The following is a 117836-nucleotide window of genomic DNA, read 5'->3' as shown; positions in this document are numbered from 1 at the left end:
AATCTTAGTATTCCAAATCAGCCTTTAACTTCTAATTGCCACTCCATAAATTAAGTTAGGATTCATCTGAATCTAATTTATACATGTCTCCATTGGCTAAACATAACTTACTATTATTGCCTGCCTTCTTTTTATATAAAGTGCATTTACAAATTTGCATTCTGAAGTCAATTCGGACTGCTTGCAATTTAACATGAACCTGACTTGTCCTAACAGCTACCTGTGACTCTTAAACATTTCCATATATTCTTAAAGGAATATACTGACACAACAGCTCCATATTCAGCAGAGTTTTAGCTTTAAAGGTAGGATATCTTAAAAGCCTTGGCATCCAATTGAAATTTGACACTTGTAAGTTGTTTAAGGGGTAACTGTCACTTTTGCAAAGGATATTTTGCTTTTGATGATGCATTTTGTAGTACATTGTTTTGAGAAACGTCGCATTTGAACGTTGCTCTTTACAGAAATGTTGTCAAGAGACCAGAATCCAATCACCCAATCAGTTCCATTAATAATAAAATGGTTAGACTAGGATCCAAAGAGCCACATGCTGTCTCTTCCTACTGTTGGGCCTTGCACCCCTCCCCAAAAATACAATCTTAAAAGTTGGGGACACCTGGCAGGAACCTAGTAGGCTGCCTTGTATCAGTACTATTTGACCATCAATCTTAGTATCATCTACTGTGACTAGTAGCAACTTGCAAGGGGGTTCGGTAGAGATCCTCCACATGTCCTTTGCAAGATCCTTTTAATGGGATTAATCCTGGAGTTTTCCAAATGCAAATCAGTGAGGTATGGTTCCTCATTCAGTTTGGCACAAAGAGCCGTAGTGCCATGGGGGAAATCTGAACACCACCCCCTACAGGACACGCAGATCAGTGCTTTTCTGTATGGGGTGCCTGGACCTGGCCTCATCTTTTAAGGTGCCACCAAACGCTAATGTAGACTGGAGTCCTGTCCTAATTACTCTTGCATAAGTGCCATTGAAGTCCGTAGGACTACCCATGCATAGCAGGTGCCAGGACTGCCTATGTTGTATGGCCAAAGCTCTCATCTCTTGGATGTCGTCAGGCTGTGTGACATTGAAGTGGACTTTGGCTTTTGTCAGCTGGACCTAACAATATTGGGATGGTGGTAGACTGTTGCGCCACCTTGGCAAGAGCAGTAGCTACATAGTTCCATCCTTCGTTAGATGACTGGCCTCAAAGGTTTCTAAGCCGTTGTCTTAAAAGTTGAGCCATTTCCCATGCTATTAATTGGTTCTGGTAGGTTTTTGCTCTCGTTCCTGCTAAGGTTTTAGGAAACTACGTGTGGTCTCAAGGCTCACACTTTGAAGCCTGGCATTAAGCAAACACACACACTTCAGATTTAATATTTGCAGTTTCTTGCTCTGTTGTTTTTATTTTGCATGACGTTCACTACAAATATTCATTCAGCCACTGATGTCTACTATATCTGGGCAGCCTGCTTTGTGAGCAACAATAGAGTATTGGAAGCCTTTTGCAAGGTAAGAAGTTGGTTGCTTTCAGACGAGTGGCTGTTTTCTGAAACAGTAGGCTGCATCCAATCTTTGCCTGAGCAGATTTCTCATGGTGCAGTGAGACTTTCTTGCTCCCATCTTCCCACAGAATCCCGAGAATTCTCTCTGGAGGATGAGGGGACCCTCTGGAAAGGCCTGAGATGGGATGGGATGTGAAGTTGCAGTGGAATGTTGAATTTTGTGCAAGCTGCCTCCCAATTTTAGGCAGCCCCTCTCCTCTTGCTAGATCTCAGGCCTTGTCTGAGGGCCCATCTCTGCAGAAGAGGCTTTTCAGAGGGGGCTGTGGTGGATTGGAAAGGATGGGAAAGTACTGCTGCACAAGCACATTTCCACTTGTGCAACTTTCCGTACCACTCGCTGATACTTTAACCCTAGTATGTGACTTTGATCCTGGACCCACTTGAAAATACTGGAAGCTCTCTTTCTACCCTTTTATTCAGCCCATCTGTCCTGCCCGTCTGGGGGAAAAAACTGCTGTTACTTTTGGCATTTACTCAGGTGAGCCTCTTTGGCTTCATCGTCTGGTTCGCTGTTGCTACAAGACATGTCGGGCTCATTTGGGCTCTTGTATTCCCACTTAACATGCGAGATGTGCTGCCTCCACCCATAGATGACTCAGAACTTCGTTTAGCTGTGCATATCAGCACTTAGACCAGAAAAGGTTTTATAAAAGGAGCATTTGCCTACACTTTTTGTTGTCGTCGTTGCCTTGAATGTATTTTGTCAGGTTCTTAACGTTTAATGACGGTCTCATTTCATACCTTTGTTTTCAATGTTCATTGATTTTGACTCTCTTTGAAGTCTTTGGATGTGTCTTACAGTGGCAAAAATGTCATGCAAATACAGTAGTATGTAGAGAGTTATTCTTGAAACAGACCTCAAGCGGATGCTAGCTCAGAGAGAAATTTCTATATGTGTATTGAAAGGAAACTAGCACCCCGATTCATGATAATTAAAATAATATAAAATTATTCAATATAGGAATATAAATATGAAATTTAGCTATTTCTTACCTGGCCACATATTGAAGGGGTCTATTCTTAGCTCAATGCAGAGATAGTTATGCTCCCTCCCTCCTCAGATAATCTGCTTTTTGAGATGAGAATATGCTTCAAAAGTGGATAGTTGCAGTATTTCCTCGATTTGCCTTCCCCGATTCAAAATATAAAGGCATTGCCCATGAGTTTCATTTTTATTATTCCAATATATATATATAAATATATTTTTTAAAAATTGTTATTTTTCAACAGATCCATAAAATTAGGTCTTGGTGTATGGTAATTTAAAATACCACTGTGTTAGTTTACACTGTGATGTGATATTTTAATAATTACTTATTTCTAGTTTTGTCTCAAGAGATGCTACGTACAAGTAGCAGACTGCTATGTTTTAAAAGGTGTTTTTAACTTGCCTATAAATGTTTTTCTAATTTGTGTCTTTAAAATCTGATTAAACAGTAGTTTAAAAAAAGAGAGGCCTGGAATTGTTTTTCTCCATCTGTTTGGTGCTGTTTAACTTACACAATGCGATGCATTTAAAAACAACTACTGGTAGCTGTTTTATCCCTTCACTTGATGAGAGGAGTCACCGCAAAAAGACGCAAACAACCCCAACTTCCACAGCAGACCTACAATTCACTTACTGAACACTCTGCAGTGTGTTTTGAAACATACCATGAGCAATGTGACTTTATAAATGAAATCTGGAGATTTAATAGAATCTGGTCTATCTGGAGCCTGTTCAGACATTACTTTTTATAAATGCAAGTGAAGTTATCTTACTCCCTTATCTGCAAATAGGAGAAACGATGTTATGAAAACTGGTAGCATATGAGTCTGCCAGCTCTTTCGTCCAGATTATCCTTTTTTTTAGTGGTTATCTCTTTCCATGCATTTGGAAACATTGCTTTCTGTAGCACAAATACAGATGCACAGTAGATTTGGTTTTTGAGGAAACACTGTCTCTAAATCCAGCTGATTGCATGTAATGGGACTTTGAGACTACAAAAAGCCAGACTCTGACCAAATTTTTACTCCGTAGTGAGAGAGACTCCATTTCTGATACTAGTGGTCTGGATTTTTTTTTTTAAACGAGGCTAACAACTCTGCACTTGCATGTCCAAAACTCGAGCCAGTTCTGATCCAGAATCGAAAGAAATGGGATTAAAAGACAGGCTATCTATGTCTCTTGCAGACTTCCAGAGAAGTTGTTTGATTGGAGTTGCACTAGGGGGCACTGTTGACCTTATCAGAATGCAGGGCAGGAGCAGTGGGCAGAAGCAACCTCTTAAGAAGAATCATTGAAATGGAAAATTATTTTGGAAATGGTGAGATGTGGGGATAAGGGTCAAAGACACGTCTCTCAAGAAGCAGCAGACAACAAAGCTGCAAAACAATACAATTAAAAACACACACCACATTGGGAGGAATTCAGCACCACACACTTCCAGTTGTTCCATTAAAACAGGCATTTCTGTTTGCCTGGAGGAATGATTCCCATCTGCCTGCCATGTGGTTTTCTGGGGATTCTCCAGACCCTTCCCCACCCCGAGGAGAAAAAGTCCCGCTGTGCAACTTCCTAGTACTTCCCAGCAGCCTTCCTCCCTTCCCTCTTCCTTTCGACAGCTTGGGGGAGGTTCCCGCCCCCAGGAAGCAGCCCGGGACCAGGGGGGGGAGGCAATGGCACGTCACCTGCCCCAAGCCCCCTCAAGCTGTCAAAATGAAGGGGTGAAGGGCGCTAGCAAGGCGGCGCAGCTCCGCCCCTTCCCCCGACGGCTCGGGAGTCGCAGGCAGGCGGCGCGCCAAGTGTCACCCCCCTCCGTAATGACACCCAGGGTGGGCCGCCCCCACCGCCCCGCCTTCCTCCACTCCTGCACCCAATAGTGGCCCAATGTGGCTGATATTGGGAGAGGTACTGTTTTAGGTGGGACGCGGATGGCGCTGTGGGTTTAACCACAGAACCTAGGACTTGCCGATCAGAAGGTCAGCGGTTTGAATCCCCGTGATGGGGTGAGCTCCCGTTGCTTGGTCCCTGCTCCTGCCAACCTAGCAGTTCGAAAGCACCTTAAAGTGCAAGTAGATAAATAGGTACCGCTCCGGCGGGAAGGTAAACGGCGTTTCCGTGTGCTGCTCTGGTTTGCCAGAAGCGGCTTCGTCATGCTGACCACATGACCCGGACGCTGTACGCCGGCTCCCTCGGCCAATAAAGCGAGATGAGTGCCGCAACCCCAGAGTCGGTCACGACTGGACCTAATGGGTCCCTTTACCTTTACCTATTGTTTAAGGTGCTATCCTCTTTTCCAAGCTACTTAAAGTATATGAAAGTGTTGGGAGCCATCACCCTGGGATTTTTGTTATGGATTCCTCTCTTGCCATTAAACCTGATAAAAGAAAGAAAAAGTGTATGCTTTTTAGATATATGAGCGATTTCTTTTAACATTCAAACTGGAACCTTCATCTGTTTCCTGTGCTCTAGTTGCATTCCTGACAAAGTAAGACTGCAGTCTGCAAAAACACTTGTTCTGAAAAACCAAGTTAGTATTTTAAAGCACTGATAAAATGCAATCTGCCTTTGTTAAACAAACAAGAGGCTAACCATAGCCCTGAACCTCTAATGAAAGGTGGGAAAGGAAAATTTGAAACAATGCAGCGTTTTCACAAAACACGGCACTCCAGAAATTTCACTGCAAAAGAAGCTGTCTTATATTAAGTCACACCACTAGCCCATCTAACTGATTATTGATACTGACAGGCAGCAGCCAGGAATTGAACCTGGAGCTTTGTGCCTGCAAAGCAGGTTACCCACTACGGAGCTATAGCCTTCCCCGTAAGTCCCAACACATCTTCCTCGAGGTTTGTCAAACAGAACTACAAAACAAGAAACTAAGAACAAGGTCACACGTTACAAAATGAGACTGTAGTGCTTGCTTCTCAGTTGTCATAGAAACCTAGCAGTTCTCCCAGTAATTTGGGACTGAAAATGCTTGGAGAGTAACAACTGGCCTACTTGGCTTTTTCATATTGGGATTAGAGCAAATGGCAGAAAGTTTTAATAGCTGGCATGATTGTTCTCTGAAGCCAGTGCTTTTGCCTTCACAAATTATGTACACAGAAGCAGTGTGATATCTGGAGGGAGTTCATTGGGCCAAGGAATACAGTATGAGGACCGCCTGGATTTTCAGTGGAAAACGAACCAGATGCTAATTCTGTGTGGTTCCAGCAGAGCCCTGTCAGACTCTGTTTGTAGTTTACTTTGCTTAGCTTAAACGAAGGATGAGGATTTGTGGCCCTTGGGTAAACACTACAACATCCATTATGCCTGACCACTGACAGCGTGACCTGGGACTGATTGGAGTTGTAGTCCAGCAATATCTGGAGGACCACAGGTTCCCCCACTTCTGGTGTATGGGGAGCTTGGAGCTACACATTAGTGATATTTACTTGTCCTTTGTCTACACCTGTGTGGTGTAGTGGTTAAGAGCGGTAGACTCGTAATCTGGGGGACCGGGTTCGTGTCCCCGCTCCTCCACATGCAGCTGCTGGGTGACCTTGGGCTAGTCACACTTCTCTGAAGTATCTCAGCCCCACTCACCTCACAGAGTGTTTGTTGTGGGGGAGGAAGGGAAAGGAGAATGTTAGCCGCTTTGAGACTCCTTCGGGTAGTGATAAAGCGGGATATCAAATCCAAACTCCTCTTCTTCTTCTTTTGTTGTGGACCAAAAGGAGAAAAAAAAGAGCTGCGTAAGCAATGCTGAGAGAAACTAGGCACAGAAGGGCTTAATGAAGGAAGTTGTTCTTATCCCCCCCATTTCTACTGCCAACAAAGCAACAAGTGCTCTAGACTGTTTACAACGAGCACAAAACATAAAACCCCCATAACACACACAAAAGTAACACAAAAGAAAGGGAGAAACTAGGAAGAGCCAACACTACAGCAGAAATAAAACGCTATGCTGAAAGTTTGGGTTTTTTGGAGGGGGGGGAGTGTTATGGTGATGGAGCAGCAGTGGTAAATAGGGAGACAAATGAATCGCTAGGGGCAGGGATTTCTATACCATAGATTCCACACAGTGCTGGCTGGTGCTCATTGGGACTGGTAGGGCAGAAGACAGAAAGCCCACAGTAGGTAGAGGCAGAACTCACTAAACCTTGTTTTGCCTCCTATACTCTCTCTGCTGAGTTCTCCAACAAGCAACATGGAGACTAAGAAAGAGGAAATTGACAGTCAATGACACTCCCTGAGCTGGATACGAGAAAAAAGGCAGGCAAGTTGGGGATGGCTGAAGGCAGACTGAAGTTGGTGGGATAGTGCCCCATTTACCCTACAGCCTCTGTTGGTGCCACAGCCAAAATTACCTCTTGCTGTATCCCCACAAGCCAAACCTCAGGTGAGAAACATAATGAGGCATGAGGACCTCTTTAGATGACCTCATAAGGTATCTGTATGTCATTGTCTCAAAGGTTTATGGGAATTGTGAAATACATGCACGGTCAGTTCAGCATCTTAAGGCATTTACATATGCCTATTATAAGGCCTTGTCTGCATAAACTTGCTATCCTGACCTGATGGAAAGTTTAATTTGTCCTTGCCCCCACCACACCCCTCTGGTAACTCTATGTAGCTGTCATAGAAGGATCAGGGTGCAAATCCCACACCCATTTTCCTGGGTATAAATCTCACTGGATTCAGTAAGATTTCCTTCTCAGTGGATGTCTATAGGAGTGGGTTGTTAATTGTCTGTAAGAATAATCCACCTCAGTCTAAACTTTCCTGCAACTGTAGGACCAAAAGGGGCGATGCTTGCAGGCCAATGCTTAGGAAGCCCAATTCAACACTGGATTGAGCTGTGACCAGTGCACTGCAAGCATTAGGATATGAAGAGCACTTGGCAGCTAGCTTGTGTTCATCAGTGAACTGAAGGCCCCATGAATTCAGGTTCCTTAGGAGTTTAAGAAGTGCATCTCCAATTGTGAAATTTGAATGGCAGGCTTTAGAGAATGTCAGCTTTCTAAGTTTCCTGCCGTTCGCGTTAATCCTAATAAATGAAAAGCCAAGCAAGCCAATTAGTCTTGAAGCATTTTCAGTCTATTCCTGGAAAAGAGCCGACAAAATAGTTGCTAGGTTTCTATGACAATTTAGCAATGCTTAGATTCAGGTTCATCTTGAAATGAGTGCTAGGAAAGTCACATGACCTTAATCAACACCCTCTTCTATATTTGGCTGTTCGCCAGGTTGGAAGTCTTCCATTTCATGACATTTCCAGAATTCCATGCTTAGTAAAACAGCGACAAAAACCTTCTTGACCAAACTGGGCATCTATGCAGATGTGTGTAAAATTATCCCAATGTTCCCCACCTTTTTTTGGGAGGGGGAGCCGTTTCCTTAAAGGATGCCCATTTATTCTTTTCCTCCCTTTAACTCACCCTTAAAGGCATTCTCTCCAGATAGAGTTTAAAATAAACATCTGAAAATGCTTGCTACTATGCTGGAAAGGGCATTATACCTGGGAAGTAATTTCACATTACTCACAGGAACTATTATTAGAGTTGTATATACCCTGCAGTCATGCTCTTCCTACAACTTCTGATGGCAGCAATTAACTTTACTCTTCTCTTAACTTGTTCATAAACAGAGGACACTCCCTTCTGTAACTGTTTTATAATGTTTATGGGCTAGATTACTAGTTCCACAGGGCAGGGCAGGGTTAGTAAACCATATTTTTAAAAATAGACTAACCCTAACCACATTTACTGGCAAACAAGTGCCCCAGTGCAGAGCATAGGATGGTTTGATTTCAAAAGATTTAGGCATCCAAAGGTCTATGCCTCTCCTCGCTAAATTCTATACGCATAGACTCCAGGTTTAATCACATTTACTCAAGAGCAACCCCCCCAACAAACTTAATGGGATTTCAGAATAAACCCGGTGAACATGATTGCACTTCTAACCCCTTGTTAAGTGTGCCTACAGGTAGGGCCGGCCTTCCAGGCGGCCTTCTCGGTAGTGGCTCCAACCCTGTGGATGTCAAGGAGATGAGTAACTATATAACTTTTAGAAGCTATCTGAAGGCAGCCCTGTATAGGTTTAATGTTTTATTATGTTTTTTATATGTGCTGGAAGCTGCCCAGAGTGGGCTGGAGCAATCCAGTCAGATGGGTGGGGTACAAATAATAAATTATTATTATTATTCTATGAAGTGAAATGGGAATTGGCGCCTCCTGCCCCAACCACTACCACTGGCGGAGTGCCCTGGCTCTCGCCGAACTTAGCGGCAGCCAGGTGGCACCTCAAGGCATTGCCGCTCAGCTTCTCTGTGTGCCGGAGAGCCTCCGCCCAGTGCTGGATTAAACCCTGTAGAGGTTCCTAGGCATTCGAAATCTTGGGGGTCCCCCCACCTCCTTGCAAATTATCTCCTAATACTTGGTTGCAATTTTCTTTCAAGACCAAATCAATATTATTTTGATCCATTGCCTCACAGAGTGGGGCAGCACTGCATACAGTCATATGGCATAAACGTGTTATATGGGATATAGCTCTTAATGATAAATTAACATGTGTTGTTAAGGTAAGACGGGGAATGTGCAGGAGAAATGATTTCGAGGAGATATGGAAGGTGTTTGCAGAACTTAACACTGTTATAACAGGAAAGGGGTCAAACCATCGCATCTGGTGCTGAAATTTTGGGAGGTTGGCTAGTTACAATGGAATGGTCTCAGTCAGGGCCGGATTTAGGTTCAATGAAGCCCTAAGCTACTGAAGGTAATGGGGCCCTTTATATGTCCAGCTGTCCTTTATTAACAAATTGTCGCTGTTTTTTGTGTTGAATATATGATAAATTATGGACCTAATAGGTATCTAAAGCCATTTGCACATAACAAAATATGTATTTTATTGTTGACCTTATCTTATATTTTGGAAATGTACATCCAGTCCCCCCCCTTTAAATTTTTTGGTGGCCTCCAAGAGAGTGGGGCCCTAAGCTATAGCTTGTTTAGCTTATATGTAAATCTGGCACCGGTCTCAGTGGTGGGGTGCACATTTTTATTCCTATTTATTTATGATTATTACTTGGTCAAAATAAAACAATAAAAGGGGGGAAAGAACTTCCTGGAATATGTGTGTGTGTATATATATATATGTGTGTGTGCTATAAATTGTGTTTCCTTTTTAACTCCCTCTTCACAACCAAGATGTGTATAATATCAACGTGATAAAATAAAATAAGGAAGGAAGGTGCATAGCTGTCAACTTTTCCCTTTTCTTGCGAGGAATCCTATTCGGAATAAGGGAATTTCCATTAAAAAAAGGAAAACGTTGACAGCTATGGGGAGGTGCCACAGGGCTCTTTGTTGCACAGTAAACGGAGAGGTCGGGTTCCCCCCCCCACTCTGTGGAGCTCTTGACATGGGCGTAGCCTGGTTTTTTGTTGGGGGGGGGGTACGACAGAAACTCAGATTTATATTGATTTGTATTGATTTGCAGTGGGGGGGGGGCTTGGCAACCCAGACCCAGCCAGTCAAGCAGACGCAGCCCAGCAGCGCTCAACCCCGAGCAGAGCGCGCCTCCTGCCCCCCCCCCCGGCGTTCAATCTCGCCGCTCTCAGGCTCGCCCGCCTCAGCCCGAGAAGGAGGAGGAGGAGGCCAGCCGCGCCCACGTGACCGCGCCGAGAACGGAGCGAGGGGCGGAGAAGGCAAGATGGCTGCCGCCGCTACTTGCGAGGAGTGGTGAAGGAGGAGGAGAAGCTCCAGACCCTCGCCGGGCTCTGAGGCGGCCCTGACGCTGCCACGACGACCCCCTTCGCCCTCTTCCTCCATCCAGAGTCTCCCGTTCTTGCTGGTAAGGGGCGTTTGATGGGCGAGGGGTCTCTGGGGGAGGGTGGTCGTGTGAACCTGTCAAAACAAAGGGAAGTGGAGCCGGCACCGCCCAGCATCCTCTTCCTCCCCCAAATCCCACCACCTCGCAGTCAGGCGGAGGAGCCATGGTGGAAGGCACGGAATAGCGGTGGTGGGGCTGGTTGTCGCTGCCCAGTTACTTTTGGAGGAGGACAGGTTGCTGCTTTAGCCTCTTCAGTATGTATTTATTCCGCCCTCCCCCCCTTCCTCGATGACGTCCCCGAACGTGTGAATGTTTGGGACGCGTGTCTGGGTGGGTTCTTCTCTTCAGTCCCCGCTTGTTTGCGGTGTCAGTCAAAACCCCGCGAGTTGGCGTTGTCTTGGGGGTGAGAAATTGTAGGAAAAGGGGGTCGCTGTGTTAGGCTGAAATCCTGCACGCGTTTACCTGTACTCAGTGGGGTTTATTTCTTTACCTTTTCGCCCTTTTATTTCTTAGTAGATGTGCGTGTGGGTTGTGCTGTGTCACAGAAAACACACCCGTCTTTTGTGTGCCTGAAAGTCTAACCAGTGTAAATCTCCCCGTTTAGCCTTTAAGGAGCCACTGTTTTTTGTTTTTTCCTAGTGGGAATGAGTAATTGGTTTTCGCCTAAGGAAACAAAACAGACAAGTAATCCCATCTACCATGGGATATCTTGTAAACCTGTGTAAAAGCAACAGTCTCAGATTTAACTGTGTGTGTGTCCTTGCATGCATACTCATAAGCAATACCTATTGACTTAAATGAGCCTTACTTCCAGGTAAGTTTATTTCTTTGCTGCTTTATTGTAGCCTTGTCAGCCTTACAGATTTTGGTGCAATACTTGAAGGACATCTTGAAGCTTATTGTCAAAGGAGACGCTGTCTAAGGATGGTTGATGGCTGAATTTTGTTAGCATTGTTATCTTAACATTTTTTTTTAAATCAGAGAATAGAATTCATACTATTGGCTGTGTGCTAGGTGCTGTGCAGACACAGTGTCTAGTTGATTTGTAGTTTTAAGAAATGCAAGAATGAAAGTGAATTGAGAAATGGCTGGAAGCCTTCCAGGTTTTATATGTGCCCTAAGAACAGAATGGCTTTTTTTTAAGACCATGAAAAGTGGAATTTCAAAACAGCACATGGTAAGTATGAGCAATAATGGTTGCCAGCTCCAGTTAAGTATGTGGTGTCTGAATGGTATTACATTATTCGTGTGAGTGGGTGGAAGGATATATTGTGATCAAAAATATTATCACTGATTGTGAATATAGTAATTCCCTTATTTTTAACTTTTCTTTTCATTCAGTTAGCTATTTATTTCATCTTTTGCAACAGGAGAATATTTACTGAATTACAGTTGTAGAGGAATTAATGTGTTGAGGGGTGGGTAATCCAAGAAAAGGGAAGCAACAGTGTTCTATAAGAATTTGTGAAAACAAATGATTAAGAATGAAAAGAGTAACATTAATTATTTTGAAAGTGGTGAACCTGCTTATTATTTCTATATTTGACTGGGGAATCATTGTATAGGGTTTTCTGAGATGAATACATCCAGTGTTTAAAAATCTAAATGTTCCTGGGGTTATTAATAATTATGCAGTGTTTTTGACTGTCTGATGTTGGCCTCTTCATATTCACTTATTTATACAGTGGTACCTTGGGTTACATATGCTTCAGGTTACAGACTCCACTAACCCAGAAATAGTACCTCAGGTTAAGAACTTGCTTCAGGATGAGAACAGAAATCGCGTGGCGGGGGCGTGGCAGCAGTAGGAAGCCCCATTAGCTAAAGTGGTGGTGGTGCTTCAGGTTAAGAACAGTTTCAGGTTAAGAATGGACCTCCGGAGCGAATTAAGTACGTAACCAGAGGTACCAATGTACATATCTGAAGAATTTTTATCCTTCTCTGACCAAAAAAGATCCCCAGAGTAGCTGTTCCCTAATGAGATGTGCCTGGTGCTAAAATTAATATTTTTTTGGTGAAGACTTTTCTCTCCTCCTAGGCATTTGACACTTAACCTGCTGGGTGTTTAAATTGGTCTGGCTTCTGCTAGATATGAGATGTTGCTTTTAGAATTGTGTTGACAAAGTGGTTGGTTGCTGTTGCGTCTGTTTTTAATTCTTATATATTGGGTTTTTTATATCAGGTGGCTATAAAATAGTATAAATAATAAATAATAATTAGAGATCAAAAGGGAGGCAGTCCTTGTCCTCAGACGTACACTCCAAAACAGGGGAGGGCTGGAGGGGAGGAGGAAAAAGTCAACCTAGGCCCCAGGTATTAGTTACAAACTCATAGAACGAACAGCTCGGATTGGAACTATTTTAGAGAGATGACGAGCCAAAGGTTTCTGCGCTCTGAGTTGGGCTAATAGTGGCCCTGCTTTCACGCCCTCTCCTATAGTCCGATGAAATAGCTTTTGCCAGGTAACAATTCATGGAGGGAGGAATATAACTGAATGCATTACAAATGATTGTGTTGTACCTGTATAGTGTTCTTACTAATGGCACCTGTTGTGTGTCTGTGCTAGGTCTGTTTGTAGCCTTGCAGATCAGTGAGTGATTGTGTACATCATGGGTAGGCAAACTAAGGGCCGGGGGCCGGATCCGGCCCAATCACCTTCTAAATCTGGCCTGCGGACGGTCCGAGAATCAGTGTGTATTTACATGAGTAGATTGTGCCCTTTTATTTAAAATTCATCTCTGGGTTACTTGTAGGGCTTGCCTGGTGTTTTTACATGAGTAGAGTGTGTGCTTTTATTTAAAATGCATCTCTGGGTTATTTGTGGTATTTATTTTAAATATTTCTAAACCACCCAATAACAGTTTCTCTGGGCCAGTGGTGTCACTTAGTTAGTAGACAGTCAAGTAGTGTAAAGAAGAAGAGGAGTTTGGATTTGATAACCTGCTTTATCACTACCCGAAGGAGTCTCAAAGCGGCTAACATTCTCCTTTCCCTTCCTCCCCCACAACAAACACTCTGAGAGGTGAGTGGGGCTGAGAGACGTCAAAGAAGTGTGACTAGCCCAAGGTCACCCAGTAGCTGCATGTGGAGGAGCGGGGACGCAAACCCGGTTCACCAGATTACGAGTCTACTGCTCTTAACCACTACACCACACTGTAGAAATGAATTTCGTGGAAGATGGAAATGGGCATGGCACATGCTGGCCCATCCCACCTCCTTGTGTAGATCAGAGTTTGAACATGGAGAGAAAAGGCTTAACCTCTCTCCCCACTCTTGCATATAGGGCCTGAATGTGGAAATACTCAAGTTATGGTAAGTGTGTGGCCTCTCCTGTGTTTCCTACAGTGTTTGACTAACTGCCCAGGTCATCTAAGGCAGTTTTAATATGTTCGTGAAATATGAAATGTGTTTCATAGAGTGCATTTCCTCTTTTTGAGCTAGGTATAAGTGTTGCTAACACAGGAGAAGAATTGGAATGAGGGGGGGGGGACAAATGAGTGTTCCAGCCATTATAGGTTTGGGATTTCTGTTGAGGGAGGCACTGATTTAAGCTTTGGGTGTGAAAACTGTATCTGCTGCTGCTGCAAACCATCCTAGATAGGACAAAATCAGATGATGCTTTGACTTATGGTAAGACTTTGTCATCAAGCAATGACAGGAAAATTATCATGCACAGGAAAATTATGAGCTTTCTCCTAGTCAGAAGCAGAAATCCTAACAATAGCACTTCCGTTTGAACTATGACACACACACACACACACACACACACACTGACCAATCATCCACAAATCCTAATAAAGAGCATGTACAACACCTCTTTGTGAACCCTGCTAAAACATCCTTAGCATTCCTGAAGCTTCTGGGGTGGTGTGATGGCACTAATGGTTTGAAAATTGGAGATAAGTATCCATTCTGCATATTGCAGAGAGATGACTGCAGAATCTGCAGTTGGATCTGATAGATTGTAAATGGATCTGAACAGCAGGTATCACCCAGGCCTAACTGGTATTGTCTGCCTCTGTCCTAGACCTAGACCTAGTTTTTAGTTGTGTTTCTGCAGGAATAGCTCTTGCTGTCTCATCCCTTGGCTGTGTCTGTAGTTGTTGGTATAACACTTATCCCTGTTTTCAGTCCATATATAGTTACTGATTTCTAATATTTTTGTACTTGGAAGTTTCAGTTGCACTTTCAAGAAGTTTCTCTTAGTCTTTAAGGTGCAACAATACTGATTTTTGTTTTTGCTGCAATAGATTAACATGGCTACCCATCTCAAAATGGTTAGAAATGAGTTTGTGTGGCCATGGTAGATGTTCATGTGTAGCATATGACTTGCAGTAATTGACAGATGGAAACACAACAGACCATAGTGCAGAAACTTCCTTTGATGTGCAGCAGTATGTAAATCTCTTAAGAGTTTTCTAGGAAGTTGCATAGTAGACAGTTTACATGACAATTTTTAGAAACTGTTAATTATGAATAAGGCAAGCAGAATATGGCAATTACTTGGAATAGCATGGTTAAGAAGTAAGTGTTACTGTTGAGAGCTATTATCTTTCAACCTTTTCCATCTGTCTTAACGGCAAGTTAGATTACTGTGAAATTCTTCTGTAAAGGGAGTGCAATATGTAACCATGCCAAAATATGTTCCATATTCTATTATTCCAAGCTTATAACATACAGTATTAATATTTCACAGCCAGTTAATACTAAGATTCATTGTAAATTTCAAAGGAAATCTAGAATAACTGAAAGTGCAATCCTGTGTATATCTACTTGGAAGTCAGTCCCATTCATTTTAGTGGGACTTGCTTCCAGCCAGGTAAATGGGTATAGGACTGCAGTGTGAAACTATGACTTTCAAAAGCCTCCTCCATCTGAGTTATTGGAGGTGGGGAAATCCTGGTATTTAAGTTGGCTGATAAGTTTGGAAATATCTACAGTAGTACAAAAAACATTATAAAGTGCAGTATGGTCAAATCTGTATTCATATATGCAATCTTTTTATGTGAAAATTTGTCAAAAATACCCCCCCCCCCAGCAACAAGTCTATAAAAGTCTAAAATTAACTTACTTCACCATTGTATATATGTGGCTGAGGGCAACATATGTTGATGACACTTCCTGGACTTATATGTAGGTTGCTTTTATGTGGAACTGTCTGCTGACAAATGCCGGCTCCCTCGGTCTGTAAAGCAATATGAGCGTCGCAACCCTAGAGTTGTCTGCGACTGGACTTAACTGTCAGGGATCCTTTACCTTTACCTTTTTAAGGCAACATAAACATGCTGTAAATATTTTTTTCCAAAAGCATTTTACTTCCCCCTTTTTATTTAAAGAAAATTGGTACAGTGCTCTTGATATTACATAGGTTTAGCCTGTCTTGCAATTTATATTGAATCTCAGGCAGTTGTGAATGTTGCCATTTCAAAACATATATGCTCTGTGTGATTCTTTCAGGAATTTGTTTTTGGCTTCACTGATGTGTTTGTGTTTTAATGGTGATTGTTTGCTTCCAGTTGCTTGGAATATTAACTTCATCACCATTGCCTTGTTACATTTTGTCTATTCTAGCAAGCCCCCACTGCCATTGTACAACATTTTTTTGCGTATAATAGTGACTGGCCGCATGCCTCTGTCTGCAGCTGGAGAGGAGAAAGGTGCTAAGAGTAGTTGCCAGGACTAAATTACATGGTATGGAAGTAGAGAAAGAAAGCATCCCTGAAAGTCATTAATTTACTGCATGTTTACTCACTTGTTTGTTTCTTGTTCACCTCTTCCATATGTTGATTTGGGCTGCCCCTTTCTCCATTCTGTCACTTTATTGGCTCTAGTCATTAGAACTAGCTTGGCTATCTCCTTGCTGCTGTTTGCAGAATCATTGTTTTATAACCTGTTAGGGATAGGCACAGGAGGTATGATAATGGCATATGAGGGTTTGTTACATATCTCTGGTAACTGGGCCTATTCAAGTGGCTTTGCTTATCCTTAAAAGTCGGAAAGGGTTGGAGGCTGTATTTTGATCTAATTCTTGTACAGTTGGGTTGTACCTTGAAAGTCGAACGGAATCCATTCCAAAAGACTGTTTGACTGTTTGACGAAAGTGCGGCTTCTGATGGGCTGCAGGAAGCTCCTGCAGCCAATCGGAAGCCACGGAAGCCCTGTCGGATTTTCGGCTTCCAAAAATAGTTCGCAAACCGGAACAGTCACTTCCAGGTTTGCGGCGTTCAGGAGCCAAAACGTTCAAGAACTAAGCTGTTCAAAAACCAAGGTACGACTGTATTATGAAAATAATTTATATTAATAATCATGTTTTTTGGGAGAGCATCTGGGATAGCCTCACTGATGGTGGGGAGCAGAAAGATAGATGGCATGAGGAATGAGATGAGAGTTCGTTTTCCACTTTGAGTTACTGCTTGAGGTGTGCTTGGTCGACCAGGTGAGCAGCAAACTGCATGGCTGATAAAGATATTATGTGCTCCACTGGTTCACTTCAGTTGTCCATTTAACCACAAGTAGCAAGTTTAACAGGCCAAAGATAATATTTTACCTTAACATGGCTAATTTACTGAGAATAGTTCAGAGACCAAATATGACTACCTGAACATGCTAACACGCAATAGGTGGGTTGTTGTTTTTCCACTCTGTATGAAGTTGGAGACCTATGGGGAGTGTTAAGAGCACACAAAGGCTCAAAGCTTTTATGACTGAAGAATCTGTTAAGGCCATCTCTAGGGCTCAGGCTTATCCCACAAATCAGTGAGACTTCTCTGTCTTAGACAGGAAGTGCAAAGTTACAAACACCAGCTTACCTCAAATGCTGCCTCAGCAGCTGGACTTTCTGCCCTCCAGGCTTCTGTTTTCATTCACCTGTACCACCACATTGCCTTTTAGGGTCAGCAATCTAAAGATTGGGTCACCGAATGCTTTTACTCAAATGTATAAAATCAGTAAGATGTCTTGTTGCAACCTTAGCTCCTTGTTTCTCTACAGATGGTAACATGTATGGCTGATAAAACCCCACAGGGTGCACACATCGGTCTCTTACATATGCATCACATTTGATGTGCCCTTAAGCGCTTTTTTTTTTTTTTTTTTTTGCAGGGGGGACTATCTATCCTAACAGACTGTTGAAGGCAACATTATTTCCACATTACTGTAGCATCAGTCGCTTGCGGTTTATATTGAAGTCGCAAAGTAAAGCAAGCGACATTAAAGAGAGTTCTTTGCCGACTCAGCAGCTAAGTTATCACAGGAGTTTGAAATGTTCAAAATGTATTTATAGCAAAGCAGCAATTGCGTCTTACTTTTAAGCAGTGTATATGCTGGAAGCGTAGGTAGCAAGCTTCCAGAAACCACATTCAAATCAAGGCTTGGTAGTGTAATTGGGGGAAAGTTGACCCAGGTATCCAATCTGAACAGGAGTGCAAAATTGGTGAAATTATGTGATGTTTTCTTCACTGTTTAGGATAGCTAGAAATGTTTTCAAAGCAGTAGGTAGCAGCTTTGTAAGAAGGAGCCAGTGCTTTTCAAGGGCTGTGAATCCAGTTTTTACTGACAATTTCAGATGAAATATATGATTTATCTCTCAAATTGTTGTGTAAAAATTTGTATGGTGCCTGGTTGTGCTTGGGTGTGGTAATGGTAAAGGTACCCCTGCCCGTACGGGCCAGTCGTGTCCGACTCTAGGGTTGTACGCCCATCTCACTTAAGAGGCCGGGGGCCAGCGCTGTCCGGAGACACTTCCGGGTCACGTGGCCAGCGTGACGAAGCTGCTCTCGCGAGCCAGCACCAGCGCAGCACACGGAAAACGCCATTTACCTTCCCGCTAGAAAGTGGTACCTATTTATCTACTTGCACTTAGGGGTGCTTTCGAACTGCTAGGTGGGCAGGAGCTGGGACCGACTGACGGGAGCTCACCCCGCCGCGGGGATTCAAACCGCTGACCATACGATTGGCAAGCCCTAGGCGCTGAGGTTTTACCCACAGTGCCACCCGTGTCCCCTGCTTGGGTGTGGTAGGACACAGAATAGAGGGACCTGACCTAGTTGTGGAAGTTAGATATTTCTGCTCATCTCAACTGTTATGTGCATACTGGATAACTGAGAATATATGACCCGATAGATGTCATGTAGGAAGATCCATTGTATTCTGGGGAAGGTGTGTTAATTTTTTTATAGTTGTTGTAAGTTACGTGCATGACAGAAATTGCAGATGGAATAAATTATTTTACAAACCAAGTTACTAATCAAAAATTTACCTCAAAATAATTTGTAATATAAATTATAGTTCTTTTCAGCAAATTTCCTACTTTCATGATTATGTCTCTAATGCACTGCCAATTTTATTAGACAAATTACCTCCATAGCTCCAAACGGCCATTCTCTCCTAGGTTTCTACTTTGCTTGCAAATGTGAGGCTTGCAACCATGAATAAATAAATACAGAACAGGCTCATATAAGTTTACAGCAATTAGTAATCTTAAACAGGTAAGATGGCAGGTCAGAGATCCTGCGTTTATATTAACTTCAGTCATCAGTGGTTTTGATGCTGCTTTTAAAGGAGGAAAACTAAGAAAGTAACATACCTCTGTAATCTGTATGGTGTAATATGCATAGTTCAACATTGCCCTGAAAACTGGTTATTTCAGTTTGTTATAAAAATCAGTTTCTCCCCAAATTTGTGCTTTTCCTTCTGTAGTTGTAGAATGTTAGCAGAATTGTAGTTCATGTATTATTTTTTTTACTTTGCTAATAATGGTACAGTTGGAGTCATTCTAAGAGGAAGCAAATCTTATTTTAGCTGATTTTAGGTAGCTCACTTAAGCTTGTCTTCTAGAATAGTTTATTTTAAATATCCCAGAGTAGCTAAGAGAGTAGTATAATGTTTCAGTGCAGTTCATTATTATACCCTTATTGCAGCCTTGTTGACAGTTAGTAGTTTACAGAAACTCTGCAGTGTGGTCCATAGTTAATATTGCCGATGATGTAGGGCTGAGACTGGTTTAGATTCCTGTTCATATGCACACGCCATGCGTGAACACACACACTTCTCAGGTTGCAGTAAGTTGCCCCCTGTGACCTCCTTCCAGGCTAAATCAAGCAACTCAGCTGCATGCAGAAAAGTTTGATTCCTTCAACTTGCATGCAGACCAGTTTCACTTTAAAATGTTCAAAAAATGGGAGTGGGAAATATACCGTATTTTTTGCACCATAACACTCACTTTTTTCCTCCTAGAAAGTAAAGGGAAATGTCTGTGTGTGTTATGGAGCGAGTGCCTACGGGTGGCGGGGGGGATCTGCTGCAGTTGTGAGCAGAGGATCCATGGTTCCCCTTCCTTCCCTCCTCCGTGGCTCGCTTTAAAACAGTAAAGCCGGAGAAGAGCTGCTGAGTGGGGAGGAGAGAGGGACAGAGAGCCTGCTTGCTTTAAAGGAGCAAAGCGGGAGGTGAGGGGAGCCGCTTACACTGGGTCACCCCAAATTCACCATCAGATCACATAGCATGTCCATGGCTACATCTTGCACCAAAAAAATCACCCACTCACTGTTGCCTGGGGTCGCAGTGGTGCAAAAACGTGGTTACAAAGCATGGATCCACATGGATCCTCAGGAGTTTTGCATTGGGCTACTCCAAACTCACCGTCAGATCACATGTCTGTGGCCACAGCATGAACCACAACAATCATACATCCACTGTTTCATTTAGAATATTTTTTTTCTTGTTTTCCTCCTCTAAAAACTACGTGCGTGTTATGGTCTGGTGCGTGTTATAGAGCAAAAAATACGGTATATGAAGTAGGACCCAGGTAAGAGCAGAGATTCCTTCATTTGGTGCTAGCTTTTGTTTTTTCAGCCTCCTGAGCTACAATGGGAGGTTACTGATTAGCCATGGATAGGCTGCACCATTATTTTACAGGTCCTCGCTTGGAACTCATTCTGGGTACTTATCCTAGTGTAGCTGAAACATGCAAAAGAGGGAGGTATTGGAAGGCTTGGGAGAACTGCAGGATTATTTACAGGAATATAAAAGATATTGGTGGGAAAAGTGAAATGTGGGGAACCATTGAGGACTCAGTGGGTACAGAATCCAGAGTGAGCAGAAGGAGAGGGGGGAAAGGAAAACAGGGTGGGGAGGTGGCAGAGAGAGGATGTAGAGTCCAGGGAAACCTGAATAGGAATGTTCTGCACTGCAACATTTTATGGTAGGTCCCATTGACTAAGTTCCATTTTAAGGTGATTTCCCAATTTAAATCAGTACTGCCCTGGATAAGGTTTAAGCAGCCCAGCTCATCTGCCCTGATGGCAGTTGGAGCTCCCAGTGGTTGCTTTGAACTTGAAGTCTCTCACATCAGATGTTCTTTGGCTCCTAGCTGTAAAGCTTGTACCAAATAGATGACTAAACATCTATTCAATTCAGTTAAACAACAGCTACCAATCTATTTTCTGTTGAAATCTTTCTGCATTAAAAATTCATTTTAAATGTTTTATTTCAAGCGGAATAAGTGCCAGACAGAACACCCAGAAGCCAACTCTACAATGGTGGGTTAATATTTAAGTTTCGGGGTTGACATTTTTTTAAAAAATAAAAATTTAGCAAAGCTTTTCACAAACCACCACAGCCTCTGGTTTTCTGCTTTTTCATGGACAATCTTCTATGCCACCCTTCTGCTCTCTATTAGTTCGTGCCCATGTTTCTCCGTCTCTTCAGGATGACATGGCTACTCCTTACCACCTCATATGTATGCACAAACTTTTAAAATCTTCTGGGTGAGGACTGTATTGCCTCTGTTGTTTGGAGCACCCAGAACAATTTTGGCACGATAGAAATTGTTTCTTGCAGTAGGTTTTCAGTCATTGTATTGTTCCACTCAGTGCAAAAACCTCATGTGATACATTAAAATTGTTTTTCTTGTTAACATAGATAACTAGCATTGTGGAGTTTGGCTAAAGATGGCGAGTCTCGTGTCTCAGAGTTTGGTGACATATGTAGAAGAAGAAAATGTTCCTGCTTTGAAGGCACTTCTTGAGAAGTGCAAAGATGTGGATGAGAGGAATGAGGTAAGATAAATTTGTAATAAATATTTTAATAAATATTGTAGACATACATTTTTATAATCGATAAACATATGCTGCTTTGTTGTTCCACAATGTGGAGGTATGAATTGGGGGGAGGGGAGAAAGAATTTTATTTGATAAAAATAAATTGATGTTTACCGTATTTTTCGCCCTCTTGGACGCACTTTTCCCCCTCCAAAAATCAAGGGGAAATGTGTGTGCGTCCTATGGGGCGAATGCAGGCTCCTTGGCTTCAGCGATAGCAACGCGAAGCCTCCGAAGCCTGCACTCCGGAGGCTTCGCGTTGCTTTCGCTGAAGCCAGGAGAGTCTGCTCTTTGAGGCTGGCGGTGGAGGAAAGCAGCGCTTCCCCCCACCGCCAGCCGCACAAGCTGGGTCGAAAAGCCCGCAGGAGCCGCGCAGCCTTTAAAGAGCGCGCCGCTCTTGGGGGCTTTTCCCCAAGGAGGGAGAAGGGACAGACTGGCCGAGTCAGTCCCTTCTCCCTCCTGTGGGCTTTTGTGGGAGATGGGGAAATTCCCCCACCTCCCACAAAAGCACGCAGAAGCCGCGCGCTCTTTAAAGGCTGTGCGGCTTCTACTGGCTTTTCTACGAGGGGGGACAAGGGACTGACTGGCCGTTTCAGTCCCTTCTCCCTCCTGGTCGAAAAGCCCACAGGAGTCGTGCGCGGCTCCTGTGGGCTTTTGCAGGAGGTGGGGGAATTCCGCCACCTCCCGCAAAAGCAGGGAGAAGGTCTTGGAGTAGCACACAGGCTGTGTGCAGCCTGTCCGCTGCTCCCAGAGCTGCGGGGGGGGGGAATCATATTTTCCCCCTTGATTTCCCTCCCTGAAAACTAGGTGCGCCCTATGGGCCAGTGCGCCCTATAGGGTGAAAAATACGGTATTTACTTTTTTCCTAATTGTATAACTTGAAGAAAAGACATCTCCCCCCCCCCCCACTCTCTGATAGTTTCTGTGATGCATATGTATAGCTGCCTGCTAAGTCAGAAAGGAATTGCTTTCACTTGTTTTCCAGCATAGTAACTGTAGAGATCTGTTGGATAAAGAAATAATAATAAAAAACCTCTCTGTAATCTTATTTGAGAGAAACCTCATCAAGCCCAGTGGACTTAACTTCTGAGTAGACCTGCAGAGGATTGGGTATTTTAATATGAGATCTCCATGGTGAAATTGAAGCAGGGCTTTCATTATTCTGGATTAATTAATTAAGGACACCTTTTTGTTTCTGGCTTCCCCCATAATTGGCTCTGGTTCCACATAACTACCACCATGCAGCCCCTGACAGCTTATCCTTGGGGAAGTGAGCCCTTGACAGGAAGAAAAAAAAGGGTTCCTGCTGTTGATGGGTTTCAGCCTTAGCCATTTCCCTCTCTTCAATGCTGTTCGCTTTAACAGCATAATTAGGGCTAAACACACTTCCATTTTATTTCCCATTCCATTTGTTTTCAGAAAGTACACTTTTGTACCAAAATTTATTTCCTGTAGGAAATTCAAAATCCATGTAGAATGGTTTTATTTATTTAAAGCAATCATGCTGCTCAATACTCTATAATCATCAACTGTGATGACTTGGATATGAGAAACAAACATCACATAAATGCTACTTTTAAGTAGAGGTACTTCACAGTGTTCAGCTGAATGTCAGTGGGTGGAAAGATACCAAGTGATGCATATGAATTTGTCAGTAATCCATCAGGTGCCCACATGGAAAAGTAGATTTCAAAACCTATCAGAACACCATAATTTCAAGGTGGGGTGGTGTTCTATTGCAGTATAGCAACAACAATGAAAATTCTTTATGAAAATGAATGTTTGATCAGAAATTCTTTTTGGATGAAACAGACATTTACAGTATAATATGGGGGGGCACAAGAAAATAATTAGTGCAGGATGCTTATTAAGCAGCAATAAACAGTGCCCCTTCGGTTTGCTAAAACTTGTAACAATGGACCCATCTTTCTAATAATGTTTTCAGGAGTTGTTCTACAATTTCTGTTTGTTTCTTTAAAAATTACACTTTGTGTGCCATTGTGAAGCAACACATAAAACATTAGCAGCATTCTTGTATCAGAATCTACCTGTAAGACCATCTGTATAATTCATTAGTTTCTGACAATGTAATTGCATGTTTCACTTAATTTCAGAATGGTCAGACTCCGTTAATGCTAGCTGCTGAGCAAGGCAACTTAGAAATTGTCCAAGAATTGATAAAGAAAGGTGCCAACTGCAACTTGGAAGATGCAGTAAGTATTGAATGGGTGATCTAATTCTTTGCTGTATTATTCTCTCCTCCTGCTGCATGTCCTATTTTGACCACACAGTTCTTTTATTAATCCCTCCCATGTGTTGGACTTGGGAGTCTTGTAAGCATGAAAGGTCCAGACAAGAGTGTGTATGTTATCACTTGCTGCACCCCATATGAATCGGGTACCCTCCAGATGTTCCTGGGCTATAGTTCCCATCAATCTCAGCCAGCATGGCCATGTTCTGAGATGATGGGAGTTGTAGTCTATATTACAACATCTCAAGGGCACCACATTGTCCTTCCCTATCCTGGGATAAGAAGTCTATTTCTTCAAGGTATAGTCACTTCACTTCAACTGGTATAATCTGTGGTTTTAGTTAGCTATTGGACTGTTAATTTTTCCTTTCTCTCACTTTAGGATAACTGGACAGCTCTTATCTCAGCTGCTAAAGAGGGACATGCTGCCATTGTGTCAGAGCTACTTAATTGCAATGTGAACATGGAACATCGAGACATGGTATGGCATATGGGACCTTAGGGTGAAGGGCGTGTAATAAACAAATAACATTTTAGTCCTTCAAAATGGTGTAGGCCTTTTTTTTATTAAGCTGCAGCACAGATAGATCTGTACTTCTAGTAGCTGACAGCATGCTGGGGTTGTGCCACTCGCCAGACCTCCCTCTGGCTGGTGTGGTGTAAACAAACAGCAGATTGGCATTTGCACTGTGCTGACCATGCTGCCAGCTCCCCCTCCCAATATGCAGAAGCAACTCAGCCTGAGAGAGGTCAGGTGAGCAGCATAGCTCCATCCTACCATGTGCTTCAGAGTTTATTCTTTTGAAAATTTACCAAAATTCTGGTAACCTTTGAAATTCTTATGGATGATGGGAGTTGTAATCCAACAATGTCTGGAGTGCTGCTGAGAGTCTAGCCACATCTGGAGGGCCACCATTTCCACACCCCTGAACTAGAGCAAATAATAGGAATTTTCAGCTAAAAGTAGTTTAGACGGATTGATACTCCTTGATTTCATTGCTCAGTAGCATGTTGTTTGCACCAGAGAACTGGGCTAACAACTGTGAAACATAATCTTTTATGCAAATGCTGAAAATAGATTTAAAAATGGTCCATGTATTGATTTTCTGTGTTAGGGTGGATGGAACGCCCTTATGTGGGCATGCTACAAAGGCCGTACTGAAGCAGCTGAACTGCTTCTTGAAAGGGGAGCAAACCCCAACATCACTGGCCTGGTAAGTTTTTTCCATCTTTGTTTCTATTTGCAGTGGGGATAGTAGGGGAAGAATTCTGCGGTAGAGTAATTTGCCATTATTAGCTTGTGGTTTGGATGCATATTGAGCAAATAGAAATTGAATTTAAAGTTCTCCTTTTATTTTTTTGGCCTAGGACTACTCACTGATAATTTGTATAAACTTAACATTGTGCATGGAGCACCTTTGAACCACCTGAAATACTTTGAAAAAAATAAATAATTGACCCTGATTTATCTCTATTGATGCACAACTAGCTGTATGCAACAAATGGCATGGGATGTACATAACAACTGTACCAAAATATGTATTCAGCTAGTTCTGTGGTGCCTTGGTTTTTATCCTAATACAGATTAAGTACTGACTGCACAAGCAAAATCCCATGTCTTATTTTAAAGCCCCTGTAGGATGCAGTAGTGTGTAAGGATCTTTTCAGAGTCCCAAGTCTATTCAGATTTTTTGGAGGAGATCTGCTGAGATTCTGAATCCTTTGGTAGATTCATTCTGAGTCTTTTCTTATCATACAGCCTCCTTTGAGGCTCAGTATTACAGTTTTAATTTCTGTACTATGTTTTACATACACATTTCTCTCCACTCAGAAACATTCACGTGTCCAGGGCTGTGCTGCTACTTTACATACCGGCACATTCCTCCTTTTTATCAGTTCCTATATCAAGTCTAAGGGACGCAGGTGGTGCTGTGGGTTAAACCACAGAGCCTAGGACTTGCCGATCAGAAAGTCGGCGGTTCGAATCCCCACGACGGGGTGAGCTCCTGTTGCTCGGTCCCTGCTCCTGCTCGGTCCATGCTTCTGCTCCCTCCTAGCAGTTCGAAAGCACGTCAAAGTGCAAATAGATAAATAGGTACCACTCAGGCGGGAAGGTAAATGGCGTTTCCGTGTGCTGCTCTGGTTTGCCAGAAGCGGCTTAGTCGTGCTGGCCACATGACCCGGAAGCTGTACACCGTCTCCCTCGGCCAGTAAAGCGAGATGAACGCTGCAACCCCAGAGTCGTCCACGACTGGACCTAATGGTCAGGGTCCCTTTACCTTTACCTTTATATTAAGTCTACCTTGCCTAAGCTCTCTCTGCTGCCTCTGAGGTTGGTGGTGCTAGTACTCAAAGCTCCTTTTGTTCCTGCCGCTGCCTGTCCTGCTATCTCTGCTGATGTTTCCTCCCCTGTCCCAGCTGTTGGATGCAATAGGGAGGGGAGTCAGCACCTTCAGGCCAAGACTTATCCTCTCTGGCATAGCTGGGTGTAAACACAGCTGTGTCAGAGCTAGTGGAATGTGGGAATTGGAGCGGTTTCCAGCTACCTCTCCACAACCTGCTTCCATGCATCAGTCTTCTGGTTCAATCAAGGCTCTTGGGTATATATCACAGTCATGCTTGAAATTAGTCTTACTGTTTGTCCTTCCAAAAGAAGAATAACTTTATTTTTTCAGTTGTTTTATCCATTGAGTTATAATGTTATATGCTTTCTTGAGGTTTCACTATTAACATTTAGGTAGTATTGCAGTACAGTGGTACCTCAGGTTACATACGCTTCAGGTAACATACACTTCAGGTTACAGACTCTGCTAACCCAGAAATATTACCTTGGGTTAAGAACTTTGCTTCAGGATGAGAACAGAAATTGTGCAGCGGCAGCGGGAGGCCCCATTAGCTAAAGTGGTGCTTCAGGTTAAGAACAGTTTCAGGTTAAGAACGGACCTCCAGAACAAATTAAGTACTTAACCCAAGGTACCACTGTATAGAATTTTGTAATTCTTATTATTGTCAGAACTTTGTACAGTGGAACCTCGAGTTACAAACACCTCAGGTTACAAACGCTTCAGGTTACAAACTCCGCTAACCTGGAAAAGTTACCTCAAGTTGAGAACTTTGCCCAAGGATGAGAACGGAAATTGTGTGCCGGCGGCGCAGCAGCAGCAAGAGGCCCCATTAGTGAAAGCACGCCTCTAGTTAAGAACAGTTTCAGGTTAAGAACGGACCTCCAGAACAAATTAAGTTTGTAACTAGAGGTACCACTCTATAGGAATCAGGTATCTTGGGTGAAATCCAGCTTTGCCTGAACATACTTCCATTCATACAGTGGGACTTCCCCTACCTCTCTCTTCACCCTCCCAATCTGTTCTGAGAGGTCCTCCATCCTTCCATTGCAGATTGCAGGGAGCTGCGTTGGGTGTGGGGAGGAGAAGGGGAAGGAGAAGTCACATTGGGCACTGCTTGATATTGCCCGTTAAATCTTGGGATTCTTACAACTTTCAAACCTTTTCTCCTCAAAGCAATACAGTGTCTATCCAATAATTTGGGCAGCAGGACGAGGCCACTCTCGTATAGTACAACTTTTACTGCATCATGGAGCTAAGGTCAACTGCTCTGACAAGGTAGGAGTTTTCTTTCCGGCAAAAGCTTACCTCATTACCATAATAAGTTAAAATTGTTAAGAATGCTAAGATAGTAGTCTAAGCTCTGTTTCACTACATGGGATTTGAGAGGAATTTATGTTTAGACTTCATCTTAATTCACGAGGATGTTCTTAGTTAGAAGTTTTTTTAACCCACTTTGCATGAAATCCTATGCATGCTTACCTATGCATATTTCCATTGGGGTGCTCTGAGCAATCATTCAACAGTATTCCAGCTCTAGTTCAGGCTTCTCCAGTCTGGTGCCCTCCATAGGTTTTAGGCTACAACTTGTCTTGTCCCTGACCATTGGTCATGGTGTCTGGGACTGATGAGAGTTGGAATCAAGTAAGAACTTGAAGGCACCAGGTTGGGGAATATTCTTCTAGTCGCTAAAACATTTAAAATATCAAATGAAATAATTTTTAAGACTCCTTACAAGAGCTCACAGGCTGTATATTGTCCAAACTCTGCCCAATGATAGTACATAAACTGTTAATAGAGTGAGACTGTTGGTTATGGCCTCCTAAGGACTAGCAGATGCTGACCTATAGGTGTACTATATAATCTTTCATGATATTCCCACCCTCTATTGAATTAGCTGTGATTTTACCTCACTCTGAATCCACAATATATGACAATAGCACTTCTCAGCTCTACTATACCTATATTTGCCTTTCCCCCCCTACCATTGATCTGTCTCCCTGCACTGCTTTGGGAATGTTGCCAACTTAGTAACTCTTTTAACTTCCTTTTCACATTTCTGTATTAGCGAGGTCTTCTGTTATGTTCTGGCATTATCCTAAAATGTTATTTTCATGTCTTCCGCTTGAAATTCTACCTACTTACTTGACACCTTTCTTCTCCTGCCCACTCACAAACTGAGGGAGTTGTTCTGCTTTCAAAACAAAGCTGGAATGTGTCTCATATGTTCAAAATATATTCTACAGTATGGGACTACTCCGCTGATCTGGGCTGCAAGAAAAGGTCATCTGGAATGTGTGAAGTATTTGCTGCATATGGGAGCGGATGTTGATCAAGAAGGAGCTGTGAGTACTTTAAATATTATTCTAATAATAAAGCAGTAGATAGTGTTTAAAGAAGATGGGATCACGGTGTCTGTTAGTCCAGATGGTTTAGTGCTGGGGTTGCCAGCCTGGCATCTGAAGACACTCATGTGCCCACTGAGGACTACCCTGATGACCATACCATCCTATCCTTCTCCTGCCCAATTGAGGGCTTTCTTCAGGCTTAATTGTGATGTGGAGACATTTTCCTCTGCAGCTCTGACAATCACAGCAAATTCTCAAACCCATACAGTTAGGATTTTAAAAAGTCTTTTATTAGCTATTATTTTGCAATTTCAGGAAGGAGTCATAGTTGAGGAGGAAATAATTAACTCTTATCTCCTGAGCTGTGTTGCCCATGCCAGAAACCCATTTGTTGTGCTGCTATTGGGCTTGAAAGAAACCTGTTGTATTGGATTCTAAGGTCTGTGAATATAAAGTCTGGGGTGCAGATTTTCCTGGCTCTGGGGAATTTTTCCTTACTGCTGTTACCTGAAAATGTAGAATTGCTTTTGGCGTAAAAGTAATAGTGGAATGTAAAGGTGTGTTTGAAGTTAATGCTACTGAAATAAGATGAACTTCAGAAGCGGAGGAAAAAATCTCCTCCTGTATTGACCAGTTAGTCTCATACCGCCACTAATATATTGTGTGTTTTCTATCTCTTCCCCTCTCCAGAATTCCATGACTGCACTTATAGTAGCAGTAAAAGGTGGTTTCACAGATTCAGTAAAAGAAATCCTGAAAAGGAATCCAAATGTCAACTTAACAGATAAAGATGGAAACACAGCTTTGATGATTGCCGCAAAGGAAGGACATACTGAAATTGTGCAGGACCTCTTAGATGCAGGAACCTATGTGAATATTCCTGACAGGGTAAGTAACGGTATTGATAATGTGTATATATACATTCATTATTTTTTAAAATACTTATAACATAAAAAGCTATTTTGGAAGTGCTTTAAGACATCTGACTGTGTTTTGTCCTCATTGCAGAGTGGAGATACTGTGCTGATTGGGGCTGTCCGAGGCGGTCATGTTGAAATTGTGAGAGCCTTGCTTCAGAAGTATGCAGATATAGACATTAGAGGGCAGGTAAGTAATTCTGCGTGAGTTCAGGATTTTGAAAAATGCTCTTGTAATATATCATTTCCAAAAGCATCCCTTGGAGACAGGAAGCACATTTCTAGATGGCATCTTGAAAACCACTTGATTTCCTACTGTATTTGCAACTGGAAAGAACGGTGCACTTTAACATGACACATAAAGACAAACATTTTGTTCCTTGGCATTCTATACTTACTGTCTCTTAAAGTCAGTATGTAAAGTAGGTATATTTGTTTTGATCATAAAGAGCATCCATGCCCTATTCTGCTCCTTGGGAGCACTGCATCCATCTTAGTTTTAGGCACTTGCTAGTGAGTCTAATTCAGTGAGTCATGAAGCCCTTGCCTACCATCTAAATATATAAACTGGTTAACCCAAAATCTGCTGTTGCTTTTAGTCATGGAAGGGGGATTGAATTGAGAGCTCAGAAGCCTGCAAAATGACAGGTGCTCAGTACAGCTTCTGACAGTAGCTGCTATTTGTCGGTGGATCAGAACAGCAGCTGATGCTGAGTACATAATCAACTGTCAGGCTGGACTGTGAAATCAGAATATTTCAGCTTTTCACTGTAGTAAAAATATTTCTTAAGTACAACTGTTGCAAGGAGTTTCCTGAACCTACAGTTCAGAGGTGATGCAGTACACATTGCAGTTGCTTTGTTGATATGATGACGCTGAGCTACTTTTTTAAAAAAATAAATAAATACGGAGCTGAGCTACTTTTTTAAAAAAATAAATAAATACGGAAATCTTATGCAATTCATTATACATCCAGTACTGTTCCTAAAAGCAAATACCAGCAGAAGATTCTTCTTCTTCCCAAGGCACACCCTATATTTCTAGATTTGGTTGTAATATAGTGTTTAGAGAAGATTCTCCATCCCTTTCAGTTAAATATATTGTGTGTGCCAGCTTTTTGTGAAGTGGTTTCTGAATGCCATGTGTTGAAGAAATTTTTTGAAATACTATAATCCTAATTTTAGCCAAACACTGATATGTAACTTACATTACCTTAAAAAAAACACACACCCCAATGTCAGTTTCCTTTTTCCATTCTGAATTTTATCACTTTGCTATATAGTGTTGAATATAACCTGCATAATACGTGGTTTGTGAAGTTAGTTTGACTGCATTTAAAGTGCTTTTCAAATATGTTGTTTATTTGTAGGATAATAAAACTGCTTTATACTGGGCTGTTGAAAAAGGAAATGCTACCATGGTTAGAGATATCTTGCAGTGCAACCCAGACACTGAAATATGTACAAAGGTAAAATATACCATGTAATGGCTTTGATCTTCAAGATATGGTTTATTTTTCAACAATGCTTTTTCGGTCTTCCCTGTGTTGTGGAATATGGCATTTTTGTTAAAAATGTTGTCTTCCCTAAATGTGAGGAGAGAGTACTTGAGTACAATTCTAGTTTGTTCATATTTGCTTTTCTGTGCTTGAAATTTTCTTTTAAAACTATATTCAGAAAGCCTGTGGAGCACATTAAAAATACATATCACCAGCATTTCCCATCACCTTTAAAAAAATAGAAAATCAATATCTTAACCGAAATGCATTTTGAGCGGAGGCTATATGCACATACTTAAGCTAATTTTCCTTCTGAGATGCTTTCCCATAAATAAATTTAATGAGAAATGCTTTACTTAAGAATAACTACCATTGCAAATTAGAACATCAGCAAAGGAAATAATTCATTGCATGGGGAAAACACCATACCAAATTTGTGTTCAAGGGAATGCTTAACAGCACAATCCAAATCCAATATCTGCTGGGATAAGATAGCTTGGATTTAGAGGGTCTTGGGCTTTCTTGGATCACCAGAGGCTCAGCCAGAACTATGCTGGAATAAATCCCTCATCCCAGCTTGGCCAGGGCTCAGCCAGCAGAATTTAAGCCTGCATTACTTACACCAGCATAATCTCTCCCAAAAGGGGTGGGACTGGACCCAGCAAGGAGAGACTTAAACCTATTCCAAATCCTGTTCAGATTGGTCATTCAACCTAGGGCCCAGTCCTCACAACCTGGGGCCTAGACCCTTGCAGAGACTTCCAAACAGCATTTAGAATAGTAGTAATGTATGATGCGGGTGGTGCTGTGGGTTAAACCACAGAGCCTAGGACTTGCCGATCAGAAGGTCAGCAGTTTGAATCCCCGCGACGGGGTGAGCTCCCGTTGCTCGGTCCCTGCTCCTGCCAACCTAGCAGTTCAAAAGCACATCAAAGTGCAAGTAGATAAATAGGTACCACTCCGGCGGGAAGGTAAATGGCGTTTCCGTGCGCTGCTCTGGTTCGCCAGAAGCGGCTTAGTCATGCTGGCCACGTGACCCTGAAGCTGTACGCCGGCTCCCTTGGCCAATAAAGCGAGATGAGCTCCGCAACCCCAGAATCGGTCACGACTGGACCTAATGGTCAGGGGTCCCTTTACCTTTACCTTTATGCTGGTGTAAGTTATGCCAAGCCAAGTTACACCAGTTTCCTCTAGTTAAGATTGCTCTGTAAATGTATTGAGGAATAACTGAACTTCATTATGTAATACTGAGTATCTGCCTTGAAAAACAGCAACCTGGACTACCAGATTTGACCCCAAGGACAAACAAAAATGTATGTTACAATTAAAATTACCCCAAACTTCTAGGCTGGTGGTGGGTACTTAATTATTATTTTTTGCCATAAAATATGCAGGTGTTCCAGAATTCAAAATTCATTGCTGCCAGAAGGCCTGTTGTGCCTGTCTGTTTTGAAGGCATTCACAAAATACCATTTTACTTTTGCTTTTAGGATGGAGAAACACCTCTTATAAAGGCCACCAAGATGAGAAATATTGAAATAGTTGAGCTTCTGCTTGACAAAGGAGCTAAAGTTTCTGCTGTAGACAAGGTAAACTCTAGTTGATAACCACTGTATTTATTTTAATTTATTGTTCCTAATGCTTTCACCAAACTGTTTAGGGCACATTGTCCTCTATTAAATGAAGGCAGTTGAAAATGATGTTGAGGTAGATAACTAATTTTACACATGCTTGTAAAGAAGAAGGACCTGTCAGAATAATTCAGTAAAATTAACCCTAACCCTGGATTTTTCTTTTACAGAAACAGAATTTGCAAAGTGAAGAAACAGGTTATTTAGAGAGCAAAAAAACTAAGGGAAGGTCCTGTTCTAGGGGGATAAGGGATGGCAGTGAAGGGAATTTGTCAGGGCAGCTTTTGAGTAAGTAAGTGATCTACTCCACAATAGCTACATCCTCACCCTTTCTCTTTTGGTGTTGTTACAGAAAGGAGACACCCCACTTCATATTGCTATTCGTGGGAGAAGCCGTAGGCTTGCAGAACTGCTTCTGAGAAACCCTAAAGACGGTAGACTGCTTTACAGGCCCAATAAAGCTGGAGAGACGCCTTACAACATTGACTGTAGCCACCAGAAAAGCATTTTAACTCAGATATTTGGAGCTCGTAAGTATTGTGCATTTTCTTCTTAATCTGCCGGCTTCCAAGCTGCAAGGAAGTGACCAAGGCGTCAAGTGAGGACCGTTGCTCGCAAGCAGAGGGGTCTCTCTCACTCTACCCCTAACATAGCCAGCCTTCTCCACCCGTTCACCTATCCCTCCTCAGCACAGCCTCCCCTTTAGCTCCACAAGCCTATGAAGAGAAGACAGCTGCTCCTGGACCAAAGAAGAAACCTCCCCCCCACCCCGGCCACCTTTCCCAACCAAGCAACCAAGCACTCAGGAGAGGGCAGCCTGGAATGAAGAAAATTAGAAGTTACATAAAGACAGGCCACACTGAAAAGAAACTGAAGTTCTTTTCGCCTTTGTCTAAGGGAGGCTTGTTTTTACTGTTGTTCTAGCAGCCTGCTTGCTCATTTTTTTGGGGGGGGGGGCTTCCTCTTCTCAGTGGTACCTTGCAGTGGGTCCTCTCCTGTTCTCTCACTCTGTGTGTTTTCTTTTCCTGGATGCAATAGTGTGTCTTCCAGGACCACTGCTTCTTCCTTAATGTGTGTGTGGCTTGCTGTGGCAATCTTTTCTTATTGCACCGCTCCTCTCTTCTGTGTGCATGTGTATTTTCTGCAGTTCTTTTGGCACACACACAGCAAAAGAGGGGTGTGATGTATGTGGCTTTTTCTGTGGTAATATACTCTGGTTTGACCGCTCCGCAACTTGTGTGTGTGTGTGTGTGTTTGTACACTCCTGCAGTGCTGCTCTCACTGCACCAAAATCATCTTTCAGGTAACAGCATGCAAAAAGAAAATAAATGTGTTAATTTTATGTGGGACTATGAAAAGAAATGAGGGTTTCTTTTCAAGAGTGAGTGGTTTATTTTAAGTTGCTTTAAGCATGCTGGTCATGATTTGCCAATGTATGAAAACCTAAATACTTACGTTCATAACTCATTTACTCCATGAAGCCTGTTTGGTTTTGCAGGACACTTGTCTCCGACAGAATCTGATGGAGATATGCTGGGTTATGATCTTTATAGCAGTGCACTAGCCGACATTCTTAGTGAGCCAACTATGCAGCCTCCCATCTGTGTTGGGCTGTATGCCCAATGGGGAAGTGGGAAATCTTTTCTGCTCAAGAAACTTGAAGGTAAAAATTACTCCAGTTTATGCTTTTTTATGCGAAAGATCTGCACTGAGAAATTTGGAGAACTTAGAATTGTTAAGGATGGCTGTGTTTCAGTTATTGTATTGTTGCAGGATGTGTATTGGGTAGGCTTGCCTTAAAGTACAAATGGAATCTAACCCACCCCCATCCCTTCTTCTTAGTCACCCCATCCTTATCATGCTTTCTAATGGAAAAGTAATTTATTTATTTAAAAATGGTAGATTGTTCTGCAAGGGAGCAATTGTAGCCATACAGAGAACCGCCTCTGGAATTACCTTTTGATTATTTGAATAATTTTGATTAATTATTTTCTTTTCTCTTTTTTTTTAGATGAAATGAAAACTTTTGCTGGACAGCAGATTGAACCTTTGTTCCAATTTTCCTGGCTGATTGTGGTCCTTACGCTTTTGTTGTGTGGTGGCGTTGGTTTACTGCTTTCATTCACTTTGGATGCAAAACTTGGAATTGCAGTGGCACTGAGCTTGCTGGCACTGCTCTATGTTTTTTTTAGTAAGTCTTAAATTGGATTTATTAAAAACCTATTATGTGCCCAGAATTAAGCTGAAATTTAGTCCACGAAATGAAACTGTTCGGATGTTGAACTAAATTGTGAAACGTGGATTTTCAATATATGATGTATTCAAGTACACTAGCACAAAAATAAGGGTAGCTAAATATTTACAATACTCAGGTTTCAAATATTTGTAAAATTGAGAAGGAGGCCAGTATCTGTCTTTTGGTTCCATTAATTTTGAAGTTTATTAATTACTGTTCCACGACGTTATCAATGACAATGATATAAAGAAATATGCATGCACCAAAATTTGCATGTCCCAAATTTTCACCCTGCCTGCAAAAAGTTGGGTGTTATTGCTTCTAGCTTTTAAATGGGAAATAACATTGGGGTCTGCAGCATCATATTCTTCAGAAGAAGCTCAGAGAAAAAAATGGGTGTGTACATAACTTAAGAATTAGGATTGTTAAGTATGAGCTAACTGCTTTTGTCATGCTTTATCCAGAAATGCACTGTGGAACTAAATGAAAATAGTTGATAATTGTCATAAAATATATAGCAATGATAAGAGTTAAAATGTGATTGGTGTCAAAAGGGTTTGTGATTTGGTTTCCTGTTTAAAGCCCATAACTGCTATTAACATTGAGGGTATTTGTAAAACGTCTTCTTCTAGCTGTGATATACTTTGGTAGCCGAAGAGAAGGAGAGAACTGGAACTGGGCATGGGTGTTAAGTACAAGGTTGGCAAGACATATTGGCTACATGGAGTTGCTTCTTAAACTTATGTTTGTGAACCCACCGGAGCTGCCAGAGCAAACAACTAAAGCCTTACCTGTAAGGTTAGTATAATCTCACATCTTGTTCTTCTAGTTGTGAATCACATCAGAGAGCATCTGCTTTAAAAAAGAAAAATGTCTGATAGTCAAATGCTCATCTGAGACCAAGTTTCATGGAGATCAACTGAGCTAGGATCTTTGGCCAATACACTAATTAGATTGACTATGCAGCCACTTACCTGTGTAGGACTGTCCACACAGCATAGAAATAGGAAACATTCTCTTTTCAACATTCTATTGTGCTACAATCTCTTGGAACTGAACTTTGAAATTCCTCAGGTGGCAACGCTGTGTAAATGTTGTCATCCTGTGTGTGTGTGTCTGCCTGCCTGTATTTGGATTTTTAAATGTCTAACTGGGTTGGTTCCTTGAGATCTTGTCTTGCAGCAACAGAGAGAAATATTGTTGGGATCACTGGCAAACTCGCCAGTAAAACTGCAGAATATTTTCCTATGCGTGCTAGGAAGCTCTTCATCAAAATACAGTTACTAACACTTTGTTGGATTTTCTCTAAGGCTGCAATTCTGCATGGAGTGACATGCCTTTGTGACATATCTGGGGTTGCAGCCAGCAGTTGACCTACTCATTGTAAACCAATTTAATTTAATGAACATGACTAATCTAGGCCCATTAATTTTAGTGAGTCTACTCTAAACCCTGGAGTCCTGATTAAGCACTTGGTTGAAATAATTCCTGTATTACATTGTTAGAAGTGTGCAGAAGTTAAGAACTATCATTGCATGTTTTTTAAAAGCAGGGGAGGAGTGGCAAATAAAAATGCAGAAGTTTACTGTATTAAAAGCAGCCCAGCAGTTTAAAGATGTGTATCTTAATGACAGAAAAAAGCTTATTCTATCAGCCAATAGTAATCAAACCGTTTCATGTATTTGTCTTCAGATTTTTATTTACAGATTACAATAGGCTATCCAGTGTTGGTGGAGAAACTTCAATGGCTGAAATGATTGCCACACTCTCAGATGCCTGCGAGAGGGAATTTGGTTTCTTAGCAACACGTCTTTTCCGAGTATTCAAGACTGAAGATACTCAAGGTGTTATTATTATTATTATTATTTTAGCAAATCACTGCTTTTTCCCATTTCTGTTGTAACAATGGAACAATGCATCTGCTTCGGAAATATATTTTCCCTGAAACATTTAGAAAGCGTATAATAAATGGAAGAAGCTAGAAGGTCTGCAGATATCCCCATGATATAAAAATGTTTGAAACTTAGCAGTTGTGGAAAGAATAACACATAATGTGAAGTTCTCCAAAGATCTGTAAAATCCTCAGGATCTTCTTTGGATCTGTATTTTTTCTCAGGAGAGAGGCATTACTTTTGCTCTTTTAGCCTGGCCTCATAAACAATCCTCTGTGTGTAGTTCATATAATAGCTAAGATAGAAGTGTTGTTGGATGCTAGCTAGCATGGCTAGTAGATAGGGGTGATGGGAGGTGTTGGCCAAAAATATCTGGAGGGCCACAAGTTCTCTACCCGTGGACAAGGGTTTCTGAAACTTGTGCAGCTAACTCATCTTGAAGCCATGGGGGAATGTAAAGGGACCTCATGTTAAGATTTTTCAAGAATATCATGGAATCATAGAGTTGGGCTCCTCGCCCTGCGATGCAGGAATCTTGACTAAAGCCTCGATGACATGTTCTGCTTAAAAACCTCCTATAGCTGCTGTTCTTCTAATTTCATCTCAGTTTTAAAATGTCAGACTGTTAAATTTGGTGGTGGTGCTTGAGTTTCCTGCTGAACGTAGAAAAGTGCTTAGCAGTTGTTGGTTTGTTTCATAGGTAAAAAGAAATGGAAGAAAACTTGTTGCCTCCCATCCTTCGTTATTTTCCTTTTCATTCTGAGCTGCGTTGTTGCTGGGATCACTCTTATAGCTTATTTTAAAGTGAACCCTGAAAACATGACAGTGAATGCTATTCTGATATCATTTCTATGTGTTGTGGGTTTGGGCTTCATCTTGAACTGCCGCACGTGGTGGCGAGTGATGGACTCAGTCTTGAACTCACAGAGAAAACGGCTTCATAGTGCTGCTTCAAAGCTACACAAGCTGAAAAGTGAGGGGTTTATGAAAGTAAGTATTATTATATTGTCATAAAAACTGTGGCGGTTGCTTTGAATTGTATGATGCTTGTTTAACTTGAAATTTAAAAGGTGGGGAGTCATGAGAATAAAGCACTTCATCAGTTATATAATTGAACATTTCTGTCTTTTTTATTTAATAGAATTTGTACACTACTTAATTGTAAATAAAACCTCTAAGCCGTCTTGATTTATATTTAATTCCCAGTGAACCTAAGGAATACATTTGTGCAAAAGGGGTTCACTGTTTTAAACAGTGAAAGCAAAATGTGTCATTTCAATGAGATTCGTGTTGGAGGATGGTAACACTACCATTTTGACACTACTTTTATTTTATAGGTTCTTAAATGTGAAGTGGAACTGATGGCAAAGATGGCAAAAACCATTGATAGCTTTACTCAGAATCAAACCAGGCTTGCGGTAATTATTGATGGATTGGATGCATGCGAGCAGGACAAAGTTTTACAGATGCTTGACACAGTAAGTAACCTTTACTATTTTACCTTTGAGTGCTCTTGGGCAGTCAAACACTTTGAGTGTTCTGAAATCAGTCAAGTATATGAGAATAATATTTCCTTTATAATCGGTTTCAATCCAGACCAAGTAGTTGTGACTAAATCTTACCAAAACCAATGGAACAATTTAGCTGTTTTGAGTTGACTTGCTTTCAGTGGAACTACAGCCCAAGCCTATGTTCCACTTATATTGGGGGCTTGCTCCTAAGTTAAGATCTTTGCTTGAAGAGATTGCATGAATTGTTTTGGATCTATAACATTGAAAAGCGGCGTGTGATTTCACCCCCCCTTTGTGAGCTAACCTGAAGAAACAACAGCAACAGGATCCAGAGAATCCCTTGCATGAGTGGAAGGCACTGTTTCAACAGTCCCTCCTCCTGATTTCTGCCATTTCTACCCCCTTCAGCAGTTCCATTAGTCACATCCCAAAATACAGTGGTACCTCGGGTTACATACGCTTCAGGTTACAGACTCCACTAACCCAGAAATATTACCTCGGGTTAAGAACTTTGCTTCAGGATGAGAACAGAAATTGGGCAGCAGGAGGCCCCATTAGTTAAAGTGGTACTTCAGGTTAAGAACAGTTTCAGGTTGAGAATGGACCTCCGGAATGAATTAAGTACTTAACCTGAGGTACCACTGTATCCTGGAAGGCAACTTTTTGTAGAGCATGAAGGGCTGAAGTGACAAGATGAAAGCAGGAGAGCCCTGTTGTGCAAGTACTTCTCTGGATCCAACCCAATCTGTGTTCCATAAACATAGCCTGTTGAACTTTGTGTCTCAGCAGAATCTTTTGCTTCCTGTGGTGGCAATATATGAGTGTGCTATTCTCAATGCACACCACAGTACATATTTGCAGCCCCCTTCCACATTTTAACTCCTGCTGAACTGGGAGTGGGCAGCAACCCAGTACAGAAGAGATGGGCAGTGGCGGGGTGTGGGGTGAGCCTTAGCGGTCTTCCAACATCTGTCTAGGAGTGTCATGAAAGCCTTGCTACCCGAGCCACTTGTGCCATCTTTACTGTGACTAGACCACCCATGGGATACCAATTTTGAATGATTTCATTCATTTTTCTTTTTTCTTTTCACAGGTTAGAGTCCTGTTTTCAAAAGGCCCATTTATTGCAATTTTTGCTAGTGACCCACACATCATCATAAAGGCAATTAATCAGAACCTGAACAGTGTGCTCCGTGACTCAAATATAAATGGGCATGATTACATGAGAAATATCGTACACTTACCTGTCTTTCTTAACAGCCGTGGACTCAGTAGTGCTAAAAAGATGATGGTAGCCGCAACCACAAATGGAGACGTCCCATACTCAGATGGTGCAGGTATAGTGTATTATAAATAATCAGGCATCAAATGCCAATAGTGGTGTTTCTTTAAAAAGATAGCATAAATATTTGAACGATTACCACTTAGTAGAAATCATCTGTTGTATGGTAAAATGAAAATGTGTTTTAATGAGAGACATTTCCTAGGATTCCATGAAGATGTTGATCGAAGGGTTTCACAGAATAGCCTGGGAGATGTGACCAAGCTTGGAAGCAAAACAGGTCTCAACAGGCGGGTAAGAAATGGCCAGTTGGAAATCTTTTACACATAATTTACACACGTAAATTATTGTTATGCATTTTAGCAAACAGCTGTTTAGGTCATGTATTCTGGGTTCATATTCATAGACTGGCTTCAAATGTGGTAGAATTCTTTAAGCTCAGTGGCTTTGTGGACCCTGGAGTAGGTCCACAAATTGCTGCTAGAAAGTGGTGCTTGGCAAGACCAGATTAACCATGTTGATCATTTAATGTCCTGTCTTTAGGGTAAACCCTCATATGGCATCTTACAAAAATATATACATCAAACATAGTAAGAATGGAACATATCTAATAATAAAAATATCTGCATAGAAACCTTAAAATAGGACATATTAATTCAATATTATGTTTGGGAAGTTGTTTTTTGATACAGCTTTTGCTAGCAAGTAGGCTTAGTATGTTCAGAAGAAACATACGAATACATTTCTGTTTTGTTTCTTACATTGAGATCTTAAAGCTCCATAGGTGCACACTTTTGAAAGCTACACGTCTCATAAGCATTTGAATCTATGATACAGAAATAGTATATTGTGAACAGCAACATCACTAACTTTGTTTAAAGTGTCACTGAAATTAAAATTATTGCAAGAAATAACAACATATTTTTTCTTGGTGAGACGTTTCGAAGTACGTTAGTGACTCCTGGTCTTTGTCCAACTCTGTTCACCTCTGAATGCACTAATATAGCACCTTGCCTTCTGGGTAGACTGTAAAAAATGAAAACAGTTCATACAAATAATACCTGTGTTCTCTCTCCACCCCCCAAAATTAGGACACTTACAGAAGAAGACAAATTCAGCGTACCATTACACGTCAAATGTCTTTTGATCTGACTAAGCTTTTGGTTACAGAAGACTGGTTCAGTGATATTAGCCCGCAGACTATGAGGCGATTGCTAAATATTGTTTCTGTGACAGGTGTGTTTCCTTATTATACTTTACATATCAAAGTGAGGCATTTAAAACCTACAGTTTCCATGCTATGTGTAGCATGCCAGCCATGTCCATTAGGTGCCCTAGGAAAGAAAAACTGTTTACCTGTTCATGGAGAGCAAGTCCACAGTTCCTCCCTAGTCTTCTAGAGTGAGCCATGGAAATAAGACTTTAGGTGATGAGAAATCAAATAATTTACACCATATTCATTACACACTGTTTTCACGATAAACATGAAAACTGCATAAAAGTCAAATTATCCAGAGAAAATTTGGGCAGTGTCAGGTGAGCAAAATTATGGCTGCTGGAGTTGTATGATTTTCTATTTATGGTTGGTGATCAACCTGTGCTGCAGGGGCGACATCTATTTGGGGCTATGAGGGCCAAGGCCTCAAATTTTCATTGAAGGGGCCGGGTCCACACAAAGTTTTGTGGTGGTCGCACACCTTGTGACGTGCAAAAGTGATGTCAGCATGGTGCAGGGCGTGCTGATGTCATGTGCGCACGCCACATTGATGTCATGCGGCCCCGGGCCTTTGAAGTCGCAGGGACAAGTTGGCATGCCTGCTGTGGCATAATGGCTTTTTGGGTTCAATCAAGAGCTTTTTATCATCCTTCAATAGTGAAGTTGGCTGAAAAATTACAGAATGATCAGGTTTTTCAACAAATTGCCTCTGGTATTATCAGAGAAGCTAACTTGAGAAAAGCAAAGCACAGGTAGTATAAAGTACATGAGGTGACTTTTATCTGTGCATGAATAAATAGAACGAGCTTCTACTCGTGCAGTGGGGCTTCCACTTCTTCCCCTCCCTCCTATAGCCTTCCATGCATCTCCAGAATCAGATGTTGGGAGGCTGGTGGGAAGAGAAAGAAAGGGGAAACCTGTTGCGGAAGAGAAATGAAATGTGGTTTCAAATTATGAAGGCAAGGTTTATTCTTGATTTCCTAACTGTGGTTTGTTTTGGGGAAAACAAACCATGAGCGCTGGCCCATATACAATGCTGAGTCAGTTGCTGTATGCTTTGTTGCCCCACTTGAAGGATTTCTGCACAGTATGGCTAAACCAACTTGTGACTTTGCGTCACGTCCATATGTGGCCATTAAGTTCCTTCCTGTGAACTCAGAACTTGCTCGGTTGTTGGTGCCATTTTGGTTGGTCCAAATAAAGGTATGGCTCAGCTGTGGATTTTGAAATTTACCTACACAGCCTTTCATATTTTAAAGGTCGTTTACTGAGAGCTAATCAGATCACTTTCAACTGGGATAGACTGGCTAGCTGGATCAACTTGACAGAACAGTGGCCATACAGGACCTCTTGGCTCATATTGTATCTGGAAGAAACAGAAGGTGTTCCAGATCAGCTAACTTTAAAAACTATCTATGAGAGGTAGGTTTGATTTTGAAGTTTCCATTTGTTGGTGGGTGTTCAAAAGTCAGGATTTAACTATCTTTGTTTCCTGGGTGAGAGAAAGTAAATGTCCACAGTAAATGGGAGTAAATTATTTTGGTGTTCCGGTACTTACAAATTAGCATATGTCTGAATGCTTTGCTTTGTTGGGGCAAATGCTTCAAACTCACAAAATAAGGTGTGAGTATTTGTGATATGCTATTGCTATTTTTGATTACTATAACTTGTGATTCTTAATTACTATGCTAAAAGATCCAGGCATAGCCAAACTTGGCCCTCCAGCTGTTTTGGGACTACAACTCCCATCATCCCTAGCTAACAGGACCAGTGGTCAGGGATGATGGAATTGTAGTCCCCAAACAGCTGGAGGGCCAAGTTTGGCTATGCCTGGATTAGGCGCTATGATTCGTTAAAAGAATGGGGTATAATTATATCTGTTAAATGAAGAGAGTAAGGCATTAATGGCTGTCGCTGTCTTCTAGTTTTTTCTTTCGTCCGTCATTGGAAAAGCAACAGGGACACAGTATAACATAATCTAATGGTATTATCCCCTCTATCCATCCAAATCTATTTGGGAACATAAATGTAAGGAATAGTTGTAGTATAGTAACTAGTTGTTGAATTGTAACTAGTTTTAATCTCTACTCTGCCATGAACTGAATAGGCTTTGGGCAGTTGTCCACCTCTGCCATGGGGTGTGGGATAATGACGTTGATTCACCCCATAGAGTAGATATAAGGATTATGAGTAGGTAATGCACGTTAAGGTCTTCAAAAACTTGTTACGTGTTACACATCACATAGATACTAAGTACGGGATTAAACACATTTACTACCTTCTGTGTGCCCTTGTTCCCTTTTGGGATACTCCTTTGATACAATCATTCATCATTTTATTTGTGTGCCACCTTTCCATAGTTGTAAGCCACCTTGAGCATGGTTTTGACATGAAGAAATGTACGTAATTACATGCATAAGAAAATAAAACACACCAACAGGTGCACAGCCAAACCAAACAATTTCAACATAAATCATGGTATGATTTAAAAATAAAGCTGCAAAAAAATAATATCCATAACAGCAGCAGCCCTTCCCCCAACAAAAAAACCCCTGAAATAGCACCCCAGTGCAAGAGTCTGTTCAGCAGCCTCAGCTTCTGCAGCTGGAGTCAGTCAGGGCCCTACGTTCCCAGGCCAGGTAGAAAAAGGCCTGTAGATTTTCCAGGACTCACAGCCAAGATGGTATCAAGGAATTAGAGAACCTCAAATTGCCATGAGAACAGGCTAATAGATCCAGGAAAGAACAACAGTAGCTGGGGCTTCTGCCTGCTTGCTTGCTCCAGCAGGGTTGGCAGTACTTGGGCCAAGGTCGGATATGTCTGAGCTACAGAACTGTTAGTTATAGGGTCTCCATTTGGATTGAATAGCTTTGCCCTTCTAATGTAGTATGTCATAATGGTAGGTTAACGTTCATTGTTAGTACCAGTTAGATAAACTGCCGGAATATGTCTGCAGTACAATTCAGATGAAAGCCCTGTTGAGTTCAGTGGAACTTCCAGATAAATGTGTATAGAGTTGCAAGCCTGTTTTTCATTAGTAACTGCCTTTAATCTTCCAGCAGATGGCACTAACATACCAATGATATTGGTGAAGAGGTCTGTCATTCAGCGTTTTAACATTAAATTTAGAATTCATATTTGTCTTCCTGCTTGTTTCCTGTTTGTTTCAGTAGCTTCTCTGTAACTTTTAAACACTGAAATAGGTGAGGGATACTCTGTGTTGCTTGCAGGTTATGCATAGCTACAAACACTAATTCATCTACCTGTAAATGAGAGACAGTTCTTACAATTCCAAGGCCCAGTGCAGGTATATTGCTTGGTACCATGGTTTCCAAATAGAAGCCAAACTCTTGAATGTGAGCTCTTCTTCTGCTTTCCAAATTTCACTCCACTTCCTGTAAATGAGAGACAGTTCTTACAATTCCAAGGCCCAGTGCAGGTATATTGCTTGGTACCATGGTTTCCAAATAGAAGCCAAACTCTTGAATGTGAGCTCTTCTTCTGCTTTCCAAATTTCACTCCACTTCCTGTTTTTTACCTATAATTATACATGCAGTGATGCAAATCATTCTTGAAACTAACCAGTTCCACTCCTGGCTTCAACCCCTTGTTTGCAAACTATGGCATGCATAATCTCCAGAGAGCAAGAATATGTGAGAGAGGTTTTTAGTTGCTTCCCACTAGCTACCTCACTGAAGTCTAATCAGCAGGAGCACTGTAAAATACATCTGAAAAAGCTTTTTTGGGGGGTGTCTCAGGTGGGCTTGTGCTCCCTGGAAGCTCTATTCTTACAGTGAAAATGTTCTCATGTGATATAGCCCTAAGTGATATAGCCCTAAGTGCCCCTGGGTTATATATAGAGTGTCTTAAGTTCTGCAGATAAATGTGCATTGCTCAGTATTTTTACCAGTTCTAATGATAAAATTTGGTGTGTTCTATTAAACAGCATTTTTCTAGGGTAAATAATATAACTTCTGCATTATAACTTTGCTTTAGCAAATGGAACATATTTCTGTCTCTCAGGGTTATTAGTAGGGTTTGAAAAAGTATTTACAGTGTGTTAATAGGAGAAGGCATAAATGATACATGTTTTATTAAAGAAATCTGAGCTGATAAAAAATCAGAATAAGAAATCTTTAGCACCAGTAGTAAAGTTTAAATCCCCCCTCCCATAAAAAGGCTCGTTTATTTTTATAGCAATTTGATGACACATCTGCTTGCTTTATTCAGCTGGGGGAAAAAATGTTGGTTCTTGATGTTTGGTAAAGTTGCTTTTGTTAAATTATTTTCCAAATCGTTCAACTTTTAACAAATGACATTTGATACTAACACTGGAAAGCAATTTCAGCTAATTAAGTAGATCCTTCTATAAACCATCAGAACATTAAGATGACAAACTGTTCATTCAGGATTATTTTAATTGGGACAATTATTGTAATTTTGTTGCAATTATGTGTTGAGCTAAAAGCCTTTGTCTAAATCATTTGAGGATTTTTTTGTTAACATATACATAACTGAGAAAAGAGAAATGAAAACTCGAGCATTTTCTGTCTACTTTTCCAGTACCACATTTAGACAAATGATAATTACTCATTCTATAAACTGTATTTGAGATTGAACATTTGTACAAGGTAATTCTTTTTTTAAAAAAGGTTTCTTCTCCAGTAGGTGGTAGCGGGTTTCTATTTTAGGACAGTTTTAACCAGTTTTGTTTAAGGGAGAGAGGGAGAAATATATGAGGTTCTATTGAGTCTGTATGGAGGGGGTGCTTTTTAAAGTTGCACTTTCTTGTTAAAATTTATATAGCTGGCTTAGCATTGCATCCAAAAGCAGCCACGTTGGTACAGTCCTGGCAAGAGTTAGGTACTTTGATTTCAATGGGAAATTTGGGTCTTCTTGCAAGGGCACTGCATTAGATACAAACCACGTGTTAGCGTGTGCTTACAATTACTTTTGTAATATGTAACATTTCCCCCTCCCATAGCTTATCCTGACATTTTCTTGCCCCACCTCCCAGTGGGTCCTCCAGTCCAGCATCCTTTTCTCAAAGTGGGATGGCTATGGGAAGGACCTGAGAGCAACAGCACGCTCCTCACTTGTGATTCCAAGCAGCTGGCATTCCCAGGCATACTGCCTGTAAAGTAGATCATGACCATCATGGCTAGTGGCCACTTACAGCCTCACCCTCCATTAGAGATCATAGAGGTCACAGAATTAATTTGTCTAATCCTCTTTTAAAGCCGTCTGAGTTGGTGGCCATCGCTGGCTCGTGTGGGAGCGGATTTCAGAGTTTAGCTATGCACATAAACATAACAGTTGGTGGGATAGACGCTTTCTGCTGTTGATTGCGCCCATCTGCTGAAAAGGAGTCTGCCTCCAAGGGTCCACATGGACAGAAACAGTGGTCAAAGCTTTAGAAAGGAGGACAGTCCATAGCTCCTTTTTTACCATTTGCCTAGCCAGCTGTACTTCCCACCCCATCCCATGACCTGCTACCGTTAAAAAGGAAATAAACCAGCAGCACACATGATGTGCCATCTTCTCTGCAAAATTATATGCCGTGTCTATATTCTGGCACTACCCAGATATTGTTATTTGGATGTGCCTTGTTTTTGTTAGCAAATTCCTTCTTGTGTTCATTGCATTCTCCCCTTCAGCTTGCCTTAAAATATACCCAATTATCTAATTTCCCCTAATTACTTAGTTTGGCTGCCAGAAATGATATGCATATGTTTAGTACACCATTTTACTTTGTCCTTATTTTACATTCTTAGTGTTCTTATACATATCTCAGTGGTACGACAAGCCTGATATCAACTGTCTATTTCTGATTTTTTACTTGATTGCTAATTTGCCTCGTTTCTTGTTTAACAAGCTGTAATAGTTGAATTTGCAAATTTTGTTTCAAGATGAGCAGCCTACACTTCCAAACAACCCATAGCATGAACACACATAAACACACACCAGTCCTCTTTATTGGAGAAGACCCATACTCTCAGACTGCTCTTTACCTTTCTCCCTGTCACTGTACACCCAGCCTTTCATACTGACCATCTCTTAACTAGCATTCTCAGTACAACCATGCATTTAATCCCTTTCTATTATATTCCCATTATTCCCACTATCTGATTGATCTTTCTATTTTGACCATCTCCACTGTCTGTGTAGTAGACAAAAGGTACATATTTATGGAAGGTCCTTCAAACCATCACTGAAGCCTTGTAGTAGGTGAACTTACACCCACCATTTGACACTATCTGTATTTATCCACGCTTCTAAAAATATACACACACGATTTTCTGATTCCGAAACATTCAGAAATTCCTGATGTTTACTCTCACTCACTCTTGCTAACTTACTTGTAGCCTTAAAATTCAACTCCCAGAGTAACCCATTTACTTAATACAAGGCAAAGATTATTGATGCAAAAAAGAAAGAAAGAACAAAACATTCTGTTAATTACCTTGTATAACTGATAAGCGTAGTTTGCTCTGCCTGGCTTCATCCTAATCTTGCATTGAAGGAGCAGAGGTAGGGTGAATTGTAAAATTTGGGGATAAGAAGAGCAGAAGTTCAAAAGGCAACAATCCCCAGGAAAAAGTGAGTTGGAAAAAATGGAAATGAACAACCCAAATTTGTGTATTCATTGGAAACAAGTTCCACTTGTGTTCAGTGAGGCTTACTGTTGATAGAATTGCTACTGTTGATAAACAGAAGACAAATAACTGAAACAATCTTCATAGTGCATGAGGGTTTGAGTGGTCAAAAAACATAAAAGAGCACCAACAAACTACTGTTAACTCTGTGGCAACTTCCCATCTTCCTGTTCTCAGTTTTGGCACAAAATAATGTGCACATATTGGCCTGGTTGGGTCACTAAAGTTTGGCTTAGTGTGAACATGTGTTTCTGGAGAGCAAATCATGGTCACTTTGTTCCTCCATGGTCCTTTCCACTAATGCATTGAGAGAAACTAAGGTTTATTAGCAGCAGATGTTCCAAAACAAGAATACTGCTGCCTCCATCGCATAATGTGTAGTCTTTGAACTAACTTGGGTTTTAAGGCCATGTAACTTTGCAAAAATTTGTGTGTGTGCGTTTTCCTTTTTTTTTTAAGTTGAGAAGCACAGACACATAGATTTGTGGCCCTTCACCAAAAGATTATCATTTACATAAATATCTCTTTCAACATAATAGTTTAATGTATTGAGCTCAGAAGGTTAGAATAGAGATTTCAATCTATAAAACAGCAGTAGGCTATTAGCCTCTGAACAGGAGTATTGTTCATCATATGCAGAACACTGTTCACATTCAGACTTAAGCAGAGCTGGCATTAAAATTCAGCTAATTTGCTTCATGTGACTTCTCAGCTGTGGTTTTTCATCTAAGTCTTCAGCTCCTTTTCTTTTGGAATCTTGTTTTGAAAAAAAACACAACCAAACCAAAAAACTTTAACTCTTTGTTCTCGTTCTTAACTTTGTTTTGCGGCAATCTCAGTCATGAATATGTGAAAAGCTACATTTGTTTACAATTTGTTTATGAATTATTTGAGGGAAGATTTGGATAGGAACATGTTTAAGTTAGTAACGATAGATCTGTTACTAGGTTTGTGATCCTTAGCTAGACAGAAATGCCTGATAAACCTTCTGTCTGAATTTACATAGGTCTTTATAATGTGGAGTTTCTTTGCTTTCTGCAGAATTTCAAAGAATATTCCAACAACTAAAGATGTCGAACCTCTGCTTGAAATTGATGGGGATATTCGCAACTTTGAAGTATTTTTGTCTTCGCGAACTCCAGTCCTTATAGCACGTGATGTAAAAACCTTTCTTCCATGTACAGTGAACCTCGATCCAAAACTCCGGGAAATTATTGCAGGTAAACTGCCATTTGACTATCCAACAGGAAAGCTTTTAATACCAACATCAGTGTAATGAAATGAATAAAGAAAATAAATGACTTTTCTAAGAAAGAGATATTTGTGTTATCAGAACGAATAACGTACACAAGGACAGTAACAGAAACACGGCAGCACAAATCCCAAGTACATGATCACTATTCAGAATTGAGTATGTTTTACCCTTCTAGTAATGAATGAACAAAGGACTGGCAATTCTTTATAAAAAGCATTGCCCAACTTCTTTGGTCCATATGTAATATGTCAGTTTGGCAAGAACTGCATACTATTGTAATTAAATCTCCCATTGTTAATGTTCAAACTACTAGTCTCTAGAATTTAGCATATAAAATCCTAGCAGTGCTTCTAATGCAGGAGATACACTGTCACAGAGGAATTAAGAGTTATTTTATGTAGGTATTTTCTGTTGAGAAAACCAGAATACACATATGTATTCTGTAGTGCTGAATATTGTTTCTGTAAGGGCTGCTTTACAAGCTCTCGTATGTTGTCCTTTCAGGCAGCTAGAGAAATAGACTGGAAATGGTTGGGTTCCCCCTTTCCAGTGTAACATAATTTTTGTATGTTAGCATATAACACATGCATACTTACAATGGTTTTTTCTGGGGGGACGCAGGAATACGCATACCCCTAAACATTTTGTGAATCTTCGTACTTTTGTCCATTTACTGTATTTATTTCCCCCGATTTGAACTATAAAATGGTGATTTTCTTGAGTCAAAATGAGAGTACCCCTAAACATATATTATTTTTTTAGAAAAAAGCACTGCATACATATACAGTATGTACATAATGTATAACATCTTGAAAGGCAGCTCTCCCTTTGGAGGCAGTGTATTCTGCATCAATATAAGCCTTTCCTCTTGACCCAGATAGGCAAGAATAAACATGGAAGTCTGGAGAGAGGAGGCTCGTTCCCAGTTTCTTTTGAGGGAGGTCTTTTGTGCTTCTCCTTCCAAAGCCACACTCACTTTTATTTTCTGCCCCCTCCAGGGTGTTGGGAATATTATTATTTTTTAAGTGAGAGCCAGGAGGGCATTGGGTACTCTTATATCCTACTGGACTTGGGGACAGGACTACCATATAGGTGATTCCTGAAAAGGCCTGCTCTAACTCTGTCTTGTTAACCCAGGGCCTTGCAGAGCCGTTCTGATGAGAAGTGCTCTTTGAGAATGACTAGTAGCACCTGAGAGCCAGTGCAGAAAGCATGAAAGCAACTGTGTACTTAGCAGCCCCGCATGAATGGTTTTGTGTCCTTTTCTATTTGGTTGGAAGGGTTCTTCAAGAATGAGTTGGTTTTCTTTGTGACGAGACAGGAGACAAACCTGTGCCACAGTACCTCACTGTAGTGAGGTCAGTTTTCCTCCCTCTCTGCTCCACTGAAGGCCCAATTCTTTCCACTGAAGCAATTTCAATGTTCCCAGGATGAATTCCGCCTTTCACAAGTCTCAAGAATTCATTCCTCCCTTAATGCGTTCAACTTATATGCTCTAAGTAGACAAAGTGACAAGCCTTAGATATGTGTAGGACCCTAAATAATAGGACAGAATACAGTCATACCTTGGATGCTGAATGCCTTTAAACTCAAACGTTTTGACTCCCAAACGATCGAAAACCTGAAGTGATTGTTATGTTTTTCGGAAGCCAAACGTCTGTCGCGACTTCCGATTGGTTACAGGAGGGTCCTGCAGCCAATTGGAAGCTGCGACTTGGTTCTCGAACCATTTTTGGAGTTGAATCCCAGAACGGATTAAATTCGAGAAGCAAGATATGACTGTCCATCATGCAAAGCAGTCCATCATGGGGTGGGAAGTGTTTGTTGCAATGGTCGTTTCCATTCCATCAATCTTTTCCTCTTAATGAGTCTGTGCACCAGAAGAAATTGGACCCATCTGGTGTGATGGGCAGCAGGTTTTGTGGACATCATCCCATTGTTGTTAACATTCAGGAGTTTTTCAGGACACGGCAGTTGGCACCGTGGTATGGTGGTCTTAATCAGTGTCTCCAACCGATTCAATTGCTGCATTTTCCAGTTTTTGTCTTCTGTCCCTTCAGAATATGAGGAAAAGAGGAAAAGGCTGGAAGGCTGTCACTTGCCTTTATATTTATAATATTATTTCAGAGCTTTGCCTGTGTGTGTGTGTGTGTGTGTGTGTGTGTGTAAGTAAGTAAGAGACAGTAACAGACAGAAAGACAGAGAGAGAGGGAACTTGGAGTGGAGGTGGAATGAAGCCAAGCATCAGGAAAAAAACATCTCAGTGAGTGAGTCTATTTATTATTATTATTATTTATAATAGAGGACAATGCAGTGGGTGAAGGGAGCTGAGGGGAGGGAGTGCTTAGCATCACCAGCGTCTCCCCTTAGCATTTTCCCTTCTCCATACATTTGTTAGCTGCAGCAGCAAAAAAGGGAGCAAGACATAATATGAAACCTCACCTTTAGTCTGCTTCCTGTTGGCATGGGGTGGGGGGATTTGACAAATGTCTCATCCACCCCCCCCCACTTTCCTTACTCTTTTGAGGTTTGGTTGCCCCCCTCCTTATAGAAGTAGTGTGGAGACACACCATTTTCTTGAAGGTCCTTCATTCATAATTCTCGCAGGGTAATTTGAAAGGAGCAGAACCAGTAGAATGGGGCGTGTCTACCACTAGCTCCATCTGCCATTTGCTGCCCTGTCTTCTGCCAGGACCAATAGGGACCAGCTGCCACTGATCCTTGCTGTTTTCATTGCTCTCCATAATGGAGCAGTACTTGTATATAACAGAGGTTCGAGGAAGCAGGGGGGGGGGGTCAGCTATTTATTTATTTATTTAGATTCTGCATTCTCAGTGTTGAACTAGGAGGTCTGTAGAAAGAAAAGAAAGCCCTTGTTCTGTCAAGATCTTCCAAGTTTTTGTTTCTGCCTCGGTTCTGGTTCTGGGAGAGAGAGAGACTGATCTTAATGCTGAATCCACTTCTGTCTCCAGAGAGAGAACAGAACGTGCAACAATTTGCCAGGAAGCTCTAATTGTGCCCTTTGTTTTGATTTTTAGATTATACGTTATTGGCAATGCTTGCTGATTACTTTTGCAAATTAAATATTTCAGATGTCCGTGCTGCAAGAGACCAAATTAACATTGGAGCAATCCCATATCCCACGTTACCTTTGCAAGAGGCAGCTCCTAGAGCATCGTCGGTGTTTAGCCAGCCTTCCTCAGCCTGCTCTTCAACACACTCCTTCAACGGGCCTTTTAATGCAGGAGTTGTATCTCCACAGCCTCACAGCAGCTACTACAGCGGCATGACCGGACCTCAGCATCCATTCTATAATAGAGTAAGAAAGAAAGCTGCTTTTGAAAATTGACGCATGATGATGATGATTTTCCTGGTATAATAAATACTTTGTTTAAAATGCCACACTTCTTCAGCAGAAAACTGATGAAAACCATAGCATTTTTATTCATAAGTACACAGCAAATCTCAACCATTGGGCTAAGTTTCTGAAGAAATGCACTTTTGGTTCGAATGATGCAACAGTGATGAAATATTTTGGAATGTGTTCAGAATTTTTAAAAAAAGATTTTGTCTCTTTTAGTGTGCTGGTTTTGAACATGCACGTTTGAACAACACTATCGGTAGCTATAAATCTTTACGTAATTGCAGGAAGTAGACAAATGGAAGGAAGAATAGGCTCCATGGTTTTGGTAACTGCATAGAAGGAAGGTTGTTTATAGGGTCGCTCATAGGTTAAAGCGGCTTCCCCAACCTGGTGCCCTCCAGATGTTGTTGGACTCGCAACTCCCATCATCCCTGACCATGGGCCATGCTAGCTGGTTTTGATCGGAATTGGATTCCAACAGCATGTAAAGGGCATAATGTTGGCTGCTTAGAATGTGCAAAGCCCACTTACAAGTATGGAGTTATGGCACGTGTTGAACTAGTCTTCTCAATGGTTTACCAGGTTGCCAAGTGCTACACAAACCAATTTCTGAAAAGTGTGTTCAACCAGGGTGCTGTTTTGCAATCTGGATGCATACAGAATAGTTCGTCAACCTAGTATGGGTGACCATATTTTGGCTTGAAATGAGATGCAAACGAGCCTTTTGCCTGCACACACAGCCTTTTTGTTCTTTGCAGCGTGAGCAATCAGACCATGAATCATGTAGCTCAAACCAGGAAACTGTGCTTGCTAGCTTAGCTTTGGAAAAAGCCATTATAGTAAACCAGCCTCAAACACTGGTGAATAGTCTGGGAACTTTGGCTAACTAGAGGGCTCTTTTTTTAAAGAGTGAAAGGTTTGTATGTGCAAGCAAAATATTTGTTGCGTGGCGATTCCCGCCCCCTCCCACGGATGGAATAAATAAAGACACCGGACACCAGAACTTAGGTTAATGGGCGAAAATGGCCAGAACTTTATTGATTACAGGTAAGAGTGGTATTGGCTTTAGGCATTGGCCCTAACAGACTATCCGGTCTAACCGGGAAAGGTTAAGCACCAACAGGGGGAGCCCCCGAGATGCACATCCCTAGGCGCCCCCCAAGGGGTTACCGCTCGGGAGCGCGCTTTAGGCCCTAGCCTCCATAGGTTTCGGATGAGGCGACGCCCCCCGGAGTCCTTTAACGAACTACCCTTCAAGATTTAAGGGAGGTGATGGCGCTCCTCCCCCCCAACTTCATTTGCATAACAATACCCCTGCCAATGCCTACCGCCAAAACCGAGGAGTTGTGACGTTTTGCTACGAGGTAGGCGAAAAAACCAAGTGGCTTCAGAATACAGCCAATTAGCCAAATGGAAAAACTCCTACCAGGCCCCTTGCGGCGACCAGCCTAAGCCCATAGCAAAGTCCGAATGCAAACCTAGAGGGCGGGTGAGTGGGAAAAACCGCAGCTGCGGTAAGGAAAGAAAAGGGGCGAGCCAGGGCTTCCCTGACCTTAAGTGCCCTATTGTAAGCCCGCCCCTAGCACCAGCCGATTGGCCAGCGCTGTGGGATAATGAATAATAATCAGACTGGGGAATCCCTGAGTCCTGCGGGGCTGGCGCCAGCCCCGCGAGAATGTAGTCCGGGATGTGAACCTGCAACCCCCCCCTCCTTAGGTCGGGAGTGGCTTTCTTATCTCTGCTTATTATGCTAATATGTGATCATCCAAACATGGGGATTGCGTTCAAACCTTGCAAAAACCTGTTTGTGTTGACTTCATCACACAATCTGGATTAAGACTGCAACTTTATAGCCAGTTATCTCTGCAAGTAAGTCTCATTGAACTCACATATGTGTAGACATGTATAGGATTGTTCTGTAAATGTTGAGCTTAAAGCCTTCAGATGTAGACCCGGATACATGCATAGTCATGAATTGGCCAGTCACCAAGATTTTTAATATTAGAGGTCTCCATCACAAGGTATTTTTCAAGTTACACCTGACAAGGTTTGAGAAGCAGTCTGAATTCTAAAATTGATGAAAATTGAATAACACAAATTGTCTCTTGAATTCACCCGTGGAACACTTCCTAGATACTTAAGCCATAGTCCTCAAATCACATTTATTCCCGTGAGATTATTCAAGTATTAGAATGGAATTAAACTGTCTAATTTTAGTATTTGCTCTAAATTGTCTCATTTAATTGCTTTTGGAAGGTGTATAGATGTTTTCATAATTCATTATAAAAATGTTCCATTGTCCTGCTGTTTGTGTCTTGTTGAACTAAATTGGAAATCTCTCATTGGCTTCAAGTTGGGTATGTAACTACCTAATTATTTCACCTTTGATAATATTCAAAATAGGATTGTTAAAATTACCTCAAGAAGTAAATTTTGTGTGTGTGTGTGTTTTACTTTTATGTTTTACATTCTTAAATAAGTTGTATTTGTTGAATTAAGTTTTCTTTTGATTTTTGTAATGGTCCCTTTTTGTTGCATGTTTTTTTCCATAGCCATTCTTTGCCCCATATGTTTACATGCCAAGGTATTATCCTGGCAGTTCTCATCTCATCTCACGTCCATCACTAAAAACGAGTATGTCCAGGGAACAGAGCAGTGGTCTAGTAAGTATCTCAAACAGTACGTGAACATGCTAACTTACAAAATAAGATTAGTCAATAATTCAGCAGTAGATGTTTAATGTGAGCACATAAATGCACAAGCAATTTTTAAAAATATATTTTATAAAAATTAAAGCCAAGGTTAACGAAGATTGTAAAATGTGTTAACTCTAGTATTAAGAGTAATATGTAAGAGTCTTCCAGAATAATTTTATAGAGTGAAAATATAGAGGTTCTGTTTATAGTATGTAATAAGTGTAGTTAACTTATTGTGAATTTAGGTGTCGTTTGCTAGAATAAAATGATTAATGTTAAGCCACTTATAGACTACAGAAAGATAATGGTTGTACCCAACACTGCTGTTCTGCTTGCACAACAGAATTTTATTTCCCCTCCCTTCCATCTGCAGCTGCCTACACGCTCTCAGAATTTGCTCCAGAGGGTTGGGGGACCCCCAGAAGCAGATATTGGGGAGAAGGAGAGGAAGGGGAAGTCATGTTGTGGGAGCAGGCCTCCTTTTGTACAGTGTTGGATACAACCTAAAGGTTCTTTTTTGTTTAGATTTAAGAAAATAGCAAACCATAATGACAAAGGGGAAACTGTGGATTAAAAATGTGTATGTTAACATTCAGATATAAAACAAAATATGTTTTGTTTTTAGTTTGGGCAAGTTCTAGAATTTGAATTTTCCTTCCGCATATAAATTGAACTTTTAACCACATTTGTGAAATGGTGCCATAATTCCATAAATTAAAAATTTCTTAACAGGAAATCACATTGTACTATGTTCTTTAAATAGGAAGTATTAAGAAAACTATTAGGCTACTTCAGCTGTGGAATATAGGTGCCTTTCGGGTAAAGCTGTGCGGAGTTTTAAAAATGTTATTGTAAACATCTTCAAAACCTAGTAGTAGGTAGTTCTAGCCTGTGGACCACTATTGACCTGCAAAGACTTCTAATCTGAAAGGGCGTTTCTTCCCAGTTCCCGGGAATGACTGATCTACTGCTGAGTCATCACAGGCACTCAGTTCGGATGTAATGCTTGGCCAGAACATGAATGAGCCTTGCGTTCACATGCCTCTTCCTCTTTTGCTTCATTTCAAGTTCTGATTTGTGGACAAACGATGCTCCACACAAGTCATTCTTTGCCTAGCAGTGATGTGTAATGGCAAACAATGGCTTCCTGCTAACCCGGAAGTAATGTAGGGAATTGAAGCATGCAAAGGGAAGAGTAGAGGGGTGCAAACTGTTCCTGATGGAGTGCTGGGAACCAACTCACAGTGGCCACGCATGGTTCTTTTTCACAGGTCCGGGGAAAAAGCCTTGTCGAGCCACATCATGTTCTTGCAAGTCTTAACGTTCCTCACCCCTTAAAAACCGTAAACCAGTTCTTTTGCAGAATGATATATTCTTTTCATCCATTGTTCCTTCATACTTTTGTTGCATGCTTAACCGTTTTGTCCAAATCGTAATAATTTGTTGTTGTTGTTAGGATGTTATCAAGGAGGATGCTGCTGAGGGGCTTCCTTCACCCACAGACCCCTCAATGGTAAATGAGTAGTCATGTGGTGTGGATCCTTAGCATCTCATTGCTTCTTCAACAGTAATGAGTCTGCTTGAATGACCATGGCAGTTCACTAACACTGCATTGGTGGCTTGATGAGCAAATAGAATAGCTGAAGACTAATGAACATAGCTTGTGAATGAGTACAAGAGTACGAGCTAATATTCTACTTATAATGCATATTGTATTTGTCTTTCCCTCGCTAGCCTTCTGTAGTCTGTGGAGTACAGTGTTTTCAGTAGAGTACAATGTGTTCTGTCTTCATTAGCAGCATTGCCCTGGCTAGTAGAAGGGAATTAGGCTATTAGCTGTTCACTTACATAAAAGTGACTGGTTGATGCCTTCTCTAAGTGTTTTAGCCGAATAATTTATACCTGCCCTTTCTTGGTTATGTCAGGGCATAAAGCTGCTGCAGTCGACAAGACATAAAGCTGGTCATAAGACAGTTGTCATGAGAATGGGAGGTGCCTGTCTTGAGCCCTAGGAATAGGCAGGCCTTGCATTTTACATTCTATCATAGTTGTTCCTGCCATACAAATATCTCCATAGATTAGCATTAAACTCGGATCTTACTTCCAAAACCTCTAACTCTTAACTCTATTTTAAAGTTGTTGATTTGAACTTGGATGGTAACCCTTCTCTCAATGGCTTTATCCTGTTTTTCTGCAACAGCTTTCGGTTGTATGATTTTTGTTTTCTGATCATAGTCTAAATACTCATGCAGGATAAACTCAATCTCTCCCACCTTCTTCCAGATACTTTAGAGAAAAAGATGAGGATTCCATCAAAATTCACCCCTCACCCTGCATCACTTCCACCATGGTTATAGCTTGTGGTAGTGCAGACCAGTGTTTCTCAACCTTGGGCCTCCAGCTTTTTGGACTACAACTCCCATCATCCCTAGCTAGCAAGACCAGTGGTCAGGGATGATGACAATTGTAGTCCAAAAACAGCTGGAGACTCAAGGTTGGGAAACACTGGTGTAGACTAATCACCTGCATAATGGGTATGGTCCAGCAAAATGACCTAGCCTGCCTCTTCTCCCTTCAGTGACAGCAGATTCCTTTCTTCTCTTGTTGCCACCACATTGGCCATTACTGGTGCAAGTCTTGAGTGAGACAAGTCCATGGATAATAAAGATAAAAGTTGGAATGATTATGTTATGTTATGGATTTGGGAATCCAGCCTAACATATGTTTGAGTACAATGATAATCATTCACAGGGAAGGGTACATAAAGAAGCATTCATATAAAGAGATAGGAATATATATAGTTTTGAGTAGTAGCACAGAGCCTGTTTTTCTCCTGTTCAATCTGATATAAGATGGTTTACCCCCCATAGATAGTAGGTTCCCTTTTTATAACAGCTTTATGATACCGATAAAATACACTTTCTTTCCCTTGCTATCTTTCTTTTTATTCACAAGTGCATTTGAATTAATTAAAAGGTGCTTACCTGATTGTATAGTAAGATTTTAATTATTTCCTAGTGATTATTTGAAAAAGTATGAGTGACCTCAAACTCACAGTAGTCTAAAGTTTGAAGAAGGTGTCAGTTTTGCTCAAATGTTTTAAAATGTTTGTCTCATCAAAATTCTAAGTTCTTTTTTTACATTCTCCGAGGCAGTCTCTGCAATAAGTGTTATAAAAACTTGATAGATTACAAGGTGATTGTACCAGTAGAATGGACAAAATTGGTTTTATTAAACATAATACCTTTACATTTTGCTATTTAGAAAAGACCAAAACAAGGTAGAAGGGAAGCATTACCAAAAGAAGCTAGCATTAATAAACGATGTGAAAATGAGGGATTTAGTTTGCATTAAAAATTGAGCATCATGTTGAAGCATGGTACAGGCATGATTCTAGTATTTCACCCCAATGACACTATGCATGTAATAATAATAAATCCTGCTATGGGTTCTGCAGAACTGTTTAACATAACGGACTAAGTCACACTGAAGTAACTGCTTTCAGTGGGACTCTTGCTGGATTCTTCTCAGTGAAAGAGATTGGTACTATACCCATGGCCCTGAACTGAGTATACAACTAGGTCTTGTTATCAGCAGTAAAAGCAAGGAACCTCCAGCACTGGCCATTGCAATAAGAGTAAAAACCTAGCTACACCTGGAGGAAACATTTGCTGCATTACAATCCCTGTTTGCAATAAATCAGGTATTTTATTTGTATAAATATGAAGGTTGGAATTGAATTCATGTTTTGCTCAGAATAGACCTGTTGAAAACAATGGCCTTAACTTTGTCATGTTTGTTAATCTAAGTGGGTTTACTCTTGAGTAAAACACAGTTGAACAAGGACAGTACTCACTGTGCACAATGGGTCTTCACCTTACTTTCCTCCTCTCTCCAAACCTCAGAATGCCCTCAAAATCTGTTCCAGAGAGTTGGGGTACCTTCCAGAGCAGATTTTTCAGGCACGTGAAGGCTGTAGAGGGGAGGAGGGGAAGGCGACTCCTGTTGTGTGAACGGAAGTCTGCGCAGGCAGAATTGGATACCATTTTGAACCTGGAAGCCCTGAGTTTTCATGGTATTTTTTACACAGTCTTCTGTGCCTTAATAGCCCTCCGTAGCAGGGGTGGCAAAGCTGTGACCCTGCAGATGGCGTTGGTCTCCCATCTCCCATCAGCCCCAGCCAGCAAGGAATGATGGGAGTTGGAGTCCAATAGCAATGGGAGAGCCAAAGTTTGGCTGCCCTTGCTTTGCAGGAATTTCACCGCAGATCAAAAGTGTAACGAGCTGCAGAGGTGCGTAAAAAGTTCTCCAGTGCATACCATGTTGTTAAACAATTGCTCTAAGTGTCTCTGAGGGCCTGAGACTGCACTGTGGGGTTTGATCAATGATGCCATATCAGAAACTGCTTTTGAAAGCCCAACATCGGTTTGCAATGCAACATGGAATTATTGGAGAAACACAGGCACAGAATCCCCATGAGTGTGTAGAACAGTTCTTTGGATCTTGTCTAGCATGTGTTAATCAGGAGGCAGTCCACTTTTAAAAGAAATCCCAGCTGTTTATCCTCCATCACTTTGACGAAGAAATCTTAATAACCATACTAGCTCATTCTTTAATGGCATTTTTTTCTTGTTTCATGTTAAGCTGTGTCACTTTTTTTGTCCTTTTTCTTAAAGCAGTGTAAAACTGGGTTAAACAGACAGAGACAGGTACAGCAACTTTCTGCAAACTGTTCACTTATTTTTGTATTCTCATTGTAGATTGTCCATACTAGCACTTCATGCTGGCTGACTTATGCACTAATGCACTTTTCAAGTCTTGAGGATTGCTTTGACATCTGCTTTTTGGATTTTGCATGGCAGATATTTAGTAGAATTAATGTTCTTTCCACATCTGTAATGAAAGAGACTACCACTGGGGAAAAATATGTCTGTTTTAAGTACAGTTCCAATTCACTTATGACAAATATCACTAAAAGCACCTGCACTGCTTATTATTTAAATACTGCTTTTTTTATAGGAAGCATTCCAGATTAAACTGAATCTCTGTCATATGATTCATACATTGACATCAGTAATCTATGTATTTTTGTAAGAAAAATCTTCCCTAAAATAGCTTACAATGCATGCTGAAATGACTATTTGCCACTGAAATACAGCATCAGTAATTACTACATTTTGTATTTTAGCAATTTTCTGCTTTCCTTCCTGCTTCATACATAGTTCAGATACTGAGTTTGGTAACTGGATAGTTGGAATCGTAACTGAATTCTAAACATGTTAGGAAAGCCCACTAAAACTGTATATAGAATTTATATAATATAGATAAAACTAATGCATTTAGGCGTTATTTTTAATATTGTTTGAATTACTGAGTTGAGTAGGAAGTGATCTATAACATTCTGCTTCAGTTTTTATGGACTATTTTATTCATTATCTTTATGCCTTATTAAAATTGTGACTTCTGTTAAGAAAACGTTATCAGAGCCACTTGTCAAATGTGAATATGGGCTACACAATGAGACTTATGACTACCACTGCTACATATTGACCAAGGAAGATGGAAAGCCCTAGTTATCCATCTCCATGCAGCCATAGTCTGTGTGTATGTGTATGTATGTATATGTAAACACACACACGCACCTGTCCCATGCAATGCTGAGGTGGTTGGGAAGGGAGGAATTTCCCTGTTCCAGCAGACTTTTTTGCACACTGAAACTGGGACGCCCTCCCCCATAATAGCAGGTACATACTCTTCCCCCTGCATCTGATCACAATAGAATAGATCCTGAGAAATGTATGGTCTCATTGACCATTTTGGGATCACTTAAAGAAAAATAATTACTACTTTGTCAATGTTATATTGATTAGTAATGTGTGTTAAGCTGTGAAGCCAGTCTTGTGAAGGAATATTTCAAAAAACTTGTACAGAGGATTATATATTTTTTTCAAATTACACCCATCTCTTAGTGGCCACACTCGGGTGTAATGATAACCTAAAGAGCCTTGGTTTAATAAACTGTATAGTGCCTGGCGATGCCCACTTTGTTCTTCCCTTTGCATGAGTGGATATACGAACCACAGAGAGGATTAGAATGGCATCCAAACATGGGATCATTGTTTTCTTTCTTTCTCCCTAGCAAGTCAGGATTAAGAAGCAGACAACCAACCTTGGTTAAAGACTGTCCATCAATCCTGGCACCAACATGCCGGTTGTGCACATTGTGGTTTATTAAGCCAACGTCTTTGCTCATTTTAACATGCAACACAGCCACTGATCACTTTTTTTTTTTTTTACGCCAACTGTCTTTTAAGATTACAGTTTTGGGTGGTATCCTGGTGTAGAGGTTATACAGAAATGAGGCATAGATTTAGCATCTGAGAATCTTTTTTGTTTTGTTTTATGGTAGCACATTTTTTGTTAGTAGTGGGCCTGACTCAAGCACTCAAGGAAACCTTTTCAAGACTGCATTAAGCAATCAGAAATAATAATAATAATAATAATAATAATAATAATAATAATAATAATATGCTTAATTTTATTTCCACCTTGCACCAGACAGGTTGCAGTCTGCTTTCCAGACATTTTCTGAATACTGTAATGTATCGGTTGTCACAGTTTGGCTTTCAGTTGCTTTGACAAGTCCTTAGTTGAATCTGCTACCTGTGAGCTGAGCTGAGTGCAAACACCCCACAATGGCATTAAAATACTTTTTTGCTGCAACTTCATGCCCTTCCTGAAGCAGCTTGTTGTTCTGGGGCTTTAAGTGTCAAAATACTTTGGAGAAGTTACTTTACTCAATTGCATCCTTTCTTGCAAATATGTTTATTTAGCACCTTGATTATGGTCCTTTAGACAGTGAGCTTTCCTGGCTTTTGAATGTGAAAAAAAGAGAATTTATGAGTTTCTCAGAGCTGTGGAATGTTCCTGTGTCGATGAGGTAGCTCCTTATTAAACAAGTTGAGTGAGGATGCTACAGTTCTTTAAAGAAGCCTTCATTTTTTGGGAGACTGACATGATTTTTTCTAAAAAAGACACTCTTCCATTAGCAGGGAACCTTAGTGGTTTTAAAGCACCAATTTTTCAAAATGTTCATTTATTTCCCTTGCACGTAACACACACAAACACATAGAGGGCTCTCATGTGGCACAACTGCCTCTTGGATTCCTCCCTAAGACAAAATGTCTAAAACTGGGGACATACCTTTATGTCCCCCTCTTTATTGGCTCAGGCAATTCAAAAAGCATCGGGTTGCAGCCAGTGTTAGTCCTACTCAGAGTAGACCCATTGAAATAAATTGACCTAAATTAGTCAGGTTTATTAATTTCCTTGGATATGCTCTGATTAGAACTAACATTAGCTTAAGATCTGGTTCAAGGACACTATGCTATTGTGCCAGGAATCATTGGGACAGATTTCTATAATGAGTGCGCATCTTCCTTGGTTCTTAGACCTTGCTCTCATAAGAACCAAGCACTGAAAGTATATGTGAAGAATAAGTACACTGCAGAGGTCATCAGGTTTCCTTGGTCTTTATGTCAGAAGTTATTTAACTTTTAAATCCATGAACATCTTGAGCAAATTTCTAATGGGTCTCCTTGCTTATAACGACGCAATGCAATTATTATTAATTTTTAAACACTTTTAAAAAACTGGAGTATTAATCTGGGAAGGACAGTGTCTCAACTGGGGGTGGGGCGGGGGCACCAGACAGTATAACAATATTCCCAGTTCTTAGGGGGGGGACGTTGCCTTTTGTTGTGACTCAGATGCGTGTTACGTTTTGCTTCTGCAAAGAAAAGCAATGTGCAGTAGGCATAATGAGCTTCTGAACGTATTGCATGTATGTACTTCTCCCTTGCGCAGGGAACAGGCTCAGGAGCACCCCAAGTGCCTTTGAGCTCGATGACGGTTGATGCTGTGTGCGAGAAGCTGAAACAGATCGAAGGACTCGACCAGAATATGCTGGCTCAGTACTCTGCAACTATAAAGAAGGTGAGTCCCTTCGTTTAAAAATGTAACATCATTTTTCATTTAAAAATGGCGCCTTCATTTGGGCTCTACATTCTCCAGCAATCGAATATTGAGTGTCCCTTACTTTTTCTGCAAAACCCATTGCCAATTGAATACCGACATGTGATGCAGAAAGCACAACAAACTAGAAGAAAGATGGTGAAAGAAGAGAACATAAGTTTGTTTTGCTCTAAACATACCGTGATAGGACAAGTTGTGTTCTTGGCTTACTGAATATGGTTGGTTTGAGAGAGAGAAAGAAGCCACAGTCCCTGTTTCATATGTAAGCTGAGGACTATGGCTTGTTTTCTGTTCATTCGCATGAAGGAACAAAGCAGCCTAGATAGGCACGTTCATGACAAACCATCAAAGTGTGCATGCACACGAAAGCTCATACCAAGAACTAACTTAGTTGGTCTTTAAGGTGCTACTGGAAGGAATTTTTTTATTTTGACTATGGCAGACCAACACGGCTACCTATCTACTACTGGAACCATGGAAGGCACCACATTGAGCCGCATCACTATGAAGTTAATCTTGTTAGTAACTTCTTTTTATTGTGTTGCTGTATATTTTAAGTGGTATTGTCACTGTTAGGCACCTTCGGTGTTATTTGTAGAAAGGCAGAATATAGATTGTAGTAATGATGATGATGATATCATCCATCAAGGGTGCTACCCCAAGAATACCTGGTTGTGGCATTGACTTCCCTTTTCCACCCTACATCTTTTAATCCCAGTCCTATTCAGTGTGATACAGCAACACTGATCCACTACATTGTGTAGAGCTGAAATTAAGAGGTTTATAAAGTTTTTTTGGCTGCTAAAGAATCAGTGCACTGAATGTTCTCTTAGCATGCTGGATCTTTGTCTGCAATAATTCCCTGGTTGGCACAGGGTTAGCTCAGCCTGATGGAAATCTCTAAGGCTGTTAAGGCTCACTTCTGCTTTCGAAGAGGGAATTTATGTACCCCTGAGCTTGGCTTGAGAACTTAGCTGGCATCTTAATAGGAAACTGCTGTCAAAAAGCTGGACAAGGAGCCTCTAAAGCTCTGTTGTACCATGGATGTTCTGAACAGGTGTCTGAAAACTGGGATGGATGAGGGCAAACCGGTTGACACTTAATCTAGAAAAGATTGAAGGGCTGTTAGTTGGGAAATTCTACTGATACGGACAAAGAAATGTAACCATCTTCCTCCATAATGCCTACGTACTCATGTCTCACTTCCTCTGAAGGATCAAATTTGCAGCTGGGGGAATTTTCCTGGACCTAGCACTAACCTTAGAGGCTCAGATGGCACCAGCATTTCAGATGATCTTTTTTCTATTTTGGCTGATTTTGCCAACTGTGTCCCTGTTTGAGGAAAACAGACCTGGTTTAAATTATTCATGTGCTGGTACATCCAGATTTTTGCAATGCTTTCTACATGAGGCTGCCATAAAAGACAGCTTGGAAACTTAATTGGTTGAAAATGTAGCCGCCAAAATACTGATATTAGCATGCTGGTTGGATCAGGCGATACCTATCCTACACCAGTTACACTAGTTTACTGATATATATATATATATTGGCTCAATTTAAGGTGCTGGTTTTGACTTTTAAAGCCCTCAGTGCCTTGGACTCCCAGGACTGCTTTTGCCAGTATGAACTTATCAGACATTTAAGATAGCCATCTCATGATTGTTTTATGTGAACCAGAGATGGAGCCTTTTCTGCAGCAGCACCTTGCTTGTGGAATTCTGTCCCTGGGGAAATTTGCCCTCTTACACTTTTAAGTGCTTAATTATTATTTTTTTTATGGCATTTTGTTAAAAGTTTCTAAATCTACATTTGCTGACTTGCTTTTTGAAATATTTTCAGATGGGCTGTTTTTGTTATGTTTATTTATCGATTCTTTTTTGTTGTTGTTTGAATATATTTTTGCAGACTGCCTTGTGAGAAGGCTTTCTAAAAGGCCAGGTTTAAATCCAGAAAATGCAAATTCCCTATACGTAATTAAGGAATATGATGCATTTGATTTGTTTTCTTGACATTACAAATTTACAATTTGTTTTATGCCATAGTGGAAATTCCAAGTTTGCATATTTTATCAAAGTGTTTAAATTTCTTCTTGCAAAAGGTACAGTTATTCTATCCCACTCGTATTAACCGTGTACTTTCACGTGAAATTCAATTTCAGGGGTGTTTTTTTTTAGCTTACGAAATATTTACAGATGGCAAGGGTGTGTTTATCTGTTTTGTGTTTTTAAAATTTGTTTAGGCTAATATAAACGGTCGCGTTTTAGCACAGTGCAACATTGATGAACTGAAGAGAGAGATGAACATGAATTTTGGCGACTGGCATCTCTTCAGAAGTGCAGTAAGAGAATTTTAAGTCTTATGTAAATACAAATGCCTTGTTGATGGTGCTTGTGTGACTGGATCCTAGTCATGTTAGCTTGGAAGTAACTCCCACTGTCTTTAGTAGGAGTTAGCACAGGGGCTGGGAATTGCTGGCTCACAGTCTGGATGCTCCCCACCCAGCCTGCATCATCAACTCCCAACCCCTTCACCTACCAGTACCACATTTAGGCTTCACAAAATCCTCTTATTGATCCCATTGGTGGTTATTGAAGCCTAAATGTGGCACAGCGGGGCAGTGAAAAGCTAGCCTTTCCTCTCTGGCTGCAAGCCCACCCTCTGCTTTAAAATCCTTCCTCTTGTCCAGGAAGATGCTTTTTGGAGGAGCCTAAATACTGAGACTGAAAAGGTTATTTTGAGAGAGATTGCATGTGAGAGAGTGAATGGGTGTGTTGCATGTATGAGCAAATTGCATGGGGGAGATGTTCTTCCTTTGACCACATTCATTTTGGGCTTGTGGTCCCCAGTCGGGCTGGGTGATATCTGGTTTTCAACGTTGTGATATATCAGCAGCTAAACATTGTAATATACCTATATATCACGATGTCTGAAGTAAGGATGGAGCTATGTCAGCTGGCTTCACATTTTTTCCTGCATCGTGATTTTTGCTGGCTCCTGCTCTTGTGATTTGCTGGTGGCAGGGGAGAGTTGGGCCGGCAGAGTTAGCAGGGACTGCAGGAATCGAGAGAAGTGTTGGCTGGCTTCTTGGTTTTTTCACATTGTGATTTTTGCGTAGCGCGCGCGCGCACACACACACACACACACACCATGATTCGTGATACATGGTCAGGTCAAACATTATGAAACCCATATCATGATACCAACTTCAAACCGGTTTTGCACAATATAGCTCCCATCCCTGTTCCCCATAGGGTTTGCCGTGAAACTTTGTAGATCTCAGCCAAAGAAAGGTTCCTCATTCTTGGTTTAGCATCAGGTACTATACATGGAAATGCAGCCTTTGCATGCTTTGGTTTGCCTAACTGTAAGGCCGTGCTCCTGCAAAATAATGTCTGACATCGTATCTGGCATAGTGTTTTTATATAAAGTGGCAGCACTGTGCCAGGAATGTTTGCTTTTTACAAGGCTTTGCAGCCTTGAACAGTTGTCTGTTTCAGCCCTGTCAGTGCACTCATAGAAAGCCTGGGTGAGTATTTATAGGAGGCATTGGAGAAAGAAAGGAGTTATTTATTAAAGCAGGGTTGGCCAGCCTTTTTTTCTGTTGAGGGCTGCATTCCTTTGGGGGTGATCTGTCAAAGCTGGATGCCGAACTGATGTGCCGAAGCCCATGATTGGGGGGGCAGAGCCAAAAGTGGCTTTTACTTACCCCTTTTACTTTTTCTCTTTCACCTTCCCACCCTGCGGGCTGCCAGGAAAGGGATGGATCAGTCTTGCCGTAGGCTTGAACTGATCACTTGCAGAGAGCTTTTGGAATTAAGTAGAGTGCCACAGGTTGCCCAACCGCATACTAAAGTGATGCTCTTATCCCACTTACTAGAAACGGTCCATTGTTTTGACACACAATTATATAAGATTGGTGTTTTGGAGCAAACGATACCGTGTACTTGCATAAATGTGTATGTCTTAGCTTGTTTGTGAAAAGTGTTCACAAACACAGTACAGGTTCCAAAGAGTCCTTTGTGCACATATCTTCATATACACGCAGTGAGAGTTTTCACGTTTCCCCTTCTCATTATGTTACAGTAGGACCTGCTCTGCTGGGTCTCCCGATTTTCCAGAGTAGCTTTTCAGTGATTTCAAAGAACTTTTTCAAGGGCTTTCACAAATCCTGGTTTTCTCACAGAAGTGTGCTCCACAGCTTTATACTCTTTCACTTGTTTATCCAGTGTTTAATCACCTCAACCAGATTATCTTTTCAGAGCTTTTCATGCTGCATCCTAACTGCTGCATTTTCTGTGTTAGGTACTTGACTTGAGAAATGTTGAGAGTCAGGCTGCCCATGAAGATTCCCGGGCAGCGAGTGAACACGCCAGTACCATACCTCATAATGATCTTGCTCGTCGTCCTGCGCTGAACACTGAATTGCCTCATACTGAACTGACTGGTCTTCCGGGTCAAGCCCCCTATGCTCTCAACTTCAGCTTTGAAGAGTTGAACACCATTGGTTTAGAAGAAGCCCCTCCACGTCATAGTAACCTGAGTTGGCAGGTACTCTCTTTGACATAGACTTAATCTCAGCCCATTCTCTCTCTCTTAACATTAGCAATTTTACAGAGCAAATAGCTTCCTCCCTCACCCAAATCAGCAGGCAGTGGTGGCATGAAGAGGAAATGCCACATTTTATGTTCATTAAATGTATTTTCTGGAGTTACAAATATAAACCCCATTTCAGGTCCTGTTGTTGTTGTTTCAGTTTAGTTCCTTGATATGCAAAGTGACTTACAAAACACCAGATGGAGACATAGAAATATCCTATTTGGCACTGTTTCCCCCTTTCACTTCAATGGAGAGGCAACTCTGAATGCATAAATAGTGTGTGTGTGTGTGTGTGTGTGTGTGTGTGTGTGTGTGTATAAGACCAGCTTTCTGCAACAGACACCTTGCATGTGTGCACTTTCAGAAATGCAGGTGTGTGTGTATATGCAAGATTTTTATGGTTGCCTCTTTCATTGAAGTGATTTTTTTCATGCAGCACTGTAGAATTGGACAAAAATATGTTGCATTATAGATGTCTCTGTGTTCCTGTATACCTGGCAGGAATCATACATTCTCTCCCCCTTTTATTCTAAGCATCAGGTAAATAAGATGCTTCAAATAAGAGATGCAGAAATTCATGTCTGTAAAAATATTTATATAGTAAATGAACATAGTGCTAAAAGTTCTGTGCACAGATAATAGTTGGTATGCCCACAACACTGGGTATTCCCACCGTATGCAAGGCGTACGCTATACCACTGAGCTGTTGGTACTCTTTGGTTATGAAGGAGCCGGGTGTTACGCTGCTCTGTTCACAACTGTGTTCTTGGAGTGAATGTCTTTTCTGTTTTGAAGGACTGGTGTCAACTCTGCTGACTTTGTATTAATGTGTTTTCTTTCTATTTGTACAGTCACAGGCCCGTCGGACTCCAAGTCTTTCAAGCCTGAATTCTCAAGATTCTAGTATTGAAATTTCAAAGCTTACTGATAAGGTACAGGCAGAATATAGAGATGCATATAGAGAATATATTGCTCAAATGTCACAATTAGAAGGGGGTGCCAGTTCTAGCACGGTGAGTGGTAGATCTTCCCCTCACAGTTCAGCAGCCTTCTATATGGGCCAGAGCACATCAACAGGCTCCCTTCATTCCAGTGTGGAACAAGATAAGGGAAAGGATGCTGAGCAAAAGCAAGACGATGGAAGGAAGTCCTTCTTGATTAAACGGAATGATGTTGTAGATTATAGTACATCAGGTGTGTCTACTAGCGATGCGTCTCCATTGGATCCCATCACGGAAGAAGATGAAAAATCAGATCAGTCTGGCTCCAAACTTCTCCCAGGGAAGAAATCTTCTGAAAGAACCAGCATTTTCCAAGCTGCAGACCTGAAGCTGAAGGGTGTAGCTCTGCGCTATCAGAAACTTCCAAGTGATGAAGATGAGTCTGGAACAGAAGAGTCTGATAACACTCCCCTCCTCAAGGAAGGTAAAGACAGAAAAGTCGAAGGGAAAACAGAGAAGCAGCCCAAATCTCCAGAACATGGATCTGAGCCCATTCGAACCCTGATTAAAGCAAAAGAGTACTTAACAGATGCTCTTCTCGACAAAAAGGACTCCTCTGACTCTGGGGTAAGATCCAGTGAAAGTTCTCCAAACCACTCTCTCCACAACGATACAGATGACTCCCAGCTCGAAAAAGCAAATCTCATTGAGCTTGAAGACGATGGCCGCAGTGGGAAACGGGGAATCCCCCTCAGCTTGAGCGGCCTCCAAGACGCAACCATGGCACGTATGTCAATCTGCTCGGAAGACAAGAAAAGCCCTTCGGACAGCAGCTTAATAGCCAGCAGCCCTGAAGAGAACTGGCCAGCGTGCCAGAAAGCCTACAACTTAAACCGAACACCCAGCACAGTCACGCTGAATAACAACAGCGCCAACCAGCCAACCAACCGAGCTAATCAGAATTTTGAGGAGATTGAGAGCATGAGAGAGCATTCTCAGATCATTTTGTGCCCCGGACCGAGCCCTAATTCTGTTCCGGTGCAAAATGATAACATCAAAGGCGTGGCCCATAAGCGTAGCCAGCGCTCGAGTTATGCCAGGCTTTCGAAAGATTCTTCTGAGCTCCTTACTGTTACTGGCTCTGATGGTGCAGGCTTTGGAGAAGAGAGGGAAAGTATTCTTTAAAAGAGAGCCAAGCTAAAACATACGCTGCTTCAACACTTTTTAAGCTTGCTGGCTCTCGGCCAGGCCTATAAATCTTCTCTTAACAAGGCTTGGTTCCCTGTCCTTTTTTCACCTGTGAATTTCCATAGCAAGTGAAGGACAGAATGCTGCTGAAGTTCAGCATGTTTGAGTCCCATAGATTTCAATGGGAGAGATTCAACCACTTGCTTAAAATTAGGCAAAATAAAACCAGCGCTTCCTTCTTAAGTAAAAGCTTAACTTTTCCAGTGCAAGTACAAATTCCTTAGTCCACATGCTGAAAAGGGAAATGCCTTAAACATTTGGATGATCTCACAAAGGCAAAAAAGGATAGTTTATCTGTGTATCATAAGGTTCAGTACTACTTATTTGTTTAGAAATAGGAGGAAGGAATGTCTCACATTAAACGAAGCGGAAGGGTCAGACTGTTATGAACCTGAAACTATGGAAACAACTGTTAATTTGCATTTTCCAATTCTGTGTGTGACACTTTTAAAAGTCTTGATGGTTTAAGTATTGATATAGAGTGTTGTTCCTTCTAAGCAGTGCAGTCTTTGGGAATGTGTCATGTGTGTGACTGTAGTTTTAATGGATTACTGCATGTTGGACATGTTAGCTGTGGCTGAGATTTGGACGTAATTGATGAACAGCACAATCCTTCACATGTCTACTCAGAAGTAGGCCCCATTGATTTCAGTGGGACTTACTTCCAGGTAGTTTTGTATAGGATTTCAGGCTGAATTCTCTGTTTGTTGTAGATGGTGCCCACAGTAGTATTGAAGTAATTGAACAAAGTAGTCCTGGTCATGGTGTTAGGTGAAGCCAGTTTGGGTGTAGTCTTTGGAGCTATTATGAATATTTACAGTTTTCAGAAATCATGGCCTTTGATTAATAGGTTTGATCGGATTGTAGACAGTCTGAGGAATGAGAAATTGTCGTTACCTCAAGCGTAAGTAAAAAAAATAATCTAACATTTGGCATCGTGCAACAAAACGGTACATAATTTCCCCCCTTCTGTTTCTAGTATTGTGCCTGTAATGTCAGTAATTTGTTCTGCAGATGAAATATGCAGGAATTTGAACACGATCAGTGAACCATGTGTATTCCGCTAGCATTGAGAGGACAATAAAATAATAAGCATGATGCTCTTTGTGTCAGACATTTTTTTATTTGTGTCTTCAGGTGATTAGAAGCATTAAGGCGACTGGTTCTAAAAAAAAAAAATTATCTGGATAACGAGAGAATTAATGAAGAAAAATGTAGGTTATCCTTAGAAGTATGAAGTATCTGCATCTCCATTTATCCAGAGTTGGATAGATGTTAACTGTTGGGTGCTCTGTGAAGAGTTCTAATTCTCCACCATTTGTTTGACCCAACAGCCTGATTGAAAATTGCTTGGCTCCTTTCTGCAAAGCAAGATGCAGGTGATTTGTTCAATGAGGAATGTCATTTGCTTGAACAATGAAAGATCTGTACATGCAACGACTGTGTTCAGAGGTCACAATAAACCCTGGTTTATCATGATGGAAACTAGCCTAACTTGCACCCTCCTGCAGCACGGCCACAGGGCATTGATAAGAAGCTTTTGCTTCAAATTTAATCACAGTTGAATGTTAATGTCTGAATCCTAATCTGTGGTTCATCTTAACTTTGGTTTAATTAAGCAGGCCAGTTCCATACCGATAGTTTGAAGTTGGCTTGTTTCAAACCAACAGTAGTCAGCCACATATTACTGAGCTAAAACAGCTTATCAAGCTGTGGTTGATGAAATACAGAAGCAAAAGCTTTGGAACTCCTTGCTTGTGTGCTGAAGAAAGAGCCCAGCAGAATATGAAACTTGTTCCTGTCATCATAAGCACTGGATTGTTGTGACATACAATGATGGAAGAGGAAAGGAAAGAGCTTTTCCTTTCTTAATGGGACACCATCTACTTTGGAGCTCTATGCGTGTCAGAGCCTTTCTGCGATGTGGATTAGGGAACAGACATGGAAGGAAAATTCAATGATTTTAGTGGAACTTGTACATAAAAGGCACAATCCAAGAAATAATTGGGCATGAGTTAGGTCTCTTCGTTTAAATAGTTGGATTCACTTGAATATACACTGATTTGTAACTGTGATATATAAAAGCTGCTGCTGTGTTTTCAGAATGACTGAACTTTGAGTTGAGCACTGTACATCTTTATTGGTATTTACAGGACGAACATTTACAAAAATAGAGAGGGGTCGTTATCCCCATAATGAGGAAGGGGGAAACTGAGGAAGATAATGACTGAAGAGAGACAGAGAGATTCTAAAAACACAGGAGAAAGGAAGCCAGGTCTGAGTTAGCACACAATTGATATTTAACATTGCTGTTTTGCCAGTGTTTGCTAAATGATTAATATAATATGTACAGTATTTTGTAAAATACTAAAACATTACATTTCCTATTCCTGGAATATTGTTGCTTTGAATCACCACTAGCCATATTATATGGCCCAGATTTTCAGTTCACAGAACAAATACCTCTTACGAAAGATTTTAGCCCTATGCCAAACTTTATTTCTTCCTTTATGAAAAGTTCATAATGTAAAGATGGCTATATGGTCAGAATAGCATATTTGCCTCCCCAAATTGTGTTCCCTCCAGTATCATTGACAGGTATTGATTAAATTCAGAAAGGAACTAACATTTTTACAACGTGAGAACTTTTAAGTAATATTACTAGGGATCATAAACTGGCTGCCCAAACTTGGGCCAGTGTGGTATAGTGCAGTGTTTCCCAACCTTGGGCCTCCAGCTGTTTTTGAACTACAATTCCCATCATCCCTGACCACTGGTCTTGCTAGCTAGGGATGATGGGAGTTGTAGTCCAAAAACAGCTGGAGGCCCAAGGTTGGGAAACACTGGTATAGTGGTTAAGAGCGGTAGACTCGTAATCTGGGGAACTGGGTTCGCGTCTCCGCTGCTCCACATGCAGCTGCTGGGTGACCTTGGGCCAGTCACACTTCTCTGAAGTCTCCCAGCCCTACTCACCTGACAGAGTGTTTGTTGTGGGGGAGGAAGGGAAAGGAGATTTTTAGCCGCTTTGAGACTCCTTTGGGTAGTGATAAAGCGGGATATCAAATCCAAACTCTTCTTCCTCTTCCTTTTCTTCTTCTCCTGAGAAGTACCAGCTGCTTCCCCCCCTCCACCCTCCAAATTGACAAGCCTGATGCAACTGAAGGTTGTGGAGGAGTGTGGCTGTTGCAACTTGCTGGCATCAGCTGTCCCAAATCCCATCTTCAAACCGGCCTTCCTAAAAACTAGTTGCTGACATTGGTTGTACAATATAATTGGTGTATAGACAGTAGTAGGTTTTTTTTTACTCTCGTAGATGGATTCCATTTTATTTTGCCCTTCCTGCATACAAGGAACACAAATCCTTTGAAGCCTTTCCCCCAGAGTTATCTTTCCTACAGTCCTGTGAGGTAGGGTAAACTGAAAGATTTTATTTATTAATATTTCATTCGAAGAATTCCATTTATAAAAAGAGAAAGGAAAAAGCAAGTGAGAATGAAAACGTTTGTCTTAGAGGTTTATAATTTAGAGGAGGAGGAGAATTGCTTAGAATTTGCAAGTATTTAAGACTTTAAGGACTAATATGAGCACAGCTTATGTATTAATTCTGAGCAATATGTCCTCAGAATTGTAGGAAGGAACAAATCCCAATATCTGCTAGCCATGCGGAAGCTCCATCCTTCCCAGAGGTTCTTGGTCTGACAATTCAGTCTGGTATTAAATATTTCCAGGTTGACGGCTATCCGTTCCTTTGCCGTATCCCTCAGTTAGGAAAGATGGAGTCTCAGGATTTTCCTGCAGCTGCTTCTCTTAACTAGTTGTGAAAAGGAATCTCAATTATTGTTCTGGCCCACTATTCTTTCAGTACTATGTGCACTCACAGTATTTATTCATGTTCAGTGGGACTCCTCAGAAGCATAAAAAACCAGGCAATAGGTTTTCCTTCCCTGGTTCTGAAGGTACCCATCTGCCCACATTGAGCACAGAATGAAAGAGATTGGCTTTCCTGTACATAGCAGCTGTGACTAATCTCTTCCCAAGCAATGGGGGGGGGCAGAGGGCGGAGAGGGAATTCAGGTCAAATCATCCTGTCTTTCTTTTCCATCTTATTCATGGGCACCTGCTATCTCCGGGGGGGGGGGGGATCTATGGACATAGGAAGTCATCTTGCTGATGGTAGTGTAAGACCCTCTTGTGGCTTATGTCTTTCAAACTTCTTCAACAAGAAAAGGATCGTCCTTTTGTCACATTCTGGGAGTGGAGTGGTGGAATGGACACAGGATATGATCCTCTGTTTGCAGTACTGGTCACTGGTCAAAGACTTGATGATTGACATCAGCCTAACCTCAAGAAAGCTTTGGCAACCAGAGCCCTTTCTAAGTCCCCAATACGTTTTTCAAAATAAGGTCACATTCCTAAAAACCCTGTTTTAGGTTGGGGGCATCATTAAAGCGAGATATCCTATTCTATATGCATACAGACATACGGTTGGGGTTATAGCTGATCCAGAGAATTGTCATCACTCCAGGTTCTCAGCTTTCCAAAATTACATTGGGATTTTTGCCCTGATAAATAACTGGTGAGGTCAGGCAATTTTTCTACACTGCTAGTCCAGAATGCTGCCTGAATCAGAGCACTGCATTGCATCTCTTCTGCCCCTCGTACACCCCCTGCCTCAGCCAGTGCTAGGGCTAGATGTTTTTAAACTGGCTTTATAGTACTTCATTCCACCACTATCTTCGTTTGTAGGACAGTGATTTCTATGGGGCAGGGTGTCTTAGGAGAAAGCACGTTCACTTTGCTGCCTGAAACAGCTCAGACCATCTTCCATGGTCAGATTAACCCTGTTTTTCCTTCTACGTGCAGTTGTGGAGGATCCAGATATCTTTGCCCAAGGAAGAGCTTTTGCTTCTGGGGTATTGCATTTCGCTGGCATCCTGACTGCCATATTTTGTCATTGAGAAAATGCAGTCTTTCCCCCAGTGTAGCTTACCGAACATTCCAATTACAGGCAACTGAAATATACTAGAACGCACGAGAGAATTATGCTGGCACAAATTACAGTGCAATTCACATTTCAGGCATATACTGTGCTCGTCACACAGCTGCCCTTGGACGGCAGTCTGAAAGCTTTGACTTGTGCAGAGAGCGCAGGAGTACTTCACAGCGTTTCAGAGCCTCTGTTGACTTCCCAACATTGTACAGGATCGATTCCAAGTTCTGCTTAGAACCTCTGGCGCTCCAGATAGCCTGGGCCCTGCACAACAAAGACACATTTCCTATTCCTTCGCCGCACTGTGTGGAATCTCTGAGAATGTTTGAACAGTGGTCTCTTAAATTTTCTAGTATACCTCAAGATGGGGCTGCAAGAACATGTAATGGAAGTATTATTAGAGGCTGCTCCTCTGCTGTGAAATTAATTTTCCTTGGAAATCTGCTGATGTACAAGTTAAGGTGCCTCTTCACTGTTAAAAAGAGATGGTCACATCCCCCACCCTTAATGAATCTGTCCGGTTCAGAGTTCCTTGGCATTTAGCTGGAGGTTAGAGATGAGGGAGGAGGGCAACTCTACCTTCTCTTGGAGCAACATCCAAGGATGTCCTGCCTGCCTGAACAATGAAAATCTGGTTTCTCTGTTCCCATTTCCTGGGTGCCCCCAGAATACAGCCCAAAGGGCCCCAACCCTCTAAAACAGATTTTTGGGGGTCTGCGGAGGGAAGAGAGGAGGGGGAAGATGCCCACTGGTGCCACTTTGCATCTCACCCATGGTCTAATAAGAAAGGTGGTGTTTCCTTAGGGGCAGCCTTAAAATCACATAATACTCTGCCATTATGAAGACTCTAAATTAGTCAAAACCTTAGTCAAGTTAAACACAAGGCTCCTGATGTTGCACCTGTACAAGTCTCCCATACAAGATGAATCCCATCTGGGTTCAGGTAAGTGTGGCAAATGTCCCATTTGGTTATGACTCCAATCTTTTTAGTGAGCATCTAGAAGATATTCTGTACAGTTGAAGGGGCATTTATGTTGTGATATCTTGGAATTACTATAATTTAATAATGCCCAGATATAGAATCCACATAGGGACGGAGTCTGTTGTAACAGCGTTTGTGCTTTATATGCCAGAGGTTCTCGAACGCAATAAATCAGAAGCCTCTGAATAGAATCATTGTGGGAGAAAATATTGAAAAACAAAAAATAATGTATTAAAGCAATGCTGCTATGTACGTGTGTCTGCGATTTCACATATATTACACGCCAAACTAAACCTCTGATCAGTCTTCCATTACAGTGGTACCTCGGGTTACATATGCTTCAGGTTACATACGCTTCAGGTTACAGACTCTGCTAACCCAGAAATAGTGCTTCAGGTTAAGAACTTTGCTTCAGGATGAGAACAGAAATCGTGCTCTGGCAGCGCGGCGACAGCAGGGGGCCCCATTAGCTAAAGTGGTGCTTCAGGTTAAGAACCGTTTCAGGCTAAGAACGGACCTCCGGAACAAATTAAGTACTTAACCTGAGGTACCACTATATTCCCAAAGTGATTTAGTGAATGTATGCCTCATTTATGATGAGCACCCATCTTAAAACATGGATCTTGAGAATTTTAGATCAGTGTGTCCCCCCCCCCAATAATTTTTGTCTTGCCTTTGTTTTGCTTGTAGCTGCCGTGCAACATAAAGTGATACATTTAAAAATAAAAAGCTGAGCTAAGGAAAAAAGACCCATCCCGTAAAATATATGCCACAGCTAGTAGCTATGCTAACCTGCCCAAAGGCTTGTCTAAATAGCTAGGTTGGGGTTATATACCAGAAGTTGGGCTTTCCAGAGCTGAGGTGCAGCGACTGAAGAATCCCTAGTGTCTACAGAATTTCAGGCATCAGAGAGTAACTGAGCATGGCTTCTGAAACTTGAGTACACTCGTAAGTACATATGGGAGGGGCATTAATCCTATGCAAAAGAACAAGCCTTGGTGATGTTGCATCACATGGCTTCTACAAAGAGAAGTTTTTCCCTTATCGACCTTTCAGAATTCTTTTGAGAGTGTCAACAAGCATATTGATGGTGTGATTCACTAGACAATTGGGCTTTTGACACCCAAGACTCCTGAGCAAACTTCGCCATCACACAGGATATGAATCATGGGGCAGCAGCTGTAGCTGGTTAAAGAGCAGAAAGCTGCAGGAGTGGACCATTTTCACAATACAGGAGCTGTGTTGGGACTGTTTGCATTAACATTCAGAACTGATCTGAAGCCCGGGCGGAGTAACAGAGGTTTTCAGAGGGCATCCACTTAGTACAGTGAAGTTAAAAGCATACTATGAAGAGCTCTAGGAAGATCTCTCAAAATGAGTACCCTCTGCAGCAGAATGGCAAATGGGGCAAAAATGGTATCCAGCTGCTGAGTAAGGTCTCAATGACTGTGACTGTCCAGGAAAGAGATATTGGGTCAGTTTTTGCATGTCCCCCCTCTTCCCTTCACCCTCAGCATAGCCAGAAATTCAGCTTCAGGGAACAACAGGAAAGGCAGAATCTGCCTCTTCCATTATCAGACACCTCTAGTGTGTCATTCTGCGGGTACAATGGCACCAATTTCAGCCCACTTGCTATGTCCAAAGACTGTATTCTGTATACTAATAAAGCATTCGTTCTCTGATAATCCTTATGTAGCAGAAATTAGGAAACTCCCAACATTTGCGGAAGTACTTTTAGAGAAACAACCTAAGGAGGAACCCCCAAACAGCAAAATGAGAACTCTGAATGCTCAGTGGCTGCAGAAAGCAGAGTGTTGTGAGAGGGGGAAAGATGGAAATTTTTCCACCCTGGAAGATGGCATGGCTGGCTGTAACTCCTGCACACTGTCATTTCACATTCTGACATTCTGTTGCTAGTCTCTGAATACCAAGCACCTAAGTCGCTGAATACCAATAATTTGTATTAGAAGGCTTTCGCCTTCCTTCCTTTCTGCCTCCTGCCTTCCTGAAGGCATTCAGTTAGCCACCGAACCATGCCATTGGTTGTTTCATATATACAGTATAGTAGTTGCATCGTTGTTCTGCTGACTGGAATGGCTGCTGTTGGAAATGCATTCTGGGAGAAATGGGATGCTGAATCCTGAAAAGGCAGAGGTGTTCCAAGTTCTTGAGTCTGGGAGGAGGGGTGAGACTGCTTGTTCTGAACAGGACTGCACCCCCCTAGAAATAATCAGGTCTCTGTCCTGAACCCCTGGCCTGTCTGGCGACAAGTCAGTATGTCAAGTTCCCAGTTGGGGGTCAATCCACGTTTCCAAAGTCCAAACCGAAGCACTCAAGTTGAGAGCCATCAACGTGGGCAGGTGAGCAGACTGCACCTCTGCTCTGCTGATTGCAGCATCTGGGCTTGAGGCAGATGACCCTCACCTGTTCCAAACCTGCTACTGCTGAGGAATCACACACCTCCTCCCAGAGCTAGCGAGCCTCACCTGGCCAGCTAGGGAGCTGGGCTGTGGGCTTTTGCCTGCCTCAGCCTCATAGAGCACCCTGCCTGCTGCTCCCTAGGCCTCAGAGCCCGCTGCATTTGTGAAGACAGGGGCCACCCTGGTGATGGGCCCTGCTGCTCTGGTTCCTGTGCACTGACCCTCATCTTCTTGTCATCCGTCACCCTGTGAGTACTTTCAACGCCAATCTTTCTTCCCTAGCCCAAGCTTGCCCCAGTGTGTCCTAGTCCCAGCTACACCCCTCGCAGGGATCCTTTTCTTCCTCCTCCATGTTGTCCTGCCAGTTCATAGCTTAGGGTTGCTCCTGGATGTAGCACTAACACTGGACGTTCAGGAAGCCTCCGTGGCTGGGAGTGCCTTCATTTCTAGCTATGGCTCCTCATGGACAGAGACTATGTGGCCACTGTCCTCCATGTTCAGGAAACTGCCATATTGGACTACTGCAATGCGCTCTACATGGAGACTCCAGTAATCCAGCTGTTCCAAAATGCAACAGCCAGGTTACTGGCTGGCATTTCATTTAGAGCTCATATAAGCCCTGTTTTAAAAGCACGGGTTGCTGGTTGGTTTCCAGGCCCAGTTCAAGGTGTTCCTATTGGGGTGGAAAGCCCGAAACAACTTAGTGCCCAAATATTTGAAAAACCACCTCCATCCCTACCAGCCCTCTTGGGTGTTGATATGAGCAAAGGCGGCCCTTTTGATATTCCACCACCCTCAAGTACAGTGGTCCAGAAAAGATCACAGAGGTGCATCTAGCATATTCATTGTATAGCTTCCATGTCACCCCCTTTTAGCCTACCCTTTGATAAGTTATGGTATTGTGGGACCCAACTTTTCTGTTTTGGTTAATTTATGCTCTGCTGTTTTTGCTTGAATTTGTTCTGCTTGGTTTTTTTTGTACAAACAGTTGGACTTTCATGTGCTTTTTATTGTATAAAAGTATTGCTGCAGCCCGCCCTGGGACCTTGCAGTGGGCACTGGAAAAATCTTACAATTAAAGAAATAAATGAAAGGAGCCAGTTCCCAGCCAGAATTGTGGTGTGGGAGGGCTTCTGTGTCTCATCTCTCAGATGCAGTTGGATGGAATGCTAAGCAGGGCTACTTAAATGTTGTGGAGAACTTGAATTAGAATATCTTGTCCTATAGAATGCAATGGGCGTCCCATATTTCATTGGACTCTCTGGCCCTTTCTGACAGGAAAGAGTTTGTGTTTGTTTATTTGGCAGCTGAATTGAGTTATAACAGAATCACAAGCCAACTTTTTGAGAAAATGCCCAAGGACATTTGTGTCACTTGAATCATTAAAATGGGCTTCTTTTGGAGGAAAGGTGGGATATAAACTTAATAAAGCAAATAAGTTCAGACTTCCAAAGTTACTTCTATCAATATCTCTTTCAAATAGATAGTTCTGATCTATTTGTAAATACAGCAGGAAGCCTCCTTTTTTTTTTTAAGTGGAAGTTGTCATCTTTGTCTAGGCCGCAAGGTGGTGCTCACTGTCCACAGACAGAAACAGTAATGTTTGGCACGAATGGAATGCTTCTCAAAAATAGGAATATTCAATATTTGCATGCATTTCCTCACAGTTACATTTCAGAATGGCAGGCTTCTTTAGGTAAGAGAGAGAGACGATTTGTAAAGCACTTTGGTAAATTCTTAGCAACCCCAAATTGTGATTGGACAGTTCCCTTAACTTTTTTTTGACGTTCTTGTAATTTGAACTTGACAGTAATACATCTTACAAGACTGGCTTACACTGTGTGAATGTTGCCACATGGAATCATTTTTTTCAGCTATCCCTAGCTGACACAGCTCTGACCATAGACTGTCCTGCTCTGTATTGGCCATCTTTTTGTTCAGTGCTGTATCTGCAAATGTGCTATTTCAGTCCTGTTTTGCATTAGATTAGGCCCCCAAAGAGAGAACTATTGGCATGCTGATGTTAGTTCCTTAGGAAACTTTTGCCAAACAGTTCAGTTAATCTTTACTGCGTTTCTTTTTCTACACAGCAGGACGAAATGCAGTATTTTTTACCACTCTTGCAAAAGGCTTTTAAATTACCATACTCTTGGTGAATGGAGTCAGATGTACACTACACACATTGGAATTGTTCCCTAGTGAGTCAACAGGGTATTCTACCTTTTCATCAAGCTGTTTATATAAGTATGATCATATTGAATACAGTTATACCTCAGGTTACAGCTTCGGGTTGCGTGATTTTGGGTTGTGCACAGCACCTCGAACCTGGAAGTACTGGAACGGGTTACTTCCTGGTTTCGGCACTTGTGCATGCACAAAGCGCTAAATCGCACTTTGTGCATGCGAAGTGCCAAATCGCAATCCGTGTGTGCGCAGATGCGGCGCTGCGGGTTGCGGACGCTGCAGGTTGCAAACGTGCTTCCCGCATGGATCACGTTCGCAACCCGAGCGTCCGCTGTATAGTGAAGAGCTTTTCAGAAGCTTGCTCTGGGAGCTGTTCTATATCAGTGACTGAGAACAAGCCCCACAGATCAGTTAATCTGGAAAATAAAATATTGAGACTGGCTGTTCCCTCAAATTCACTTCCATCTAAATTGTATTTATGAACCATGTTAATGATAGATTATTCCTGATCCATTCTCACAATCTGATACAGGCTTGAGAGTATGTTGCCATCTTTATAACACTTGTACCTTCTTGTAAAGTGTTGGGTTTGTCACACTACAGTGGAATCCGTCTTAACAGCAAAACTGAATTTGATGTAAAATCTGTTGTTTCCGTTGAAATGCTGAGGAATTGTTTGACAGAATCATGCAACTAACGAAGCCCATAATACAAAAAGGGGTAGATACACAATTTGTGTGACAGTTATTGCAGTTTAAGGCAATTATTTGTCATTTAGGTTTAATTAATTCTCTGCCGTTCCCTCATTTGTTACATGCAAACACTAAAACTGACTGGTAGGGAAGAGGCAGCTATGGGTTTAGATTCTGTAGTGTCCGCTGATGCCCAAGCGTTAAAAATTGAAGTTGTAAGTAACTGTGGAAAGTTTTCAGTGTTCTTATTACTTTACTCCTGGGGAGGAGTCAAATACATTAGTGGCATGAATGACACATTGTTCTGCCTATGCCAAAGAGCCTGAATTTGAATATTAAGATGAAATGCCTTGAAAGAAAGAGGAAGCGGGATAGTGAGTCATATGGGTTGCTCTTGGGAGCAGCCAAAATACTCTACAGAATAAAACCCTCTGCAAATTAAATTCCAGTTTGCAGATATGCGACTCTAAACTCCTAGCGATCTGCTGTCGACAGAACTTTGCCCGTTTGGTGAAAGATAAAATCATATTTATCGTATATTTAAGGCTTGAGGTCCTCATTAATTTGACGGAAATAGTGACGGAACACAGGAGGCAGAGAAGATGAGCTCTCTTCCCGCTTAGATTGCTCTGATCCCTTTTGAGAAGGCTGGGCTGCTGATTGGTTGGGGCAGCTTCTGTACTAAACTGATCTGAGCTGGCTCCCCCCCCCCCCCCGGTCTCTGTGGATAGATTTGATGTCAAGGGCGAGGAAAGACAGCTGCAGCAGACTGTGCGGCGCCACCCACACACCTGTTCTCTTTGGTGAAAGTGTTACAGGCCCCAGGTGAGGCTTCTGCATTTCAGTGTAAGAGTCCCCAGAGCACAGAATACCCAGGCTCATGCCCAGGTGCCAAACGGAGGCATTCCTCACCAGGACTCTTTCCCCAAAACTTTGTGCAGTCTGCTGCAGATGCTTCTGCTGTGCAGCTTTGCCAAAAGTCAGAAATTAACATAGTGTACTGAGAACTGGCTGTTGCTGGTGGTAGAAACTGACCACATCCCATTAATTTCCAACAGGCAGGTATAGTATAGCTGCTACAAATGAGTATTTCTGCACTAGAGAGTTGGGGTTGCATGCAGAACAGGAAAAAAGGTGCATAATTTTTTTTGGGGGGGGAGCAGGAGAAACCTACACATATTTACGCCGCCTGAATTCCATGTGAATCACTGTATTGCAACATCCTAACTTTGTGCAGGATTTCAGCCTGCCTTAAGGCAGTACTACAAATACAACTCAATTTCTTTTGCAGGGAGAGGGTGATGCTTAGAGCAGCCAAAGTTTAATCAATAACATGAGGGGTGACTTTCATTTCTCAATAGCTTAGTCATATAGGGAAGCTGCTGCAACTGATTAACTAATACCCTTTTGCCTTGAAATATTGCATGGATTTAGGTAAAATTTTCACTTTAGTGCTACAGATCAGCTTCTCCGTTAAAATGTGTTGCAGAAGCTGGGTGGCTGGGGAAATGTAACAGCTCTATGCTAATCTTAGTTAGGCATAATTATACAAAAGGGCAAGTTTGCTTGGAGTTGTAGTAGTTCCTGCGAGAAGTTAATGGAAGTCAATCAACCCAGGATGAAGAGCAAACAGACCAGAGGAATTTCTCTGGCTAAACTGAATTTGATTTTGCCAGAGTTTAACATCATTCTCTAGGTAATGAACAACTTAAGCAGTTTCTCCTATGGCGATTTCATAGGCTGATTATCCGATATCTACTGTACCCCCTCCCCTCTTTTTTAAAAGCAACCTAGGAACATTCATTCATTTCAGGTACTTTTTTATTGTGTAGGTTTTACAAATACTCCCCCTCCCCCAGTCACACCCAGAAAACTGTTGGTCCTTATTAAATAAAGCAAGCAAACTACTGTTCAATAAACACACATTATTTATTTTGATTTTGTATAAAAAGGTTAAGTTTACAACTAAACTTTTATAAAAAGTTTAGCATGATTACGTACATCATTACACTTTTTGCAGAAATGCACATTTCTGCTACTATACAAGAAAACTCTAATTAAAGAGTTCAAAGTTTCATTCCCATATTTATATATAAATATATACATAGCATTCAGTCCTACGTTTGTGTCAAAAGAGGATAATTTTTGACAAAGACTTCACGGAAAAACTGAACACTAAATCCTTCTAGTACTCACGCTCCACCTTTGGAGGAAAAAAGGCAAAGTCTGCATTTAAAACGGGCAATTCCTTATGAGTTTTTGTTTCGTTTTTTACATTTCATTTTGCTCCCCGTTGTGGGGATATTATATAAATGAAGCCTTCCAACTAGAGAAAGGGCATTTTTTAAAGTCTCTTCATAAATAATTAAGATTAGTCCATGTTGTAGAAGAGGGGAGATGGGTGTCCACAATTTTGCTTAAAATGTCCATTTAACTGGATATGGAGTCTCCCCCTCCAGATACAGCTGAAAATCAGATTCAGCAGCTCGCCCAAAAAGGAAAAAAAGAGGCTGTCTTCTTGTGCAAAAAAAAAAAAGCAAAAAAAAAGCCAGCAAACACCTGCAAAAGATTGAAGAGAGGCATATTTAGAAGAATGCTAACAGGGCAGAGATCCGGACAGACTGGCGCCAGAGAGGAAGCCACAGTTTGAACATTTAACCAAACACTCAAAGATTGGGCAAACCCTGGCGTCCAGATGCAGCATGTGCACATAAACACACACTCTGATACAGACACCACATATGAAATTTAAAAATTGTCTGGGGTTTGAGTATGAAGAGACTCCTGGTAACACCCTCCCCTCTGCCCCCAAATTCTCTATATAATAACTATTTGAATCTCTATTTGCGGTGACAAGAGACACTAACCTACTTCTCTGAGCAATTATCCTTTGATTACAAGTTCTTTAACAAGGAACGATTCTGTATCTCCATGTTAAGTTTCACTGCCCCATTTGCTTAAGCTTTCTGGAGGTTGTCCCTGAATTTACAGCATCCACGTTTTGGGTACAGAATATGCAGAAGCCAACATGCATTTTATGACTTAAACTGCCACTTCATAGGATCCTCGGTTCTGTGTAATTTTAAGACAGTTCCAAGGGCAATTCTGAACACCCCCGCTCCCACATTTCTGATGGGCAACACTGTTAAATCATACTTAAAAAACAGAAAGAAACCTGAACAACTTACCAATTCCTTTAGCCACAAAGTGCTTTGCTGTCGTTTGACATTAACTCTGAGGGGAATTCAGCTGCCTGCAACGGGGGAGGGAAGGGGGAAGGCAGTGTGGTGTTAAGATGCTTAGCAGTTCAAGAAAGCATTTGAAGTACGCTCCAGATTACAAAAGGCACTAAACGTGACGGGCAAGGATTCCGATTTGACCACAATGGGGGACATTAGAATGGAGAAGGGACCCCAACTCATTATGCATTCCCTTTGAATCCAACCACTTTTTTTTTAAATAGAGATCTAAAACCGCGCAGGTTCAGAACAATGTCGCTTTCTCAAATCCTATTAAAGATGCGATACACGAAATCGCCGGGGAGGAAGAAGTAAGCCGAGGACAGGGCGCTTACCTGCAGCGGCGTAGCGTGGTGACGGCTCTACTCTGGGGCAAACTTCGTGGTGACTACTGCCCTCCGTGGTGTTGTTTTTGCTATTAAAGGACCCCTGCCTCAAATAAAGCATCTTGGGGATTGGGGACTGGGATTTGCTAAGGGAGCTGGGAATTGCAGTTCAGTGGCGGGTCAGGGGGAGAGGGAGGGTCCCTTCCGCGTCTGGGTGCCGCGGGCCCCTTTGCGCCAAGACGCGCGTCGCGGCGCAGCCTTCTCGGTCTCCCTCCCCGGCCCGGCTAGCCCCGACGGGGCTTCTTTCTGGCGTGAGGAGGGGGCTTCTTTCTGGCGCGGGGAGGGGGCGCCTCTGGGGCCAGTGCGTCGGCCGGCCTCCGGCGCGGGTGGGCGGGCCCCGTCGGGGCGGGTGGGCGGTCTTGGCGCGCAGGCACTAGAGCGCAGGTGGCTCCGGCTGGGCGCTTCCTTCGCCGCCGGTGGCGCGTTTGGCGGGCTGCGCGCGTCCAGACAGCGACCCGAGCCTGGGCTGCGTGGCGCTTGGTGCCGGAGCCTCCGCCCGCAGCGCCCCGTCGGGAGACCCAGCGGGAAGGAGCCTCGAGCCGGCTGTCCGACGCGGCTGAAGCAGCCAGGGCGGCATGGCAGGCGGCGGCTCCTCGGCGACTCCACGCGGCCAGCCCAGCGAGCTGGCCGAGCCCCGCAGGCGAACGCTGCCCGTCGGTGAGGAGGGGCTGCCTGGCGCGCCCTCCGCGGCCCTGATGCGCGGGGACCGCGGCGAGCGCTGAGAGCAGCTGCCAGCTCGTCGGGGCTCTGCTACAGCCTGCGCCCAAGGCTCTTCAGCGACTCCAGAGGCAGCGAGCGCCCCCCCCCCCCAAGTTGCGCCTGGTGTGGCCGGCCTCCCCTGCACCCCCCACGCTACGCCACTGCTTACCTGTAATGACAGGATGCTGATGTCTGTGTTTAAGGTGGTCAGCGGGGTCCTGGAGGAAGGGTTTTGTCCCGGTCTCTGGTGATGGAGGCTGACGATGCTGGGGTGCGTGTCCAGAGCGATCTGCAGGTCTAGAATATAGTCGATAACATGCTGCAGGATTTCCATCTTGCTGACTTTCTTGTTCTGCGGGATGCTGGGCACCAGCTCTTTGAGCTTGGAGTAGCAGTCGTTCATGTTGTACAGCAAACTCATCGGGTCGTCCACCGGGGTTTTGCTCCGGGATATCCCCAAGCTGTGCTCCGAGAGGCTGTTTTTCTGCACGGACCGCACCGGACTGAACGCTTTCATGTTGGTGGAAAGAAGAGAGCAAGAGAGCCGGCTTTGCCTTTTTGGAGACGAAACGCAAAAACGCACGCGCCGCAGGGAGGAAATGGCTCTCGCGTCTCTTCTCTCCGCGCTGCCGCCTCCTCCTCCTCCTCCTCCTGCTCTTTGCAGCTGCCCGATCTGCGCTCAGAATGAAGCCGAAGGCACCTCGTTCCTGCTTTTATACCGCACGTCCAGCAGCTGACACATCCAGGCTGGGCGCGCTGCGATTGGGCACCCTGGACACGTCTGTCAGGCGCGCAGGCACTTCTCACTGGCGCCGAGGCAGCTGAAGAGAAGGCTCGGGCCTTCCGCGTTCGCAGCCAATCCTGGCAGAGCGGGGTGGGCCCCGAGCACAGCTGTGGGTAGTAAATACTGCACAGGCAAGAGCCGAGCCTGGAGTCAAACCGAGAGCATTCCGAGGGAGAGGAAGGCACGGAAAGGGCTGCTCTTTGCAGCTTGGTTCCCAAGAGGCAGGCCTGAGAAAAGAACGCAAGAAGAGCCCCGCAGGATCAGGCCAACGAGATTCCATCCTGCTCTCACAGTGGCTGTGGCTACCTCACTCTTCCTGCGTGTCAACTGGACATAGGATGCATCATATACAGTTGTCACCATGAGTGTAACAAGTTAGTTTTCTTCCATGTACGGGCCACAGAGTTAGTATTATTATATATATTTTTAAAGAACCTGCAAAAGTGGTTTTTAGATGCATTGCCTACCAAAAAGGGAACATACAAGTTCTTTTTATAAGCAAACCAAACAGCAGTGATAGTAACTTCCAGCCTTCTCTGGCAGTCTGTTTCAAGCCTGATTGGCCCAAGACTTGCAATCACAGATTACTTATTTTGAAGCAGTTCCCTTGAGATATGTGAGTGTGTGTGTGTGTGTGATCTCACTCACGGTCAGATACTGTAATTATTTGGCTAAAACAACTGAATAGTTTATTTGTGGCTATTTTAGTGAAAAGACATCATTAGATGCTGGAAGCTGAGGCACCACGGGGGGGGGGGGGAACTGTAACCCAGTCAAGCACATCTGTCAAACATTCGAGGCTTAAATGGAACTGTTCCCTCTCTGCCAGCGGTGCAGAAATCCAGAAGTTTTCAAGGTGATGGAGTTGCTTAGTTTCGCAAGTACGCTAGCTAAGCGACGCTATAAATTTCAGAGCGTTAGGCTAACGTGCATATGTAGTACCCATAGACATATATTGTTCATGTAAGACTCGTGCTTGTGCCCCTTTAATGTATACATGGCATTTAAATAGATATAAATGAATCACAGGACAAATATGAATGCCTTACTTTATTTGGATGTGTGAAGCTTTTCTTGAAGAGAACTATGGCGGAAGCCTGCTCAAAACAAATCACTACACCATATAGATCATTATACTTAATTATGACATGGCGGATTGTCACTGAAAATAAATATACCTCCAGTAAACATTAGATTCAGGGGTGCATGGGTGGTTTTGAGGTTATTTGCAATATCTATGCTGCCTATAATGCAATGTGTGTGTGTGTGTATACACATACACAACTATATATACTGTACTTTGAAATTAGCTTTGAGGGAGATTACTTGCGCAGGTAAGATCGGACATTGGCACCTCTGCCTTTTGACCTCTCTGGGCTACTGGAAGGTCTTCAGGTTTTGCTATCCCTCATGTTCCTCTCTCCCACTTTTTTGCCTTTCGATCCAGCTCATAATTTGTGAGCAACTCTCTCCCATAATGAGTACAGGTGGTGCTCCTCCCCTATATATCTTTTTTGTTGTTGTTAAAAAAAAGATGTGGATTGTTAACATCCCAATGACATTTCCTCATGTGGCGTTATTGTTTGTAAACGTTCTTTTCCCACCCTGCAAGGGAAATAAAATTGCACTCCACGCAAGTGGCTGTAATCACTGAGTGCCAGCTTACATGTTCTTGGAAAGGAACATAATAGGTTGAAGGGCAGTAGCTGCTTCCACCAACCAACCAAGATATGACCCTGGACTTGCTCTCGCTCAACCCTTTCCCCACTTCTTCCTCCTCCCCAAGGTATGTGGCTTCTCTGCCACAAGACTACACTTACATTCCTAATCAGGGTACCTGGGTACAGAGCATGGGCGTGGCCAGGGGGACAGGCTTTTTGTTGGGGGGGCAGAATTGAGTTATCTGCAACACAATTGGCCAATGATGAAGTATTTTTATTTATTTACTTGATTTAGGGGGGCACCTGCCCCCCATCTACGCCCATAATGCCGAGTTATAGCACAGGTTCAGTGTTTAGCATCCCCACCCAAGGCTGAAAAACCTTGGAGGATGGCTGCCAGTAGACAATGCAGGACAAGGTGGACTAAGGAACTGACCTGGTAGTGTTTCCTGTGTACTTCGCCACTCATTTAATTGAAGCTTTACTATGCCTTGTGCTAAAGAAAAGATTAATTGACCCTGTAATGCTACGCAGATAAAATGGAAGTTCTACCGAAGAGTTCTCAGTAACGAAGCACAGGGTTGCACTTTAAAACTGCAATCCAGCTGTTAGGCTACTTAAATCCACTGGAAGGCCATGATCCATGCAGCATGACCCCTAAGTATGTTTACTCAGAAGTAAATGAGCTCAGTGAGAGTTGCTACTTAACAAGAGTGCTTTTGAGACTTCAGCCTTAAGCAACATGCAAGATCACAGCCGTATCTTTTAGCAACAAAATAATGTTCATGACAGTTTTATTTCTTAAATACGTATGATGGCTAGTAAAAAACCCCACCAAAACACATGATTTTGCCCCCAATGACTTAACCCCCACAATATTTCCTTATGATTAGCTGATTTCTTAGCCTATGTTTGAGGTCTTCTGAGATACATTTTCTGGCTATGTCAGACTTCATCACTTCATGTTTTTATTTCAGACGAGACTGTATGCAAATTGAACAGACATTTATCACGGGTTTGTTACTGTATGCGCAAGGAAAAAAATAATAACCAAGAACATTCATAGGTAGGGAAAGATAATAATAAAAAAGGTAGGCTGGCAGCTTATACTGCAGTCACTTTGAAATACAGAGGAAAGCATCTTAAACAGAAGGCCAAAACCATTGTTAAAGCCATACTAATTTGGCACATGACATTTATGATGCTTAAATCTCTTCCGCTGATGCTTAAATCTCTTCCACTGAAATCAGTGCTAGAGAAGAACTTAATTGTGGATGGACACTCTTTGATGAAAATTACTTTAGTATACATTTACCACTTCCACTACCAAATGTACACAATTACTATTGTATTAACCTTTGTAAGCAATTCATTGCTATAAATACTTTTGAAGTGTTGCTGTGCTTGAAGCGAACCATTGGCTATGTTATCTTCTCGAGCATTTTCTTTTCCTTTGGAAGCCACTTTAATATCCAATTGTATTTTATTGAGAAACTGTGCACTAGTGTTCTCCAGAAACTAAGCTGTCACATTCTTATTCAGAAGTCGTGGTGTATTCAGAGGGGTTTATTCTCATTGCAACCTAAATCTAAACTAGATTGTACAGCTCTGCAAGCCTATTTGCATTCCAGTGCTCCGGTTCAATGCTCGATTGTTTCTACCTCATCAAGCTAGGTTGGGTACAATCCTAGCCATAGGTCTGCTGGGATGAGTTAAGATGCAGCGGATATTTGGCTCAGCATACTAAATCCCAGCTCAGCTGGGCTATGCTGGCAGCAAGTCCCCAACCCCAACTCAGTTGGAGATATGCCAGCCTCAAGTCAACTGAGCTGAGACCAGTGAAACTTCTGCTGGAGTAAGCTCTGAAAAATGGCCGTTCCAGGAGAGTCGGATCGTGCCGGATTTTTAAAAGCTGTATCCTAACTCTGTTCAGCTTGGTCATGTGGCGTGGCAACCTGCCAGAATTTAGGAGCCTGGCAAAAAGCGTGGTGTAAGTCAAACTCTGTTAAAGGCTTCTTTTTCTCTGCCAGGTTTAGGCCAACGCAAATGGCAATAGCCCTGATCTGGATCAGATCCGGTGGTTTGCACTAGCTTAACTTTTAAGCCAGAGTTATTCGTGCTGGCTTCACATACTCAGGAGACTGCTTCCTTATTTGCAAAATAAGGCACAAGAGATGGAAAAAGGTCCCCAAATCCTTGTGTGGTGTCCTGAAGACTAAAATCAGTGCATTCCAAGAACGTCCTCTTTAGGGCTCTGAAACGTATTGGAAGCTGGAATAAGAAGTCCTTTCTAATAATGGCTTCAGAGTTAAACTGGTTGGGAATTCATACAGTTTGTTTAGGGCCTGATGTAAAAGCCGCCCATCCAAGTGGCAGAGCCTGGCAACATTTCCCCTCTCGGCTCTTCTTCTGTCGCAGGAAAGAGAACAGTCCGCTTGAGGAAAAAGTGTTTGAGCCACCTTTGAGGGCGAGGGCGAGGCGTGGGAGCCGTCTATGTATGCAATGGGTGCCCATCTTCCTCTTTCACCGGGGCATGAGGAGAGTGAGACCATGACTCTTAACCTCAGGGTCGCGGGTTCACGCAGGCAAAGAGATCCCAGCCTAGCAGGGGGTTGGTACATAGCTGTCAACTTTTCCCTTTTCTTGCGAGGAATCCTATTCGGAATAAGGGAATTTCCCTTTGAAAAAAGGGAAACGTTGACAGCTATGGGTTGGTATAGATGACTCTTGGGGCCCCTTCCAACTCAAATACCCGCCTCTGGTTCCTTTTACAGGGAAGCGGCGGAGGGACACAATTGGAGGGGGGGTGAGGTGGTGAGAAAAAAGAGAGGCTGTTTCTCCTGTTTCTTGCAAGGGGGGAGAGGGCTAAGTGTGCAAAGTATCTCCGTTAGGAGCTCCTGCGCCTCAAAAAAGGGGTGGCGGGGAAAAGCCCCTCAGCCCGGCCTCTCTCTTCACGACCCACTTCCTTTCACCCCCCCCCCCATAAGTGAGCAATAAAAAGGACGCCCCGCCCCCTCCCTCCGAATCCATGCCTCCTGCACCTGGGCTGGCACGGGCAGCAAGCGGCGGCTGCAGAGGGGGCTTCCCCTAGCGCCGCCGTGCGCGCCCCAGCCGAGCGCCTCCTTCCTCCTCCTGCTCCCTTCCCGCTCCTCCGGGCAGGCCTCCCACCGCCTGCCTTCCCTCCCTCCCTCCTTCCTTCCCACCCAGAGGCCGGGCCCGACTCGGCGGCGCCAGCCCCGTGACGTCGCTCCCCCGCTGCCTGCCCTCCCTCCCGGTCCAGGCCGGCGGCGCCTCTCAGGCGGCTGCCATGGAGACCGGGGCTCGGCCCGGGGCTGGGGGAGGCTGCAAAAGGCGGGGCCCGGCCCGGCCCAGGCTTTGGCAGCCGCGGCGCGCTTTTTTCTCACCCGCACCTGCAGTGCAGCTCGCGCTCTCCTTCCCACCCCCCCCCCGCCTTCTCTTGCTTGTTCTTAGCAACGGTGTGTTGGTGCGCGCGCGCGGAGGGAGCGAAGCGGACCCGGGCCCGGGAGGCTTTCCTTCTGCGGACGCAGCGCGCAGAGAGAGACACCGCTCGCCGCTACTCTGCGCCGCCGCAACACGGTTGCACCCCTAAACTGCTTCTGTGGCTGGGATATTTTCCTAGTCCCGTGATAATTTCTGGCACAGGTTACACAGGCATTTGCGTGTATACTGTATATGTGTCCAATATAAGGATCATGGAAATTTATTTTTTTCGCGTGTGTGGGGTGGGGAGTTGAATAACGGTGACTTTCGCGGATGTTTGAAAAGTTTCCTGTTCCCCAATCCATTTTGGGCGCACTCTCCAAAATCCTAAAGACACTCAAAAGAAAGGGAGGGGTATTAAAAGCAGGTCTATGTACTTAAGGTTACATGGAATAATAGAATTGTAGAGTCGGAAGGGAGCCTGAGGATCATCTAGCGCAGCCCCCCACAACGCAGGCGTTATCAGCACCATGCTAATATAGGTAACCAGCTACCTATAGATTTAATTGGAAGGCTGCCACAAGGGGTTCTGCTTTCTTAGGAACATGTTACCTGGATGAATGATTAAGGTTGAAGTCGTTGCTTCGCGGGGTTCACAAACCTCTCTCAACACTCTAATGGGGAGTGACTTTAATGTGGAAACAGCCGAATGACGGGGATGAAGCACTCATTTTTTTAAAAAAAAAGCGGGGTGGGGGGTTGCAAACTCAAAGCCAGTTCTTATAGTGCCGCAACAATGCAATGCAAAGGTGTTATTAGAACCTGCAGGATCCCAGCATTTTCTGGTTCTTGACAGAATCCCACGTGCTTGTGTTTCGAGTCGCTACACGCGCTTACCTGGAGAAAGGTTTGCTTGCGCATGTATACATGCCATAGAATTTGCACTGTAAATACAGTAGATCGAGAATGGCACAGGGCAGTGGTTGGGTGAACCCTGTCCGACTTATAACCAGGGCAGTGGCTTGCAAACTGGGGTTTTTTAATACTGTTGTTTGCCCATCGCATTGCCCATCTGTTCAAAGAGAGAAAAGTTTTAGAAAACGGGGGGGGGGGACAGCTCGTGGAGGCGCGCGCACTCTGCCTGGGGAAGGAGAGAGAGAGAGGGATGCCTGCGAAATATTGCTGCAGAAATCTGTGAAGTGCAGTGATCTCGAACAGCATTTCCCCCCCCCCCTTTTCTTTTCCCTGCTTCCACAAAGGATTCTGCTGTTACTTTTGTTCCGGTCACAAAACTGGAGCGAGCGAAAGAAATTAACTAGGGAGAGATAAGGTTTGGAAAACAATCTGGAATTGCCAGTGTTGGTGGGAGCTCTGCAGGGCTGGCGTCAGGAAGTCTGCGCCGCCTTCTATTACTGTTGATCCAGCTTTGTGCAGCTGCACTCAGTACAATTAGCTTGTAGAAACAATCCTGTAGGCAGCCTTTTCCCTTCAAAGCTCTTCTCTGTACTGACCTCTCCTCCCTCCCCCTCCCCGCCCCACTTCCCTCCTTCCATTTCCACAAACACACACAAAACACACACACATACATACGCACCAACCAGCCATCATCATGCTTGAAATCAAGTCACAAGCCGATCACTGTTTGGGCAACATCATCTGTGGGAATTCATCAACCCCCCCGCGCCCTAGAGATGCAACAAGAGATTGTTTGTCCAGAACTTAAACTTGCAGCTTAATATTACGATGTAACCCATACAGAAAAAGAGAAAGGGGAAAGCCGGGCTGGGCTGCGTAACAAGAAACACATTGTGCTCTTTGCTGTTCGCCGCCGCCTCTTGTAGCTGGGCGCAGAGTAGTGGGAAAGGGGCGCAAAGGCACCTTCGAAAACTTCGCCATCGGAAACAGTTCAGAATTCTCACCATCAACTAAATTGCTTTTATTTTTATTTAAGGGGTGGAGGTAGAAATAATGCGTCGCTACCAAGTTACATGCACAAGTGGTATCTCCCCCCTCTCCCCGCTTCACTTTGGTGATCTTAGATGTGCAAACTCGTTCACGCGTGTCTCCCTCGAAGTTTGCTGCTGACTCATTTCCTCTCTTTATATTCCATTTCAATTTTTTATTGCACTGCGCACACCTTCGCTTACTATGCTCACGGCTGACTGACCCCGCCCCCCGCCACTTTCCAGCTCCCCTTTTGCCCCCGCACAGCAAAGCCTCTGCTCGAGGTTTCTGGACTCCTCCACGCCGCCTATCCCCGAGGTAACAAGCGCGCCAACCGCCCACCCCCACGTCACCCCCCCACCGGTTTCCCCGCCCTCTGTGTCTCCTCCCTCCGCCTCTGCGCCCGGTTCTGCGGAACACCAGGCGCCGCTGTTGCGAACTCTCCGCCACACGCCGGTCGCGTGCTGCTCTGCGTAAACTTTGCCGGTGGCTCCAGTTCCGCGACGGGGAGGGGAGGCGGACCAGGCCGCGGCTTCCTCGGCGGGCAGCAGACGCCTGCGTCGCCCGAGCGGATGCAAGGCTGACGGGCAGAGAAGAGCCAGATGTGTGTGTGTAAATTTGCAAGAGAAACCCTGGGTTTCGTATTAAACCGCGGCGCTTTTCGTTTCTAAAGGTTTGGCTGCCCTGCAGAGAAAGAAGCAAGGTTCAGATGCAGAATATGTTGATGTTTTGTTACTGCTATTTGCGGTAACTTGAGATCTCCAATGTTTCCTCCCCCTCCCCATTTATCATAGACAATCTTTATTCGAGGCAGAGTGAACCAGTACTTTACCAGAACGCTTTAGAAAATGGATACCAAAACGAAAAACCTTCATATCATAAGGGCCAAGGTCCCTTCACCCCCCCATAAAGCATTTGAGGGGGCCAGCCCCCCCCCCCAGTTGATGGGCATTGCCATTTAAATGGTACATTTCCGAGCACAGTTCAAAGTGTTGGTGCTGACCTTTAAAGCCCTAAACGGCCTCGGTCCAGTATATCTGAAGGAGCGTCTCCACTCCCATCGTTCTGCCCGGACGCTGAGGTCCAGCGCCGAGGGCCTTCTGGCGCTTCCCTCCCTGCGAGAAGCCAAGTTACAGGGAACCAGGCAGAGGGCCTTCTCAGTAGTGGCACCCACCCTGTGAAACGCCCTCCCACCAGATGTCAAAGAGAACAACAACTACCAGACTTTTAGAAGACATCTGAAGGCAGCCCTGTTTAGGGAAGCTTTTATTGTTTGATTTATTACAGCATTTTAATATTTTTTTGGAAGCTGCCCAGAGTGGCTGGGAAAGCCCAGCCAGATGGGCGGGGTATAAATAATAATAATAATAATAATAATAATAATAATAATAATAATAATTATTATTATTATTATTATTATTATTGTTGTTATTATTATTAGTGTGCCACATCTTGTGATGGACTGTGTGAGGGAGGGCTTACCTGGACTCCCCCCCCCCACCATATTTTATTCAAGTTGGCACCTTCGCTTCCTGAACTTTTGAAATGCTGTTTCTCATTTCTGTTTGAGTTGGATCCTGGACATAAATTATACTTGAAGAGTAAACCCACTGAAATCTATGGGTCCTACATTGGTCATGGCCAGCTTGAGTCCCATTGGTTTCAGTGGGTCTGCTCAAAGTACGATGATGTCCAGGATCCAACCATATACATATGCTTTGCTTTTCAGCCTTCAATAGGCTTTGAGATGCGTTAATGTGTGCCAGCCTTTCTCAACCCGGTGTCTTCCAGATCTTTTCAAACTCCCAACTCCTATCATGCTGTTGTGTGAGGAGGTGGCACGGCATGGTTTTGTTCCCAATATTTAATATCAATGGTGGGAGGTAGTCATTTAGGCACAAGGTGTCAGTATGCTGATGATGCCCACCTCAATTTCTGCACACGTCTGGAAGTGATGTGTGCATGCAGTCATGGGCTGGTTGAAAGGCATTAAACAGTGACTGAAGTCTGACAAGATCTGGGCATTGTGGACGTGCTGATCCCTGGATCAGGAATTGGGCAGTGTACCAGCTCTGGAGGGGGGGGGTACTCCATCTTATGGAGCAAGTGCCTAGTTTTCGGGTGCTCTTAGATTCATCGCTACAGGTCCACATGACCTCAGTGGCTTGGAACAATTGTTGATTTTGGTTGGTGCAGCGAGTGCAACTGTTCCTGCACACAGATAGCATTGTGTCACGAATCGGGCTGAAGAGGAATGGTGGGACCTTCCAGAGAAGAGGGAAGCAGTATTGATTTACAACAGTGGTTTGCAGAAGGGCACGGCTCAGAAGAAGAAGAAGAAGAAGAGTTTGGATTTGATATCCCGCCTTTCACTCCCTTTAAGGAGTCTCAAAGCGGCTAACATTCTCCTTTCCCTTCCTCCCCCACAACAAACGCCCTGTGAGGTGAGTGGGGCTGAGAGACTTCAAAGAAGTGTGACTGGCCCAAGGTCACCCAGCAGCTGCATGTGGAGGAGCGGGGAAGCGAACCCGGTTCCCCAGATTACGTGACTACCGCTCTTAATCACTACACCACACTGGCTCTCATAGAGGTAGAAGAGGGCCAAAGCTGGAAAATAACAGGGGAAGAGGAGGGGGAGAAGCTGAGCAGGAGCAGCTGGCTGCCACGTCATCACTAGAAAGCTTTCCAGACCTCCCTTCTCCCAGAACCTGGCGAGCAGTGAAAGTGGGAGAACAAAGAGCTAAGAGGCAACTGGCCTTAAGCTGCCCCGTAAGGGGGCGGAGGCACAGGGGATGAATGAGAAGGGAAGAGGGGTGGAGATTACCCGGAGCAACGGCATTACTCCAAGAGACAGCATTCCTAAACCTCTCTCTGTGAATATTGAATAAAAGACTTGGTAAGAGCTTTCTTGTCTACTTAACCCCTGGCAGCCTGCTATGGGGGTGGGGAGAGGGGGGATAGGATTCCCTGAGGCCTGACACATTGTGACAGTGATCTATATATTACATTACATTGTTTTTCTAAAGACGATATACACAAAAAGAAAAATGGACATTAACAACAAAATCATATGTATACAACACAATGAAATTTTGATGATAAAGTAAAAAGATTTTTTTTAAAAAACAACAACAACCAGGAAGTAAATCAACTGGGTACAATTATGAAATTATAAAACTATAAAATTATAAATAGGGTATAAAAACACAAATTACAATGAAGAAAATAGGGGTGGGGTGGGAAGAAGGGTCTTGCCTGTTTACAGATGCTGCCAAACTATCATATTTTGAAGGAATTTGCCAACTGTGTCACTGCAGATGTCATACATTTAATAAATAACTCCCAAAACAGAGGTGAAATCAGAAGGGTCAGCGTAACCCAGGCTTCCTCAAACTCTGCCCTCCAGATGTTTTGGGACTACAATTCCCATCATTCCTGACCACTGGTCCTGTTGGCTAGGGATGATGGGAGTTGTTGTCTTAAAACATCCGGAGGGCCGAGTTTGCCTATGCCTGACCTGGCGTAACCCCTAGCAACACAAAGATTACATGTCAATGTCTGTGAAATAGCAGAGAACATAACTTTCTTGAACCAGTTATCTAGGTATAACACGAAGCATCTTTCCAGCCCTGAGCGATTACTAAATGAGCAGCTGCCAGATATACAATTAACTGTTTACATATAAGATCCACATTGCCTTTACCAAAAACAGATAAAACACATAGAGTAGGGCCTAGAATCACATTAAGTGGACTGATTTCTGCAATAATTTGTTTCCAAAATGGACTCCACCATGTGTCTCCACAGCCCCACCAGCACAAGGGAGATCCTGATCTTGCAATAAGAACCAAACACACTAGCGAAAAAATACCACCAATGGATGACTTTTAAAGAATTCTCCAACATGCTGGCAGAGACCAGTCTAAAAGAGATGATGGACAAGATCTTTGTCTGTTGAGATGCATCAGATTGTTCCTTAAGATTGACCCACATACCAACCGTATGGCAAAAACTGTAATAGCAATAATATGCAGTTGCGAGGATAGAATCTCAGATTTCTAGAGTCATCAATCTAGTCCAACCCCTTGCAGTGCAGGAATATTTTTGCCTAATGTGGGGCTCAAACCGGTGACCCTGAGATTAAGAGTCTTGTGCTCTACCAACTGAGGATGCTGAGCTTTTACACATATTACATTGTATTGAGAAAAATCTGCATTGGCTTCCTTTTAGCTACTGACTCAATTCTGAGGTTTTGCTGCAGGCATTTAAAGCCATAAGTTTGATCTTCTTGCAGCCCATGGGACTCTCAAGAGTCTCCTCCAGCACCATAATTCAAAAGCATCAATTCTTTGGCGATCAGCCTTCTTTATGGTCCAGCTCTCATTTCCATACATCACTACTGGGAAAACCATAGCTTTAACTATACGGACCTTTGTTGGCAAGGTGATGTCTCTGCTTTTTAGGCAGGGGAATAGTCTGTTGGAAAATTGCTTGCAGATACCAGCTTGTGGAATTATAGGACAAACTAAATTGAAAATAATACCTCCCGATTCTTTCGAAAAGCATCTTTCTGTGCCGTTCACCACAGCCTCGATGACAGATTTCAAGGGGCAGGACCCCAGTGAATGAGGATCATAGAATGCCGTTTCAATTTCGTCGGAGGGTTTTGGGGTGGCGGATGGGAAATTGGATTAGCAAGGAGATCTCAGAAATATGTTCCAGGTGACTGTTTGAGTGGGGAGCCAGCCTTTCTTTCTTAGCAGCAGGGGTGGGGTTAAGACGGATTTGCATGAAGTGCCCTGCATTATTTATGTCGCTGTCATCATCATCATCACAGCTCAAAGTTTTAGGGGAAGTTTGAGATCTCCAGATTATATATATGAGCTAATTCTCAGTAAACTTGGAAGTTTGTTGTACTGGCATTGCTTGCTCCCCATTCTGACCCACCAAGTCAGGAATGGAGAGTAACGTAAAACACATGCTTTCTGCGGGGTGACTTAACTGACACTGCTATTACTGGTATTAAGGGAATCTCCATGGTGCTTATTATCGGTCATTTTCGAATATGTAGCAGGACCCAGCTGTTGCCTGCAGGGTTCCCATATAATTTCAACAACCCTGGCTCATGGCAACATGCTTGCACAGCTCAGGGGTGCTCTGTAGGAAACAATTATTTCCAGGAGGTTTAAAACTCGGGCTTACAAATTCGAAACGATTCCTGTCTTAGATGTGGAATAACTGGATTATTTGCAGAAATGTAACAATGCAGTAGTCTACTTTTATCGTTTTGTTTTTTTCAGTTGATCCTTCCAGACTAGACTGATGGAAAAGTTGAAGTTCATTCAGTATGTAGTAGGCTGGGAATGGCAGAGTTTTTGTTTTTAAAAATGTACAATAGTTGCAAAAGATCAATTAGGCTCCTTTTATCAGTATCCAATCACCAGTTTTTGATAAATGCATAAACATTTACATATATATTCTTGGGGGGGGTGTTAAGGAGATTTGAAAGAGCTGCCACTGCTCCTAGTGACTGGCCTACTTCTCTGGTAAACAAGGTTTTTTCTTCATTATTTGGGGGGGGGGACTGCAAAACCTTCAGTCTCAGTAACTGGGGGGCAAGACCTTCAGGAGAAGCGCTGAGGGCCTTCTGGTGGTTCCCTCACTGCAAGAAGTCAAGTTACAGGGAACCAGGCAGAGGGCCTTCTCAGTAGTGGCACCCGCCCTGTGGAACGCCCTCCTACCAGTTGTCAAAGAGAACAACAACTACCAGACTTTTAGAAGACATCTGAAGGCAGCCCAGAGTCACTGGGGAAGCCCAGCCAGATGGGTGGGGTATAAATAATAAATGGTTGTTGTTGTTGTTGTTGTTAACTCATGTGCACATCCCTTGTGCCATGCTCCTGATGTTCCCTTCCTTAGGTGGCTTGCCAAAGCCCCAGAATCTTTCAGATGCAGAACAAGACCTTCTTTTTGTGCTTGTGTAACCCAAGAAGAATAAGCACCACTGCAAATTAATTTGAGGCCACGGCCTCTCCATCTGGTCGCCAAGAGTTCCACAGAGCGATACAGAACTGTGGTAGAAAAGGCAGGAATTCCATGGGGAAGTTAGGTCTTAAATCCCCTTGGCAAAAAAGTTTCCCTACTGAATGTGTGTCTACCACTGAATGGATATTGCCCAGCTATTAGATTAGGCACGTACAATGAAGCAAATGTGGCAAAAAGGACGGGATAGGGAACAGCATCATTTTTCATGAGCTTTGTTTCCACACCTAAAAAAATAAAAATCTTGAGACACTTTATTTCTCTTGAAAGAGAGAGATAATAGAATCATAGAACTGTTGAGTCGGAAGGGACCCTGAGGATCATCTAGTCCAACCCCCTGCCGTGCAGTTGTCCCATAGGGGCTACCTTTGAAGGTGACTCGGAAACTAGAACTAATCCAGAATGTGGCAGCTAGACTGGTGACTGGGGGCGGCCGCCGAGACCACATAACACCGGTCTTGAAAGACCTACATTGGCTCCCAGTATGTTTCCGAGCACAATTCAAAGTGTTGGTGCTGACCTTTAAAGCCCTAAACGGCCTCGGTCCAGTATACCTGAAGGAGCGTCTCCACCCCCATCATTCTGCCCGGACACTGAGGTCCAGCGCTGAGGGACTTCTGGCGGTTCCCTCATTGCGAGAAGCAAAGCTACAGGGAACCAGGCAGAGGGCCTTCTCGGTAGTGGCGCCCGCCCTGTGGAATGCCCTCCCATCAGATGTCAAAGCGATAAATAACTACTTGACATTTAGAAGACATCTTAAGGCAGCCCTGTTCAGGGAAGTTTTTAATCTGTGATATTTTACTGTATTTTTGGTTTCTATGGAAGCCGCCCAGAGTGGCTGGGGAAACCCAGCCAGATGGGCGGGGTACAAATAATAAATTATTATTATTATTATAGGGGGAATGAACCTTCAACCTTGACATGCTATGCTTCAGGAAGCCATGCCTTCCTGGGAAGGACTAGCTCAGCAGCAGAGCATCTCCCTTGCTTGGAAAAACCCTATGCTCAATCTCCAACATCTCCAGGTGTTATGTACTGAGTTGAATAGGATCCAAACTGCAGCAGTCTGATTGGTTCTAGAACAATAGGATCCAAAATGCAGCAGTCTGATTGGTCCTAGAACAATAGGATTCAGAATGCAGCAGTCTGATTGGTCCTAGAACAATGCAGCAGTATGATTGGTTGGCAGGAACCACCCAATCCTGCTCCAGATAGAAGTGAATCCACAACCTGATTGGCTTACAGTAGAATTCCGGAATTAGCCAGTCATGTGCAGCCCATTGTGTGAATAATGTATATAAAGCAGATACTGTGAGGGGACATTCATTCATTCCTCCTCACCACTATGAGCTGAATAAAGAGCATGAAATCACTTTGCGACTCTGAGTATATTTCACCAGGTCGGGCTGGGATTGAACCATGCCTGAAAATCTGGAGAAGTGCCTCTCTCAGTCAGTGTAGTCAGTACTGAGCTAGATGAGCTTCCTTTGCCTTCAAAAAGCCAGGCAATGGAGGTGAGATGCATGGTGGAAGTGGATTCAACCAGCATCAATTTGTAGCAGAGAATCCGAACTCTCTTAACAGCCAAGGCCGAAACCAAGTGATTATTTATGTTTGCAGTAGATGAAAACACACTGGTCTGTCTTCACGGAGGTGGTGCAGCGAAGTGTGATAAGCAAACAAGGCCCGAGGCTGCGCGAGGAGAGGGCTAACCTTTTTCTTTGTCTCCGTGCTAATGCATCTTGAGTCTAGAATTAACAGATTAATAAGAATGTTATTCACACGGACATGTATAAGCAGCTTGGGAACTCTGTCAGATCCAACTCCTTTCCTGATCCTGGAGACTGTTCCATTTAATAACTCTCAAACATCCTTCCCTGTTAAGTCGATGTCTAGCATTTTAAAAAGATCTGCATGGGAGGTACTGCAGGGGTCGGCCATCAGGGAGACGAAGAATGTCGAAAGAAAACGGATGGAAAATGTACCCTAACTCAAAAAACAATGCAATAAATTAAGCAAAATTGGGGGAGGAGAAGCTTATATATATATTGCCTATGAATACTACCTTCTTTCCCTTTCTTTCAGTCTCTATTTGGGTTCTTTATGATCAAACCACTATCCCAGCTCTTGCTCTGCAATGTGCTTGGACCAGTTGACTAACGGTTGAGTATGACTGATGGCGGCTTTCAACAACAATAGGAGAATTACTCACCCTAATCCCTGGAAACTTGCAACGCTCTATGAAAGAGCCGTCTTGCTGTTTATCAAAGGAGCCTGTAAAGTTTTTCCCGAGTGTTTTTATATATTGACAAAGGCTACGAAAACTGGTGTTAACACGGAAGATCCTGGTTTCTTCTCAAGGATGTGGGCAAGGACACAGGAACCTCATTCTCTCTTCCCACAGTTAATAGGAAACCAGCCATTGGGATGCCACGCTCCTGTTTCAAATCCACACTGTGTTCACCTCTTGTGATGTCTGAAGATCTCATACAATGCCATCTGCAACATGTTTCATGGGCAGTTGGCATAATGGAGACTCCTGCTTTCCCTCTCAGGAATCGGGTTATGGTAGAAATTTTTATCCTGAGGGCCACATTTCTTCCTGATCAACCTTTCAGGGGCCACTTTGCATTGGTGGGTACAGCCAGAGGTAAAAGTTGGGGCACAGCAACAAAGGTCATTTGGTTGGTTCATGATTAAAATATAGCTGCTGAAAGAAGCTAAACTCTCAGAATATTGTACGGGACTTAAACAAACAGTCTCTGATGCCCTCAGTTGGCTAATTCACTAATTCCAAATAAGGCAGTGGCAATTATTATTTTTTAGCTATGTAAAGGCAGCATTATTAACACTAGAAAGAAAATTCAGCCAACATTGTACAATAGGATTTTTTTTTTTAAAGCCCCTTAAGAAACTATGTTTGAGAAGGTTTTTTCTTGCCACACACACCAAGACTGCATGAAAGAATCTCCTGCTGTAGACCCAATATCTTTACTCACCCTTCATCACGATTTTCTTGGCACCAAAGCCAGGAATGAGTATTCCGAAATTCAGTGCTAATGCGGTGCCTAACCCAATGAATTTGAGAGCAAATGCACTGTTGTATCTGAAATTATGGTGGTGGGGGGAGACTCAGAAATGTGCCTCTCTTGGAATCATAGAGTTGGAAGACCATCTAGTCCAGGAATATGCAGCTGCCCTGTACAGGGATCAAACCTGCAACCTTGACGTTGTCAGCACCACACTCCAACCAACTGAGCTAATGTGTCCCACTGATGCATATCTTAACTATTTGTTTTGCCATAGCCATCCCAACTAAACATAAGTGTTTGAGAAATGAGAGGCAGATTTACCAGAGCCTGCTACAGTGGTACCTCGGGTTACATACGCTTCAGTTTACAGACTCCACTAACCCAGAAATAGTACCTTGGGTTAAGAACTTTGCTTCAGGATGAGAATAGAAATTGCACGGTGGCGGCGCAGCAGCAGCAGCGGGAAGCCCCATTAGCTAAAGTGGTGCTTCAGGTTAAGAACAGTTTCAGGTTAAGAATGGACCTCCGGAACGAATTAAGTACTTAACCTGAGGTACCACTGTATTCACATTTTTTTAAAAGTGAAACACCCTTTATTGCAGAAAACTTTTATGTGGTCCTTACAAAAATTTGCAGAATTGTTTTGAATATTTAACTATGCAGGGTAAATCTATGTACTAGTATGCAACTGTTGTCTCTGATATGTAATCTCTCCCTCTCTCCCCTCCTCTTTTAATAAGGAAAACAGCTATACAGTATAATTCATTATATTTAAGACAGAGACCAGCTTCAGATGTCACATTAAGCCAGAATTTATTTTAAATTACAGTGTAATGTGTGAGAGCAGTGTCCTGATTCGCTCCTTCCCTGCTCCTGCTTGCGCTATACCAGAAAGTAAGGTGGATGAGGAGGAAAAACAGAGGCTGGCTTAGCATGGCGCACGACGCAGCATTTGTGATTTGTTTCTTTCAAGCAAGCCACAGTTGGGGAAGCCAAGGCTGCTTTAGAGTAAACTGTGGTTTAACGTGACACGCAGAACATGTCTTCTGTCCCTTGCTGTGTTTTTAAAGCAAAGTTCTTTTGAGTTTTCTATCCGGTTGTGCTTTAAACTTCAAAGAATTTGCAAGCGCAGGATCACATGGGACTGGCCAGTTCTGTGTGACTCAGCAGTTGTCATCTTAATGTACAGGCAGTAGAATTACATCATGGGAAGTAAACTTTTCTGAGTAATCTACTATGCAAGATCCATCTGTCGACCACACCTGTGTGCATGTGTCTTTCCTTTCATGAATGCCACAGCATTTCCTCCCACCCTCTCACTGACTTTGTAAAAGCAAAGAAAAAGAAGTTGGGGTGGAGAGAGACATGTCTGTGCTTATTAGCCCTTACTTGTGCAGCAGTAAGCAGTTGTCATAATTTGCAGCTGCCTGTACGTTACATTTGCATTTTTGCAATTGTTGCATAGTATTTGGGCTCGGTTCAAAAGTGCCGGTGCTCACCTTTTAAAATCCCGAGTGCCTTAAGACCCGGGCATCTGCTTGACTCTTGGGAGAGATCTAGCATTGTGGACCACATTCACATGGTTTTGCGCATGTGGCTTTTGCATGTGCCGCTACTAATCCAGCGGGTGATGGATAAGCAGAAATGTGCTTTCACAAGCTAATAATCACAATCTCTTGATCAGGGTCTGCTTGATCTGTAGATGGTGTACTACGAAATCATGCATTTCCCTTATCCTTGATCAATCTGAATTCAAACTTTTTTTGCAACTTGATAAAAAGGCCATAGCTGTCAACTTTTCCCTTTTCTTTCGAGGAATTCTATTCGGAATAAGGAAATTTCCCTTAAAAAAAGCGAAACGTTGACAGCTATGAAAAAGGCACTGGTTCATTAGCTATTAGAAGGTCATTCAAACTATTTGTTCTTTAAACTATTTGGCAGCTTTATTTTTTTAACCCTCAGCGTGTTCTTTAGCAAAGACAATGTTTATAAGACTCACACCGAATATCTCGGGTTACAGATCAAGTGCGAGCTTTAAATATGTTTTTGAGTGCAAATGAATAAAAAGGGGATGCAGTACATATTAGCAAGTGCCCCATATATTGGAATCTGTTGCGTTTCCCCAGGACCATGTAGGAGTCGTGTTAACCAGCGCTTAAAACATGTTGGTGTCATAAAACATATCGCTCACCCAACGGCCAGAACCCAGTTCACAGATGTTGGAACGGTTTGAGTCTATTTTGGGGACTGAATAGGGTGAAAAGGCTGGGTTTGTTGAAGAGTAGAATACCTATAGAGGCCTTTTCTGCAAGCAATACCATGACTTCATTACCATGTCAATTCTGGGAAAGGCCTCTGATTTAACACAGCAGTTGGCTGAATCCATATGGAGCTGATGAACCTCTGAATGAATAGTGAATGGAAAAACTGCTGGAATCTGCTTTCAGCTTTTTGTTCCCAGGATGACCAATGTAAAAGAGCTAAGGCCTATACAGCACAGATGGTATAAAGGAGTAAGAATCCTGCACGTTTTAAATTTGGTCTTTTATCCTGCATTGTTCGGGCGTCTGTAACTGAAGTATAAATACCAAGATTCCCATGTCTCTCTGCCCCCGCCCCCCACACCAAAAAATAATAATTCTGGGTTGGTGCAGGCTACCATTCAAGCCCAACATTTTGTAAAATCTGCATACGTATTGTAGCAAGTTACCATTTGGTAATTGGTCATCTGGGCTGATTGTCTGCTTGACTATTACTATGAATGAAAGCCAACTTGTGGGAAAAGAGGGGTTGAGAGCCAGACCCTCCAAGGGTCCCTATTTTCCAGGGACAGTCCTAGATTTTCAGACGGTGTCCTGGTTTCTGATTTGATCCCAGAATGTCCCACTTTCCTCAGGACGTCCCTGTTTCCATTGGAGAAACGGTAGAGGGTATGGTAGGACATCCATATTTTCATCAGAGAAATGTTGGATGGTATGGCGAGCCAGTGTGGTGTAGTGGTTAAGAGCGGTGGACTCATAATCTGGGGAACCGGGTTTGCGTCTCCGCTCCTCCACATGCAGCTACTGGGTGACCTTGGGCCAGTCACACTTCTCTGAAGTCTCTCAGCCCCACTCACCTCACAGAGTGTTTGTTGGGGGGGAGGAAGGGAAAGGAGAATGTTAGCCGCTTTGAGACTCCTTCGGGTAGTGATAAAGCAGGATATCAAATCCAAACTCCTCCTCCTCTTCTTATACAACCCCACAAGCCAAGGAGGTAAGTAACTATACAGTGGTACCTCGGGTTACATACGCTTCAGGTTACATACGCTTCAGCTTACAGACTCCGCTAACCCAGAAATAGTACCTCGGGTTAAGAACTTTGCTTCAGGATGAGAACAGAAATCGTGCAGCGGCAGTGGGAGGCCCCATTAGCTAAAGTGGTGCTGCAGGTTAAGAACAGTTTCAGGTTAAGAACGGACCTCCGGAACGAATTAAGTACTTAACCTGAGGTACCACTGTCTAACATTTAGAAGACATCTGAATGCAGCCCTGTATAGAGAAGTTTTTTTAATGTTTAATGTTTTATTATGTTTTTATAAGCCATCCAGAGTGATTGGGGCAACCCAGTCAGATGGGCGGGGTATAATAATAATAATAATAATAATAATAATAATAATAATAAATAATAGATGTCCCTATTTTCATTGGATAAATGTTGAAGGGTATGGAAACCACCAGCAACCTATACACAGCAAAAGTGGTGGTGGTGTTTTAAAATGCACTTTGACCAACAGCAGACCAAGCAAGAATGGAAATGTGAAGTGTGACAGTAAAAAAGCCGGGGAAGGGAGTTCTGGAATTCCTTCCGTTCACACTATGTGGTGGGAATATGGAGATGTTCCCATTGACACAGCCATGTACGTCCACTAAGGTTACATGCTTTAAGAGTTCGAGACATTGCTGCAAGTGCCAATACAGTAAATCAGAAGGCTCTGTGGCATTATCTGGTTTCCTTTTTGGCTTGAGAAGTTAGAACAGATGTCACCAGAGAGGACAAAATGGATTTTACCCACGGAGAGGAGCTTTATTGCCGCTCTTTAGTAGGAAGTCCCTTGAAATGCTAATGGACACAGTTTGTGTTGCTGGGTTTGCATACAGAGGGTGGGAAACGGCTCTGATCCCTAAGAGGCGGAGGTGGGGGGGAGGCAGGGGGAGAGAAGAGAAAACCCTTTTGTTATGAATCAAGGATATCTGCTGCTTCAACAGCAAAGCACGTTTAGTGGTGCAGAGACAGATCTCTCTCTAGCAATCTCCTGCAAACACACATACACACAAACTGCTGAACATTTTTTGATAAGATACGACGTACATGTATCATAGCTCTGTTGAATCTGCAAAGATGTTTTACCCCCTTCTTATTGCACAGAGGACACACACAGTGAAACAGCTCGGAGGGTTGTGCCCCCCCCGTCTCTCCTACTCAATATTCCAATTCTTTGCAGTCTTGTTTCTTTCAGCAATCTGATAATTCAACACTGGCTAAGCATCCTTTGCAGGCCAGGCTGTTCCGTATTTAAAGTCCTGGCAGATTGAGGAGGGGTCTGTTTGATTCCAGGAAAAGAACCCACCAGAGACATCGCACTCGCTTAATATCGGTGATGCTGAGCTCCTGTTCAGCGCCTGTGTGCTCTCAGACATCAAAGCACAGTGCTGACTGGCTTGAAAAAACACTCTCTGTTTTCTTACAGACTTCCCAGAGAACAAGTTTGGTTCCATTGTTCAGTGTCTGAAATGAAGGACCGTGCATATTATTCCTCAGATTGTACAACAGGTAAATTTCAGTCGAAAATGTTTGCTGTGACAGAAATATTTCTAAAGTTACAGGGAAGATACTGGGGAAAGTGAAATTAAGTACAATAAATTTCCCGCAAAAGTATTGTTACATGCCACCCCAATATCGACAGCAGTGCAAGATGCCATGGATACCAGGCACGCCTACCCGGGTTTATGTTTCTTTTTGGAAAGTGAGGCACAGCAGAGACTGATGTCTTAATGACATATGGTTTATTTACACATATATCATTACAGTGTGCTGATGGGTCATTACCTCCAGGCAACCACCTACAAGGAAATTAATCTGTCTTGATCAGTTCTTAAGCCATGTTGATTCCCTAAGATTTAGAAGTGCCTAATGCACAGTTTGGGACGCGGGTGGTGCTGTGGGTTAAACCACAGAGCCTAGGACATGCCAATCAGAAGGTTGGCAGTTCAAATCCCCGCAACGGGGTGAGCTCCCGTTGCTCGGTCCCTGCTCCTGCCAACCTAGCAGTTCGAAAGCACGTCAAAGTGCAAGTAGATAAATAGGTACTGCTCCAGCGGGAAGGTAAACGGCATTTCCATGTGCTGTTCTGGTTCGCCAGAAGCGGCTTAGTCATGCTGGCCACATGACCCGGAAGCTGTACGCCGGCTCCCTCGGCCAATAAAGCGAGATGAGCGCTGCAAGCCCAGAGTCGGTCACGACTGGTCAGGGGTCCCTTTACCTTTAATACACAGTTTGGTAAGTTAGCTTTTCACACGTGCTAATTCTGGAGGGTTAAAAAGGCTTAACACACAGCCCAAATACACACAGGTCTAGCTATCATCTCACACAGGAGACTAGCCTCTCCCAATTAGCTTTTGACACCCAAGCCTTAATTGAATTCTAGCACCTATTGGTCCTAGGGATTTAGGAGAAGTCTAGCATCCACAAACACATCACAGTATTTTAAAGGTGCACATGCTAAGCCTTCTTTAAGCCCTGACTGTAGGCACACTGAACACCCCTGAAGGAGCAGGATTGTGGCAGCAACCCTTGTTCTTGACCCCATGTCCACTTGGCTGTTGGAACTGACCCTCCACAAACATACTGACTTTATGCACATGGCCACTGCCTGCCTGTGAACCTATCCAAAAGCCATTGCCATCCCTAGGATTGCTAGTAGAACAAGAAACTACCTGTGGCTATAATGCTGGATTTCATTTTATTTTTTACCTTCATGAAGTTCAGTAAATGATGGGCTGATATTGCAGCACCCATCCAAATAGTTTCTGGGACAAATTGCCTATTCTGTTGTTTCGGGTTCTGCTTTCCACAGTGCCTAGATTTGCAGGCCATTCTCTCCAACATCAGTGTCACACACAATAACTTCCAGCCATCTCAAGAGGGTCCCAGGGGATCCTCAGGCACTATGCTGATGCAGAAAATCCCATAGAACAATCTCAAGGTTCATGCCTGCCCAAGTCTCCACCACTGTACCACCACTGGTCATTGATCAGTGATAGCAGCTAATAACTTCATGGGCTCTCGTCTTCAGCAAGCGTGCTGAGGGCTTAGCAAGAGCTCAGCGCTATAACATTTGTTATCTAAGAATGCTAAATGTGCCCACAGCATGACCTTCATGGAAAGTATTTCCACTGGCTCCTTCTCCTTCACGCAGTTGCACCAAGTCACAGCGGTTTGCTAGACTAGTCTAGTAAATTTCAGAATGGAGGGAAGCCAGAGAATGAGGAAAACATTAATGCAGAGGCTAGATACTTTTTCCTTTCCTTTGATGGGGTCCCTACTTCAGGTTATCTGTTTAAATGGTAACACCGCTCTGCAAGATTGTCACCATTTCTAATTAAAATCAAAAGGTTTCATTTCAGCTTTTGTTAAAGCTCCATTTGTCTTTCGAGTTGAATTTCTTCTATAAACATCTATTCGGTGATTGTGAGCTGATCCTATTATGCTTCGTACTGCTGCTTTTTGGTGGGTATATATTTGTGTGTATGTATGTATGTACACATATGTGTGTGTGTGTGTGTATTTGGATCAACACAGCTGCCTGCATCTTTTGGACTCTCTTTGGGAACGTGGCTATGGGGGCGTCACGATGAGCTTCTGCACTTCAGAACTTACCACTCCATCACTGTATTTAAAACCCCAGTTCAAGAAGCTTGATAGCACATGTGGTTACATTTTCTAAGAAGATGGTGCGGAGGTGTTTCAACAGAAGAGAGAGAGAATGGCTCCTTGCACATTCTTTATTAGGAAGTGGTAAGTATATTTGTCTCAGTGCAAACCAATACCTATTTCTGGAAACATTGGTTTAATACTTTTTCCTCTAGCAGAGAGGATGTTTCATTCTATAGACAGTTCTCAGACGCACTGACACTGTTTTCTTAAAAAGTCAGAAAGTTGAGTGTGTGACTCCCTGCCTTGGAAGAACTTTTGTCCTATCTCTGGAGACAGAAACGAGCAAACGACAAGACTTTTAACTTTGCGACCCAGCGAAAAATCAATTTGGGGCACATTTCCCCCAGAAGGTGCACCCTAAGGCTCATCAGATATGGTGCAGTAGGGCCTCTGAGAACTTTGAGAGACTTTTGCCAATGCCCATTTAAACAACGGATTCCTTTCTAACATTTCTGAAGGGGTCCATGCACCAAATTTACAAATGCTAGGGTGTCCAGAAAAAGGTGGTTTGTGGTGGTCTTACAGCTATAGGACACGTTTGTTAACCACTCCAACCAAACCTTTGTGACAGGTCAAAGCATGCATTTAAAAAGGATGTTGCCAACTTTTTTATTATTATTTACTTACTCTGCTCCTGCGCCTTCATAAACTACCAGATCGCATAGAAACAAAACAAGCCCCTTTAACTCCTTCTGCAGCTTCTTAACAAATAGTTGTTTAATTCATTTGGTCAATGTGAAATCCATTAACAGTTGAGTTAACACCCCTTCCCAAACTCTGAGGTTTTCAGGGTCCCTTCCCCTTCCCCACCCCACCCCCAGCTCAGCTGCCCAGCACTTGAAGCTGTACATTCAGTATAGTGGGCCCAAGCCTGTGGAACTCCCACCCACCTGAGATTAGACAGGCACACTCCTTGCTGAACCTCTGGTGCATGACAAAGACTTTATTTCAACAGGCATGTTAAGGTAGTTCAGTTTTGTTGGCATGATGAATTTTAATTGTTCATATTCTCTGTATTAAACATTTATAAAAAGCTTTTTTGGGTGGGAGAGAGGAGTCCTTTAAATTGGACTGAAGTGGACACACACGGGAAGGGGACAGTCAGAGAGAGAAGGGGGGTCCTAGCATGAAAGGCAGGATAGAAAGGGTCTCACAGCAAGAAGATGTAGGGTCCCAGGTGGGAGATGGGAGGGTCTACCTCTCTGCGTGTGGTTAAATGATAGGATATATATGATAAAAACATGATAACGGGCCTTACAGTTTTTTCTCTTTTTCTCTCTCTCTTTCTCCTCTTACTTTTTCTATTCTTGTTCTGTAGACTAGTCCAATTCTTACTGTAATTTATGTCAAAAATTCTCAATCAACATTTTTTAATAAAAAACAATTTTAGACACACCGCTTAGAAATTCTGAATATTAAGGTTTATACAAATACAGTGTGGTACCTCGGTTTTCGAACGCAACCCGTTCTGGAAGACCGTTTGAGTTCTGAAACGTTCGAAAACTCAATATGGAAGCCTCAGTATGGAAAACTCAATGCAGAAGCCACATGGCATGTTCGACTTCCGAGGCGTGTTCGAAAACCAAAGCATTTACTTCCGGGTTTACGGTGTTCGAAAACCGAAATGTTCGTCAATGGATACCACTGTATCTGAAATAATAAATCTGAGGCCCTGCTTCAGTTGACCATTCATGGTTTCCTCAGAGAATTGTCTTTTAAAGTATGGCTTTGTTTGTATTATCAAGGCAAAGTCTGGGTGAATAACTTTGAATTTGTTTTAAAATTATTTCCCCCGCAGACTTTAAAACTTGTATTGTTCTCTTCCACTTCTCCCCCCACCCTTCAAACTTCTGCTGTTAGGTAGCACCCTATAAAAGTTGCTTAAACTCCAACACCTAAAATGGCCTCATAAACCCTGCGGACATTGAGCTCCTAGAGAACAGATTGGATGGGTAAAAATTAGTGTGTGTGTTCTCGCAGAACCTGAGAAAATAGCACCTTCACTTAGTTAAAAAAAAATCTGTTTGTGCCACTCTAATAATCACTTCATAACTGGTGGGATAGCAGAACATATGTCTCTGGAGTGGCAGAACAGAGAATGCTCCTGTACCTCTGTTCCCTGAGAGAGGGAGAAATACCTTTTGCAGCGTTTCTCTTGCAAATTCTGTGCCAAAGGGCTCCTCTTCAGAAACTTCAACTGAAATGTAAATTGCTCATGAAAACTAAATGAAATGTTTGTTGTCGTTTTTAAGGGTGAGATGACGTGTATATTGAAATGCTATTTGACATATGTCCCAACCGTCCTTATTTACCAAGAGCAGTCATTATCCCTGGTGCGTTCCACCGCTAAAATGCTGGGGAGGTGTTTTGGGGGGGCTTTCATTTTGCTTTTTGGGGGAGCTACTGAGATTTCTTCCTTTAATGTTGTAAGCAAGCATGCATATGTGCCAGAGATCATCAGGTTTTCAGTTATGTCTCCTGAGTCTCGCATACCCTCTAACATTTCTCCGATGGAAATAAGGACACTCTACTTAAGAAACCAGAGGCCTTCCTTTTGGGCATTGTCGGCCAAATGGTGCCAAAGAAGGACAGAACTTTCTTTATGTATGCGACAACAGCAGCAAGAATACTGATTGCAAAATACTGGAAGACACAAGATTTGCCCACCCTGGAAGAATGGCAGATGCAAGTGATAGACTACATGGAGTTGGCAGAAATGACTGGCAGAATCCGAGACCTGGGAGAAGAGTTAGTGGAAGAGGACTGGAAGAAGTTTAAAGACTATTTGCAAAAACATTGTAAAATGCTGGAATGTTAAAATGTTGGAATGCTAAAATGATGCAAGAGATAAAGACAATGTGGCATTAGTGATATAAGTAAAAGGAGTATGTAACAAATGTTTCAAAAGACAAGGGTGAAAAAATTAGAGTACACTGTGTCAAATGTAATCAAAAGGATATAAAGTGAAAAATTGGAGACACAATGGGTTGAAATGCATAATATAGACTAAGATTTGAAAGAGGGTAAGATATTGCTGAATATGATTGTGTAAAAAGGAACACAGAAAAGGGAGATGTGAGGAAGTCAGGAAGAAGGGTTATGAAAACAAGAAGTAAAAACTTGGATTTTTATGTCTTTTTTATGTATTTTTTATGTTTTCTCTCTTTGTTTCTTATGTTTTTTTATTGTATCTATCTGTTTTGGTTTGTGTGTGATAATGTTGTTTTGATTGGAAGGTTGGTTTTATTGTTTAAAATCTCAATAAATATTTTATAAAAAAAGGAAATAAGGACACTCTATTCAATTATTATTATTGCTATTATTGTTATTACAACTACTACTGTTACTATTATTATAATATTTATAACCCACCCATTCGACTGGGTTGGCCCTTCCACTCTGGGCTGCTTCCAACATATATTAAACTTAATAAAACATTAAACATTAAAAAAAACCTTCCCTATACAGGGCTGCCTTCAGTTGCCTTTTAAAGGTTGTAAAGTTACTTATCTCCTTGATTTGGGGTGTGTGTGTCACACAACACAATGCCCTCCAACATTTCTCTGATGAAAATAGGGACTTCCTAAGGACTTCCCAGTAGTGATGTATGGAAGTGAGAGCTGGACCATAAAGAAGGCTGATCGCCGAAGAATTGATGCTTTTGAATTATGGTGCTGGAGGAGACTCATGGACTGCAAGAAGATCAAACCTATCCATTCTTAAGGAAATCAGCCCTGAATGCTCACTGGAAGGACAGATCCTGAAGCTGAGGCTCCAATACTTTGGCCACCTCATGAGAAGCGAAGACTTCCTGGAAAAGACCCTGATGTTGGGAAAGATGGAGGGCACAAGGAGAAGGGGACGACAGAGGACGAGATGGTTGGATAGTGTCTTCGAAGCTACCAGCATGAGTCTGACCAAATTGCGGGAGGCAGTGGACGACAGGAGTGCCTGGCATGCTCTAGTCCATGGGGTCACGAAGAGTTGGACACAACTAAACGACTAAACAACAACAGAGGAAAAGCAGGACATTATGGGATGAAATCAGAAACTGGGACAGCTTCTGTAACTCTGAGACTGTCACTGGCAAATAGGGACACTTGGAAGGTCTGGTCTTGACAGCTCATAGAACAATATATCTGAGAAGATGGAATGACTGTTAACTCATGCATTGGGCTGAAGCCGTTGTCTTGGACTTTTTCCAGCATTGACAGTTTTGTGTGTACGTGGAGAAGGAGTGGTAATTCTTATAATTTTCAGAGGCAGATTACTTTTTAAAAAAGTAATGACTGGCATCTTGAGGATGGTGGCATCATTTAGATGGTGCAAAAAACTCAAGTCCATGAGTGACACCAATTAATTCCACAATCATCCTCTTATGTGGAAGGGCCCTAACATGGCGACTTTCCTGGAAATGAGTAAAGGCTACTCGTAATAGAAAGACTGGCATTCTTGGGTGACACCAGACAAGGGCTCGGCTGACATTTTTCAAAAGCCATATAAATGGGAACTCTTCGAATGGTTCAAGGATTGTTTTGAAGTTGCTAGTAAATGCAGAGCTGAGCTGGAATGCAAGGACTGTCTGCAAGGCCATGGTGGGTAGCTTTTGCGGCGACAGCAAAAGTATCTTGCTTGTTTACTATTACAAAATTGCCTTGGTAAAAATGTTTAAAAGAACATTCCCATTCGCCTTTTGGGCTCTGCACTGAAATAGTACATATGAAGGAGCTGAGAATAATTTAGAGCAGGGCGTAGCTGAGGAGAGGAAAGCTGTTCCAAGTAGAAACCGAGGGTGATTCAATGGCTTGTAAACAACCATAAAAACGTATGTGGACTGGCCTTGGGTGCCGCACTGCAGGAGGAACTGAAAACAGTTGATGTGGGTTGAAGGCAGGGCAATAATATACACCCACCCACATGTCACACTCAAGAGTACACCCATTAAAACTGATGAACCGAAGGCTCTCAATATTTAAAAACTTGTAAGATCTTGGGTTAAAGTCCAAAGGCGTTGTTGCAGGCTAATAAACAGATTGCAAACTAAACAGTAAGTGTTTAGGATTGCAGCCTTCAGACGACGTGACTTCCCATGTGAATATCTTTTACCCTGAAACCTACGTGCTCTTCCTTATATCATCAGACCAAAGGTCAATGCTTTCCAGCTCATGAGGCAGGTTTGTTTTAAGGTAGACAGTTTCTATGACTTTGTAGCAGAACACAAGGCAGTATACTGAGGCTCACCGCGTGAAGTCGCCTTTTGATTTCCTAATCCCAGTGGATTAAGCATCCGTTTACAGCTGGGGGGACAAGCAAGGGCTACTCAACAGTGAGATCAAGGAAAAGTTGAAGCCCAGCCTTCAATGCAGGATTTATTTTCTCTTGCCCCTCTCTTATTGCACAAGCAGTTTGCCCCTCACCTGCCCCTGGACTTTCAGAAACCAAGAGAAATCAGGAACAGGCAGGCAGGGAAATAACGGAGAAGGAATGAAAGAAAAAGACAGGAATGTTGGGAAGATGAGTGAAAATCAGAGGGAACAAGGCGGGAGGGAACGAAATGCGTTGGAAAAAAATGTGGGGGACAGCCCCCGCACACTATCATTTAGGGATGAGGTTGTCTCTCTTCCTTAACCTATAGTTGCTCTGCGTGATGCCCTAGACTTCTTGTGGAGGAAGGGCAGGGTATATATATCAAATAAATAAGAATAATAGTAGTTGTTGCCTGTAATAAGCAATTCATGTATCATTCACAACACGTCAGGAATAAGGCCCAGGGCACAAAATAATATCAATACATCTAGCTAGCCTTCCCTTTGTGCCTCTCTGAGGCTGGATCAGCCTACAACATTTTGTAAGTTAATTTAATGTTTCAGTGTGATGCGGCTAGAATTGTGCACTTTAAAGTCCCACTAATAAAAAAAGGAAGAGCTAAACAAGCCTGGATAGCTCAGCTGGTTAGAACATGGTGCTGATAACGCCACGGTTGCAGGTTCGATCCCTGTAAGGGACGGCTCCATATTCCTGCATTGTGGGGTCTAGAATAGATCAGGCATCCCCAACCTTGGGCCCTCCAGATGTTTTGGACTACAATTCCCATCATCCCTGACTACTGGTCCTGTTAGCTAGGGATCATGGGAGTTGTAGGCCAAAACATCTGGAGGGCTGTCAATTGGGGATGCCTGGTCTAGATGGCATGGTCCCTTCCAACTCTACAATTCTATGTTCTATATGCTTGAATCTCTCCCATCGAAAGGGTCAGAGGTAGGACATAAGTCCCAGGTCCATTCCTTGGAATCTCCAGGTAAAGCGGGGGAATACCTTGGAGAGCTGCTGCCAGCCTGTGTTGGTACTACTGAGCTGGGCCAATGGACTAACTCAGCACAAGGCAGTGCCTTCTGATCCTTTCCAATGGGCCTCATGTACCATGCTGCTAACTCAAGCTGTATTGTGCCCCGTGTTATTAATTTAGGCTTCTGTGTATTTTCTCAAAATGTCACTTGCTTTTATGGTTGTTCACCTAATTGACGTTAATGCAAATAATGTGTAGGGACTTCTGTAAAATGTCTCCCAAGTAGCTGCAAAGAGAATAGCTCCACATATGGCTATGATTATATGAGTATTTAAATGTTTATGATGGTGGCTTGTAGATGTCAAATGAAATCATTATGCATAAGGTATTTTTAAAAGTTGATTTTTTTTAAAAAAAGAGAGTATAATTTTCTGTTATAAAGTAATGTGTAGGACTTCATATCTGGCCCCTTAAGACTATATTGGGAGGTCGGTGTGGGGAGGTGGGGAAATGCACTAATTTTCCTTTATCTACAATTTTAAATCTTTCATTTTCATATTCATTTATATGAAACCAGGTCCCTATTTTTCATGCTTTAGTCACTGGTGTTGCTGTTGTGACACTGGTGTCAAGGTTGCAGTAGGTAATAATAATAATAATAATAATAATAATAATAATAATAATAATAAATATTTGTACCCTACACATTTGTTTGGTATGATTATGAAAGCTCAAATGAGCTGTTGGAACTTTCTCATTTGCAGGTTTAAGAACTGTGAGCACTGTCTAGGGTGTATCAGTTCAGAATTTTAAAAGTATATACCTTTTTAAAGGTGGGCAGGCCTTTGACCCCCAACTTCAGGGTCCAGAGAAAGTGAGATGGAAAGGCTAAGGTAATGCATGGGTACTTGTAGGTCAAACTTTCTCCTATCATCCCTGATTGGTCATTCTTAGGGCTGCCATACGCCTGGAATGTCCCAGACACCCACCCCAGACAGCCGGGATTTGCCCCCCATAAACAGCGTCTGGGCAGAAAAAGTTCAACAACTCTTGTGCCCAGATTTTCACTTTTTGAAATATGGTAACCCAAGTCATTCTGGCTTGTGTGGATGGCCTCGAACAACTTTTGTGGGTGCCAGGTTGTGGAAGACTGTTGAAGAATGCGTTTACTGCTTATGTGGCATGGAAGTTAAGTGGGTAATCGAGACTGCTGATGCTACCTGGCAGTTTTGCGCAACTGCCTGGGCTCTGTTGCCCTGGTAGGGTCGACCGGCAATAGGTTCTCTAGGGCTCCTGCATTGGGTGGCTTCAAGCCATCATTTAAAATTTCCCACAATGCCCTGGAATGTTCATCATAGCATCGCCCCAGGGGATTGTGGGAAATTTACAATGGTAGGTTAGCCCAGGCCAGTTGCTAAGCCTGAAGTTTACCCAGGAAGCACTGACATAGGAGAGGGATAGGGAGGGCTAAGGGCCCCACATATCTAGAGCCCACCCATGTGGGTGCCCTAACTCTTCCCTTAAATGGAACGCCTGGGCGGGAAATCTCCTGCTAGAATCAGACCACCTTTAGGAAATTACCTTACTGGTTACACGCCATTGTCTTTTCCATTTTCAGATAAAATCCTTACCAAATCTGGCACAGTCTGAGCCTTTGTGAAACTTTCATGTTCCTTCAGATTATGTTGATAAAAGCTTGAGTGAAGAATACAGAAAGCAAAGCAAGGCATCTTAAGTCCTTGGAACAAATCTGTCCCAAATATTTGCTTTTCACAATTGTCCCTTCAGAGATGTAAAGGTCAGTGGGGGGAAATTACTCAGAGACAAAGGTGATTGTGTGTCGACCTGGCTTATTCCACACCTCTTTCTGTTTCACACTTCCTCCTGACCTTGTGAAACTCACTGCAGATCAGTTTGCACATTCTGAAAAAGCACATTGAATACCCTCCACTCATAGTAGACAACTCCTAGGGGCTGGGGGGTCATTGCCCTCCCCCCAATAAAATATTTGAGGGGACAGCTCCCCCCCAAATTTGATGGGCATTGGCATTCAAGTGGTGTGCATGTGATAGATTATGCGGCGCTGGGCTCACCTGGTTTACCTGCTCCCCCAATATTTTATTCAAGTTAGCACCCCTGTCCCCACTGCAGTCTCTTAAGAATGCAGATGGGAGACTGAGTAGTCCCCCATTTTTATAAAATAATAATAAAAACCTCAGGGAAAGTAGGTGTTGTTGTTGCTAGAAATGTATGTATTGTTTAATGGTTTCTTATTAAAACAAAGAATAATAGTAAAAGATACCATGGTTAGAATACACGATAAAACAATCTCATGTAAACTTCCCTAATTAAAACACTCAATGAAATAATCCAATTAAAGGGACCCCTGACCTTTAGGTCCAGTCGCGGACGACTCTGGGGTTGCGGCGCTCATCTCGCTTTATTGGCCGAGGGAGCCAGCGTACAGCTTCTGGGTCATGTGGCCAGCATGACTAAGCCACTTCTGGCGAACCAGAGCAGCGCACGGAAACGCCGTTTACCTTCCCGCTGGAGCGGTACCTATTTATCTACTTGCACTTCGTGCTTTCGAACTGCTAGGTTGGCAGGAGCAGGGACCGAGCAACGGGAGCTCACCCCGTCGTGGTGATTCGAACCGCTGACCTTCTGATCGGCAAGTCCTAGGCTCTGTGGTTTAACCCACAGCGCCACTCGCGT

The 117836-nt window shown here is 42.8% G+C and overlaps 2 protein-coding genes and 1 long non-coding RNA gene across 13 annotated transcripts; 2 read left to right on the top strand and 1 right to left on the bottom strand.

Moving 5' to 3' along the window:
- Positions 1–10060: 10060 nt before the first annotated feature.
- On the top strand, positions 10061–71751 carry KIDINS220 (kinase D interacting substrate 220). Of its 11 annotated transcripts, none has more exons than XM_083495395.1 (31): positions 10129–10375; positions 21272–21408; positions 23565–23663; positions 24084–24182; positions 24817–24915; positions 27220–27321; positions 28290–28388; positions 29082–29279; positions 29400–29498; positions 30678–30776; positions 32297–32395; positions 32790–32967; positions 33936–34100; positions 34449–34628; positions 35306–35471; positions 36366–36517; positions 37266–37555; positions 37903–38043; positions 39170–39413; positions 39564–39652; positions 40450–40594; positions 41834–41996; positions 48272–48450; positions 51578–51804; positions 54402–54512; positions 56002–56058; positions 59225–59254; positions 62412–62540; positions 64819–64917; positions 66882–67127; positions 68027–70462. In XM_083495395.1, exons 2-31 carry the CDS (start codon positions 21301–21303, stop codon positions 69299–69301), a joined length of 5367 nt encoding a protein of 1788 aa, XP_083351521.1. In that variant the 5' UTR covers positions 10129–10375; positions 21272–21300; the 3' UTR covers positions 69302–70462. The 11 variants fall into 11 exon arrangements, with proteins under 11 accessions (XP_083351518.1, XP_083351519.1, XP_083351524.1 ...); XM_083495391.1 differs by having other exon boundaries at positions 59222–59254; XM_083495394.1 differs by lacking the exon at positions 10129–10375 and adding an exon at positions 10479–10608 and having other exon boundaries at positions 59222–59254.
- Positions 71752–82542: 10791 nt separating this feature from the next.
- ID2 (inhibitor of DNA binding 2) lies at positions 82543–85640 on the bottom strand. The gene is made up of 3 exons (XM_083495789.1): positions 85126–85640; positions 83821–83885; positions 82543–83191 (listed from the first exon to the last, which is right to left on the bottom strand). The coding sequence occupies exons 1-2, from the start codon at positions 85471–85473 to the stop codon at positions 83829–83831; spliced, it is 405 nt and encodes a 134-aa protein (XP_083351915.1). The 5' UTR covers positions 85474–85640; the 3' UTR covers positions 82543–83191; positions 83821–83828.
- Positions 85641–85775: 135 nt separating this feature from the next.
- LOC310703482 lies at positions 85776–108910 on the top strand. Its single transcript, XR_014524176.1, has 3 exons — positions 85776–86114; positions 106590–106672; positions 108701–108910. It is a non-coding gene; the product is annotated as an uncharacterized lncRNA (long non-coding RNA).
- Positions 108911–117836: the final 8926 nt, after the last annotated feature.

The sequence above is a fragment of the Podarcis liolepis genome (assembly GCF_965112155.1).
Source record: "Podarcis liolepis genome assembly, chromosome: 3".
Classification (NCBI taxonomy): Eukaryota; Metazoa; Chordata; class Lepidosauria; order Squamata; family Lacertidae; genus Podarcis; species Podarcis liolepis.
Note: the sequence above shows the minus strand (reverse complement) of the source record. Positions and strands in the feature narration are given on the sequence as shown.

Excerpts from the sequence above, each read along its gene's own strand:
- KIDINS220 (XM_083495391.1), top strand. The coding sequence starts at position 21,301 with ATGGCGAGTCTCGTGTCTCAGAGTTTGGTGACATATGTAGAAGAAGAA. Across the intron at positions 32,968-33,935 it reads AACTCAGATATTTGGAGCTC|GACACTTGTCTCCGACAGAA; the intron begins GTAAGTATTGTG and ends TTGGTTTTGCAG. Across the intron at positions 38,044-39,169 it reads TTTTACAGATGCTTGACACA|GTTAGAGTCCTGTTTTCAAA; the intron begins GTAAGTAACCTT and ends TTCTTTTCACAG.
- ID2 (XM_083495789.1), bottom strand. The coding sequence starts at position 85,473 with ATGAAAGCGTTCAGTCCGGTGCGGTCCGTGCAGAAAAACAGCCTCTCG. Across the intron at positions 83,886-85,125 it reads TCAGCATCCTGTCATTACAG|GCAGCTGAATTCCCCTCAGA; the intron begins GTAAGCAGTGGC and ends CCCCCGTTGCAG.